Source organism: Lissotriton vulgaris, chromosome 8, assembly GCF_964263255.1.
Source record: "Lissotriton vulgaris chromosome 8, aLisVul1.2, whole genome shotgun sequence".
Taxonomy (NCBI): domain Eukaryota; kingdom Metazoa; phylum Chordata; class Amphibia; order Caudata; family Salamandridae; genus Lissotriton; species Lissotriton vulgaris.
Genome location: NC_141696.1, coordinates 697,930,498 through 698,074,676, shown reverse-complemented (window position 1 = coordinate 698,074,676; position 144,179 = coordinate 697,930,498). Strand labels below are relative to the sequence as shown.

Below are 144,179 nucleotides of genomic sequence, written 5' to 3'. Positions count from 1 at the left end.
TAATATGGCATCTAAGCCATGCTTGTGGTACATAAAATGTCCAGGAGTGTCCCTGGGTGGGATGGGAACTGCTTCTTCGAGTATCCCTTTCCTAGTTCCTATCTGTCGTAATTTCGAGAATAAAGGCATAGCTAACTCGATCTAGACACAATAAACACAGTAAGAAAATGCAAACAATCACTCATACCACGACATTAAAACACATTTAAACATTTCGAACCGAACAACGATAACTGGATAACTGAATACTAGATGCACTGCTAAACAGTACAGATACACTGCTAAAACAGTGCAGACCGGATCTGTGTACCCAAACCCGTCTTGACCGGACACAAATTAATGCACCCGTCTTGATGCGTCCCCAGCAACGGTACTCACCGGGAAGCACGGAACGGAAGGCCTCGGAAACTCGACTGGACTGGACCGCTACGACGTCAATGCTGCTGCTGCGCACTACGCATGCGCCTCGACACTACAGGTGGGCCTCTCGATACCTCGGACACTGCTCTCTCGGCTGGGCTCTGGTCGGGATCCTCCGCACTCCTCACCGCCTCGTCTGGATGTCGACCGCAGTCTCCGTCACCTCCGTAGGCCTGAGGGAGATACAAGAAAACCTGCAGATGCGCATGGGGTCCGTCACAGCTGTAGTCGGGGGCAAAGCCTGCGACGCATCACCGGCGCGTGGGGTGGGGGAGGGGTCCCTATTCGGGCGCCAAATTATGTGGTAAATATTTTACCGTATACAAGTTTGCCAGATAATTTCGGACAAGTAAAGAAATAGCTCAATCAAATGAGAGGCAGAGTCCGTGGTGTCTGAGTCATAAGGGCTTTAATCATAAATGATGACTCGAGCCATGGAAATCTATTCCATCAATACAAGGGTTCGATGCACCTTGGTCGGCATAACAACAAAGATTGTCGATTCGTAAGGACGCCTGACCTCTTGCTGCCACGGACCCTTTTCTGCCACAGCTAGCGGAACCCGCTCCGCGGGTCCCGCGTCGCAGGAGGGAGCTCTCAGAGGCAACTGTACGTGTTGGGCGGTGAGTGTGTGACAGGGCTGCGAGCAGCAACCCGGACTCAGTTTCCCAAGAGTCCCGGGTTGCCCAGGCCGATTCCAGCTGGCCCGCTCTCCCTGACCGCCCCGCCCAGCCCCACCTGCCTCATATTCCGCAGAGATCACCAACTTCGCTGGGATTCGTAAGGACGCCTGACCTCTTGCTGCCACGGACCTTTTTCTGCCACAGCTAGCGGAACCCGCTCCGCGGGTCCCGCGTCGCAGGAGGGAGCTCTCAGAGGCAACTGCACGTGTTGGGCGGTGAGTGTGTGACAGGGCTGCGAGCAGCAACCCGGACTTAGTTTCCCAAGAGTCCCGGGTTGCCCAGGCCGATTCCAGCTAGCCCGCTCTCCCTGACCGCCCCGCCCAGCCCCACCTGCCTCATATTCCGCAGAGATCACCAACTTCGCTGGGATTCGTAAGGACGCCTGACCTCTTGCTGCCACGGACCTTTTTCTGCCACAGCTAGCGGAACCCGCTCCGCGGGTCGCAGGAGGGAGCTCTCAGAGGCAACTGTACGTGTTGGGCGGTGAGTGTGTGACAGGGCTGCGAGCAGCAACCCGTACTCAGTTTCCCAAGAGTCCCGGGTTGCCCAGGCCGATTCCAGCTGGCCCGCTCTCCCTGACCGCCCCGCCCAGCCCCACCTGCCTCATATTCCACAGAGATCTCCATATAACCCCCGTAGACTCCTCCCCTTTGCTACTATATTACTAACTGAGCTGCCAGCAGCGCGGGAGCGCGCGGGAGCGCCCGGGAGAAGCCCGGGACAAGGGCGGGCCGTCTAAGGCCGTCCAAGGTCGAACAAGGTCGGGACGGGGCTACCTCCCTTTCTCCAGTGATCCCAGATTTTCCATCCTCTATTTTTAACCGTCTAGTTATAAGTTTCTGCACTACAAGTTGCGCCTTTTTTCATAACTCTCATGATGTCCCTGCGCTCAGGGAAGGGCAGACAGATCACCGTAAAAACGAACAATGGCAAAGCCACTGGAACTTTGGACGACTTTATAAGTCGGGCAACTGTAATTCTAGAAAAGGAAATTGCCCTTACAGAAAAGCGTTTGTCACTTGATCTAATTACAGGAAAACGCTCATCATTGGGAGATATTGCATCGAAAACTACCCCCAACAAACTACCTACTCCTGAGCAAAGCGTAGCTTGTTCTGATAGTAACTTGGAGGCCAGCCCAAACTTAGTGATAATTTCTGATTCACAGACAGCCTTGATAGCAGATCCAGGGGATTCCCAAGTCGAAGCACCCATACTCACTCCCATACCTATTTCACCAGATATTACGGGGGAAATGCGGTAGATAGCAACTTGAGTAAATTAAGCAATAATGGGCCCATCCTCACACAAGATCAGATAGTGGTTTCTGAGCGGGAACCTCACAATCCAAATAAACGCAAGAGAGGTGGCACCCATAGGAAAGGAGCAAGATCTAAGTTAGCGAAGCCAGCACCATCTAAAGCCCTGACAATTCCTACTAAGCAAAAGGGCCCCCAACCAGCTGATGTGGGACAGAAAATTTTCTCTTTCAATGCCAATAATAATGACCGTCTTCTGGGGGAAATTGAAAAATTAGTCCAGATGCTCTTGTTACCTGTCCTAGAGAAAATTCAGATTGTCAATCTAAAATTAGATCAACTGGAACACATCATTTCCCTTAATACCAAATCTCTTGAAACTCTAGCAACTAAGAATAAATCACCTGAAGAGGGGGGTACAAATAATAAGAATAAAAATGGCAATCTTAGCAATAGTGATCCAAAAAAGGGGGGAGAGAACAAGAACACGAATAAAAATTCTAAAACACCTACAACTAGTAATCCTAAGGTGGTACCGGTCCCTCTAGTTCGAACAAAGCCTATACCACAACCTCGTTCTAAACCTGCTGTGGTGGATACTGCAGGGACCTCTAGCCAAAAAACGGGTAATGTAGCACCAACAACAGAAGCCACTACCCTTAAACAGGGAACTACACAAGGGCCCAAACAAACATCTTTACAGGGGCCCGCAAAAAACGCAAAAAGCAATGACAACGAGAGAGTATACAGAAAGAAACCACCACCTTTGAACTTGCCCCCAGACTCAGCCCCTTTTATGGTAATACTTACTGGAGTACCCCTACTTCTTCCTAATAAAACGGAATCAACTCAGGAACTAAGAAACAAAATAACACATTGGCTCAATATTAACAGACCACTTCCTCCTGGCTCTAAAACAAGCATTCTTAGTGTACGTAGAGTCCCCTGGGTGGGCCCGAGTGAGAAGGATCTCGAGGGGGATTGCATCTTGATTAACTTTAGTAACACCTGGGTAAAAGATATCATCTGCAGTAAACCGAGATTTGCTAGAGTTGGGGATATCCAGTGTATAGGTCTGGAATATTTCTACCCAAGCTTGAACTTTGTACCCCAAACTCTCCCTTATAACAACGCTAGGCAGGTATTTAACAATGAAATGTATCCTGTGTGGGCCCGCAGAAATAAGGCCATATGGCCAAGCCAAAATAACTGGGGACCCCCGCAACAGAGTGATGCCTTCTCTTGGGGTCCAACTCACAGCAACAATTACTCTCTGCAAACTTGGCACAATGACCTAAGACCAAGATATCAGGGGGAGGACTATGTAGGATGGCCCCCAAACAATGTTCCTTTAAGAAACCGCTTCGATCCACTTGTAGGCATGGAAGAGATAGATTGACCATCACAAAATCCTCCTAGTGTCATTAATAATCTAGTAATAGGAGAGCTCAGTCAGATGGAGAAGGGGGATAGTGGTAACGACAACTCATGGGAGATTGCTTCCACTGGTGATGATCGTACTTCTAATGCCCAAGCTCTCAAGGCATCTCCTACCAAAGTATGCGATTTAAGTCCAATCCTTTTTAGGCATAACCTGGAAGTTTTACCCGAACCAGACAGGAAAAATAAAAATGATCAAAGGATGGGTTTAATTTCTTGGAACATCGCTGGACTCCCATCAAGACTGGAGGATGAGGCATGGCTGGACTTTGTGGGTGATTGTGACATCCTGTGCCTGCAGGAAACATGGAGCCGAACCGCCCAGAGTATGGAGGGTTTTCAAGCCTTTAACACCCTAGCAACACCCTCACAAATGGGTAGGGCAAAGGGTGGCCTAATGACAGCAACCTCCTTAAAATTATGCAAACTTGCAACTTCTATAATAGTTGACTCACCGTGGTTTCAAGTGTTAATGTTGGACAATTTGTTTCCTGAACCTTTGTTGCTGATTAATTGGTACTACAACATCTTTGACAACAATGAGACAACCGTAATTTCAGAATTGGAAAAGGCCATAGCCAGGGCACGCCAAGAACAACCCCAACTATTTGTCATCTGGTTGGGAGACTTTAATTGCTCACTATGCACCCATGGGGATTCAAAGGTGTGTGGTTTGACAGATTCACACGATCAACCACTGTTACATTTTAAACACACACCCCAAGGGGATGCGTTAAATAACATCATTATTTTAAATGATTTATGCATAGTGGAGCCCTGGGTTGGTCCAAATTCTGTTCCTATACCGACGTTTCAGGGAACCAGAGGTACTATGAGTTTCATTGATTTTGTAATTGTCTCTAGTGGGCACTTTTGCTATGTTGATAAGCTGGAAGTAATCCCTAATGCAGCCAGTGACCACAATCCTCTAATTTTAACCTTGTCTTGTCCTGTTAAACCCAAACATTCTGTTTGGGAGCAACCGGTAAAGTATAGTAGAAATCAAGGTATTACCCTTAAATGGGGCAAAATAGATGCGGTGGGTCTTGAGGCAGAGATCCTAAATGGATATAGTGCTGAATATGAGGCATGTCTCATACCTACAACCAGTCCAGAAGAGGTTATAGGTAACTTTGAATCTTTATGTGGGCATGTAGCAGAACGCCTCATAAAACCAATTGGAAAAAATAAAAAGTTAGGCCCCAGATGGTTTGATGCTGCATGTTCAGCAACGCATAGATCGCTGAAAGCAGCATTAAAACAAAAACCTAGGGACATAGAATCGGTTAGAGCTGCTAGACTGGCCTACAAAGAAGCTATTAAATCAAGGAAGTTGGACTTAAAAAACCAAGCCTGGGAAGATCTAGAAAAGTCCACGGAATTAAAGGATAGCAGGCTTTTCTGGGAAGTCATCAATCGCCCCCTTTTTGTAAATAATGGTATGGACAACATTGTGATGGAGATTGATTGTGAATCATGGGAAACTCACTTTGGGAACATTTTTAACCCACATAAAATCCAATCGGATGAGCTATTGTCAGGAGATGCAAGGGTATCTGTGGTTTCCCAATCTTCTCTTTCCCTGAGTTCATCGCTGACCCTGCAAGAAGTGGAGGATGCTTTATTGAAGGGCACACCACTAAAAGCACCTGGCCCCGATCGAGTACCCTTGGACTTTTTTAAGCACAACGTCAAGGTCTGGGCACCTGTGTTGTTGAATGTTTTTAAAGCAGTTGTCACTAGCCATATTCCGGCATCATGGAAGGAGGCAGTGGTGGTGCCAATTTTTAAGAAGGGCGATAGATCAGACCCCCGATGCTATCGCCCAATTTCATTAATTGATGCATCATGCAAGGTCTTGGGCAGGGTTATTTTAGCAAGACTAGAATCATGGGCGGACTCGGTGGGCCTCATTGTGAATTCCCAATATGGATTTAGAAAAGGCAAAGGCACTGTTGAACAGTGCCTTAACCTGGCCCTAATTATTGGGAAATACACGAAGGCAAGAAAATCTTCAATCCATCTTGCTTTTATGGACCTCTCAAGTGCATTCGACACTGTGTGTCGTAGCAAGTTGTGGCAAATGATGGAGGTCATGGGTTTCGAGGAACCCTTGGTCACTCTGCTTCGCAGACTTCACGAATCTACCACTGTGGCCATAAGGTTTGGACCAGGGGGAGAGAAAACTAAGTCTATTCTCTCGACTGAGGGCGTCCGTCAAGGATGCATATTAGCTCCTTTTTTATTCCTTGTATACACAAATGGCTTGGAAAAATACCTGTTGGACCACTGTCACGATTTTCCAAAAGTCAACGGCAGAAGCATTCCAATGCTTTCCTATGCCGATGATACGGTACTCATGACACTTACCGCAAACAGTATGCAGCACTGCCTCGATGCCTTTCATAAATTTATGTTGGACCTAGACCTTAAGGTAAATTTTGCTAAATCCTTTATCATGGTCTGTGGCCCCAAGGGCACCAAGAGCAGAAAGTTTGTAGTAAGTAACTCCGTCATTGACAAGGTTGAAAATTTTAATTATTTGGGAAACCTTTTTAATCACAAACTAAGCTGGGCCCCGCTGATGAAGACACGAGTTCAGAGTGCTAGTCGCTCAATAGAGGGATTGTTCCGTTTTTGTGGCAAATTAGGCCAAAAACCTATTATAAATTTAAAAACTTTGTATAAAGCCAAATGTTTGTCGATTGCTACCTATGGGGCAGGGGTTTGGGGGACAGATAGCCCTGACACGATACAGATTATGGAAAACAAATTTCTAAAACGTGTATTGGCCATTCCACCAGGCTCCTCAAACAGATTTGCCCACAATGAAATAGGTCTAAGCTATGTGAGTGACATCATTCGTCTTTCGCCTTTATTGCTATGGGGCAAAATATGGCTATCGGAGGATCTCCAGCTTACTAAAGACATCCTCCAGGACTGTCTAAAATTGTCAAACATGAATCAAATCCCCTGGCTATCCTATGTAAACGAAATGTTCCATAAAATAGGCTTGGGTGATACCTTTGACAACCCTGAAAATATACAGGGAGATATTAAAAATGTAATTAAAACAAATTACTGGAAATCATCGATTGTAAACTCCCTGGACAGTCCCTATGCCCCTAAGGCTGCCTTACAGCACCAGTTTTATTTGACCTTCACAAATCATGTGCAATGGCGTTTCTATTTGACAAGATTTAGGCTACACACTTTGCATTTTCTTTTTGCATTTCCTGTACAGAGGGGCTGGTGTGAGAAATTGCCCCCTTGTATCTGTAACAACAAAGATAGCCAAAACACAATGCATCTTGTTCTTTTTTGTCCCTTATATAAAGACCCGAGAATCAGGTTTATCAAACCGATTCTCAAGGGAAAACAACCATGCCATTATAAAGAGGGTTATGATTTCTTATTATCCCTGTCATCCCCTGCAGTCTGTTGTGCAATGTTGAATTTTATACGAGTGTCACTCCTGATTAGAAAACGGTATGGCTAAATCTTGCCCCAAGAAACTGACCACTTGATATGTACACCTTATACTGTTGCATCGTGATCCTCTTTTTACTTGTTTTTTAAAAAACATCCTAGCACAATGAACTATGTACCTTCCTGAATCAACTAATTGAAAGTAAAAATATGGTTTTGTGACTCCATCTGCTAATGAATTTTATAGTGCCATAAACTGTAAAACTGTCTTTCAAAATGAATTTTAAACTGTTTGTAAATGTACTTTTACTTTTATGATTCTCTGTATTGAATCGAATAAAGTTTTGAAATGAATGAATGAATGAATGAATGAATGACTCGAGCCATGGAAATCTATTCCATCAATACAAGGGTTCGGGTATGCAATGATGGCAGGAAAGATGTCAACGATTTATTAACAGTACATGACATATATAGTAAAATGACACAGTAGCATTGAATACAGTAGGCGTGACAAGTGAAATGTATATGATAAGAACACATGTGCCTAACAAAAAGGCGTGAACAAGGGTGTGCACATAGGCGTGTTCTAGAAACGTCACAGAAAAGTGTCACAAGTGGGTGGATGCTTAGAGAATTCTTGCAGAGTCAGCTGAAACCTGTGGCCTGAATACGCACGCAGCTAACATGACGTGTGATTGACGTACATCTAGAGGAAGCTAAGGGTCTGACATTTAGCACTAGTAGAGGAGACAGAAGTCTGGCATGTCAGATCGACCTGTCCCTATAACATATCTGATATCTAGTATTTGGAGAATGTTTAATCTGGAGAAAAAGGTCTCTCGGGCAGAGGCTACTCTATACTGAATGTTAGTGCGTGCATAGGTGTCTTTGTGTCTACGTGCGGAGCCATGGGCCTACTCTGGTAACGGGAACTGTAAATTACTTGCACGGAGACAGGAAGACTTGCTCTTTGCTCTGCAGCCGGGGATATGTTTACCTAAATCACTAGACAGGAATGTGTTTTCGAGGAGCTGAGCTGGCTACGCTGATACCTTGAAGGTAAAATACTGTTTTTGGCAGGCAGACCAGGTCGAGCCGGGCACCGTTCGCTTGGCAGGAAGTAAGGCAGAGGTCAGGGATGCGTCTCCATGCTGCAGCTTTCAGAGGCAGAGACAGACGTGGCTTGAAAACAGAAATCAGGGCCTAGCTCGGCAGAGCCAAGAAAAACGTGAAAGTGCACCATGTAAAGACGGTGGCACGGCATACTTAGGAACTGATTTATCACTCCATTCATGGTGGATCTGATAGAGGACATGTTAACGTTGGGCGCAAATGTATTTGCGTCTTCAAATTCGGTCGTGGAGGGAAATTACATGTACTTGAAACTCGTACATGGAGCCGTTGGGGTACACGTTAGGGGACACAATTGACCATAAAAATTTCAATTACCTCAGGGGGACATCTCCGCTAACCCACAGCTTCTCTTGTATATTTGTGTTGATGGTGTGCATTATGATCTGGTCGTGGACTAAATCATTGTGGAGGTGGCTAAATTTGCACGTGACAGCCAACCGTTTCAGCCCGGCCACGTAATCTTCCACGGACTCGGTGTCCATTTGTTTCTGCTGAAAAAATTATAGCGGTCTATTGCAGTGCAGACCACTGGTTGGTAGTGACTGTCCAAATCTTGTAACGCATGCTGAAATACATCATCGTCGTTGGGGAGCCTAGTCTTTTTTTACCATGTTTTCATACACCCTCAGACCTCAGATTATGCAGAATATTTTTTTTTCTGCGTTTACTGGAAAACGCCTCTTCCCCTTTGTCTTCCAGAGCAGACAAATAGCTTAGAAAATAGCCCTTCCAGTCTTCCCACTTCATGGCAGGCCCCCCGGTTTTGGCAGGAAGGGGACTGGGTTGGTGAGGGAAAATGTCTGCGCACACATGATGGTTGTATAATGGGGTCGGGGTCAGTGTCTGCAGGGTGTGCAGCTGCGGACACAGTGCGGAGGCTAGCCGGACTGATGGACTGAACACTCCCCAAGCCTGTAGGCCGTCGACTATATATACCCCTGGCCCTCTATTCCAGGAGGCTGGGGTTGGATGGGCGGGGACACGTCTCTCCACAACCCTGCGGTGCCCAGTAGGATGCTTAGGAGGTTTGCAAAGCTTGAGTGCAGCTGGGATGATCCCTGTAGGCAATCTACCCTTCGAACCTGCACTGGAGGACAGTCTGCTATGCTGTACAAGGCTGTGAGGCTTAACGCTGGCAGGATGGGGTCCCTGTGGAGGAGCCACTCTCTACAGGTCGATAAGCTCCCACTGGCACTTGTTGTGGGTGTGCAGGGCCACCCGAATTCGAATAGCAATGCTGCCAGGCTCAGGTCACACACTACATCGCAGGGCTGCTGGCTCAAAGACACACTGTGCTTGACACCTGTCAGGTGGGATGCTGGACTCAGGACCCACGGTGCACTGTAGGACTGCTGGGCTGTGAATTCACTGTGTATTGCAGGGCTGCTGGGCTCGAGGTGCACTGTGCTCACTCACTTGCAGGTGCCCTTCTCCTGGACATGGGCGCTCTGGGGCCCAGTGAGGCGTCTGGGTGTGCCCCTAATCCCTCTGCCACACTCTCCCTCTACTGTGCCAGTCTGCGCCAAGCGTAATGGCCCAATGCCATGTGCATGCGAGGAGGTCAGCGCTGAAAAGCGCGACACTCGCACCAGCCTCGTCTCCAATTTATAGTGTTTCCTCCCCGCGCGGGGAAAGAAGACTCTTCTCGAAGGTCGTGCCTTTAATTAACTGTATTAGTGTACAAGTGAGAGCCCCGGGGTCACTCCCGCACATTGAGACCTCCGCGCGGAAATGGTCGCCGACGCTCCCGGCATGCCTCAGGCGGTCACGTGGTGCGGAGCACTAGAGCGCTACACCACAAAGATTAACACAAATCGATTGTTTTCCAATAGTATAGCAATATGGCGTTGCTTCGGTGGCCTATATTAAAATGGGGATTAACTGTTCATTGTGTTCATCTATAACGAAACTGGTGCTCATGTAAAGCCCTCTGATACCCAATGCCTCTGGTCTAATTCCAGGTATATAAAACACAAAAACAAACCTACTGTGGCATGCCTGAAGTGGTGGGGTTGATTCAATCCCATATAGGTCCTGTTCACAAAGGCCTATGGGAGGGTTGTCTTTTGGGAAGTCTCCCTATTGGTCTATACAAGAACAGCCCTCGTGGTAAGCCGCCCCCTATCCCTAAAGGGCTGACGGCCAAGCCTGGTGTCCGCTGGTCTTACTCATAACTCACCAAGGAAAATCCTACCTCAGCTAGGGCTCACAAACCAACACAGTCCACACAGAATAAAGTCACCCCTCAATTAATTAAAAGCAAACATGCTGTGCAATCAACTGTGTAGACAGCCAGGGATGCAGAGTTCAGGGTACTTTACAAAGAGGTAGTAAACTAGGAAAATAAATGCACAGGAGGAAATGCAAAGCCCGGGAGGCCTGCCAAAAGGCTAATGGGGTATGAGGAAACTGCACTTGTTGGACCCGGCCCTTTTGGCAGGTTCACCCTGAGACTTTTTGCTTTTTCCTAGCCTGTTTCTGTGACCTGGTGTTGGTGATTTTAGGCCTCTGCGCACTTTTTCACTGTGGTACAGTGTAAAGTGCTTGAGCTCTCTGTGTATGTGTGGTGAGTGACCTGCCCTCCCATAGAAATGAATGGGGAATATGTATGCCCATGGTAGTTCCTGATGTGTGGGGAGTGCAGGGTCGAGTTTGATATGTACGAACTCGTGAGATTGAATGCTGCGTAATGATATATGCTTTTTATAATACAAGGGGGACCCAACGGATAGCTAAGTACCATGGGTATAACTAAGTTATCAAAGACAGCGGTCCTTAGCTAATTTATGAATCAACATAATACAGTATAGAAACACAATGGAAAACTATACGAATTAAGATTTCCAAACCCAGCCGGGAAAGGAGTTTATTATCTGGAGACAATGTTCAATCTTAGAATATACACAAATTAGTTTGACACAAGCCTGTGCCGTACATAAAAAGGAAAAGAAGAATAGAGTTAGGGTGAAAGGGGTGTCTTTCAGGCAAAGGAAGAGAGCTAAGACAGGGTACTGTGAGCAGATCAAAAAATAATAACAGTATCGCCTGGAGTGAAGTATACACAATCACATTTACCAATATTATTAGTGTAACCCCACTTCCTTTGCCTGAAAGACACCCCTTGTGATTCATAAATTAGCGTAATGATATATGCAGCATGACTGTGTCTAGTGGAGAAGTGCCACTTTTAGAAGTTGGCATATTTGTGTAATTTGTGTCTGGCGTGTGATTGGCTGGTGAGCCTGGTCCAGGAGTGCCTGGGCCTGCTTGTGGATTGACTGTCTGGTTTGAGGGTGACAGGGGCTGGGGAGCCCCAGGAGGTTGTCTGAGTCAGCCCGTGGATGAAAGGATGCATCTGCTGCCAGGGAAGTGGGAGGAGATGGCACCTGGGAGTGAAGAGAGCTGTGCCTGCCTGCCACAATGCTGGCTCCACCTCCTTCTGGGCGACTGTCGCCTCTGCCCCTCACAGTCAAAGGAATTCCCTATAACCAGTTCTAGCTGGTTCTCGCACTGCCTGCACCCTTTAGACAAAGGATTTTACAGTATAAAAAGGGTGCTGTGACACTCTAAAAATGTTCTTGTTTTCTGACTTGAATCCTGCCAGGGGCGTGCTGCTGCTTGGGCCCAGGGGAATCCCTGGGCCCTGTCCAGCCCCTGGACACCTGATGGACTTTCCTAGATGCCTAGAGGACTTCTGGGGGACCCCTCTGCCTTGCCTGGGCTGATTGGGGGACTTTGCTTTGCCCCCCTGGGTATCCCTGGGACCTTTGGCAGCATGGAGAAGCTGCATTTTTCTGCAGAGAGTGCTTGATTTGTGTTTCTAGCGCCTGGAAGCGCTGTGCTTCCCCTGAGCGCCTGGGAGCGCTCTGCCTGTTTTCTGGCGCTAGGAGTGCTTTACTTTGCCCAAGCACTTAGTAGCGCTTTTATTTTCATATTTAATTGAGGCCGGTGCCCACCCGGCATTGCCCCGCGTTGAATTCCCCGCCGCTGCTTGGGACGAAGCACCGAAGGGGCCGCGCTGGGATTGGGCCGCTGTTTGGGGCTCGTCCCGGTGGGCCACGCTGCCATTGGCTGACCGGCCTGAGATTCCTTAATGACGTCTCCCCGGGCCGTGCCGTGATTGGCTGCCGGCCGAGGAGAGAAGAGAAGATGAGCGAGGCGGCCATTGCGGGGCTCCCGGGAGCGGGGAGAGCCCTGCTGGTGCCATGGACGATGTTGCCGGTCTCCCGTGATTGTGAGGGTGACCGGGGAAGAAGGAAGCCGCCTGCCATGTCCGCCCCGGGGCCCCTGAGTGAAGGGAGAGCCCCGGGGAGAGAGAGAAGACAAGCCGCCCGAACCGCGAGGCCTTCGTACTGCGAGGAGAGCCCCGCAGCAGGACCGCGAGCAGTCGGTGAGTCTGGGCTGGGCCGGGCAGAGTGGGGCAGAAGAGAAGGGAGGGGCGCCGGGACACATTGTCTGTGTCCGCCCCCCCAGTAGCGCAAGCTCGCGCTAATTGTCAGTATGAAGCCACGAGGGCTTCAAGGGCGGCCCCGGTTGGCAGAGGGTCGCCCCAACGTGGAGGTAGAGCCCAGAGAGGCTCAGAGGGGGCATTTCTTTGTGTAGAGCCATGAAGGCTCAGAGGGGGCATTTCATTGTGTAGAGCCCCGAGGCTCCCTGCTCATATTTTGTTTCAGAGCCCACGAGAGGCTCCATGGGGGTACCTAGTGACCTCGAGTCCCCCGAGGGGGGGGGGGGCACAGTTGTTTTGAGAGCCTGAGGTCTCCATGGAGCCTATGTTTGTTTTAGAGCCTGTGTGGCTCCAACGGTTGTGTTAGGCCAGAGCCTGTGTAGGCTCCAACGGGGCACGAGTGCTTCAGAGCCTGTGTGGCTCCAACAGTTGGCGCAGTTTGCGCCTAAGGGTCGGTGAGGACCCTGTCGCAGTTTGGATTCACAGCTGCCCAGCAATTAGTGGGCAGCTGCACCGTTTAGGTCTTGTGAGTGTTCCCAGGTGCCCAGCAAGTAGTGGGCACCTGCTACGTTTAGGCTTGTGCTTGGACTGGCGCTGCATGGCAGCGCGCCCTGACATTCTGGACACAGGGCATCTTAGCCCCAACAAGCCAGTTGGCCTAGGGACTGCCACAGGTGGTGGCTTATGTACGTTATGCACAATTGTATGGTTATTGCACCTCTGAATGTGTTTTCTTGCATCATGTGTTATTCCTGCACCTCTGAATGTTTTTAGGCATCATGTGATTTTTGCGCTATTGTATTGTTTTGGCACCTCTGAATGTTTTTAGGCATCATGTGTCTTCCTTTTCCCTGCGCTGCACCTTTGAATGTTTTAGGCATCCTGTGTCTTCTGGCGCTGCACCTCTGAATGTATGTTATTGCATCATGTGCTTTGTTCTGAACACCGCTGAATGTGTAGGTTTATGCATCATGTGTTTCCCTTGTCACCTCTGAATGTTTTTAGGCATCATGTGTTTTTCCTTTATTACTCCTCTGAATGTGTTTCATGCATCATGGGTAATGTGTTCTTGTTTATACCCCTAAATGTATTTTATTCTTAGGTGGTTGTTCTTTTTAGTACAGGTGGTCCTAGTGAGGTCCTGGTTCCTGTTACCAGTGGTTACTGGTTGTGTGCCATAGTTGCTAATTTGTGCTACTATGATTTTTATTCTTTATTATTCTTTATTCTAAAAGTGCTATTTCTGATTCTGACAGTGGCCCCTGTGGCCCTATCCTGTACATAATCCCTTGTGAATATTGCCCGTGCCAGTTGGCACCATGTATTTTGTGTGATTCTATCTGATGTGTTTTTACAATACAAAAGTTATTTTATAATAACCTTGTGTGGAGTTCCTTTTGTGGTGTGCCTAGTATGTTGTTGCTGTTGTGTGCTGGCGCAAATGCTTTATACATTGCCTCCGAGTTTAGCCTTACTGCTCGTGCCAAGCTACCAGGGGGTGAGCAGGGGTTATCTAGGCGTGTGACTCCCTTGCCCTGACTAGAATGGTGGTTTCTGCCTGGCTTTGGCATCAGCCTTAGCCTACCAGAAATAGCCAGTTCTAACAGCACTCATGAGAGATTTTTTGTTAGACTGCCTTAATCGGAACCACTGGGTCGTAAACTACTTTGCACTTTTATGCCAGCAGCTTGGTTAAAGTGTGTCATCTAGCACCTCATAAAAAGGTACTCGTCGGGGTTCAGGCCAGAGACATGCGTTGCAGCTACGCCGCGCTTTACTGTGTGAAATTAGTCCGCTAGCTGCGATATCTGAAGAGCAGGGGTCGGCTGCTCTCCCAAGAGGGCCCTTCGTGCACAGCGCGACCTTTAGTCAGCACAATAACATAGGCGGCGCAGTTTACAACTAGTCGGTGTCTGTGCCAAAGTCAATTCTTTCAACCCAAATGGAAGATTGTAAAAAAAAACAGCTCTAGGCGGGCAGATTTCACCGTCCGTGCATCTTAATATTAGTATTATAATAATTCTGCATGCTCCCATCAATCCACAAACAATGATGTCACTTTACCTGCACCATGAGTACTTCCAATGAACATTACTGTTAGAGTTTTGTTTGTCTGCACGGTGTTGCTCTCATCTCGCTCTATAAACACTGATGTGTTCATGACTTGCATGTATTCCGGATATTAATACTGGGTTTATATTTGGGTCTATAGTTGTGTGGCCCAGCACTGTAAACAGTCATGTCAGCCTGTCTGTACGGCATGCAGTTAATCTAGACTGTTTTTAATTGGTACGACGCAACGTGTCCCCTTACAAACTGTGATGCCAGTTGTGAGAAAGTGCCATCTTTCTTGCATTGGTATGCCCCTACTTTTTGCTGAACTGCTGATGAGCTTTGACTGAGTGTGCCCTGGGCTCCTGCCAACCAGGTGCCCAGGGCCTGTGTTCCTTCCCTAAAACTGTGTTGAAACCAAAACCCAATTGGCATCTCTGGCCACCTGTCAGTCCCTAGTAAATGGTACCCTATGTACCCAGGGCATGGTGACTAGAGAAGGCCCTAAGGGCTGCAGCACTTATTGTGCCACCCTTAGGGGCCCTGTACCCTGACACCCACACACTGCCTTTGCAGGCTGAGTGTCTATGTGCAGAACTAAACAGAGAGTTGACATTGCACACATCCCTATGTGCCATGCCCACAAAACCCACTGCCCTGGCATACCTCAGTCAACCCTCTAGCTGGGTGCCCTATGCCAGTGGTGTGGGCACAGGTGCTTGAGCCCTGTACCCCTACAGTACCCAGGGCCATTCCTGGGCACTGTAAGTGCAGTGATGTCATTAAGAGTATATGGTACTGGAAGGTCGTCATTACGAACTCCACAGCACCATAATGGCTACACTGAAGACTGACAAGTTTGGTATCAAACTTCTCAGCACATTAAACCCGCACTGATGCCAGTGTGGGATTTAATGTAAAATGCACCAGAGGGCATCTTATAGATATCCCCTGAAAACCTAACTGTTGGACCCGGCCCTTTAGGCAGGTTCACACCGAGACTTTTTGCTTTTTCCTAGCCTGTTTATGGAACCTGGTGGTGGTGATTTTAGGCCTCTGTGCACTTTTTCACTGTGGTACAGTGTAAAGTGCTTGAGCTCTCTGTGTATGTGTGGTGAGTGACCTGCCCTCCCATAGGAATGAATGGGGAATAAGTATGCCCATGGTAGTTCCTGATGTATGGGGAGTGCAGGGGCGAGTTTGGTATGAGACAACTCGTGAGATTGAATGCTGCATAGTGGTATATGCGGCATGACTGTTTCTAGTCTAGAAGTGCCACTTTTAGAAGTTGGCATATTTGTGTAATTTGTGTCTGGCGTGTGATTGGCTGGTGAGCCTGGTCCAGGAGTGCCTGGGCCTGCTTGTGGATTGACTGTCTGGTTTGAGGGTGACAGGGGCTGGAGAGCCCAGGAGGTTGTCTGAGTCAGCCCGTGGATGAAAGGCAGCATCTGCTGCCAGGGAGGTGGGAGGAGATGGCACCTGATAGTAAAGGGCTGTGCCTGCCTGACCACAATGCTGGCTCCACCCCCCGCTGGGCGACTGTCACCTCTGTCCCTGATACTGAAGGGACTTCCCTATAACCAGTTCTAGCTGGTTCTCACACTGCCTGCACAAAGACTTCAAAGACTTTTCCCTGTATAAGAAGGGGCTGTGTCCCCTTCCAATTTGTTCTTGTTTCTGACTTGAATCTACCAGGGGCGGGCGCTGCCCAGCCCCTGGATGCCTGGAGGACTTTCCTGGATGACTGGACTACTGAAGGAGTTCCTGGGACCCTCTGCCTTGCCTATGGTGATGGGAGACCTTGTTTTGACCCTGGAAGCCTTGGCCTGTAATGCCCTACAGCTGCTGGGACCCTCCTTGCTGTGGGGGTCCTTTCTGGGGCGTTTTAGTGACTTCTAGGCTCCCCAGCGCCTCGTGGGCGCTGTTATCCTGATTCCTGGCAGGGCGCTGTGGTTATCCCATGTGGGAAGGGCGCCTGCCCTTGACGTGCCTCCCGAGTGCTTCATGTGCACTTTATTTTTTATGGACGGGTATTCTCCCGTTTATATGCCCCTCTAGGAGTGCCTACCTCGCTGGTATATTTAGTTTTGTGACCGAGGGTGCCCACCCCTCGTTATGCCCCTTTGTTGATCGCCGTGGCCCGAGCTGTGGGTAATGGCCGCGGAGAGAAGGAACCGAAGGAGTTGAGCCCTGATTGGCTCAGAGAGACGAGCCCCCCTCAGCGTGCCGCGCTGTGATTGGCGGGCCGCGGGAGGCTCGCCCTGAAGGCCGCGCTGTGGTTGGTGCAGCGCTGGAGCGTGCACCGACTAGCCACGCTGGGATTGGCCAGCGCTCGGTGATGCAGGGAGAAGATGGCGACCGTTGCAGGGCTCCCGGGACCGAGAGGGAGCCCCGGGAGGAGAAGCGTGGCCTGCTGCTGGGGCTCCCGTGTGCTGAGGGAGCCCCGAGTGAGGAGAGCGCAAGCCAGTGAAGGCCCGGTCCCGAGATGGGGGACTGGGTGTAGCGCGGAACAGGCGTTCGTAAAGGCGGGGCCCCCATGAGGAGAGAGAGCCCCGCCGAAGAGAGATGCCTGCTGGACGGCCCGCCTGCACCGAGGAGCCACTGGTGAGTGATGCAGAAGCAAGGGAGGGGCGCCGGGACACATTGTCGGTGTCCGCCCCCCCCAGTAGCACGAGCTTGCGCTCAGTGTCAGTGTGAAGCCATGAGGGCTTCAAGGGCGGCCCCGGTTGGCAGTGGGTCGCCCCAACGTGTGTTGAGCCCTGAGAGGCTCCGGCCCACATTTCCAGTGATTACGAGCCCAGCGAGGTTCAAGGGCCATTTTGTGTTTAGAGCCACGGAGGCTCTAGGGGGCACAGTGGTTTTAAGAGCCTGTTTGGCTCCAGCGTTTGGCCATTTCTAGTTAGAGGTGTCGTCGGGGCAAATTGCCGGTGCCCGCCCTCTCCTGCCTGCGAGGAGTGTGGTGTCCAGAGCCTGTGTGGCTCCCAGTTGGCGCAGCTTTGGTTCTAGGGGCTAGTGACAGCCCCTGTCGCATTTTTTGATGATTCACAGCTGCCCAGCAATTAGTGGGCAGCTGCACCGTTTAGGTCTTGGGATTGCCCAGGTGCCCAGCAAGTAGTGGGCACCTGCTACGTTTAGGCTTGTGCTTGGACTGGCGCTGCAAGGCAGCGCGCCCTGACATTTGGACACAGGGTGTCTTAGTCCCAACAAGGCCAGTTGGCCTAGGGACTGCCACAGGTGGTCACTTATGTAAGTTTTGCGCAATTGTATGGTTATTGCACCTCTGAATGTGTTTTCTTGCATCATGTGTTATTCCTGCACCTCTGAATGTTTTTAGGCATCATGTGATTTTTGCGCTATTGTATTGTCCTGGCACCTCTGAATGTTTTAGGCATCATGTGTCTTCTTGTGCGGCACCTCTGAATGCATTTTATTGCATCATGTGCTCTGTTCTGAACACCGTTGAATATGTAGGTTTATGCATCATGTGTTTCCCTGGTCTTACACCTCTGAATGTTTTCATGCATCATGTGTCTTTCTTTCCCTGCGCTGCACCTCTGAATGTATTTTATTGCATCATGTGCTTTGTTCTTAACCCCGCTGAATGTGGAGGTTTATGCATCATGTGTTTCTCTTTACTACTCCTCTGAATGTATATTTATGCATCATGGGTAATGTGTTCTTTCCTAGACCCCTAAACGCTGTGTGATACTTAGGTGGTTGTCCTTACACCTCTGAATGTTTTAGGCAGCATGTGTTTTCCTTTATTACTCCTCTGAATGTGTTTCATGCATCATGGGTAATATGTTCTTGTTTATACCCCTAAATGTATTTTATTCTTAGGTGGTTGTTCTTTTAGTACAGGTGGTCCTAGTAAGGGCCTGGTACCTGTTCCCAGTAGTTACTGGATGTATTTTATAACTGTTATCTTGTGCTATACTTATTCTAAGTTCTAAAAGTGCTATTTCTGATTCTGACAGTGGCCCATGTGGCCCTGTCCTGTACATAATCCCTTGTGAATATTGCCCTTGCCAGTTGGCACAATGTACATGTGTGATTACTATCTGATGTGTTTTTACAATACAAAAGTTATTTTATTACTAACCTTATGTGGAGTTCCTTTTGTGGTGTGCCTAGTATGTTGTTGCTGTTGTGCGCTGGCGCAAATGCTTTACACATTGCCTCCGAGTTTAGCCTTACTGCTCGTGCCAAGCTACCAGGGGGTGAGCAGGGGTTATCTTGGCGTGTGACTCCCTTGCCCTGACTAGAATGGTGGTTTCTGCCTGGCTTTGGCGTCAGCCTTAGCCTACCAGAAATAGCCAGTTCTAACACTAACCTACAATTCACGTCTGGAGAGAGAGGCTGCCTAGGCTGCCACAAAGCAGACATGTTACTGGACCCCTGGGTGGAGAGCCCCCGCTCTCTTGGGCCTGCAACAATGCACATCCTGGGTGAGGTGCTAGGTCTCCTCCCCAGGATTCGCAGGGGGAAGCTTCAAAGGCCTGCCGCGCTTGTGAGCTTCTCCAGGCCACTTGCTGTACTCAGCAACTGGCCCCCACCAGTTCTGACCCCCACTCTGGCGGGAAGACTGGCGGGAAACCCTACGTCAGGAAGGGTGGTGTGCCAGCCTGTGCCAACCCCACTCAGGTGGGAGAGGCGAGGTGAAGCACGACCCCGGGCTCTGGTCATCTTGAAGATGGGAGCCCTGCCCAATCACAGCTAGGCTCCTGCCCCCCTCCCACAGGTGAGGAGCAGGCTAGGGGGTGTACCCAACCCAGGACAGGGACCTATTGGTCCCTGTCCTTGCCCTACCTATAACGCCCCTAAATTCAGTATTTAGAGGCACCCTGAACCTTCCTTCCTCAAATACCGATAAGAAAACCAGAAAGAAGATCAAGAAAAAGAAGACCCACCGTGCAGCTGCTAACAACAGGACGACACCCACTGACTTGGCCCCAGCCCTACCGGCCTGTCGACCCTGGAACCTGCCCCTGCTAAATCCCGGCCACACCTGCGGAAAGCAACCTTGGAAACCAGCAGGACCTGCTTGCCTTGACCCTCTCAAAGATTGTGACTACCCTGAGCAGAGGCTCTGCTCCAACAACCATACCCCTGGTGCCAGCCAGGAACCGCAAATCCAGCCCACTCTGCACCCGCTGAGCCCGGCCCGTGCCCGAGTCATCCAAGACCACAAGGACGCCCCCCCGGCGACTGGGATCCGAAGTCCAGTGCCCAAAGACCATCCTTGATGACCCAGACGCCGCCTGCAGCCTCAGAACCAGGGACCCCCCCCACCGCAACCAGCCAAGGGTAAGATTTCCCGACACCCCTGCACCCGGCCCTGGTAAATTTCTACTTAGAAGAGACTTTAGGAAGGTCACCAATGCCTCTCTCTCCCCTCTGATTCAGATATCCACCATTAGCTCAGCCAAAGATGTTAACATGGCCACTGCTGAATTGACGAGTGCTGTCACGACAGCAGTGGATGTGCTGACCCCTGTTACCTTGCGTTACTCTGCTCGGCGGAGTCCTTCCGCCCCGTGGTTTTCGGAGCCTTTAATACTCCTGAGGCAGGGTTGCTCGAGGCAGGAAAGGCTTTGGCGGATAAGATGGAATCCTTTAGAGAGGGAGAAACACAAATCTCTCCTCAAGGAGCACAAGGCGGAGGTTATTAGGGTGAAACAGGAATATTTTGCCTGTCTTAGGACCACTCTCACCTCCCCGAGAGATCTTTTTAAAATCCTTGACTCCCTTTGTACACTGCAGGTTCCTGATCCCACAGTATGTTCGCAAGTCCTCTGTGATCAAATCGCAGGATTTTTTCATACAAAAATAGCAGACATCCACTCGGCCCTTGAATCTCAAAAGGCGTTAATTCCCCCTCCTCTTCTTGGTGCTGATCCTTTCCCTTTCGAGGTTGACATTCCGGCCACCACCGTGAGTTTATCTATGTTTCCTCCTCTCTCTCTTCAGGATCTTGACTTGCTTTTAAGCAATCTGAGGTCAGGATCCCCCTTAGATCCCTATCCTCTTAAAGTCTTGAAGGACTGCAGAGATACCCTTTTACCCCCGCTCTTAGACATCATGAATAGAGCTATGAGGGATGGTATTTTTCCCGACCAATAGAAGAGTGCTGTAGTTAAGCCCCTTCTTAAGAAGCCTACTCTAGACCCTGATGTGCTCAAGAACTTCCGCCCGATCTCCTTGCTCCCAGCCCCTGCTAAGATGCTGGAGTCCCATCTTAACAAGCATCTGGCGGCGTTCTTGGACAACTCGGGTCAGCTAGATCAGTCCCAACATGGCTTCAGGAGGGCTCACAGCACTGAGACGGCCCTGATTGTGCTTGATGACATCCGCACTGAGGTCGATCAGGGCCATATCTCCCTGCTTATTCTTTTAGACCTGACAGCCGCCTTCGATACCCTGTCTCCCTCCGTGCTAACATCTCGTCTGAGGGAGATAGGGTAGATGGCATGGCCTTGAGCCTTTTGGCTTCTTTTCTGAATCAGAGGGAGCAAACGGTTAAGCTAGGAGACTTTCTATCTCCTCCCATCCCTGTGCAATGTGGGGTCCACCAAGGGTCAGCACTAAGTCCGACCCTGTTCAACATCTATGTGGCCCCACTTGCCAGGTTGGTAAGATCATTCGGGATGGACATAGTCTCCTATGCAGATGACACACAGATCCTGGTGTCCCTCCCTCGCTCGGTGCACGCTCCCATTCATAACTTTAGAAGTTGTATGGAGGCGGTTGCTGAGTGGATGATTAACAACTCACTCAAACTGAACGGGGAGAAGACCGAGGTTCTGGTCTTTGGTGGTAATGTCGACATCTGGACGGCTGAATGGTGGCCGCCCTCGCTGGGAACGTCTCCTACTCCTACAGACTCTGCTAAGAATCTGGGAGTAATTATGGACCTTGAGCTCTCAATGACACAGCAGGTAAATAGAACAGTAGCTACCTGCTGGGGCATTATTAAAATTCTCCGCAAAATCAAGCATTACTTGTCCCCGCAGGCTCGTAAGCAGGTCGTCGTTGCACTAGTTGCTTCGCGACTTGACTACTGCAATGCTCTTTATGCTGGGGCCAACAAAGGTCTTTTGCAGCGCCTCCAGACAGTACAGAATGCGGTGGCTAAATTTGTACTGGACGCCCGAGACTTTCTTCTGCCACGGTGGCCAGGAAAACCTTACACTGGCTCCCTATTGAGTCTAGAATTGCCTTTAAGACTCTCTGTATGACCTATGGGGCGCTTACTGGTAAGGGGGCTGAGGGTGTGAGGAAACTCTTGCATCCTTATGCTCCGGAGAGAGCTCTCGATCCTCATCCAAGCGTCTGCTGGTGGTTCCTCGTGTTCACAGAACCAAATGGGGTGGGAGGGCGTTTTCAACATTAGCCCCCAAACTATGGAATAGCCTGCCGCTTGGAATTAAAACCCAGACATCAGTGCAGAACTTTCGGAAAGCCCTTAAAACTTGGCTTTTCTCCAAGGCGTATCCGTAGTGCCTGCTATCTGGTTTTATTTTTTTATTTTTTTAGTAGGCGCCTTGATGACTCCGGGCTTAGTTGCGCGTTACAAGACCCGTATCATTTCCATTTCCATTTCCATTACCTATGCCCCCACCACAGAGCTCCACCGATGCCCCCACCACAAAGCTCCACCGAGGCACCCACCACACAGCTCCACCGAGGCACCTACCACACAGCTCCACCGATTCACCCACCACACAGCTCCACCTATGCACCCACCACACAGCTCCACCTATGCACCCACCACACAGCTTCACCGAGGCACCCACCACACAGCTCAACAGATGCATCCACCACACAGCTCCACAGAGGCACCCACCACACAGCTCGACAGATGCACCCACCACACAGCTCCACCGAAGCACCCACCACACAGCTCCATAGATGAACCCACCACACAGCTCCGCCAAGGCACCCACCACACAGCTCCGCCGAGGCACCCACCACACAGATCTACCGATGCACCCACCACACCGCTCCACCGATGCACCCACCACACAGCTCAGCCGAGGCACCCACCACACAGCTCAACCGATGCACCCACCACACAGCTCTACCGATGCACCCACCACACAGCTCCACCGATGCACCAACTAAGCTCCACCGATGCACCCACCACACAGCTCCACCAATGCACCCACTAAGCTCCACCGATGCACCCACCACCCAGCTCCACCGATGCACCCACCACACAGCTCCACTGATGCACCCACCACCCAGCTCCACCGATGCACCCACCACACTGCTCCACCGATGCACCCAGCGCCACCGATGCACCCACCACACAGCTCAACCGACACAGCTCCACCGATGCACCCACCACACAGCTCCACTGATGCACCCACCACACTGCTCCACTGATGCACCCACCACACAGCTCCACCGATGCTCCAACTAAGCTCCACCAATGCACCCACCACACAGCTCCACCAATGCACACACTAACCTCCACCGATGCACCCACCACACAGCTTCACTGATGCACCCACCACAGAGCTCCACCGAGGCACCCACCACACAGCTCCACCGATGCACCCACCACACAGCTCCACTGACACAGCTCCACTGATGCACCCACCACACAGCTCCACTGATGCACCCACCACACAGCTCCACCGATGCACCCACCACACAGCTCCACCGATGCTCCAACTAAGCTCCACCAATGCACCCACCACACAGCTCCATCAATGCACCCACTAAGCTCCACCGATGCACCCACCACACAGCTTCACCGATGCACCCACCACAGAGCTCCACCGAGGCACCCACAAAACAGCTCTACCGATGCACCCACCACACAGCTCCACCGATGCACCCACCACACAGCTCCACAGATGCACCCACCACACAGCTCCACCGATGCCCCACCACACAGCTCCACCGACACAGCTCCACCGATGCACCCACCACACAGCTCCACCGAGGCACCCACCACACAGCTCCACCGAGGCACCCACCACACAGCCCTACCGATGCACCCACCACACAGCTCCACCGATGCACCCACCACACAGCTCCACCGACACAGCTCCACTGATGCACCTACCACCCAGCTCCACCGATGCACCCACCACACAGCTCCACCGACACAGCTCCACCGATGCTCCAACTAAGCTCCACCAATGCACCCACCACACAGCTCCACCAATGCACCCACTAAGCTCCACCGATGCACCCACCACACAGCTTCACCGATACACCCACCACAGAGCTCCACCGATGCACCCAGCACCACTGATGCACCCACCACACAGCTCCACCGACACAGCTCCACCGATGCACCCACCACACAGCTCCACTGATGCACCCACCACACAGCTCCACTGATGCACCCACCACACAGCTCCACTGATGCTCCAACTAAGCTCCACCAATGCACCCACCACACAGCTCCACCAATGCACCCACTAAGCTCCACCGATGCACCCACCACACAGCTTCACCGATGCACCCACCACAGAGCTCCACCGAGGCACCCACCACACAGCTCCACCGATGCACCCACCACACAGCTCCACCGACACAGCTCCACCGATGCACCCACCACACAGCTCCACTGATGCACCCACCACACTGCATCACCAATGCACCCGCCACACAGCTCTACTGATGCTCCAGCTAAGCTCCCCCAATGCACCCACCACACAGCTCCACCGATGCACCCACCACAGAGCTCCACCGAGGCACCCACCACAGAGCTCCACCGAGGCACCCACCACACCGAGTTACCGATGCACCCACCACACAGCTCCACCGATGCACCCACCACACAGCTCCACAGATGCACCCACTACACAGCTCCACCGATGCACCCACCACACAGCTCGACCAACACAGATCCACCGATGCACCCACCACACAGCTCCACTGAAGCACCCACCACACAGCTCCACCGAGCCACCCACCACACAGCCCTACCGATGCACCCACCACACAGCTCCACCGATGCACCCACCACACAGCTCCACCGATGCACCCACCACCCAGCTCCACCGATGCACCCACCACACAGCTCCACCGACACAGCTCCACTGATGCACCCACCACACAGCTCCAACGATGCACCCACCACACAGCTCCACCGATGCAGCCACCACACAGCTCCACCGACACAGCTCCACCGATGCACCCACCACCCAGCTCCACCGATGCACCCACCACACAGCTCCATCGACACAGCTCCACCGATGCTCCACCGATGCACCCACCACACAGCTCCATCGACACAGCTCCACCGATGCTCCAACTAAGCTCCACCAATGCACCCACCACACAGCTCCACCAATGCACCCACTAAGCTCCACCGATGCACCCACTACACAGCTTCACCGATACACCAACCACAGAGCTCCACCGAGGCACCCACCACACAGCTCCACTGAGGCACCCACCACACAGCTCTACCGATGCACCCACCACACAGCTCTATCGATGCACCCACCACACAGCTCCACCGATGTACCCACCACACAGCTCCACTGATGCACCCACCACACAGCTCCACCGACACAGCTCCACCGATGCACCCACCACACAGCTCCACCGAGGCACCCACCACACATCTCCACCGAGGCACCCACCACACAGGCCTACCGATGCACCCACCACACAGCTCCACCGAGGCACCCACCACACATCTCCACCGATGCACCCACCACACAGCTCCACCGATGCACCCACCACACAGCTCCACCGATGCACATACCACACAGCTCCACCAATGCCGCCACCACACAGCTCCACCGACACAGCTCCACCGATGCACCCACCACCCAGCTCCACCGATGCACCCACCACACAGCTCCACCGACACAGCTCTACCGATGCACCCACCACACAGCTCCACCGATGCACCCACCAAACAGCTCCACCGATGCACCCACCACACAGCTCCACCTACACAGCTCCACCGATGCACCCACCACACAGCTCCACCGACACAGCTCCACCGATGCACCCACCACCCAGCTCCACCGATGCACCCACCACACAGCTCCACTGACACAGCTCCACCGATGCACCCACCACACAGCTCCACCGATGCACCCACCACACAGCTCCACCGAGGCACCCACCATACAGCTCCACCAAGGCACCCACCACACAGCTCCACCGATGCACCCACCACACAGCTCCACCGAGGCACCCACCACACAGCTCCACAGATGCACCCACCACACAGCTCCACATATGCACCCACCACACAGCTCCACCAAAGCACCCACCACACAGCTCCACCGAAGCACCCATCACACAGCTCCACCGATGCACCCACCATACAGCTCCGCCAATGCACCCACCACACAGCTCCGCTGAGGCACCCACCACACAGCTCCACCGATGCACCCACCACACAGCTCCACCGATGCTCTAACTAAGCTCCACCAATGCACCCACCACACAGCTCCACCAATGCACCCACTAAGCTCCACCGATGCACACGCCACTCAGCGCAACCACAGCATCCCTCAGCGCAACCACAGCATCACTCAGCCCCACCACAGCATCACTCAGCGCAACCACAGCATCACTCAGCGCAACCAGAGCATCACTGGTTCAAATATGTTCTTTCAATGTTTCAAACTGTTTTCAAGCTTTCACGCTTTATTACAAATCACAAAAAGATGTTAGTATTTCACTTCTGTTCTTGGATTTGCGTCACAATAAAAAACACTGAACATAATCTTCACAAAAGTTATTTACAAAAGTTTAAGCTATTGCCATTACAAATTAAATAAATTATTTAAGTATTAATTATATAAAAAAATTAAAAGCCATTGTTATTTGTAATATCAATACATCTAAGTCACATAAATACAAAACATGTTGCATTACAAATGCTGTAGGTGTCACATTTGCGAAAGTTATAACTAATGGCATTGTAAATGACAAAGCTATTAATTTAGCTATTTTAAAAAATAACACATAAATAAAAAAAAAACATTTATAAGACCAATAGCTCAAACTTTCCTAATGCGAGCCCTATTGCATTTCCAATGCCTGTTTGTTTCAGTGACCTCTCCCAGAGATTGCGCCTCGCCTCTCATTGGACCAACTTACTGGTCACATAATGTGTTCTCTCCCCACTAGATTTCTGGAGCACCCTCTCATAGAGATTAGAACTTGCCTATCATGAGGTCCAATTTACCAGTCACATAATGTACCCAAACCCATATAGACTGTGCCCTAACCATCTGCCAAATATGCGGCAGCCTAACACAGATGATGGGACCAGCCTCCTATATATTGCTCGCAGAATGGTTCCAAATATGTGCCATGGGTGCGACAAATGACCCATCACAAAAGGCTCCTAAAACTTCTATGGAAATATGACCTGCTCCCTACAGGATACAGCCCTGTTAAAGGATTCCATCCACCACTTGAACGCACTTCACTACTAACAAAGTGCCACACAATCCGCAGGTAACGTAAGAGAGCGCCAACAATATGCGTCGAAATACACACCAAAGTGCACCCAAAATTGAGGGTAAATGTGCCACAAATGTTCACAGAATATAACCTGGAAAATATCACGCTGTGTCCCGTTTATACCGAGAGGTGGACGAGCAACTGAAGCCTGGCTCTGTCTCAGCCGGAGGTCCTGTTGGAACCTCAAGCCCATAAGGGGCCGAGCTTTCATGTTCCTTCTGCCTGCCTCCCTTTACCCAGGACGCGGCCTAACGGCCTGAGCTGGCAACTGTAGAACTGGGGTATCAGTTCAACATACTGACATTCTCAGCAAATTACTTCATTTCCTGTGTCGACGAACAATGCACGTGACCTTGCGTAATGTAACAGGTCCTCCTGTATAATGCTCAGCCTTCCGGTCGAGTTCACCCTATATTTAAAAACTACAGAAAAATGCACTACGAGGTGAAAACAAAGCCTTAAAATAAGTAAAACTAAATAAATAGAGATGTACTGGCTATTTGTACTAAGTGAAACCATAAAACCTGAAAACATTGCGGCGACTCCGTGTAAATTGTGTGATCTTAGGCAAATATTTCATTTTGCTAAAATTCTTTTTTTTTCATTATCACATATAGAAACATTTTCAAATATGAGTTCAGACTGCCAGTTGTACAGACTATCACTTCTTATAAGTACTGCCAAGTGCTATTACGTGCCCTACTAATGTTAAAGCTTCCACATGTTAAAGAAATAGACGTGTTTAAAAATTTTTTTGAATATATATTATCCTATTTGACGTGATGTTTATTGTTTGATATACATTATAATTTAGGGCTCAGCTCGTGCACGGGTTCTAAGATCCGAGCCAGACCCTTGGCTCAGCTCTGGTTGAGCTCTACCTTTTATTTGTTGACTCAACCTCATCTAGTTAGACATCCCCAGTGCCCACTCTATACACGCACCCTGTCCCCCCAAAAAGAGCTCCTGGGCGGCCCACGCAGAATCCCCCCCCCCCCCCGACCACCAACAGAATACCTGCACCACCTACAGAACCGCTCCAAATACCCACAGTACCGACCATAACCACCCACTGAATCCACTATCCTGCCCATAAAACGGTTGCGACCACAACGTCCCCAACCGTTGGCTGCCCCAGTAATTTTCTTCAACTATACAAACGATGTTCCCTAAGGGAATGTACCTGCTGCTTTTCTGTCATCAAATAATGTGACAGAAAACACCGCCATATCATTCATCTGTAGCATTCCAGTCGCTTAACATATCTGACATGAAAATAACACAACTATAAAGGGAGACATCAGCACTGCCTGCCTCTAGTAGAGAGGCCCAAGGGCATGCATGCCTTCGAATGCAAAAACAATAGTTGATGGACAGAATGTAGAACAATGTCATACATTCACCCCAGTACAGAGATCTGGGCCAAAATCCATCGTTTTTTTGCTCACCACCCCACCCCAGTTCAGACATGGCCATATGCAAATCAGCCTTGACCCTGTGCCTCATGGGAACAGTTCAGCCCGAACTGCCAAGCCATGTCTTCCCTGGACCGGAATCAAGCATCCTAGGACCAGTTTCTGGCTATCAGCCGTCATCAGCCAGGATAGCTTGACTCCAGTGGCGTGGAGAGCACGGGTCTCACGTCTGAGCATACCCGTCCCACTTGGGGTGACAAATGCAAAAACAACAGTTGATGGACAGAATGCAGAACAATGTCATACATTCAACCCAGTACAGAGATCTGGGCCTAAATCCATCGTTTGTTTGCTCACCACACCACCCCAGTTCAGACATGGCCATATGCAAATCAGCCTTGACCCTTTGCCTCATGGGAACAGTCCAGCCCGGACTGCCAAGCCATGTCTTCCCTGGACTGTGGCGTGAGTTCCTCGCTCACTCTACCACTGGATTCAAGATAGCCTGGCTGATGAGGATTATGAATCCGAAACCGGTCCCAGGATGCTTGTTTCCGGTCTAGGGAAGACATGGCTTGGCAGTTCGGGCTGGACTGTTCCCATGAGGGACAGGGTCAGACTGATTTGAATATGGCCATGTCTGAACTGGGGTGGTGGAGTGAGCTAAAGAATGGTGATGGATTAAACCCAGATCAGTTGACTGGGGGTGAGTGTTTGATTTGCTCAAACGCTCCGTCCATCATCCCCTTTGGTATTGCTTTGTTCGCCCTAATTTGGAAGGGTATGCCCAGACGTGGGTCGCTTGCTCACTCTACCACTGGATTCAAGATAGCCTGGCTGATGAGGATTATGAATCCAAAACCGGACCCAGGATACTTGTTTCCAGTCCAGGGAAGACATGGCTTGGCAGTTCGGGCTGGACTGTTCCCATGAGGCACAAGGTCAGACTGATTTGCATATGGCCATGTCTGAACTGTGGTGGTGGAGTGAGCTAAAGAACGGTGATGGATTAAACCCAGATCAGTTGACTGGGGGTGAGTGTTTGATTTGTTCAAACGCTCCGTCCATCAATCCCTTTGGTATCGCTTTGCCTCCGAATGTGGCAAACATATCCAGTACTCTGAAGCCCCGTTTCATGTTTACAAGCGCGAGCCTGCTGCACACAAAACACTAGCGTCAACACGATGATATAGAGGCGACGCAGAGCTGTACCTGCAAACCCCCTCTGGGACTCACAGACACATCCATTTGTCTGTCGAGCAGGTGCAAAGGGCCCAGAAACGTAGGGGAGGAATATTACCAGGAGTGGGCGGTCCCAGGGAATGGTGAGAGCAGAGACATCCCCAAGCGACCACACTGTGGTCAGGATAAATCACAGATCTCGGTGCTTAACCAAGTTCTTTTCTGCTACAGAGGTGGGACGCCGCTGTCCAGAAGTGAGGACTGCATCCATTCCTGTCATTTTCCCTGCATTGTGGGACTTGTAGTCCAGCATTCACACAGGGAAAATGCCAGAATGCAAAGTGCCAAAGCAGGACAAAATTAAGTAGTCGCGCCTGGAAAGGAACAGCATGAGAGCCAGTGGTGGCTGGTGACATTTGATAGTGGGGGGGGGGGGAATTAAACAATTGTTGTACAGCACTGTAGCGAGCGAGCCTGAACCACCTACGGGTGGGGAATGGTGCATTTTCAAGCAAATTTGAGCAAGCAGGAAGGTTAATAAAGCAATTGTGAATCTGTCCTAACAAAGACAGTGACTGGCAAAACTGTCTTTCGCTTGTTAATTGTTTTTAATGTATAGGTCAACTAACTCGCCTCTGGGAGTTGCTACTTTTGTCGGATAACATAGATTGCGGCATAGGGAGGAATAAGTCCAAGATCACAAAGTTTAGTATAAAGAGCCAGGATTCCTGGTGTGTACTTGGCCTGCCAGTTCATTGCAACTGCCAGCGTTGCCAATGACAGTAAGAAACACAACTACTAACAGGCACACTGTGAATACACTTGTGAATACACAGTGAAAATACTTGGCTCAGTGGGTTAATTTCCTATTTCAGTAAGATCGTTATTGACAAACTTGTTTTTCCCGCTTCTAAGGTCAATAAAATGTGCACCACAGGCTTATGTAATATATATATTTTTTTTAACATATTTTATTTAATTTTACAGTTACATATTTGAAAAAAGTTTAGATTACGCACTCTGCTATTAAACAAATTGTGTAATTTGTGGCATGCACCAGAGATATCACTCCCCGACAAAGGTGTGGTAATCAATGTGCAGTCCGCGACACTTAGGATAAGTGTCGACTCTCTAGGCACAACCAATAGAAACGAAAAGAACGTTTTGAAAGAAATAGTTTCAATGAATATAGTTCAATCAGTGATATCCTTAATTATCACAGCGATTTATTCCATGTTATCTTTCACATGTAATTCAAGAGTTCATAGAATCTTGGTTGATTTAATCCAAGTATCATTCCCAGATACAATGTATTCAATTCATGATAAACTGATCACATCACCCAATGCATTTCGGACAGGGTCCTTCATCAGGGGTAGTCTGCAAACAATACAAATGTGATCTTTGTAAGAACAACCAAAGTGTCTACATAAAGAAATAATTCACATCAAACTCGACGTTCATGACAGAATGGAATGTGAAAGCAAAAGGGTGCCGAAATGAAAATAAACGTAATAAGTGAGTGAGTCCAGAGCGAGAGGGAGCCATTACGGTTATAAAGCAACAAGAGGCTCAATGTGACTATGACCGTGTAGGTGCATAAAAAGTCAGTTAGAAAATCCCAGCAGTAGATAGAAAAAAGGAGCGGCGAGAGAAATCATGCTGCCCAACATTGCATCGGAAAATCACCAAAATATAAATAGCCGCGGTGAGTTTAACAGTAATGTGGTAAAATTCATGCCCAAAGCGAAGCACAAGCATTCAAAGCGGAACTTACTGGTGATTCAGCTTAGAGTAACCCAAATACATCGTGCGTCCATCGCTACGTGTGAGTGGTTGTTGGTGTCGCGTGTGAGAGAAAAAGATGATGAAACATGCGCATAGAAAGAGGACAAAGTAAATGGCCGCCATGTTATAGTGGTGTGTAACACGAGAAACGTAAATAAAGAGTGTTGTTTGTATTGAGGTAGAAGTACAACGGAAATAGCATAGAACTCATATTTAAACAATACATAAAGTGAAAAAAATGTGTACAATGAAAAATCGGCATAAAAGTAACAACAATCAGATTAAGTAAAAGACAATCTGCTCCTCACAAATAACAAGAAAATTCCATCCGATCATTTAAACCAAGAGGCTTGAAAGATTGCAAAAACTTAATCCAGTGATTCTCACGCTGCGAAAGAAAGGTATTATTGTCTCTGCCCTCACGCTTGGCCACCACTTCAACAGCAGCAAATCTAAGTTGGCTTGCATTATGTCTGTTATCTTTAAAGTGTATTGCCAAATTAGATTTAATATTCTCAGTCCGTATATTGCTTTTGTGCTCATTGATTCTCGTTTTCAATTTGCGCGAGGTCTTGCCAGTGTAAATCAAACCACATGGGCATTTGATAATGTAAATTACATTCTCAGTGTCACAAGTTGCATTAAGTCTCAAATTGATATTCGTGCCTTTCATCGGATGTTTCATAATTGGTCCTTTGATTAAGTTATTGCAATTTTTGCAGTTCAGACATGGTTGATTGCCCTTGTATACAGGAGGAGTGGTTTGTTTAGGTTTGGTAATGATTTCTTTCAGATTATTTCCCCTTGTATAGGCAAATAGCGGTTGTCCTTGATAGATCTGTTTGAAATCAGGCTCTGTGCTTATGATGGACCAATGTCTCATTATAGATGCTTTATATGATTTGGAAACTACTGAATACTTTGAAACGACCACTGGTCTTTTCATGGTGTCCTTATGTACAGTTTGTATAAACAAACAGGAGGACCCCACTCTAACTTTGTAGAGGACGGTGGGGAAAGTATTTGAGAAAGGAAAACAAACGTCCGAGTTCGTTGGACAGTTTAGATGATGTCTTGTTTTAGTATAGGACTAACGGGTATCATCTATAACAACCTTTTGATTCTGTGACCTTTTTATTTTAACAACATTGTGATAATCTCGTTCATTGTGTAATGGTTTTAATGTATTTTTATAATTTGTATTGTGTAATAAATCCTGTATTTTGTTACCAAACTTAAGTAGTGATATGTTCTTAATCAGAAAAAACGTTTAAATTAAATTAATTTGTTTAATAATTTGTCCACCTTGTTGCAAGTAAATGCATAAGATTGGCTTCTGACAACTGAATCAACTCTTTTGGATCCTGTCATTTCCCCGCAATTACTCTACTATATAACATAGACACAATCTTCCTACCACAAGGGAATATATGTATATATGTTCTTCGTCTTACAACAAGTGTGTAACTTTTGCCTTCTTCATGGAAAACATGCCCCTCTAGCATTGATAAATGACTCTAGGTTGTTATAGATGATACCCGTTAGTCCTATACTAAAACAAGACATCATCTAAACTGTCCAACGAACTCGGACGTTTGTTTTCCTTTCTCAAGTCCTTATGTACAGGATATAATGTCTCCTCACGGCTCAATTTGTCACAGCGTTTCTTGGCGTTTCTCAAGATCGATTGTGGATAACCCCTCTGTTCAAAACGTTTGCTCATGGTAACAGCTTGTTCCTCGAATTTGGTGGTACCTGATACGATTCGTTTAACACAGAGGAGTTGAGAGTATGGCAAGTGGTTCTTCAAGGCCGTCTGATGAAAGGAATTATAATGCAGAGTATTGTTCTTATCTGTCACTTTTCTGTATAAATTGGTTTCTAGATGGTTACTGGCCCGGATGATTTTGACATCCAAGAAAGTGATGGATTCTTGACTAAACTCGTGTGTAAATTGAATACGGTCATTGATAAGGTTCAATTGTGTTAAAGCTGTCTGTAGAGAATCGAGGGTCTCCATGCCATAAAACAAAAATATCATCAATGTATCTTAGGAAAATCATGGCATGTGTTTCCCAAGAGATGTGGTTCAAGATATGATTTTCCTCAAAGTACTTCATAAATGCATTAGCATAGACCGGTGCAGCACAGTTGCCCATAGAAGTACCGGACAACTGTATGTAGCATTGATCTTCCCATGAAAAGTAGCTCTGGTACAATGTAAAGTGCATGAATTGCATGATGAAAATTTGGAATGGAATGTCTAGATCAGATTGCAATAAAATGTTCTCAATGGCTTCCATACCGAGATCATGCGGTATGCTGGTATACAGAGATTTGACATCTATAGAACACAGCCAAATAAAATCCTGTTCTGTAAAAGAAATGTCACATATTTTATGCAAAAAATCTGTAGTGTCTTTGACATAAGTGTGTGATGATTGAATTAGAGGTTGTAAGTATCTGTCAATGAGCTTTCCTGTAGCTTCATGTATACTGCCCTGTGTAGAGACAATAGGTCTGAAAGGAGGTTGTGTCAAATTCTTATGGATTTTCGGCAGCATGTATATGCTGGGTGTTCTTGGATTGTTTGGAGTCAAAAATGTCACTGTTTTCTGATTGATGATTCCATTGTCATAAGCTGTTGATAGAATATTCAACAACACTTCAGTAAATTGACCGGTGGGGTTGTGTTGTATGACGCTATATGTATTAGTATCAGATAGATGTTCTTTGACTTGTGCGCGATAGAAGTCTGTATCCATGAGTACTAGGGCTCCCCCTTTATCTGCAGACTGATAGGTAATATCAACTTTTTTGGCTAAGTTGTTGAGAATAGCGTACTCCTTATTGGTCATGTTGGTGTGTTTCTTGTTACGTTTGTAGTTGAAACCTGCAATATCATTTTTTACCAAGTTCTCGAAAATGTTAAAAGACTTGTGGCTAATGGGTGCCATAAAAGTGCTCCTGGTGCGTAAGCCTTTGAGTTGGTCAACTTGACTGCCACTGGTGTCAGGCATGATATTTTCAAAAAAATGTCTGAGACGTAGATTGCGCATAAATTTGAACAAACTTTTCACCAGTCACACCAACGAGTTAGAGTTGGAGATAAGTTTGTTCAAATTTATGCGCAATCTACGTCTCATACATTTTTTTGAAAATATCATGCCTGACACCAGTGGCAGTCAAGTTGACCAACTCAAAGGCTTACGCACCAGGAGCACTTTTATGGCACCCATTAGCCACAAGTCTTTTGACATTGTCGAGAACTTGGTAAAAAATGATATTGCAGGTTTCAACTACAAACGTAACAAGAAACACACCAACATGACCAATAAGGAGTACGTTATGCTCAACAACTTAGCCAAAAAAGTTGATATTACCTATCAGTCTGCAGATAAAGGGGGAGCCCTAGTACTCATGGATACAGACTTCTATCGCGCACAAGTCAAAGAACATCTATCTGATACTAATACATATAGCGTCATACAACACAACCCCACTGGTCAATTTACAGAAGTGTTGTTGAATATTCTATCAACAGCTTATGACAATGGAACCATCAATCAGAAAACAGTGAAATTTTTGACTCCAAACAATCCAAGAACACCCAGCATATACATGCTGCCGAAAATCCATAAGAATTTGACACAACCTCCTTTCAGACCTATTGTCTCTACACGGGGCAGTATACATGAAGCTACAGGAAAGCTCATTGACAGATACTTACAACCTCTAATTCAATCATCACGCACTTATGTCAAAGACACTACAGATTTTTTGCATAAAATACGTGACATTTCTGTTACAGAACAGGATTCTATTTGGCTGTGTTCTATAGATGTCAAATCTCTGTATACCAGCATACCGCATGATCTCGGAATGGAAGCCATTGAGAACATTTTATTGCAATCTGATCTAGACATTCAATTCCAAATTTTCATCATGCAATTGATGCACTTTACATTGTACCAGAGCTACTTTTCATGGGAAGATCAATGCTACATACAGTTGTCCGGTACTTCTATGGGCAACTGTGCTGCACCGGTCTATGCTAATGCATTTATGAAGTACTTTGAGGAAAATCATATCTTGAACCACATCTCTTGGGAAACACATGCCATGATTTTCCTAAGATACATTGATGATATTTTTGTTTTATGGCATGGAGACCAAGATTCTCTACAGACAGCTTTAACACAATTGAACCTTATAAATGACCGTATTCAATTTACACACGAGTTTAGTCAAGAATCCATTACTTTCTTGGATGTCAAAATCATCCGGTCCAGTAACCATCAAGAAACCAACTTATACAGAAAAGTGACAGATAAGAACAATACTCTGCATTATAATTCTTTCCTCAAACGGCCTAGAAGAACCACTTGCCATACTCTCAACTCCTCTGTGTTAAACGAATCATATCAGATACCACCAAATTCGAGGAACAAGCTGTTACCGTGATCAAACGTTTTGAACAGAGGGGTTATCCACAATCGATCTTGAGAAACGCCAAGGAACGCTGTGACAAATTGAGCCGTGAGGAGACATTATATCCTGTACATAAGGACACCATGAAAAGACCAGTGGTCTTTTCAAAGTATTCAGTAGTTTCCAAATCATATAAAGCATCTATACTCAGACATTGGTCCATCATAAGCACAGAGCCTGATTTCAAACAGATCTATCAAGGACAACCGTTATTTGCCTATACAAGGGGACATAATCTGAAAGAAATCATTACCAAACCTACACAAATCACTCCTACTGTATAAAAGGGCAATCAACCATGTCTGAACTGCAAAAATTGCAATAACTTAATCAAAGGACTAATTATGAAACATCCGATGAAAGGCACGAATATCAATTTGAGACTTAATGCAACTTGTGACACTGAGAATGTAATTTACATTATCAAATGCCCATGTGGTTTGATTTACACTGGCAAGACTTCGCGCAAATTGAAAACGAGAATCAATGAGCACAAAAGCAATATACGGACTGAGAATATTAAATCTAATTTGGCAATACACTTTAAAGATAACAGACATAATGTAAGCCAACTCAGATTTGCTGCTGTTGAAGTGGTGGCCAAGCGTGAGGGCAGAGACAATAATAACTTTCTTTTGCAGCGTGAGAATCACTGGATTAAGTTTTTGAAATCTTTCAAGCCTTTTGGTTTAAATGATCGGATGGAATTTTCTTGTTATTTGTGAGGAGCAGATTGTCTTTTACTTAATCTGATTGTTGTTACTTTTATGCCGATTTTTCATTGTACACATTTTTTTCACTTTATGTATTGTTTAAATATGAGTTCTATGCTATTTCCATTGTACTTCTACCTCAATACAAACAACACTCTTTATTTACGTTTCTCGTGTTACACACCACTATAACATGGCGGCCATTTACTTTGTCCTCTTTCTATGCGCATGTTTCATCATCTTTTTCTCTCACACGCAACACCAACAACCACTCACACGTAGCGATGGACGCACGATGTATTTGGGTTACTCTAAGCTGAATCACCAGTAAGTTCCGCTTTGAATGCTTGCGCTTCGCTTTGGGCATTAATTTTACCACATTACTGTTAAACTCACCGCGGCTATTTATATTTTGGTGATTTTCCGATGCAATGTTGGGCAGCATGATTTCTCTCGCCGCTCCTTTTTTCTATCTACTGCTGGGATTTTCTTACTGACTTTTTATGCACCTACAAAGTCATAGTCACATTGAGCCTCTTGTTGCTTTATAACCGTAATGGCACCCTCTCGCTCTGGACTCACTCACTTATTACGTTTATTTTCATTTCGGCACCCTTTTGCTTTCACATTCCATTCTGTCATGAACGTTGAGTTTGATGTGAATTATTTCTTTATGTAGACACTTTGGTTGTTCTTACAAAGATCACATTTGTATTGTTTGCAGACTACCCCTGATGAAGGACTCTGTCCGAAATGCATTGGGTGATGTGATCAGTTTATCATGAATTGAATACATTGTATCTGGGAATGATACTTGGATTAAATCAACCAAGATTCTATGAACTCTTGAATTACATGTGAAAGATAACATGGAATAAATCGCTGTGATAATTAAGGATATCACTGATTGAACTATATTCATTGAAACTATTTCTTTCAAAACGTTCTTTTCGTTTCTATTGGTTTTGCCTAGAGAGTCGACACTTATCCTAAGTGTCGCGGACTACTCCAGTTACATATTTCACATTCCATAGTACAATGTTACTAATTAATTTGCATCGACTCAAGTATAATAACATAGCATATTCAAGATCTACTGTTTGTGCATGTATATATCTGCACGGGCAGTCTTACATTGTACATTACATAATGGCCATAACAAGTAGTTACATCAGCATATTATAATGTAATATGTATAATAAAGCATACAAATAACTTCCCGACTACCCCCCTCCCCGAGGTTAAGGTCTTTGTCCCTACTATATCAATACTACCGGTAAATCTAATGGGCAGGCATTATCTTATAAACATCTAGGCCACACAGCTATCTTCATCCTATGCAGCATCTGCAGTTTACATATCAGACACCGCGGTTGAGTCATTATTATACTTAATATCTTTGTCCTAAGCCATCAAATCCAAGTCATGCATACGTATCCCTTCCAACATAACCTCCCATTCGAGGGATATCGGGGTCTTACGCAGACCTCTAGTCTCTTCCCTGTGCAGCGCTGCGCCTTTTGCTCCGCCCCAACGTAACAATTCGGCATGCCATACTTGAACTTCAGGGGATTTGTGTGATTTCCATCTCATAGTTATATTTCTAAAAGCCAGTATAAATGCAAGGTTTACAAATCGATATTACACTTTGTGGGTGGTGATTCGAGTATGGAGCCCCAGGATGCACTCCTCCAGTGTGTTGGTAATGGTAATCTTTGTGGCAGATTCTGTCATATGTCGTACCGTATCCCAGTACCCTCGTAGACGCGGGCATTCCCAAATCATGTGTATAAAACCTTCTCCCTCCAAAAGACATCTCGGGCAACAGTGCTGCGTTTGGGGGAACATCCTATCTAGTCTGTGCGGGGTTAAGTATGCACAGTGTAACACCATCGTTTGGATACATTTTAATTTGGCGTTGCGAGGGATTTTCTTGGGGTGCTCCAGCACTATCGCCCATTCCCTCTCCGACAACTCTGTCCCGATATCCACTTCCCATTTTGCCTTCAACGGTTTCAGGGAAACTCTTGTGTGTGCACTGATCCCAGTGTACAACCATGTTATCAAGTTGTCCCGGGGTGCCTGGGGACTCGGGGTTTAAACTATCCTCTTCTAGCCTGACTGGCGGTTCGAAGGAAGGAGAGGCAGAGAACTTATAGAGACTTCTCAAGGAAGGTTTTATTTGGGTATAGGTCTTTTTCCTCCGGCTGGTTATGCGTTCTGTGGCGAACGCTGCGGGATCATAGGCCAGGGCGCAGGGGGAATCCAGTTGGCCTCTGGTGATGGTTCAACACGTCCTCCGGGCCAGGTGTCTCCGTATGAAAGAGAAGAAGACAGGGAAAGTATCTGGACCGAGTATGGATATACACGGTGAGGGACTGGGAGTGAGGGAAACCCCTGCCACGTGATCTATATACAGAGCGTATATGGTGAGGAAGTGCTCGTGAAGGGGGGGGGGTTGTTTAGTCCAGGGACGAACTACACAGGCTGTACAGTCACTCGATAACAGGCGGGACTCGGTTTCCCATCCAACCCGCCACACGACCCCGTACCTGTTGGAGCCACGCTCCTCCCGTGGGAACGTGGCGGGGCAGTTCGCAGTTCCGTTGGCCTCCTGGCTTCTCCGTATTCTCCGCTCTCCTCGGGTTGTCCTCCGACTCCTCGTTGCCACTGCTCACCCGATCCTCTCCTTCTCTCCTTGCCTCTCGGGAAACGCCATCCGTCGCTTCCTTGATCCTGGCTCCTTTTGACGCCAGCGCGTCATTCTCTAGGGGCGGGGCTACCTGTGCGGGATCCAAGTCCTTAAAGGAACAGGGTTCGCTCCAGTCCGACGTCGGCCACCAGTACTCAGGGTCTCCGGTCCTCCAGTCTACGTCCACGTCATGGCCAGGCTGCGGTAGAGAGGGAACGGAGTCAGGTGAGATAGTGGGGTCGGACCACCAGTCAGTAGTCTGACCCCCCTCTAGGGGCCCCCGGGGACCCACCCTGTCACACCCTTCCCCCCCTGGACTCTCCCGATCGGGAGAGGAAACACCCGGGAAAGGAAGTCCGCGTTCCCATTGTATTTCCCCTTTTTATGCAGGACAGAAAAGGAGTAGGGTTGCAGGGAGAGGAATCAACGGAGTACACAGGAATTGTGACTGCTGTTCTGGTGCATCCACCTCAACGGGGCATGATCGGTATGGAGGATGAATGGCCGTCCCTCCAAGTAATAACGCAACTTCTCCACTGCCCATTTGATGGCCAAGCACTCCCGTTCTATAGTGGAATACCTGGCCTCCCTCGGGAACAGCTTCCTACTGATGTATAATAGGGGGTGCTCAAGACCATCAGGACCGTTCTGGGACAAGACCACCCCCACCCCTACATTGGAAGCGTCCGTGGCCAGAACAAAGGGTTTATTAAAGTCGGGGGACATCAAAACAGGGGTAGAGGTCATGGAGCCTTTAAGAACAGAGAATGCAGCGAGAGCCCCCTGGGATGGTTGTTGTAGCTCCCTGGGCCTCACATCCTTCCGCAACAGGTCCATCAGGGGAGAGGCTAATTCCGCAAAATTGGGTATAAAACGGCTGTAATAGCCTTTTAGGCCTAAAAAGGCTCTCAACTCCTTTTTCGGGGACGGAAAGGGGACTTCGGTTATGGCCTTCACTTTCTCGGTCTGTGGGGCTATATGGCCCTCTCCCAGAACGTACCCCAGGTAGTTCACCTTGGTGAAAGCGGCTCGGACTTCTTGGCATTGATATGGAGTCCTGCCTGACGTAGGGCGGCCAGTATGGTGTGTATGTGTTGTAGGTGTTCTTCCCAACTCCTGCTGAATATGACTATGTCGTCCAGGTAGGCCGAACTGAAGGAGAGATAGGGATGTAGGACACGGTTCATGAGGCACTGGAAGGTTGCTGGCGCCCCATGGAGGCCGAAGAGCAGGACTGTAAACTCGTATAGGCCATCATCGGTCACAAATGCGGTTTTCTTCCTGTCTTCCTCACGAAGGGGCACCTGCCAGTATCCCTTCGTGAGGTCAAGAGTGGTGATATACCTGGCGTCTCCGATCTTTTCTATCAGTTCATCTACCCTTGGGATAGGGAACGTGTCAAAGGAGGAGATCGCATTTAGAGCGCGAAAGTCCATACAAAATCGTTTGGACCCGTCGGGCTTCGGGATCATCACGATCGGGGAGGACCAGTCACTGCTCAAGGGCCTGATAACACCCAGGTCCAACATCTCCCGTACTTCCTTCTTCACGGCTGCTCGTCGTGCAGCAGGAATCCGGTATGGCCTCTGTTTTACGACCTTCCCGCAGGTGGTATTGATTCTGTGTTCGACTAGACAGGTGTGTCCGGGTAGATCCGAGAAGATGTTGGAAAATGGACTGAGGACTCTGTGAAGGGACTCCTCCTCCTCAGGGGACAGCTCGGGATTCACCACTAGATTCTTCACCGTAGAAGGGGGTAAAGGGGAAGGAGAGGCTACGTGTACCCCCCTAGGAGAGGGTCCCAACCACTCCTTCAAAAGGTTGATGTGATAGCTCTGTGTTTTCCGTGCAGACAGGCGTAACCGATAGGTGGTGTCCCCTATCGTTTGCACGACTTGATAGGGCCCCTGCCATTCGCTCTTGTTTTTCCCGCCAACGGAGGGAAGTAACACCAGGGCCCACTTCCCTATGGAGAGACGCCTCAGTCTCTTCCCCTTATCATAGTACCTCTTTTGTCCTGCCTGCTTCCCTTCCAGGTTGGAGGAAGCAAGGGTCCTCAATTTGCCGAGCTTCGTCCTCAGCTGCTTCGTGTAGTCGAGGACGGTTCTCTGTTCCTGTATCTCCTCGTTCTCCCACAAGTCTTTGGTGATTTCCAATAAGGATCGAGGGAGGCGTCCATATAACAGCTCAAAGGAAGAGCAGCCCAGGCTGCTTTGTTTTTGGGCTCGTAAGACGTAGAGGGCCAAGGGCAGTAGCCGATCCCATTCCGGTCCTTGGACGTCAGCATCTTCTTGAGGACTGCTTTCAAGGACTGGTTATATCTCTCGACCAGCCCGTCGGTCTGGGGGTGGTAGACAGAGGTTTTCAAATGTTTTATGTTCAAAGTCTTGCAGATTTCTTTCATTTACTTGGAGGTAAACGGCGTTCCTTGGTCCGTCAACACCTCCTTCGGAAACCCCACCCTAGCGAACAACTCCACGAACCGATTTGAGATTGCTGCGGTGGTGGGGGCCCTCAAAGGAAATGCCTCGACGAATCTAGTGGCGTAGTCCACGAGAACCAACGCATACATGTGCCCTTTTGCAGTTTTCGGTAAGGGGCCTATCAAGTCCATGCCCACGCGTTCAAAGGGGACTCCAATGATGGGCAAGGGGTATAAGGGGGCGGCACTAGGGCGATGCGTATTCCGTCTCTGGCACACTTCGCACTTGGCACAGTATTCCTGGACTTCCTTATAGATGCCCGGCCAGAAGAAATATCTCAGGATGACATCCGTGGTTTTCTCCTTTCCTGCGTGTCCGGCTGTGAGATGGGTGTGCGCGTAGAAGAGTACCTGTTCTCTAAAACGCCCGCGGCACCAGCAGTTGAGGCTGGCTCTTCTCCTGGGTTTGTCTGTATAGTAACCCGTTCTGTATATGAAAACCAGGGTATAACGGGGCTTGTGTTCCCTGTTGCGCGTGTGCGCTTTCCCAAGCATTGAACAGAGTCCTGTCCTCAGCCTGAGCAAACCTGAAGCTCTGATCCGTTGCCCAAGGCTCAGGGGTGAGATAAATGGGACGGGGACCGCAATTCAGTGTAGTGGATGGCTTGAGAAAGTCCCTAAACAGGGAAAGGAAATCGGGATTATCGACCCCTAAAATGACATCCTCAGGTAACGAATCCACCACCCCTACTTGGACCTTACAGGGACCTTTCTTCTTGTGTGTTAGGGTGATGGAGGACAGGGGCTAGGGCTTCACGTCCCCATGGACGCATCGTATGTGCACTAGGGACCTCGGGAAGTACTGGCTGGGGAGGACAAAGTGCTCCTGCACTACCGACTGACGACAGCCAGAGTCTAAGAGGACCCTCACCTGATAGCCATTCATCCTCATACTCACATAGAAAGATGCGCCCATTTCGGCAGAGTACAAGACAGTCCGGGGTAGATACCCAACCTCCATCGGCTCATCGGGGGGTCATTTTCTGGGACACATCCGGGCAATGTGTCCCTATTCCCGCATTCGAAACATTGAGGCCCTCTAAACATAGGCAAAACCATTCCCGGTGGTTTGGGTCGCAACGGTTCCAGGTGGGGTTTGAGTTTTCTATCAGTTTTGGGGGGAATCGGGTGTTTGGAGGCCTTCTCGTTATCCCATGCGGTGGTCTTAGGCTGGGCTCTAGCGAAGTTGGCCGCCATCTCAATGGCTTGTTCTATTCCCAGACCGGAATGTTGACGCAGCCATCTTTGTGAGGCGTAGGGGAGAGCATCCATGAATTGTTCCAAATAGACCTTCTGTTGTATCTCCTCTGTTGTACATGTCTCTGGGGTTAGCCACTTGTCGGCTGCCATTTTTAGTCGGAAGAAGAGGGTTTTGGGGTTCTCGCCGGGGATGCCTCTCTCCTTCCTGAACCGGACTCGGTAGGCATCTTGATCGAGTCCTAAGTGGTCCAGGATTACTCCTTTGATGATGGCGTAGGGCGTGTTGCCTAAGGGATTCGCGGCCTGGTAGGCGGATTGCGCCTCGCCCGTGAGCAAGGGGGCAAGGAAGAAGGGCCATTTGTCTTCGAGCCACCCTAAGGCTCTGGCGGCCCTCTCAAAGTTCATCAAGAAGGCGTCTGAGGAGGAGCCAAGATGGCGACCGGAGGGGACCTGTAGGCTCCCGGCTCCGCCAGTCCGTTTCTGCCGTGTCTACATCCTGCTCAAAATCCTGACGAATTCGACGGCAGCGTGTGTGCGAGACGACACTGATCACGACGGTGCTCTCCCGGGCCCCGGACCTGCCCGGCAGCCGGAGAAATCTGCATCTTGGCTCCCGGCCCTGGACCTCGCTTCAGTGGGCTCCTCCTTCCGTGCCTCCAGACCCTGATGCCGGCCGGAGTGCTCCGCTGGCGCATACGGTAGTGTGACCGGCGCTGGCCCTGTGAGGTGCGACTTGAGCCTAGTCACCAGGGACGCCGCGACGCGGGCGGAGAGGGGACAGTGTTCACGGAGCTGCGGACCTCCACTATAGCGGAGCCTTTGTTTGAGGCGCCTGGTACGAGGAGGGGACGGACATCTTGAATTGCACTTTGTTTGCGGACCCCATGCCTCGCTACCCGAGTCTGCCAATGGAGTGTAACTGACCTGCATTGCTTTGGGGCACGGAGTGTCCTCCTCGGTCAGTGGAAACGAGGGGGTGCGCTGGCGCTATCCTGAAACTGGTGCCCGGGGTGGACCCTGATCGAGTTGGCTGGGTGTGCCGCCATGTTTTGTGGGGACCTAAGCCCTTCCACGTCGGAATCCAGTGCCGCCCTGGCTATAGGAGAACCCGTGAATCTGGAGATCCCTCGGGGGCACAAGAACAGTGGTCTACAGCCTGTGATTTCTCTTGGCGCAGTCTTCTCAGCCCTGCGTGACCTCCGCTTAGAAGTGCGACATTGCAACCGGGAACTGGGCGACAAGCTGGACCGAATGACATCAACGTTGGGCTGGGGCATCGATGGCCCTGAACTGCACGGCGATCGCCTGCCATTGCCTGCAATGAGTGAAGCGCCGATGATCTCTCCGGTAAGCTGCACATCTGAGCTCCCTGACTATCGTGCGGACGCCCAGGATTACCAGCTTGACGGCTACCCTCGGAATACTTTGTTTCTCCTCCAGGAGAGGTGCGCAACATTGTGGCCAGACTCTCTACTGTGGATGCCCCGAGACCTGTTTGCATCGTCCTTGCTGCCTTTTCTTCCTGCGCTGCGCTTTATGCCTATCCTGATTAATACACTGTGTACACCTGGTGTGCTTAAGGAACATTCTGCTGCAATTGACGGACTTCCTGCTGACTCATCGTGGCCATTTTGTGCCTCCGCTTTGTTGTCCCCTGCCCTCTCGCCATTTTGCTCTTTTGTTTTGTGGTGGGCGGGCCTCTCTTGGGCAGCGCGACTGTGGGACTGTCCGCGTTCAGGACAGGGCTAGGTTGCTTTTCCTGATATTGGCTGCTGGGCGGGTGGGTCGGGATCTGGGACTGTATTTTGTGTCCAGTCTGCGTGTTCGCTGTTGAATAATGCTTCGCTCCTACATTGCTTTAATTCTTGCAGTTTATTCTGACTACGGGGGGGCGAATTTCGTACGACTGGCGGGGACCGGGTTGCCTGGAATTGTACCTCCTCCCTCCCTTCTTTCCTGCCTTTGAGAGTTGAAGATTAGGGTGTCCTTCTCTCTCTCTCTATATCATAAGGTACGTCTTGTCTCCTTTGTTCTTTTTCTCTTTTCCTTTCTTTCTCTTCCTTATTCTTGCTATATTTCGGGTTTATTGGGCGACAGACACACTGCTGGGGGGGGGGGCAGGCCGTAGCCTCCGCATGCGTGTAGGGTGGGGGGTTAGTAGTTAGAACATAGTCATTATTTCTATGGTGCCTTCTTCTTTTTTCCTATTTTTTGGTTTTACTTTTGGTCTGGGTCCATGTCTAGTTTACTAGGGGTTAGGGGGCGGAAGGGCTCGGGTGGCGCATGGGAGGGGTCTTTTATCTGACTCTGTGGATGGTTGCCTTCCTGCCCGGGGGGAACTCACTGGTTGGCGGTCCTATCCTGTACGTGTGTTTGAAACTATGGTGTTGCTCCTCCTGCATGGATCCTTTCTTTCTTCTTCTCAAAAGACTTGGTGCAGTACGACATGTTACAATGCTAGCCTGAAAAACCTTAAAATTAACCTTCATTGATTCTGAGACATGGTGTTACGAAGTATACAGTGTAATTGAATGCTCGCCTGAAAGTGATTAATGCTATGTCGCCGTAACGCTGCATTGGTGCTTAACTGTGTTCGTGGCCGGCCGATAGGTTGTAGGCCCGTATTTGTTTTGCTTTGAGGCACAATAAAGGTTTTCAAAAATAAAAAAATAAAATAAAAAGAAGGCGTCTGAGTCTTTCCCGGGGAGGTATTTCTGAAGCGATATGCCCGAGGGGTTAGGGCTGTGTACTCGTATATCTCCTTGTGGGGTTACAGGTGGAGGCGGCACATTTTTCAGGCTCTCGATTTGGGCAGTGATCGTTGACTTAAACAACTCACGGTCGACTTGCGCTGAAGATAGCTGCCGTTCACTACCCACTCGAGTTTCTCTTGCCCCTTTATGATGTGCTGGATTAGGGCGTCCATCTCGCTGGTACAGATGGTCTGGTCTTCTGATCCCACTTCTGACACCAGTTGTCCCGGGGTGCCTGGGGACGCGGGGTTTAAACTATCCTCTTCTACCCTGACTGGCGGTTCGAAGGAAGGAGAGGCAGAGAACTTATAGAGACTTCTCAAGGAAGGTTTTATTTGGGTATAGGTCTTTCTCCTCCGGCTGGTGATGCGTTCTCTGGCGAATGCTGCGGGATCATAGGCCTGGGCGCGGGGTGGATCCAGTTTGCCTCTGGTGATGGTTCAACACGCCCTCCGGGCCAGGTGTCTCCGTATGAAAGAGAAGAAGACAGGGAAAGTATCAGGACCGAGTATGGATATACACAGTGAGGGACCGGGAGTGAGGGAAACCCGTGCCACGTGATCTATATACAGAGCGTATATGGTGAGGAAGTGCTCGTGAAGGGGGGGGGTTGTTTGGTCCAGGGACGAGCTACACGGGCTGTACAGTTACTCGACAACAGGCGGGACTCGGTTTTCCATCCAACCCGCCACACGACCCCGTACCTGTTGGAGCCACGCTCCTCCTGTGGGAACGTGGCGGGCGGTTCGCAGTTCCGTTGGCCTCCTGGCTTCTTTGTCTCCTCCACTCTCCTCGGGTTGTCCTCCGACTCCTCGTTGCCACTGCTCACCCGATCCTCTCCTTCTCTCCTTGCCTCTCAGGAAACGCCGTCTGTCGTTTGCTTGATCCGGGCTCCTTTTGACGCCGGCGCGTCATTCTCTAGGGGCGGGGCTACCCGTGCGGGATCCAAGTCCTTAAAGGAACAGGGTTTGCTCCGGTCCGACGTCGGCCACCAGTACTCAGGGTCTCCATTCCTCCAGTCTACGTCCACATCATGGCCAGGCTGCTGTTGAGAGGGAACGGAGTCAGGTGAGATAGCGGGGTCGGACCACCAGTCCGTAGTCTGACCCCCCTCTAGGGGCCCCCGGGGACCCACCCCGTCACACAAGTATACCATCAAAATCAACTCATTCTCGGGGGGGCTGTCCTCTGAGGAGCCCAGTGCATCCTAAAAAACCTAAGCAATGCCATGTGAGTTAAAAACATAGACGCCAGAGCGCCTGTTTGATGTAGGAATGTGTTGTGGTCCATCAATGTGTCCTCCCCCAAAAAATCTGCTACCGTACTTATACCTACATCTAACCAGGGCGTTAGTTTGCGTTTTGTCAGCCTGCCACTCGCCAATGTAATCCCTAGTATTGGTATATTTCCTTTGTATCTATGCGCTGTGTATGTATATTGCAACGCCGCTCTCCAGCACCGCAATGCCGTCTGTAGCAACAAGGGAAGCTCCGATGGAATCCTACTACCTGGGAGCAATAAGGCATGTAACATCCCAATTTCTAAGTCTTCAATGGTATGATCGATTTTGTGTAGGTTACGTCCCACTGTCCAGTATGACAGCCATTGCAATTGACCGGCATAGTAATAAGCGCGAAAATCTGGTACTCTTAGGCCACCCGCCGCAGTCCCAACTTGCAGTTGTTTTAGGCTAATGCGTTGCCTACCCTTTCCCTAAATGAGGTCCATAAGCAAAGTGTTGAGCATAATAAAGGTGTGTTGTGGCACAGTCAGAGGCAAGTTCGTGAAATAATATACCAAACGTGGCAGCATAACCGTTTTACCAATAGCAGCTCTGCCCGTTATGGAGAGTGGTAACGCACTCCAGAAAGCAACACTAGCTCTCAATGCTCTGATTGCCTTGTTCAGATTACCCTCCAACATGTCTTCGTGCTTTCTGTATATTTGTATGCCTAGATATCGAAACGTCGATTGTGTGACCTGAATGTTAGCGTTCCCAATGTCTATCTCCGTAGTGTTCCCCGTTCCGCAAAGAAAAACACATGTGTTTTGGAAGTGTTTAAAGCCAATCCCGATATATGTTTGAACCTCTGAAATGCCTCAAACAATGTGACCATTGGGGTGTGGAGGTCGGAGATGTACAGAAGTATATCATCAGCGTATGCCGAAAATAAATGGGTCGCATTGCCTATACGTATCCCCATGTCTATAAAGTCTTGTCTCAATTGTATCACTAACGGTTCCAGTGCCTAAATAAAAAGGAGAGGTTACAACGGATAGCCCTGCCTTGTACCTTTATGTATGGTGTATTCCCCGGATATATGTCCTCCCGTTCTAGTACGCGCCGTAGAGGCAGTGTATAATATTCGTACCCATGTTATATATTCCATCGGGATGCCGAATTTCCCAGGGCCTGGAACATATATTCCCAATGTATGGAGTCAAAGGCCTGTCGTAGGTCAAGTGAAAGACAGCCAGCATGCGAATAACGTTTCGGGGCTTCCGTTAATAGATAATGCAATTTCCGAATGTTTAGGGATGTGCTGCGAGCAGGCAAAAAAACTGTTTGGTCTATGTGTATTAATTTTGATAAATGTGGGAGCAGTCTGTTCGTGACCACCTTACTCAATATTTTATATTCTGTGGACAACAATGACAATGGTCGATAGTTTGCCATGTCTGTGTGCTCCCTGCTCGGTTTTGGTAGCGCAATGACCAGTGCTTGTGCCATCGTATCAGGTAAAGAGCCCTTCTCCTGTACCTCCTTATATAGATCCACTAATTGGGGCACCAAATCCTCTGCGTAGGTATCATAGAATTCAATGGGGAGCCCATCAATACCAGGCGTTTTGTTGCGCGGCAGTCCCTTCATTGCCACCCTGATTTCTTGTGAGGTAATTTGTCCTATGAGCCCTTTACGCAACAGTTCCGGAATTGTCGGGTAAGTGAGGTCGGACAGAAATGCCTCTGTGTGGTTCAGTGGAGGTCCCTCAGGTGCTCTGTATAATTCGGCATAATAGTCACGGAATGCCACATTAATCTCCCCTTGTGCAGTAATTATGTCACCACTATCTGTAATAAGTCTAGGTATGACCACAGATGGAGGATCAGCTCGTAGAATACGAGCCAATAATGCTCCCACCTTGTCGGCCTCACTGTGGGCACGCTGTGTGAATGCTGCATAACCTATTACTCTCAGGGATTCTAACAGTTCTGCATGACGGATTCGCACCTCCTGCAGAGGTCCTCTTTTCTCCGCATCGGTGACTGCCTCTTTTTTTAGTGTGCCCATTGCCTCTTCCACTTCCACTAGTGATTTATGCAATTCCTGTCTTGCACCTACCGTCGTACCAATGGCCTTCCCCCGTACTACTGCCTTGAAAGCGTCCCATTCTATCAACTTACTCGAGGCTGTATTACTGTTGTCTATAAAATAGTGTTCGATGGTATTGGAAAGGGTACTACGAAAGACCTGATCCTCTAAAAGTTGCGGCCAGAGGGGTCATGTGGGGACCGGCGTGGGTATTCTACCCCATGTGATTATACATTCAAACGGATTGTGGTCGGAAAAAGTCTTGGGAAGGTAAGTGGAGTCAAGCACCTGCATGGCTATCCTACCAGAACAAAGTAGTCTATCTATTCTCGTGTGGAGATCGTGTACTGTAGAGTAATAGGAGTACTCTCTATGAAGGGGATGTCTCATTCGCCATACATCTTGTAAATCCCATCCCTTCATCCACTGTAGTAATGCCTCCGCCTGTTTCAACACAGTAGTGCCCTGTATCGGTGGGTGCGATCTATCCAATGATGCATCTAGCACTACGTTACAATCCCCTCCCAGTATCCAAGGGTAGGCCTCCCATCCCGCCAATGCCCCACTCAGTGTATTCCAATAGTGGTGTTGCTCATTATTAGGGGCATAAAAGGTACCCAGCACTACCAGTTGGCCGTCCAGGAGACCCTTAACAAAGACATATCTGCCCAGCTTATCAATCCGCTGCTCCTGCGCAACAAAAGGCACCCCGTGTCTTACCAAAATCGTGGCACCCCTAGCATAATTAGAGTATATAGTGGAGAATACGTGTCTCCTCCATTTTTTCCTGAGTTTCACAACTTCACTTTCTCATCATGTGTGATTCCTGTAGGTAGACTATTTGCGCTTTGCGGCGCTGTAGTTGGGCATGTTTCCTGTGTCGTTTATGTATCGTGCCCATGCCTCTTACATTCCACGTTATAATTTTATACTTCCCAGGTGTATGCATTTGTCCATTAAACATATCATGCAATAACATAACAGGACATATCTACTGATCTTTAGATCAACAATAGCGGACAATTCAAGACCGTACCTCATCCCTTCCCCGCAATACTTGGTCCAACCCGAAAAAAGTATCGGACCAAAACTCCCAAAAACTGATCTGACATATATTAATCTCCAATGAGCAAACAAATTGAGATAACGCAAAGAAAGCAATAAGAAAAGTTGCATAGTGCCTTCGCCATTTGGGGAGTTGTGCCTGCGCCTTGCACATGCTATTATGTGGTCAACTTCTACGGTGAGCTACTTCGGTACTAGAGCGCTAATGAGTGGTGCCTAGTAGAAATAACTACAGTGCCTGAGAGGGGGCCCAGCTTAGTCGCAGCGCAAAAGAGCACATAAATTCTACAATACTTGTGTGAGTCCGTCACCCAAACAGGTTCGCGATCAGCCGGAGTTGCTGAGGGAAACAAAGCCCTCAGAGTCCGATTTGTGGGAGTCCTCCTCTTCCGTAGAGGATTTGTGAACCGCTCTTGGCGTATTCGTGAAGGTCGCCGTGGCCAACACCGCCTGTTGTTTGGTCTGCTGTATCTGCTGTGATGTGACCTGCACACGTTCATTAGGTCTCCGCAATCTGCGGCCTCTGCGTCTAGTCGAGGAGGCCATAGTGGATTTCCGCCTCTCCTCCGCGAGAATATCCTTCTCCTCCGGATTAGTAAGTTCCATCACCTCCAACCAATCCTCGACAGCTCCAGGACTCTCAAAAAAATATGATTTCTGTTCATGAATTATCTTGAGGCGTGCCGGGAACAACAACGCATATTGTAGATGCAAGTCTCAAAGCTGTCGCTTCACCGCCATGAAGGAGGCTCTCTGTTTTTGTACCAGCATTGTGTAATCTGGAAATAGCGAAACCTTCGTGTTTTCAAAATTGAGCGGCGCGCCTGTCTGGCATTTTGTAGCAGGGCATCTCGATCCTGGTAGTTCAAAAATGTTACTATGAGGGGTCTCGGCGGAGCACCTGGTTTTGATCGTCCAGTTGGTATTCTATGTGCCCTTTCTTTGCAGTATTGTGCAGAGAGACCCTCTGTGGTGACATTGTCCTTAAACCACTGTTCCATGTATCCCACTGCATCCGGTTCCTCGCTTTTCTCCGGCAGGCCAATTACTCTGATATTATTCCTTTGCACCCTTCCTTCCGCATCATCCACTCTGTCCATCAACGTGGCCACCTGGGTTTGCAATTGCTTCACATCAGCCTCTGTTTTTTTTGCTTGGGTAAACAGTTCCGCCAGTGTCGCTCCCTGCTCCTTTACCGTCTCCGCCGTCTTTGCATGATCCGCCCTAAGCAAGTTCAATCCAGTGGCCAGGGACCCTATTTGGAGCTCCTGCACCTTCCTCGTGTCCCGCACCTCCCTTAAGATAAGGTCCAGTTTATCTTTCGTATTGGGCCCCTTAGTTGGGGGTACGTATACTGAGCTCATCTCCTCTTCCATACCCCCTAGATCAGTGGTCCCCAAACTTTTTTAGGCGGTGGCCACATCAACTTTTCTTTCTGTGATGAGGGGCCGGGTTCAGTCTTATAACAGGAAATGATATGGGCCAAAGTGACAACCAATTTCATTGTGGAGATTATAATGACATTTTTTGCAGCTGACCTTCGCTTGGCCTTGGCGCCACCTGTTGCAAAAAGTAAAAGTAATAGAAAGTCTTCTCGTGTTTATTTTAACTACCACAGATACTCCTTGATATAGATCGGATTTGCAAATAAAACCACAAGCTGATGATAAGTCTGGTTGGGGCAATACTTAGTTAAACTCAATATAGGAGGCCGACACCGGAGAGCCCTTTGTTAAAATCTATGTCTGAATTCTTAGTATTGGTGCAAATTAATACGCTTATGAGGTTTGGATTTAATCCTCTTCCTCTTTTGAAAGCGCTATAATAAAAAACGCACAATAATATAACAAAATCTCCATGGACCCTCCGCCCCCACCCCAGCTAATCACACCTTTGCTTCGGGTAAAGTCTGCGCTATATAAAACAAGCATTTGCAATGCAATAGGTCTCGCATTAGGAAAGTTTGAGCTATTGGTATTGTAAATGACAAATTTTTATTTATGTGTTGGTTTGGAAAATAGTGAATTGAATAGCTTTGTCATTTACAATGCCAATAGTTTTAACTTTCGCAAATGTGACACCTATAGCATTTGTAATGCAATATGTGTTGTATTTACGTGACTTAGATGAATTGATTTACGAATAAAAATGGCTTCTTTTTTTAATAATTAATACTTAAGTTATTGTAATTTATAATGGCAATAGCTTTTGTAAATAACTTTTGTGAAGATTATGTTCATTGTATTTTATTGTGATGAAAATCCAAGATCAGAAGTGAACTATTAACATATTTTTGTGACATTTGTAATGAAGCTTGAAACATTGAGAGAATATATTTGAACCAGTTGTTGAATGGTTGCAAAGATTGATGCTGTGGTGGCGCGGAGTGATGTTGTGGTGGCGACAAGTGATGCTGTGGCGTTCAGTGATGCTGTGGTAGCGCATAGTGATGTTGTGGTACCCCTGAGTGATGCTCTGGTGGTGCTGAGTGATGCTGTGGTGATGCGATAGATAGATAGAGTGAGTGCGATAGATAGATAGATAGAGAGAGGGCGGTAGATAGATGGAGTGAGGGCGATAGGTAGAGTGAGGGCGATAGATAGAGTGAGGGCGGTAGATAGATAGATAGACAAAGTGAGGGTGATAGAGAGATAGACAGATAGAAGGGTGATAGATAGATAGACAGATAGATAAAGTGTATTTATGTTGCATTGAGTAGAGTGTAAGTATGAGGCATGTAATTATATGGCACTGAGTGGTAATATGGGGAGTGTATATTGTATTCAGTAGAGTGTAATTGTGTGCCGTGTAATTATGTGGCACTGAGTGGTATTTGGAGTGTATGTTGCATTGAGTGCAGTGTAATTATGTAGCGAGTAATTATAAGGCACTGAGTGGTAATATGGGGAGTGTGTGTTGCATTCAGTAGAGTGTAATTATGTGGTGTGTAATTATGTGGTGTGTGTGTTGCATTCAGTAGAGTGTAATTATGTGGTGTGTAATTATGTGGCACTGAGTGGTATTTGGAGTGTATGTGGCATATAACTATGTGATTAAGGAACAGTGAGCAACCCAAAATACCCTTGAGGGCTTGGGTGAGTAAGTAGAAAGGTATAGGTGCCTTCAAGGGGATTTGTTTAACAAAATATAATTAAACGTGATTCAACTAACTCTTTAGGACAGGTCAATGGTCCTTATTCTTGAAAGGACCATTGACTTGTCCTAAAGAGTTAGTTGAATCACGTTTAATTATATTTTGTTAAACAAATCCCCTTAAAGGCACCTATACCTTTCTGCATATAACTATGTGGCACTGAGTGGTATTTGGAGTGTATGTTTCATTGAGTGCTGTGTAATTATGTGGCACTGAGTGGTATTTGAAGTGTATGTTGCATTGAGTGCAGTGTAATTATGTGGTGTGTAATTATGTGGCACTGAGCGGTATTTGGAATGTATTTTGCATTGAATGCAGTGTAATTATGTGGCACTGAGTGGTATTTGGAGTGTATGTGGCATTGAGTGCAGTGTAATTATGTGGCACTGAGTGATATTTGGAGTGTATGTTGCATTGAGTGCTGTGTAATTATGTGGCACTGAGTGTTATTTGGAGTGTATGTTGCATTGAGTGCAGTGTAATTATGTGGAGTGTAATTATGTGGCACTGAGTGATATTTGGAGTGTATGTTGCGTGAAGCTCAGTGTAATTATGAAGCAAATAACTATGTGACACTGAGAGGTATTTAGAGTGTATGTTGCATTGAGTGCAGTGTAATTATGTGGCGTGTAATTATGTGGCGTGTAATTATGTGGCACTGAGAGGTATTTGGAATGTATGTTGCATTGAGTGCAGTGTAAATATGTGGGGTGTAATTACGTGGCACTGAGTGGTATTTGGAATGCACGTTGCATTGAGTGCAGAGTAATTATGTGGAGTTTAATTATGTGGCACTGAGTGGTATTTGGAGTGTATGTGGCATTGAGTGCAGTGTAATTATGTGGCGTGTAATTATGTGGCACTGAGTGGTATTTAGAGTGTATGTTGCGGTGAGCGCAGTGTAATTATGAAGCATATAATTATGTGGCACAGAGTGGTATTGTGTGGGGAGTGCATGTTGTATTCAGTAGAGTGTAATTATGTGGTGTGTAATTATGGGGCACTGAGTGGTATTTGGAGTGTATGTTGCATTGTGTGCAGTGTAAATATGTGGCGTGTAATTAGGTGGTACTGAGTGGTATTTGGAAAGTATGTGCATTGAGTGGAGTGTAATTGTGTGGCGTGTAATTATGTGGCACTGAGTGGTATTGTTTGGAGTGTATGTTGCATGAGTGCAGTGTAATTATGCAGCATATAATTATGTAGCACTGAGTGGTATTGTGTGGAGTGTCTGTTGCATTCAGTAGAGTGTAATTATGTGGTGTGTAATTATGGGGCACTGAGTGGTATTTGGAGTGTATGTTGCATTGTGTGCAGTGTAAATATGTGGCGTGTAATTAGGTGGTACTGAGTGGTATTTGGAAAGTATGTTGCATTGAGTGCAGTGTAATTATGTGGCGTGTAATAATGTGGCACTGAGTGGTATTTGGAATGTATGTTGCATTGAGTGCAGTGGAATTATGTGGAGTGAAATTATGTGGCACTGAGTGGTATTTGAAGAGTATGTTGCATTGAGTGCAGTGTAATTATGTGGCACTGAGTGGTATTTGGAGTGTATGTTCCATTGCAGAGTGTGTGAGGGTGCTGAGTGTGAGGGAATGGTGGCATGCTGCGCTTTAGATGAATATGTTTAAAAGTAAAGTGTGCCATACTGCGATTGCTACAATAGTTAATTGCGGATGCGTTAACAATTGATGTGTGCACTTATGGCTGGTGGTGTGTGTGCCTGTAGAAATGGTGCACTGATGGCTGGTGGTGTGTGTGCCTGGTGAAAGCGTGCACTAACGGCTGGTGGTGTGTGTGGGCCTGGCCGGCTGGTGGTGTGTGTGCCTGGTGGAAGCGTGCACTGATGGCTGGTGGTGTGTGTGCCTGGTGAAAGCGTGCACTGACGGCTGGTGGTGTGTGTGCCTGGTGAAAGCGTGCACTGATGGCTGGCGGTGTGTGTGCCTGGTGAAAGCGTGCACTGACAGCTGGTGGTGTGTGCCTGGTGTAAGCGTGCCCTGACGACTGATGGTGTCTGTGCCCGGTGAAAGTGTGAACTGACATCCGGTGGTGTGTATGCCTGGTGAAAACGTGCACTGATGGCTGGTGGTGTGTGTGTGCCTTTTGAAAGCATGCACTGATGGCTGTTGCTGTGTGTGTGCCTGGCCGGCTGCTGCTGTGTGTGCCTGGTGGAAGCATGGAAGCATGCACTGATGGCTGGTGGTGTGTGCCTGGTGAAAGCGCGCACTGACGGCTGGTGGTGTGTGTGCCTGCTTAAAGCGTGCACTGACATCTGGTGGTGTGTGCCTGGAGGAATCGTGCACTGATGGCTGCTGGTGTTTGTGCCTGGTGAAAGCGTGCACTGACTGCTGGTGGTGTTTGTGCCCAGTGAAAGCGTGCACTGATGACTGGTGGTGTGTGTGTGTGCCTGGTGAAAGCATGCACTGACGGCCGGTGGTGTGTATGCCTGGTGAAAGCGTGCACTGATGGCTGGCGGTGTGTGTGTGTGCCTGGTGAAAGCGTGCACTGACGGCTGGTGGAGTGTGCCTGGTGAAAGCGTGCACTGATGATTGATGGTATCTATGCCTGGTGAGTGTGCACTGACGGCCGGTGGTGTGTATGCCTGGTGAAAGCGTGCACTGGTGGTGTGTGTGTGTGTGCCTGGTGAAAGTGTGCACTGATGGCCGGTGGTGTGTATGCCTGGTGAAAGCGTGCACTGATGGCTGGCGGTGTGTGTGTGTGCGCCTTGTGAAAGCGTGCACTGATGGCTGGTTGTGTGTGCCTGGTGGAAGCGTGCACTGATGACTGATGGTGTCTGTGCCCGGTGAAAGTGTGCATTGATGGCCGGTGGTGTGTATGCCTGATGAAAGCGTACACTGGTGGTGTGTGTGTGTGTGCCTGTTGAAAGCATGCAATGATGGCTGATGGTGTGTGTGCCTGGTGGAAGCGTGCCCGGATGGCTGGTAGTGTGCGTCTCTGGTGAAAGCGTGCACTGACAGCTGGTGGTGTGTGCCTGGTGAAAGCGTGCACTGACAGCTAGTGGTGTGTGTGCCTGGTGAAAGCGTGCACTGCCGTTTGGTGGTATGTGCCTGGTGGAAGCGTGCACTAATGTCTGTTGGTGTTTGTGCCTGGTGAAAACGTGCCCGGCTGACTGATGGTGTCTGTGCCTGGTGAGAGTGTGCACTGACGGCCGGTGGTGTGTATGCCTGGTGAAAGCGTGCACTGATGGCTGGTGGTGTGTGTGTGTGTGTGTGTGCCTGGTGAAAGCGTGCACTGACGGCCGGTGGTGTGTATGCCTGGTGAGAGTGTGCACTGATGGCTGGTGATGTGTTTGTGTGCCTGGTGAAAGCGTGCACTGACGGCTGATTGTGTGTGTGCCTGGTGAAAGCGTGCACTGACGTTTGGTGGTGTGTGTGCCTGGTGGAAGCGTGTACTGACGGCTGTTGGTGTTTGTGCCCAGTGAAAGCGTGCACTGATGACTGATGGTGTCTGTGCCTGTTGAGAGTGTGCACTGACGGCTGGTGGTGTGTGCCTGGAGGAATCGTGCACTGATGGCTGCTGGTGTTTGTGCCTGGTGAAAGCGTGCACTGACTGCTGGTGGTGTGTGTGTGTGCCTGGTGAATGTGTGCACTGATGGCTGATGGTGTCTGTGCCTGGTGAGAGTGTGCACTGACGGCCGGTGGTGTGTATGCCTGGTGAAATCGTGCACTGATGACTGGTGGTGTGTGTGTGCGTGCGAGGTGAAAGCGTACACTGACGGGTGGTGGTGTGTATGCCTGGTGAAAGCGTGCACTGATGGCTGGTGGTGTGTGTGTGTGTGCCTGGTTAAAGCTTGCACTGACGGCCGGTGGTGTGTGTGCCTGGTGAAAGCGTGCACTGACGGCCGGTGGTGTGTATGCCTGGTGAAAGTGTGCACTGATGGCTGGTGGTGTGTGTGTATGCCTGGTGAAAGCATGCACTGGTGGTGTGTGTGTGTGTGTGTGTGCGCCTGTTGAAAGCGTGCACTGATGGCTGGTGGTGTGTGTGTGTGCCTGGTCAAAGGGTGCACTGATGGCTGGTGGTGTGTGTGTATGCCTGGTGAAAGCGTGCACTGATATCTGGTGGTGTGTGTGCCTGGTGGAAGCGTGTACTGGCGGCTGGTGGTGTTTGTGCCCAGTGAAAGCGTGCACTGATGACTGATGGTGTCTGTGCCTGTTGAGAGTGTGCACTGACGGCCGGTGGTGTGTGTGCCTGGTGAAAGCGTGCACTGACAGCCGGTGGTGTGTATGCCTGGTGAAAGAGTGCACTGATGGCTGGTGGTGTGTGTGTGTACCTGGTGAAACCGTGCACTGACGGCGGTGGTGTGTATGCCTGGTGAATGTGTGCACTGATGGCTGATGGTGTCTGTGCCTGGTGAGAGTGTGCACTGAGGGCCGGTGGTGTGTATGCCTGTTGGAAGCGTGCACTGATGGCTGGTGGTGTGTGTGTGTGCCTGGTGAAAGCGTGCACTGACGGCCGGTGGTGTGTATGCCTAGTGAATGCGTGCACTGATGACTGATGGTGTCTGTGCCTGGTGAGAGTGTGCACTGATGGTGTGTATGCCTGGTGAAATTGTGCACTGATGGCTGGTGGTGTGTGTGTGTGTGCCAGGTTAAAGCATGCACTGACGAGCGGTGGTGTGTATGCCTGGTGAAAGCGTGCACTGATGGCTGGTTTTGTGTGTGTGTGCCTGGTGAAAGCGTGCACTGACGGCCGGTGGTGTGTGTGCCTGGTGAAAGCGTGCACTGACGGCCGGTGGTGTGTGTGCCTGGTGAAAGCGTGCACTGACGGCCGGTGGTGTGTGCGTATCCCTGGTGAAAGCGTGCACTGATGGCTGGTGGTGTGTGTGTGTGTGTGTGTGTGCCTGGTGAAAGCGTGCACTGATGGCTGGTGGTGTGTGTGTGTGCCTAGTTAAAGCATGCACTGACGGCCGGTGGTGTGTATGCCTGGTGAAAGCGTGCACTGATGGCTGGTGGTGTGTGTGTGTGTGCCTGGTGAAAGTGTGCACTGATGGCCGGTGGTGTGTATGCCTGGTGAAAGCGTGCACTGATATCTGGTGGTGTGTGTGCCTGGTGGAAGCGTGTACTGACGGCTGGTGGTGTTTGTGCCCAGTGAAAGCGTGCACTGATGACTGATGGTGTCTGTGCCTGTTGAGAGTGTGCACTGACGGCCGGTGGTGTGTGTGCCTGGTGAAAGCGTGCACTGACAGCCGGTGGTGTGTATGCCTGGTGAAAGAGTGCACTGATGGCTGGTGGTGTGTGTGTGTACCTGGTGAAACCGTGCACTGACGGCGGTGGTGTGTATGCCTGGTGAATGTGTGCACTGATGGCTGATGGTGTCTGTGCCTGGTGAGAGTGTGCACTGAGGGCCGGTGGTGTGTATGCCTGTTGGAAGCGTGCACTGATGGCTGGTGGTGTGTGTGTGTGCCTGGTGAAAGCGTGCACTGACGGCCGGTGGTGTGTATGCCTAGTGAATGCGTGCACTGATGACTGATGGTGTCTGTGCCTGGTGAGAGTGTGCACTGATGGTGTGTATGCCTGGTGAAATTGTGCACTGATGGCTGGTGGTGTGTGTGTGTGTGCCAGGTTAAAGCATGCACTGACGAGCGGTGGTGTGTATGCCTGGTGAAAGCGTGCACTGATGGCTGGTTTTGTGTGTGTGTGCCTGGTGAAAGCGTGCACTGACGGCCGGTGGTGTGTGTGCCTGGTGAAAGCGTGCACTGACGGCCGGTGGTGTGTGTGCCTGGTGAAAGCGTGCACTGACGGCCGGTGGTGTGTGCGTATCCCTGGTGAAAGCGTGCACTGATGGCTGGTAAGCATGGGCGAATTTTGCGGATCTCGCGTTCGCGAATTTTGCGGATTTGCGAACTCGCAATCCGCAAAATTCGCGAATTCCCGCAAATTTGCGGATTTTTTTTTTTTTGTGTTCGTCCCGTGTTTCTGCCAGTTCGCGAGGGTTTTTACAATTTCGCAATTTGCGAACTTACCTGTCGGGTCGCAAGTTTTGCGAACTTGTTATTTCTACGTGTCCAGCCTGTTTGGGACACTCTTCTTCATCACTGCCACTCTCTATCACCACTGCCACTCTCTGACTACTCATGCCACCCTCTGGCCCACCCATGCCACCCTCTGTTTCATCACCACACCCTCTGGTTGTCCAGTGTACATTATTTTCGGCAAAGCAAAGCACACCTTCCCTGCCTCAAGTGACCTGAATTAATTTGGGGCTGATTAATGTGTCACAGAATATTTTTTTAGCTGGCACCTGCTTCCTTAGTGCGCCCTGATTAGTGATCTTTTGCACTTGCTAAGTGCTTTCATTGTTGCAAAATTAGTTACAACACCTGCCCTGCCCCAACTGACAATAATGAATTAGGGGCTGCTTAATGGATTTTAACTTCCAGCCTGGCTCCTGCTTGTCTCCCTTAGCTGTAATTCAGGACCTTTGTGGCATATGTGTAACTATTCTGAGGTTCAGAGCAGGGTCACATAATAGTTGCAACTGGCAACTGAACTCTGGAGGGGCCCCTCAGGAAGCACTACAGGAAATGGCTACTAATGATGAGCCTGAACTTTTGAACCTGGCAAGTAGTTTCAGTTTTGCTAAGATCGTATTTCTGCAATTTAGCACTTATTCGCGGGGCGCGAAGTTGTACTGGGAAGCCGCGAACTCACGCGAACAGTGCGAGCAGTGCGAGCAAAATCCGCTGCTCGCGGATTTGCGGATTTTGCGGGAGATTCGCGAATCTCGCGGATTGCGAATTTCCCGAAAATCCGCAAAATCCGCAAGCGAAACGGATTTTCCGCCCATACCTAATGGCTGGTGGTGTGTGTGTGTGTGTGTGTGCCTGGTGAAAGCGTGCACTGATGGCTGGTGGTGTGTGTGTGTGCCTGGTTAAAGCATGCACTGACGGCCGGTGGTGTGTATGCCTGGTGAAAGCGTGCAGTGATGGCTGGTGGTGTGTGTGTGTGTGCCTGGTGAAAGTGTGCACTGATGGCCGGTGGTGTGTATGCCTGGTGAAAGCGTGCACTGATGGCTGGCGGTGTGTGTGTGTGTGTGCCTTGTGAAAGCGTGCAGTGATGGCTGGTTGTGTGTGCCTGGTGGAAGCGTGCACTGATGACTGATGGTGTCTGTGCCCGGTGAAAGTGTGCATTGATGGCCGGTGGTGTATATGCCTGGTGAAAGCGTACACTCGTGGTGTGTGTGTGTGTGCCTGTTGAAAGCATGCAATGATGGCTGATGGTGTGTGTGTGCGCCTGGCCGGCTGGTGGTGTGTGTGCCTGGTGGAAGCATGCCCTGATGGCTGGTAGTGTGAGTCTCTGGTGAAAGCGTGCACTGACAGCTGGTGGTGTGTGCCTGGTGAAAGCGTGCACTGACAGCTGGTGGTGTGTGTGCCTGGTGAAAGCGTGCACTGCCGTTTGGTGGTGTGTGCCTGGTGAAAGCGTGCACTGATGGCTGGTGGTGTGTGTGTGTGTGTGTGTGTGCCTGGTGAAAGCGTGCACTGATGGCTGGTGGTGTGTGTATGCCTGGTGAAAGCGTGCACTGATGTCTGGTGGTGTGTGTGTGTGTGTGTGCCTGGTGAAAGCGTGCACTGATGGCTGGTGATGTGTGTGTGCCTGGTGAAAGCATGCACTGATGGCTGGTGGTGTTTGTGTGCCTCTGATGGCCGGTGGTGTGTATGCCTGGTGAATGCATGCACTGCTGGCTGATGGTGTTTGTGCCTGGTGAAAGCATGCACTGATGGCTGGTGGTGTTTGTGTGCACTGACGGCCGGTGGTGTGTATGCCTGGTGAAAGCGTGCACTGATGGCGGGTGGTGTTTGTGTGTGCCTGGTGAAAGCGTGCACTGACGGCCGGTGGTGTGTATGCCTGGTGAAAGCGTGCACTGATGGCTGGTGGTGTGTGTGTGCGCCAGGTGAAAGGTAGAAGGAATCGCTATGGACTGTGTGTGAAATCCAAGAAAGAGTTCAGAAAGCAAAGGCAGAGGGCAGCTCGGGTTACAAGCTGCCTTTGAAGATGATCAAGCAGCACTGGGCAACCATGCCAACATTCCACGGAGCAGACGGTCGTTCACGTTAGAAGTGTGATGCCCTGAGGACATATTGCACTGTGAGGAGCCTGGGAGACACACGTAGACGCTAAGTGCCTGAGAAGATAAGGAATGGAAGGAATTCCTTTGAAGTGTGATGCTGGGGCTCGGGAGAAAAGCGCGTGCACGGGCACATGCACTGTGCATTATCCGTCTCCCAAAGCCCTTGGTTTTAAGATAAGAGTTGGTTTCCTCACAATAGTTTCGAGTAATAAATTACTCGACCTAAAAAGCACAATAATATAACAAAATCTCCATGGACCCCCCCCCCCCCCAGCTAATCACACCTTTGCTTCGGGTAAAGTCTGCGCTATATAAATCCCCCCAGCCTCCATGGACCTCTCATTCTCATTTGTTCACTGCTGCCCGCTCCATCCATGGTACCACTCACTGGCTCACAAGGCTCACAAGGCTCCCGCGCCGCTCCCGGTCTCCGCGCCTGTCCCGGACACCGAACTCTTCGCGCGCACCCTCCACGCACAGATACTCGTGACGCAAGACGCACGCGTACGCCGTCAAGTCAAGTCACAGGCAGGCTTCGATCTGCGCATGTGTCCGAGGCAATCAGGTAAAGAGCGTAGGAATAACTGAATAACCCTGTGGATCTGGACGCACCAGGAGGGCCACTCGATTTCATTAGACGGGCCGGATTTGGCCCGCGGGCCGTAGTTTGGGGACCCCTGCCCTAGATTGTCCTGCAATAGGTCCGCACCTCGTTGTTCCGGCGGCTTCGTCTTGGTGCGTCCCACTTTGACCATAGTTCACAGAGGATGAATGCACTAGCGTATGTGCAGGACAGGGAGGGTCACACCAATAATCTGGTCCCGACTCACCCGTGCAAGCCTCTCCTTAGCTGCTGCAATGGGGGACAGGCGGTGTTGTCAACTCTATAGTGAACCATCCAGGCTCTGGCCAGTAATAGTAGTGGTTACACAGGGCCTCCCGGTCCCATCAGCCTCCCAACCGCTCCTCCACGACCCCCAACAGGGCAGTTACCAATCTCAGCAGGGGCCAATTCCTCGCGTGGCATTAGTGGCGCCCCTCTCGTCACGTCCCAGCTCTTGCAGTGAGGGTGAGGCCAATGATGCTTGTGGGAAAGTCGCCAATCATCTACACCCACCTTGACAAGGTCCAGGCAGTCGTCTGGGCCTAACACCACAGCAGAGCGTCGCGAGGTGCAATTCTAACATTTCACTAGAGGCTGCGTGTTTGTATCGGCGCACCAACCCAAGGGGGTGGGGGGCCTTCTCCATACAACTGCGCAGTTCCACTCCAGTTCCCCGGCTCTTCCCAAGTTATAGGATCCTCAATGTAGCCGGACAGCCGTCCGATCGATCATGTCCAGGCGGGCAGTTCAGGAGTACACCCCGCGCAGTCTCTAAGCACATAGAGTGGCATGCCGACCAATTACAAATGGCCGCCGCCACCTCAAGGAATGTACGGTCAATCACGCCGCACCCATATGGTGGCAAGACCCAGGCTGCCGTCCGTTCCCTCTCTAGTGCTCAGCAGGGCATCATATTTAAGTCTTCTCTCCCGGAGGAGCGCGCTTCCCAGGGGGTCAACCGCCAGGGGATAGTAGGCCTTACCGCATCCCCGGACTTTCCTGATCGCGAGCCCCGGTGCTCCGCCGCAGGGCCCCTCCACCACAGCGGGTGTGCCTGTAATCGTGGGTCTGTCAATTCCGCAGTCTCGATCATGGCGGAGTGCTCCTCTGGCCTTCACTGCCTCCGCTGCCCCCCAATAGTTAATCTCAGGAGTTGCGGCGTTGGGACTCCGATGCCGCTCTCCGCCCGGCCGTCGCAGTCGCAACAGGGCCGCACCAATCCCGGCTTTCCGCTGCACCTCCTCCACGTAGAAGCGGCTCCGAGTGTTCAGGCTCGACCGCACTATCCGGCACCGCAGTCGCAGGTAAGCAACTAATACAATTATGGCTTATAAACAGCAGGATTTTGGAGGCTCGAGTTCGGAGCTCTCCTAGCACGCGTCTGCCATGCTCGGCTGCTGGCCACGCCCCTCCCACAGGCTTATGTATATTAACGCGTATTATTTACGCTGCTATGAAACTATAAAACACTGGTAACAAGCGCCGAAATGTAAGTATAACAATGTGCCCATGCATGCGTTCATCTGTCTATGGTTTGTGTGTTAAAAAGCCCACATTAAAGGGGCAGGTCAGTTTGTCACCTGGGCTGGGGCTTAACATCAGGCACACACATGGGTGGGCGGGGGTCAGTAGAGAGGATGGAGAAGGTGGTATTTCGGGTATTTTTCCAACTTCCGCTGTGAGCTGTTCTGGCTTAAACTGCTTAAGTTTTGGGACGGCTACTTTGGAATGGAAAGCCGGGGAAATTTTCAGAAAAAAAGGAATACCGAAACAGGCCCGAGGAATTCAAGTAAGAGGATTGGTGTTTTCAGAACAAGAGTGAAGTATTCAAATTCTTCCCGGAAGTGAAGGAAACCAGGCCTACTGGAATTCTGCAGATATTTGTATTGATCTGTGATGAAGCTTGGCAGTCTGTTTGCACCATGACAAACACGTCAGGCCAGTTTTCAGCAGGCCACATTCAATCTGCATGATCGAGCATAGTGACAAAAAGGCAAGATATATGTATGTCAATGCAATTCAATTTCAGAAAGCTTTATTCCACAGCATGTCATAAAAGCAAAATTATACACCCTCTTACATCATTAGACATAATCATTATAAATACTAACCAAGTAAAAATAAAGTGTTAAAAAGTTATTAAATCTTATGGCTGTCATTTGCAGGTTAAAAAACAGTTATTCTGGAAGAATAATTTAAAAAAACTAATGTTTACAGAAACATGATCAATCATCTAATTGAGAGTCTTTAGTAATCATTGACTGGTGTCCAAGGAATTTAAAGTGCGTGTGCGTATAATCCAGGCCCATCTTAAAAATTTGGCAACAGCAATCGCTAAACAAGGTGAGCAGTCAGTCTCCAATATCCGTAGCGCCTCAATGTACCTCCGGGTGCCCATATTGATACATATTGGTTTTAGCCACTTACTACGAGGGCATATGTAGAGGGGACATACAAACAGCATATGGGATACATTCTCAATCAAGTTTTTACAGTTATGGCATTTGTTGTCCTGATTTGTCGACCACTTATAACTGAAAGCTTTTACTGGTAGAGTTCCAACTCTACATTGGAAAAACAGCTTTCGGTCAAGCGGACTCTCGATAATATCCCAGTAAGCTTCACAGAGTGGGCAAGCTTTAAAATCAAGGAACCGCCCTGTTAGATTGGTGTTTATACAGGTACTATTGGTGGACGTCCAAATCATTTCCCAATACATTTTTTTCAAAATTATTTTTGACGGGAAGCTTGGGACGTCTGCATCCACCCATAGATGATCAAGCTCCAACTTTATTAGTAAGCCCCTTATCTCTTTAAGCCATTGGATAGAGTGAAAACGGTTGGCCCTGATGATATCCTTCAGTGCAAGGGCGTAATGTACTAGTTCTGGAGTTGTCCAAATACGCCTCTGTATGTCAATACACCTTAACCCTAAACTTGCACTGATGCGAGACACTTTACTGACTTACCCGACTATGAGTCATATCACCAATAGGGACAGAGTGCCAACTCCATTTCTAACGTGAGACCCAATAACCATATAAATTGGATTAAGCTGCGTGCAGTGCGAGCCGGCGGAATGTCAATGACTTGCTCCACAATGTTTGATGAAGGTGCTCTCCGTGGGGCACAGGGGTCACTGGCTCGGCAGGAGAGTGAGGTGCCCGCCTCTCGACGAGAGTTTGCACAAATTAATGCGTCTGCGTTCACATGGATAGCAACAACAAAAAACGTACGCAGCTATGTTTGAAACTGGAAGTACGCATTCCTGCGGTATGTGATGAGCTGTAAATGCACATTGGAAGTCCATGTGCCCACGACGAACTAATTCCCTTTTCATATTCAGAGGCACCATTTGCAATTCTTGAGAATCAAATGGTTTCCTGAAGCTCTCCTCTGTGATTTCCTCTTCATTATGAGCCAGAATATGCAACAGGTTTACTTGTCCCTATGTTTTTAAACACCAAATAAAGGATAGAGCACGCATTTATGACCAGCAGACAAAGCAGCGCATTCGAATTGAGATGAAAAACCGGAGCAAAGAAAAAAGATTACAAAAAGCTTTTTTTTTTTAAAGTAAAGTACATTCAGGTCACTCAACGGTGACTGCGAACGTGACATCATGGTTGGTAAACTAAGTGCAACATTTCACGATCGTTTAAATATAGACTTGAAACTGATCTGAACAGAAGCAAAAATTTTCTTATCACAGTGATATTTTCAAGAGCAATATTCACCACTCCGCGGAGCGTGACACACACAGGCAACAAAGCATGTTTTCCATATAGCACCCAAACTGAGATCACTTTGAAGGCACTAGCCCTCATAAAAGGTTCCGGATTGTTTATGATAGAATATAAAATAATAGCATTAATTTATCACATGAAATTAGAGCTGTCGCAATGGTTTGAATTCCGCAGTGTGGTTTCTCTTTGGGGTTGGGATGGGTACTAGTGAGGGCGTTATAGGGTTCAAGAAGAACGTCCTACCCTGATATTGAAAGTGTGACATCAGCTGCAGCCAGGAATGGGGGGTTTGGGTGAGGGGTGTGGTACCCAAGGTCAAGGATATATGAAGTATTAGTCTGGGATAATGTGTGTGCAGTAGAATAGGTAAAAGAGGGACTTCTGCGCGAGCTCAGAGGGGCCCGAGATCCGCACTGAACCCTGATGTGCGGTTAGGGATACTCAGTTTAGGTGAGGAGATACAACGAAGGTGCGAGGAGTGGTCAGAGTGCAGCTCTGTGTGTAGGGCTTAGTGCGCTCTCACTACGGTTCTTGGTGAAGGCAGTCCAGGAGAAATGACGACCCACTCCCTGGCAGACCTAATGTTACACTCATACACTGGAAAACCACTTTCGGCTCTGGTGCTGGTAAATACCTTTGCCCTCAACTACCAGCGCCAACAAAAATGATAATTTCACAAATCATCTGTAAAGCTCACTGCCACTCAAATGTCTACAAGGGAAGAGTTATGTGGAAATACACACACATTCTGCGGTCCCGAAAGCGAAAGAGGATCGCAACGGAACTTGTCTTCATGGGGCCATATGTTTGAAACACATGGCCCCATAAAGATAAGAAAACGTTTACAAAGGGCAAAAAGCAGGCGAGGGAGTCCAAGTAGGCCGTCCCAATAAGCCAAAGGGAGGCAACATACAAAGCTCTTTTCAAATGGCTTGCCACCGTTTAGCATAAACCATGATGCCAGCCAATGGAAAAGAGGGGCGGGGCTTGAGTCACCTTCTCAAAAGTAACTTGGTTACTATAAGTCTCGAGGCGAGGAGCACATGCGCATTGCAACGCCAGTCGAGACCTAATAAGGATACCAGATATGCACCCAGTTGGGTACTCAGGGCAGCTGACATTCTGATCCCTAGAGTGCAGATTCAGGATCAGATTTATCAAGGTTATGCATCGCCCTTGCGCCACGCAAGAGGACGCAAAGCCTAAGTGAGATTTATCAAGCCATGCAAGGTCACCTTGCATGGCTTGAAAAATCTGGAGTAAGACAAGGCAGGGCAAATCGCTGCCTTGCGTTAAACTGCCCCAGGGAGGCATTCTATGGGTGAAGGGGGGTGTTCCCATGCATCCACCCATGGATTTTGGGGCATTCCCAGATTTACCATTAGCGGCAGACCTGGGAATGCGTCAAAATGCTATGCTTCCACAGTTGAGGCGTAGAAAGAGAAATATATTTTTTCTCGTTTTTGCCTCTGAACATAGTTTTTGTGCAGGAAAGTGTGCCTTTCTGCACACAAACAATCCTGCCTACAACGCAGGCACCCTTGCATCATGATGCAATGTTGCTAGAGTTGGCGCCATGCAAGCCAAAAGTGGCCCAGCGATAGAAAGGAAAGTAATGCGCCGTATAATATTAAATATGGCGCATTCCTTCTTTTTTAAGCTGCGCAGCAAGGTGGCTTGCTGCGTTGCGCAAAATAAATTATAAGTATGAGCCTCAGTGTTTGGTAAGGTAGAGGAAGAAGAGGTAGAAGGGTCACATTTTTTTTTACAAAGCGAGGTAGGGAAAGGAAGGTGAAGATTTAGTTACTGCCAGGTAGACAGAGTTGACAGGAGGCAGAGAGAGGGTGAGGTCTGGTAGAGCAAGAGATAGGTGAGAGAGAGAGAAATTAATGTGATAAGTCAGGGACAGGAAGGGAGAGCCAGTGAGTGGTACAGGTAGGCATAGAGAGGTTGAGGCAGAGGCAAAGATGAGAACGAGAAGAGCCAAACCCAATGAGAAAATGGAGGAAGAGGCGACAGGGGCAATAGGGAAACTAAATTAGCAAGATACCTGGTCCACATGGGTTCCTGGCTGAGTTCCTGAAAAGGTTATCTTAATTTTGGGAGCCCTTGTTAGAGCATGTTTAAAGAGACTAACGTTCTGGGCGGCTGCTATCAGACCTCTGCTACTTAGTAATAATAATATGGAATCCTAAGTGACTGACTAACTACTGCCGCTTCTGACACCACTCAGGCAATGTGATCAATTGTTTTCATTATGCACCATGATTAATGTTTACAGGCTTGACATTTTATTTTAGAGGAGAAACTGAGAAGCCCGTGAATTTCTCTAAATTTGAGTTTGTCGAGTCTTGCCTCCCTTATTCACTAAAACGTGATGGCAGTGCTGGCTGACTTCTGGGAGACTGGAGGCCACTGGTGCAAGTAATGTCTCGCTGCTGGAAAGAGTGGCCCTCTCCAAGATGATATTGTCCCAAAGTTTCTCTACATAATTCAGAGCAGCTGATATTCTGATCCCTAGAGTGCAGATTCAGGATCAGATTTATCAAGGTTATGCATGTCCCTGAAACTCTTTTTTTAGGTATAGGTGAGCAAAGGCTGTTTGCTACTTTGGGACTGGAGTGGAGGAGATGCCCCCATATAGTCCAGAATGCCTTGCAACGGACTGCACAATGGAGGCATTCTCCTTCTCAGCATACAGTATTATTCAGGGATTCCAAATTATTATCATCAAAAACTGGGCCTACACTGCTATGAACAAGCCATCGTTCAGATACCCAATGGGTGACAAAACGTATATGGATTACTGATATGATGAGTGATTGTTGATAGTGTACCAATGGACTACACCAGGAAAGGTCTGCAGACTGGCTACAATGTTGTTGGGGTGGGGAAGAGGGACTGACCATGATGAATCCATGTGAGTTAGAGCTATTGTCAGAGTAGGAGCAGCCCTCGACCTCCAATGTGGTCCTGATCGTTGCTCCCCCGCTGCCGCCCTCATAGCCCAGAGGCAACTCCACACCCTTGAGCCTCTCGACGAACCACGGTTTGCCCCAGGTCACCCTGCCACCACAATGTGTCTTTATTTGTCTTGACCTCTGTTTCTATGTCAAGCCGTATTTACCCCTAAATTTATTTTCGTGTGCCTGCATTGTTGTTTCCCTAATTTTTTCCCTCTCTGTCCGCAATAGTTTGTAAATGGTTATTTTCGTTTTGCCTGCATTGTTGTACCTTGTTTTATTCTGTTCTCCCATTTTTGTTGGGACCTCGTTCTCCGTACTCCCATTTGTTATTAATAATGCTTTTATTCCCACCTGTTTTCGCCATGTCTACTACATCGCAGTTTTCCCATACCTTTTCCCTATCCCCTGCCCTCCCACCCAGCCCCTCCCATATCTACTTATGGAGGCCGCGGTATGGTCATGCCAAAGGCAAGTCCTCTGCCCCTGGAGCGTGACCAGCACCAGGAACCCTGACTCTTCCACCCAGCAAAGCTACAATGCCGCCAACCTCCGAGCCCTGGACATTCCAACAACCACTGCTGCTGCACATACCCACACACCACCAAAAGGCTATTCTCATGCCCACACTGCCATTTCACCTTTAGCACTGAAGCTACCGGCAACACCAGAAAGACACCAAACAACATAACTCCTTCCATGTCGACCAAAACCACCACAAACAACCTCCAGGGCATCCTACTCAACACACTCTCTCTGAAAACACTCCACAGAGATCTGGGACACAATCTCATCCCTCAAACCAGATGTCATTTTCCTCATGGAGACCTCATTGAACCTACCTCCGCACCAGAAATTGCCATCGCCACCCTCTAAGGATACAAAATAACACACAAAGACGGGACCAACAAACATGGAGATGGAACCGCCATCATGCACAAAGACCCCATCCTATGCGCTACCTCCCAGACGATGACCCAAACCCGATAATGGAACACCGCAACTTTCAACTACACGCAGACAGTAAGAGCACCATCAGAGGCACCCTCGCCTACAGACCACCCGGGCCATGGCTCGGCTTCTGCAATGCCATCCCAGGCCTGATCGCCATCAACTCCAGGCACTACATTCTCCTAAGAGATCTCAACTTCCACTTCAATGACCCCAGTGAATCAAACACAACCAACCTCCTGGAGAGCATTATCAACATTGGCCTAAAGCAGCAGGTCAACTACTCCACCCACATCGCAGGACACACTCTCGACCCCATCTTCACTTCCAGCAGCAAAAGTCAAATACAGCCACGCCACACAGCTTACCTGAACAGACCACTAGAGCATCCACTCAACCATCTCAAGACCCACCAACACAGGCACATTGCTCGACACGCAGAGACTGGAAAAGGATATCGGAAGACAGTGGAATTAAACCCTCGGAGCCTACCTCCTTAACACCACACCCAAACCTGTGTGGTCTGGGCCCCCCCGTACTCTGCCGAAGTGCCGCCGTTGGAGGTCGGAGTCCCTCAAGGGTCGGTGCTTAGCCCGACCCTTTTTAACATCTTTATGACTCCATTGGCGGTACTGGCGGAGTCTCTTGGTGCCCAGATCATATCATACGCTGACGACACCCAGCTTCTCTTCACCTGTAAAAAGGGTGCGGAGTTTGACGGAGAGAGCATCCGTGGTTGCCTTGGGGCTGTCTTCGACTGGTTTCAGCGAAGCAGCCTCAAGTGCAACCCTGATAAATCAGAGGTGCTCTTCTTTGGTTGTCAGGTAGACCCACCTTGGCAGGACTGGTGACCGGTGAGTATGACTCCTCCGTCATCTTCCTCCTCGGTGGCCAAAAATCTCGGGGTTAAAATCGATAACAATCTTTCATTGAAATCCCAGATAACAGGCCTCACCGGTACATGCTTCGGTCTCCTGAAAATGCTGCGCAAATTCCTCCCTCTGCTTCCTCTGGTCCATAGGAGGTTGACGGTACAGGCCTTAATTTGTTCCAGGCTCGACTATTCTAATGTTCTTTACTTGGGTCTTCCGGACTACCTTCTGCAAAAACTTCAAGTGGTCCAAAACTCTGCGGCGAGGGCCATTTTCAGCTTCCCCCGCCATGCTAGAGCATCGGAGCTGCTACTCTCCCTTCACTGGCTTCCTGTCAGGAAGCGGATTGTCTTCAAGGCACTTACATTGGCCCATAAGGCACTCCATACGGTTGGGGCCAACTACATTCAGAAACGGCTTACTTTTTATAAGCCTACTAGATCCCTTAGATCTGAATCTCTCGGTCTGGCAACTGTCCCAATCATTAGAAAAGCTAGGATAGGTGGCCGTTCTTTTAAACATCTCGCCCCCAAGTTGTGGAACTCCCTCCCCTTGGATCTCCGTTGCACTCCTAATCTGTTGGCCTTTAGAAAGGGCCTGAAATCTTGGCTTTATAGTCAATAACTGGTCTGTTTTCCGTTTCTTTTACTCTCTCTTTTCCGCTATGGGTCAGAAAGCGCCGGGACACTCCTTGGAGTAGACGAGCACTATATAATATACCCATAACATTAACATTGACTAAGCAGCTAAGAACTTCTCCCAATGGATCACGGAATGTGCCAAGATAATCTCCTTCACCAAGAACTGAAAAACCCAAAGTGCACCAGCCGACAACTAGAAAGGAAGTGGCGCTCCAGTATGAAAACACAAGACCACAACACCTTCAAGTCAGCCCTCAAATAGTACCGCCGGCTCATGAAAGAGACAAAGAACACCTTAACAGACCGCACTGAAGCCAGCTCCAACCGTAGAAAGGAACTCTTCACCATTGTGGAGGAATTCACAAGCCCCACTGCCACCAAGAACGACATCACACCTTCACAGGAACTGTGCCACATACTGGCAGACTTCTTCCACGACAAAATCTTGACCATCTAAAACTACAAAAACTTCTAACCTCAAACCTCTGTCACTGATAAAAGCGACCAGCCCACACCCACGAACCGGAACACCTATGCACCCAATGGGACCTCCACACTACGCAAGTCATCATCTCCAGCATGAACTCCGTACATTCAAGGACACCCACAGACCCCTGCCCTCACCACTTCTTCAACCTTGGAAGCAAGACATTCGGAGAGGAACTCAGAAATGTCCTGAACACCTTCATCATATAAGCTTCCTTCCCTGAAAACTGCAAACACATGGAAGTAAGGCCCTTCCTGAAGAAATTCTCTGCCGATCCTACCGAGCCTAAGAACTATTGGCACATTTCCCTGCTCCCATTTCCAGCGAATATCCTCGAGTAAGCAATCAACAAGCAACTCACCCACCACCTGGAGCACCTCAACCTCCTGGACCACTCCCAATCTGGATTTTGAGCCAACCACAGCACTGAAACGGCCCTAATAGCAGCCACTAATTACATCAGAGCCATTTCTAGACTGCAACAAAACGGCAGCCCTGAGCCTACTGGACATATCAGCCGCATTCAACATAGTGTCCCACCACACACTGATCAGCAGACTCCACCACTTCGGGTCCAGCGAAACTTCCTCAAATGGATACCCTCCTTTCTCTCTGGAAGGACCCAGAGGATCTTTCTCTCACCATTCACGTCAGAACTCAAGAAGATCACCTGTGGAGTTCCCCAAGGGTCATCACTTAGCCCCACCCTCTTCAACACCAACATGAGTCCCCTAGTTCACACAGTCAGATCACACGGACTGAAAATCATTTCATACGCCCGACGACACCCAGCTTATCATCTCGCTGACCGAAGACCCTTACACTGCCAGAGATAACTTCCACTCCTGCATAGTGCACGTCACAAAATGGTTGAGAGCCAACTGTCTGAAACTTAACAATGACAGAACAGAAGTGCTCCTCTTTGTGAAGAACACCTCTATCAGGAACGACACAGGGTGGCCAGCCAGTTCTGGACCACTACCGGCCCCAATAGACCATGCTAGCAACCACAGCATCATCCTGGACAGCAAGCTCTTGATGGAAAAAGAAGTCAACACAGTCTCATCAGCCTGCTTCGCAAGATCGTCAGGTGCATCCCAGTCAACACTAAACAGACCGTCACACAAGCCCTCCTTACCAGCAGGCTGGACCACAGAAACAGTCTCTACATAGGAATCACAGCACGCCTGAAGAGACTACAGACAATACAGAACACAGTAGCAAGACTTATCCTCGACCTACCCAGAAGGACTCACATCAGACCCCACCTCAAGAAACTACACTGGCTTCTGATACAGAAAAGATGCCAGTTCAAGATGATGACCCACACCTACTAAGCCCTACACAACTAAGGACCAGCATACCTCAACCGACTGACCTTCCACCATCCAACCAGACACTCCCGGTTCACATCCTGATCCCTTGCATACACCCACCCGATCCGCCAAACCAGCAGCGGAGGACGATCCTTCGCTCACCTGACAGCCAAGACATGGAACTCCCTTCCCTTGCACCTAAGGACCTCTCCATCACTCCTGCACTTCGGAAGAGCCCTCAAGATCTGGTTGTTTGAATGAGATACGACCAGCAGCAGCAACAAGTGCCTGAGACCCTAACGGGTGAGTTGCTGTGCTATATAGATGATTGATTGGTTTGATCCAGATGCTGTAATGTAGATGCTGCAATATCATACAAAGTTCTTCCTTTGGTGATATTGCAGGGACAATCTCAAAACATTTGCCCATCTTCAGGAAGAGTATTAACGTGCCCCTTTACAAAGTTATAAGTACCTACAGGTTCAACAAGTGCTGGCAACTTCTGCTTTTGACTGGAGTAGTCTTCTGGAGTTGACCCATTTTGAGGCTGGGAGTTAGTGCTGATGCACCTAAGGGACGTGGCGATTCAAGCTAGCCTGAGATTAATGCCATAAAAATTGGTATGCCAAACCTATTACAAAAGAGGTAGACAAGAAAATGGGCTTGGTTCTGGGTAGTCCATGCCAAAGATGTGGAGTGGGGCATCTATCTACAAAACATATGGGCCACCAGAGAGTTACAGAGCTAATTGGAAGGGCGGGGAGGTGGGGTTGTTAACGGTCCACTGATACCACAGTTTGTAATACTGGTGAATGTGAGGGATACTTATAAATGCACATTCTCCATCTTAGAAATATCCCCCTCCCAGGTACCAGAGGGCCTCATTTATGAGGCTGTGCGTCACTTTTACGCCGCCGATGCGTCACTTATTGTGACGCACCAGTGGTGTAAAAAATGCGCCTTGTTGTGCCATATTTACAAAGTGATGCAGGTAAACCCCTGCGCCACATTATACCGGAGCCAGGTATAATGTATGCAAGGGGGCGTATTGACGCAAGGAAGGGTCGAATAAGTGACGCAGTGAAATCTATGACATTTCACTGTGTCACTTTTAGGAAGCCGTTGCGTCAAAATCTTGCTCCTGCCTCACAGCAGGCGTAAGACTGACGCAGGCCCTTTCACATGGGGCTTGCCCCATGTGAAAGGACGCATTGCTGGAGTTGCGTCACTTTTGTGACACACTCCAGCAAAGCGTCACTTTTGCGCTTACAGATACGTCAGAAATACTGACGGATCTGTAACTCCTTGCGACATGATGCGTCATACATTAAATATGACGCATCAGGAATGTCGCAAGGAGTGCGCACTGAGAAGTGACGCATCGCTGCTTTCACGCAGCGATGCGTCATTTCTCATAAATGAGGTCCAGAGTTTTTTTGTACCTTCCATGCGTCGCTAGGTGGCGCGTGTGGATTGCTAACGCCATCCCACCCCACAAGTAACAGAACATAAACACATATAAGCGTCATCCCTGTATACTGACGCCAGTTTCTTTCTTACTGTGCAATCAAAAGCAGAAACCGAGCTCCGCTCCGGACTTCCTTGCTTTTTCGACGACTCTAACCTTTGCCACAGTGTCCTAGGGAGCAATGTCACACCGATAATTACAGACTCCAAGCATGCTGGGACTGCAGGAAGCAGATGTCTATCACAGATCCACGCAAGGTTTTCCTTTGGTTTGTATCATAAGCCCAGGTACCAAAGTTGTGTGACAGGTGTGTCCTAATGTACCCTGGAAATGATTTTAGGGCAGGTGGCGCAGTTGTATGTTCCAAAAACAAGGAGAAATCACAGTGCAGATCCCATTCTTGTTCCAAAGTTGCAGTCCCGGTCTCAATCCTGGTTGTGTGGCTGTTTCCATGAAAGCTCCACTTCTGCTCTGAGTTCTAGGCATAATGCGAAGCGGGACTTGACCTGATCAACACCACTCCGACTCCAAAGAGAAGGTGCAAGGGTATCAATGTGACAGACACACTTCATTGAGGTTACCTAGGCATGAAGCTGATTCTGCAGCGCCCAAAGTCCCTTAAGCCATCGTCACTCCGCAGCAGATTGAGCCCTTCAAGAAGGCCATCTGCAAATTTTCAGTATGCTTCCAGCTCTCTTTGGTGTGTCTTCCAGCCTCATGGTGCCACCATTTGGTTTACCGCTGGTGGGTGCCTCCCGATGGCATTACCAGGCTCATTCTGACTTTGCTATACTTTCACTTTGGCCCCATGTTCTACGCCGGTTTCCAATACTGCTGAATGATCCCTCCTCCTGCACCAACTCTAATCCTGTGCTTCTATCACATAGTAACTGTCAACAGTAGCTCAATTATCTTTTTGACTCTGATCCAGTGCCAAAGTGGGGTGCACGCCAGGATATGGATGATGATGGTGGGGAAGATTGCTTACGTCCCTCCCTCATTACACTGATGATGCCTTATACATAGATCTACAAAATGCCAGTGGACTTGATACCTCCCTGAGACGGAGGTGGATTCACAGCACCAGAAAAAAGAACCTCATGTGAGGTGGTGTTACAGATATCACCTAAAGTACTAGGAGAACAGCTGCATCTATTAAGTCTAAAACAAATGTTTTGATGAAAATTCTGCAGTCTGAGCCAGCAACATCTGAGCCCTTCATTTAATGATGCCCTCACCGATAGCCATTGGTGGCTACTTGGTTAAAACCATGCTCTTGCCCACCTGTTAGCAGGCAGGTAGCCCGGCGTCATAGACCAGTGGCAGGTGATTGGGCTTTCTCACCAAGCACATTACTCCCGAGAGTCTTCTATACAGGCAGTGACCGGTAAAGTGAACCATAATTAGTTTCTGACCAATTCTGTAGATAGAGCATCCAAATGGATTGATGGCTTTGGCTAACATATGTTTTCCCCTACCAGCCTGGAACTGTGATACATAAGCGCGGTATGGCTGTCGGGCTCTAACACACGTCCTTTGGGACGTGCCCAGCAAATTATTGCTGGCATTTTTAAAGGACCTTTGGGCCCCTTTGCCTCAGATGGTACATGATGTGGTCAAGTAAGGTATGTGTGCCTGTCTGGATACTATGAACTGTATTAACGGGGGATGGGATCAGCATTGTCCTCTGCAGGCATGCCTAGATGAGGGTTACAAATTAATTTCACCAGCAATAATTCACTTGTGGATATGCTCTTTGATGGGTCTCTCCTCGTTGGGGAGAAGGGGGACCTCACTTTGGAATTCTTTAATGACATGAGAGCTACAGCCTGCTCTTTGTGACTGTTAGCCCTGCCAGAGTCCCACGGGTCCAGAAAATGTAGTGGCTACTCCAATGGACTGGCATATAGGCAGAGACAACCTTCGCAGTAAGTGATGAAACAGACAACTGCGCCCATTTCCGGCTGTGGATGTGGAACCAGTAGAAGGCATGCAGGCCAGTACTTGCTACCTCAGCCAACAAACCACTTGAGTTTGCCCTTAGTGGCACATATCCACTCAGTGGAAGGCCGGATCCAGCACTTCCTCCCAAGTTGGAGATCCAGTATGTCCGACAGGTGGTTCCTGCAAATTGTTTAAAAAGGCTACGATCTACTATTTCTCACCGCCCCACCCAATATTCCTCCCATGTCAGTTTTCAGCAGAGCACTCTTGTATCTGACTGCAGGAGGTACGCCTGTTGCTCTCACAGGGTGTCATAGTGATAATACTGTTGCGAACACTACAATAGTACCTATCTAGAATTGTTTATTTTCTAAGCTTGCTTTGCTTTCAGTCCTACTGGTATTCCTCATGCAACCTGCTGCTAAACATGCGCGCCTCCAGTGAGGGCAGCGATTTCTTGTTCCTATTTTTATCTCCACAATTAAACTCTTCTTTATAGGCTGACATTGTTCTTTGATTATGTATAAATTACGCACCTGTGGTCACGGTAGCTCTTTGATTGCTCACGACTACCATGGCTCTGTCCTTATGTATACATATGTGCAGGTAAGCTTGCCTATATTAAGCTGAAATAGTTCTGACTAAAGAGATAAAACAGTCTCAAACTCTGATTTGTTTTGAAATCATTCGATCGATCGAATCAGTGGCCAAGTTCCTATATAAGACTTGAATTTTAACCAACGATTAGGAGAGGCCTTCACTCTACAGATTATCACCAGAGGTCAGGCCAATTTGCTGATTCCTGATCAAGACTCCATTCTCGATCGGAGAGAAACATTGAGCGCCAGCTGAAGCAGCAGGGCTGGGACTACCTTCCTTGACTAAAGCACCGGCCTGTCCTTTTGAGGCATAAGTCTGATAAACAGCCAGGCTTGCTGTTTCAAAAGGGTGTGCTGTGCGATCCATTCCAAAATCTCGAAAGCAAGGGATGCTATCTAATGTTTTAGCCTTCTAAATTAGTGTAGGATTTAGAAATAGCATTAGGGTCCAGGATGCCATCTAACTTGCAAACATGCATGAAATGTTTCTATTCTCATTGATAGTAACTAGTTTAACTGTAATCGTATTCCCACTCTGTGTCATTACCGTTCATTTCATTTGCACAAGATCAAGAGTTTTAAAACAAGTCCTGATTTCTTAGTGCAATGCTTGAATGTGTTCTCTGCAAGCCAAGTTGTTTTGATTACCACTGAGTACCTGAATGAGTTTAATGGGACTGCTGATAAGTAATCTGAAGAAATACTGCCTGCTCAAAGAATAGCTTAGTGGGCTCATGGTAGGACTGCGGCCCATTGGGCATCCCTAACTCAGCATGTGCACTGATCTAAGTCACTGCACCATGGGTATGATTCCCACCCCTGCAGTTCAGGAGTGAATCTCCAGAATTCGTATCAATAATGTACTCCGAGAAGGGTGGGGAGATTGTTATTTGTTTCTCGAGTCTCCGACCGCTTAAGGAATTTTTCTGAAAGGAAAATGTCAGAATGCACACATTTGCCCAAATTCTATCTGTTTTGGACCCAGGCGAGTCAACGGTACCCTGAAGACTTACAGGATGCGTAGTTTCATATATTTATTCTGAAGTAGTTCCACAAGAGTAACCTGCTGTTCAAGGTGAGCAAGAAGCCTTTTCAGTTTGCCATACTACCCTTCGGCCTCGGTTGTTCATGAAAGTCATGGCAGCGGTTATTGGCCATCATAGGAGGTCGGGAGTTCCTATATTTCCATTTCTGATAGAGACTTATACCTGCAGATTCCTAACCTTTTAATTATTTCCTAGATGACAGAATGGATCTGGAAAGTTTTCAACAGTACCTCTGCGCACCGATAGGTGGCGGTGTGCCGCTCTGCACTGACGCCGTTCCGCTCCGGAAATGCTGTGCAGGGCCCATACACGCACCACTCCTGCACGTTGGTGTCAGTTGCTTTATTGCCGTGCCACAGGGCGCGGATCTGGATCTACCTCGTCTTTTCAGACACTTTCTTACCTCTTAAAATATTACAAAATCCAGTTTACATGGACATGCCCCTTTCCAAAACGACAGGGTGCCAACCCTATAAGGACTGTCACAAGCAAATGTTTGAGACAGATCTTCATCAGGTTCGCCTGTGGTTGAACCACGATTCCAAGGCCTGCAGTGACTGTGCGTTGATGAACCCAAAGGCCATACAGGACCTCAGGTTGAAGCTCTACGTAAAACCTCAGAAGATTCCAGATCTTGACCGGTCCAAGTCCTTGGGTCGGTTTTAATGCTGTTCCGGGTCCAGGGGCTGCTCCCTAACTCCTGAGAGGAGGCACCACCGATCCCATGCCCCTCGATCTCGCTCCTGAAGTCGGCTGACATCAGAGCCCATCCCTCACCTTGTTCCGGCACAATCGCAGTTTTTCCGGGGCCATCTGCGACATGGAGCAGATTAAATATTTTAATGAGGCTATTCTCTGCCATCAACCTGCCCCAGGGATCCTGCATTCCTGTCTCAGCCCTGTTCTCGAGCCTAGTTATATAAGACTCTACCAGACAGACAAATTTTACCCCTGATGGGAGTCTGAAAGAGTTGAAACCTTTGGGAAGACAGTATTTTCTTCCACCAGTACCAGTCAGACAAATACAAATACTTTCCCAACTATTCCCCCTGATGGGAGTCCGAAAGAGTTCAAACCTTTGAGAAGACAGTATTTTCTCTCACCAGTTTTGCACTCAGGTCCATCAATGCCAGTTGTCTGCTGTGCTGTTATTCCCAAGCTCTTTGGGATTCAGTGGCTCAACTCCTAGGTGTCCAGGAAGACCTTTGACCTATCCTAACCCAGGGTATATAGACAGTCATGAAACCAGCCACATTTACAACTCACTGTGGCCTAGGCACAGATTCCAACTGGGGAGCCATTGGTCCCAGTGTCACATCCTTGCCTATGTCTGGTTATGGTCAAAGGGTTTTTCAGGCGATGTCCAGCCATCCCTTATGGGCATGCCCTTTGACTGGTCTCACCTTTTTTGGGGACTTGACAGATTCTGCCCCGGAGATCAAGTCCACAGCACGCCCCATGGACTTAGCTGGACCGCCCGCCAGCCACGCCAACCCTATCGTTTCTTTCACATTTTCTGCTAAGGCACCCCAAACCAGCAACCCCTACAGTCTCAGCACAGAGCCGTTATTTCACAGCTGTGGCAACCACAGACCCCACAGGCAGTGTTAGGCGGCCTGTCATACCACTGCCCCCACCTGCCAAACCCCTTTAGTGTGCCCTTACTGGAGCTCAGCCAACTGTTTGGAGGCAGAATCCAACAGTTCTTGCTGGGTTGGAAAGCCATAGCATTGGCCAAGTGGGTCCTGCAGAAAATTCAGAAGGGGTATGCTCTACTCTTTTTGGCCACTGCACTGAATGTTCCACCATCCCAAAACTTCAGTCAGAGGACCATCTGTCCGTTTCGCAGCAGGAAGTGCAAGCTCTTTTGGCAAAAGAGGCTTTCGAGAGGGTGCCTGCATTGGAAGTGGGTTTTGGTTGTTACTCCCATCACTTCTTTATGCTATAGAAGGATGGAGGCCTTTGTCCTATTTAGACGTGCACCCTCTCAACACCTTCTTCCGGAAGACAAATTCATGCTGCTCACTCTAGCTAAGGTTTTGTATGCCTTTGACCGTGGAGATTGGCTAGTTACTTTGGACCTGCAGGGTGCTTATTTCCATATACCCTTCCTGCAGGCCTATTGGCTCTACCTAGGGTTTATGGTGGGACTGGAGCATTTTCAGTTCACTGTGCTACCCTTTGGTCAGACCAGTGTCCACCGGGTGTTCATGAAAGTGATAGCAGTGGTGGTACCTCATCTTTGGAGGTCAGTGGACCCAGTTTTCACCTACCTCGATAACTGGCTGTTGTAGGATGGCCTATTCCAGTCAGTCGTCAACCACCTCCAGACTACAGCGAACCTCCTGTCTTCTTTAGGATTCACTATCAACATGCCAAAGTATCACCTGACTTCATCTCAGAAGCTCCCTTTCACCTCAGCCATATGGACACAGTTTTGTTTCATGCATTTTTCCCCAAGAAAGGAGAGTCCATGATTGTGAGAACCTGGCCTGGTATATGATGTCCACTAATGGAAGTGGGCACCTTGCACCAGTCCAGACAACCCTTATGATGATTTTAGAGGTCTAAGACAACCTTAGAAAGCTATCCAAGTGGTAGCTGTGGAGAGCAGCCTTCAGGCTTAGTCTTGAAGGAGTGTAAAGCAGCTTGTTTTACCAGTATGCAATCTTATAGTATAGATTACATGACAAGAGAACCACACAGTAGTTATAAAAAATAGGTATTTATTAACACTATCTAGTATGTTACAGTTATCAACACGAAGATAGACACAAAGCACAAAATACTTTAGCAAATAAATCACAGTAAATAGCACTTATACACAGTGGGCCCCGGGGGGAACCAAACCATATACTAAGAAAGTGGTATAAGAACCACGACTCAAGTCAGGACAATGTCGAGAGCAGGTAGAATTGCTGGGGACCCACAGAACCACCGAAGGTAAGTAGATAGGCATCCCACGGAGAGCGTGTGCAGCTGGTGAAGACGACCGCAGGCTCCATACAGGTCTACGTGCAAGTCGCAGTTGGAATTTTAAAGATTAGGGACCCTTCCCAGGGGACCCTGAAGAAACCCTGTAGAAGACAGAAGGTTGGAGAGCCACCCCACCAGTGGATACCGAAGTACCCAAGTTACCTATCCCAGGGAAGCCGGTACATAGGTATGAAGTGGTGTCGGAAACCACCGTCGAATCCAGTGGAGGACTTCAGGAAAGTGCTGCTGCTGGAAAAGGTGAAAGTATCCGTGGGAATCCAAACATGCATTCTTGAAGAGGAGTACCTGAAAGCAGAGGGGACAGTGTCTATGTCAAACGGGAGTGCCCAGGAGACTTGGAAGACGGATGCCCTCCGATGTCGGGTGCTTCAGGATAGTTGACGTGACCTTGACTCTACAGCTGTGGGGACCAGGCGATGCCAAGGAAGACCAGGACCCAGATATGAGCTGTCCCACGAAGGATGTCGAGAGCTGAGGAGTGGGTGTCCGGCTGGAGCACCAACAAGCCTTGGCAAATGCAACCCACACAGGAAGTCAAGAAGATGCACGGTTCGGACGGGGGCGTGGCTACAGAGCCGATGAGGACAGACACGTGAGCCAGGAGCTCCGCGCAGACCCCACCGATTATCCTGTCCTGAGGGCCGTCGGACAGTACCTGAGGGCCAAAATCTTCAATCGCTGACCCGGGGCACCGAGGACGGCGATCCTGAGTGCAATCGAGCCCTCGCTATGTGCTGAAAACTGAAGGAGAGGTAGAGCCCGATCTGTGCTTGTCAAAATGGCACAGGCGGCGGCAGATCAGAGACCGCAGAGAAGCTGTGGGAGCGGGCGGAATCGCTCTCCGGTTGTAGTCGAGGCTTCTGCGGGTGTGACTTGCCTCACCTGCCTGTGTTGCTAGCGGGACCCCCGGGGCACCGGATGAGGTGGGGGCTACCGCAAGGCATCTGTTACGAGGGACGGGCTGGCTGTGGGGACACCTGCTGCTGCTTATGACTGCGGGGCTGAAGGGAGCGCCTGGAGTGTTGGCCTATGTCCTCCGGAGCGGGTGAGACCCTTCTTGCCAAAGTACCGACCTGCTGCATATGATTGGGCCGCCAGGAGCGGACCTGGCCGGCATCTTAATAACACCAGTGGAAGACTGAACCTGGGCCCGGAGACAACTGAAGGCAGTCCTCCAGGCGGCGGCCGAATCGACTACCCTGGATCATCCTATGCGGGGGATATCGCACTGCTGGAGAGGTGATGCCGCAGGGCCCGTGCAGGCATAAGACCCGCAGGTTGTGCTGTTGTTGGAAGGCCAGTCTGGCCTGTTTGCGCCATAGGGGTGAGCATAATTGTCGTACCGGGCCCTGGATGGGAAGAAGGGCATCTCACTGAGGGAACCACTGTCCCTTTGATGGACTACCTGAACTAATTGGTGGAGGAGGGGAGCGGACTACTGGGGCGGCGGCATTAACGGGGGGTCCCCCCACAACTCATCCCAAAGTCTGGGGGACTATAACCATCGACGAGCTTGCCGTGTGCACAGCAGACAGGGGGTCGTTACCAGGGGAGGAGTGGTTCTTTGGCCTTCTGTAACTAGACGGGCGCTCCACTGTTAATCCTGTGTGGAGCAAGACCTGCGAACAATGAGAATTGCCTGGAGCCCACGAGCCACCCTGAAAGAGCGCAGGGATCCACAGGAGGATCGGCCGGAGGACTAGTCCCCAGGAGGCTATGGGGAATCCACGGGGGAAGTAGGGGGGACTGCCCCCAGACTCGGATGAGGTGGCGGCAGACCATGGGAAACAGGATGCTGCTGAATCGCAACCCGAGGAGATGATGCACCAACATGTGGATCAAATACTGAAGGTCATCACAGACACTAGAGATGCCCTCCAGCAGAATGTGGCGCTAGGGCTGGGCCTCCTTCGGACAGAGCATACCAAACTGGCTGGCCAAGTGAAACAGGCGGAGGCGACACTGGAGGACCTAGAGCTGACCCAAAAGACACTGGTGGCCCAGATGGGAGATGTCACACACCGACTACAGGCCCTGGAGCGGAGATCCGAGGACGCTGAAGGATGCAATCGCAGGAACAATATAAGGGTAGTAGGGCTGCCGGAAGGAGTGGAAGGGACCAACATGGTTGGCTATTTGCAGGATTGGCAGAGATCTGAGGTAGCACTTGAGGGCCTGTCTCATTTTTATACCCTGGAGAGAGCGCATAGGGTACCTGCTCGTCCGCGGGCTCCAGGAAGGCCCCCAAGGCCAGTGTTGGCTTGCTTACTACGCTACAACGACAGAGACCTTCTCCTGCACAAAGCCCGCTCCTCTGGCCCCAACAAGGTTGAAAATAGCAATGTGCCGCTCTTTCTGGATTACACCCACGAAGTGCAACGCCGTCGAGCTTCTTTCTTGACGGTCAAAAAGTCTCTATGAGAGGAAGGCCTGCAATACCCATTGATGTTCCCTGAGTGCCTGAAGATAATCATCCATTGAGAGCTTTCTACCTCTCTCAGAAGAGCTCTTTAACAGCCTTGCTCTTAGTGTATCTTCTGGCTCCCCCTTACACTCCCTTCCTCATAAGATCTGGAAGGAGTATGGGCCAGAGCTATTTCCCTGGATGCGACTGATCTGCTGCCAGTCACTGGAGGAAGGAGTAGTGCCGGAGGTATGGAAGCAGGCAACGGTAACTCCCCTACTCAAGAAACCCTCACTGGACCCAACTATCCCAGCTCACTTTAGGCCTATATCCCTCCTGCCCTACCCTATAAAAATCCTGGAAAAGGCTGTTAGCAGATCCTTGTCGAGTTATCTTGAAGATAACCGCTTACTGGATAAGGATCAGTTTGGGTTCCGCCCAGGCCATGGGACAGAGACTGCGTTGGCTACCATGCTGGACACACTGTGAATGCGAGCCGACAATGGTAATTCATCAATACTAGTGTTGTTGGATATGTCGGCCGCATTCGACACGGGAAGCCACGCAGTCCTGTTAGGCAGACTGGAGAAACTAGGGGTGAAGGGCAAAGCTCTGACATGGCTACAATCATACCTGTCAGGTAGACAACAGGTAGTGACCATGACTCCGTATGCTTCTCCCATATCCCTGGTTCACCATGTAGTACCACAGGGCTCGGCGATCAGCCCCATCCTTTTTAATATATATTTGCGCCCTTTGATCCCCATTATAAAATCTTATGGGATCGACCTGATCAATTACGCTGACGACACCCAACTGGTGTTTTCCCTTGAAGGGAAACATGCAGTGTCTTTGGACACATTCCAGGAATGCATGTGTCGGGTTTCCGGTTGGCTTAATGCAAATTCCCTACAATTTAACGAGGGGAAAACGGAGATAGTCTACTGCTCGACTGCGAAATTGAATAAGCAGCCAGAGTTTCAGCTTAGGTTTTCCCCGGGAGCTGATCTCTGTATCCCAGTTAAGACAGTGCGTAACCTGGGAGTACTGTTTGATGAAGATCTTCAAATGGTATCGCAAACTAACAAAACAATCAGCGTCTGCTTTGGTCTGCTAAAAGCACTTAGACAGATTCTCCCTCTTCTTCCCGTCGAGGCCAGGCCCCTGGTGGTAAGGAGTATAATTTTATGCAGACTGGATTACTGCAATTCCCTATATTTAGGTGCCCCCTCATATATCTTGCAGGGGCTGCAGAGAGTCCAGACCTTCGCAGCCAAGTTGGCACTTAATAGACCACGCAGCTCCTCTACCACAATGGCTCTTAGAGACCTCCACTGGCTGCCCGTGAGGGACAGAGTCACATTTAAATCAATGTGCATTGTCTATAGAGCACTGCACAGTACGGGCCCCTTAGTAATGCAGGAAAGATTTACATGGTACAAGCCCACTAGGCTTCTTCGCTCCTCCAGTCTGAGTCTAGCAACAACCACCAGATTCAAGAGAGCCAGGATGGGAGGTAGATCTTTTTGCACAGTAGCGTCCCGGCTGTGGAATGAGCTGAAACCTTGTTGCTTGTGTGCTGTCCGAGGAGCCAACTCACCGCCTGTTTCCGAGTTGAGGGGAAAGACGCTGTAACTTGCCGGACCCGCTCCGCGGGTCCCGCTGCGCCAGGAGCACCCGAGGGAGTAGAGGAGAAGACCAACTGACCCCTCCCGCACCGGCAGGGCTGCGAGCAGCCTAGCAGGGACTCCGTGGACCAGGAGTCCCTGCGCGGAACACCTGTGGCCGCTCTCCCTGCCGGACACGCCCCTGACAGCTCAAAAGCTGTTCTGTGCTCCAAGTCTGCGGGAAACCTTGTTGCTTGTGTGCTGTCCGAGGAGCCAACTCACCGCCTGTTCCCGAGTTGAGGGGAAAGACGCTGTAACTTGCCGGACCCGCTCCGCGGGTCCCGCTGCGCCAGGAGCACCCGAGGGAGTAGAGGAGAAGACCAACTGACCCCTCCCGCACCGGCAGGGCTGCGAGCAGCCTAGCAGGGACTCCGTTGACCAGGAGTCTAGCAACAACCACCAGATTCAAGAGAGCCAGGATGGGAGGTAGATCTTTTTGCACAGTAGCGTCCCGGCTGTGGAATGAGCTGAAACCTTGTTGCTTGTGTGCTGTCCGAGGAGCCAACTCACCGCCTGTTCCCGAGTTGAGGGGAAAGACGCTGTAACTTGCCGGACCCGCTCCGCGGGTCCCGCTGCGCCAGGAGCACCCGAGGGAGTAGAGGAGAAGACCAACTGACCCCTCCCGCACCGGCAGGGCTGCGAGCAGCCTAGCAGGGACTCCGTGGACCAGGAGTCCCTGCGCGGAACACCTGTGGCCGCTCTCCCTGCCGGACACGCCCCTGACAGCTCAAAAGCTGTTCTGTGCTCCAAGTCTGCGGGAAACCTTGTTGCTTGTGTGCTGTCCGAGGAGCCAACTCACCGCCTGTTCCCGAGTTGAGGGGCAAGACGCTGTAACTTGCCGGACCCGCTCCGCGGGTCCCGCTGCGCCAGGAGCACCCGAAGGAGTAGAGGAGAAGACCAACTGACCCCTCCCGCACCGGCAGGGCTGCGAGCAGCCTAGCAGGGACTCCGTTGACCAGGAGTCCCTGCGCGGAACACCTGTGGCCGCTCTCCCTGCCGGACACGCCCCTGACAGCTCAAAAGCTGTTCTGTGCTGCGACCGGGGCGAAGACCGGGCAAAGAGCGGGCCGTTTGAGGCCGTTCGAGTATGGCAGAGTCCGGCCTAGGCCCACCCCCCCTGGTCGATTGGAAGGCCATAAGGTAGGCGGCGGATTTCGCACTAACATCTCCCGTTCCTTGGTGTTGCTAATACAGCCTGACATTATTGTAAAACCCTGCCATCTGTATCCACTGCAATGCCGCTACGGTCAGGCAAAGAACGATCTGTGCAAATCCACACTACCAAGGGAGTCGTATCCGGCCCCCTTGACGCTTTTATATCAAGGGCTACTGGAATCCTGGAGAAGGAAATTGCCATGGTAGAGAAAAGACTCTCAATAGATCTCATCAGTGGCAAACGATCGTCATTGGGGGCCTTAGCTAATTCCACCTCCCCTGTGCCCTCTGCCCCACATGCTGCCTTTAACTGCGTCCACACTACCTCTACGGACGTAATCGTCCATCTAGAAAGCATAGGGGCGAGCCCATCAGCTGATATTCTGAAGGAAGAAAGGCAAAGTATAGAAGCTTCCCAATGCAGTCAGGGGGATGATGATAATGACTCATTGATTAGTGGGGGGCCTGATCCTAGTCAGCTTTCTGGATACCTCCCCCTTAACCACTCTAATAACTCTAATCCTGCTGAAACCTCCAACCACCCCGTACCCAACCCTGGTCCCAACATTAAAAAGAGAAAGTTGGACTCTAGATTGTCGGGGGAGAGAGATTTAAAAATTCCTAAAGTAAATGAAGCCCAAGACGATAGGAGACAGGGGTCTGAGCTTCCTCCAGACCCTCTAATCCCCTCTGTATTTACCAATATGCTATGCCCTTCCCTCTCGGCCTTGGGCTCCTCAAGTACCTGCCCCATGTGCCTTAATAGCGACGAAGTCTTGTTAGCAAAAATGGAGGCCATGTTTAAAACTTTACTTCTACCTGTCCTGGAGCGGACAAGGCTCATGACCTCAAAAATTGATAGTATGGAGGCCTTGATTAACTCAAACCATGCGATGCTACAAACATTACTTGGCACAAATCACACGGGTGCCAGCAAAACACTAACAGCTACTAAGGCCCCTGGTAACAACAATATGGCAAGGGGTAAACCACTTCCTAATAAAACCTCAGGGCCAAACACTACCACGCTTAAAGGGGGTGAAAAATCTAACACTACATCCTCTAAACCAGGCGCAAAAGCCACATTCAAAAACAGTGGATAAACAAAATACTGGTGGGCGTCAAACCATGGGACCTCCCCCACATCCTACTTCAAACCCTGCCCCCCCTAGCACGCAAAGAGATCAACGTACTGCCCTCATTAACTACAGGGAGGTGGGACGCAAAAGACCAACTACTCCTTGTGTTGATTTACCACCTGAAGCAGCTCAACACACGATTGTCCTGACAGGTGTAGCACCGCTAAAACCAGGTACCAGGGAGTCTTATGGGGACCTTCGTAATAAAGTTATCTTCTGGCTAAATAAAAACCGCCCGTTACCTCCCTCCACTCCTACGGAGATACTATTCGTGAGGAGAGTAGATTGGGTGGGACATGGGACCAAAGATTTGGAGGGAGATTGTATTTTAATCTCGTTCAAAGATATGTGGGTGGTAGATGCCATCCGACGAGAACCGAGGTTTGCAAGACAGGGGGATGTACAAACCTTAGCCTTATCGTATTTTTACCCACATAGGCAAATACCCCCCCAATCCTACCCCTTATTTCGCCAGGCCCCAGCCGTAAGACACCCCCTGGCATTAACCCCTCTTGACTGTCAGCGTCCCTTTCTCTTTAATCACTTTGGTCCCCTCTCTGGCCTTGAGGCTATTGATTGACTCAACGATTCACCCAGTGAGCCTTCCCCTGTTAAAGCAGCAGCCCAAGAGCCTATTGAGCTCAGCATGGTGAGTCCATACCAACTCAGTAATCTAGTAGATGAGGGTGGAGGTCCAGTTTCTTTGCTACTTAATCCACCACCCTACATAGTTGTTCAACAGATCCCGATCAAGGATAACTCCATAGTTCCAATAGACCATGTTAGGTACATAGAGGTTAAAGATGATAAAGGGCGTCCAAAGGGAATTACACAGCCCTTACCCTTGCAACCTCCCTCCGTGGTCCACTTGAATGACAATTTGAAAATCTTGTCCTGGAACATAGCGGGTATTAAGGCCCGTCTTGCCTCTACTGATTGGTCGACCTTTGTGGACAACTACGACATCATTCTGTTGCAGGAAACCTGGGCAACTGAGCCTGCCTACAAGTTGGGTTACATTAACTTTTTTAAACCTGCAATTAAAGGGGGCAAAGGGCGGGCCTCAGGTGGCCTGACGATCTGGGTGAAACAGTCCCTGGGTTTTCATCCAACTGAACTCCCTGCTGAGCATCCGGATCTCCTCCAAATCAAACTAAGCAAAGGGAACCAGCAAAATGTGAACATTCTTAATATCTATGTTAGAGGTCTGCCCGGTGGTCGAAGTCCGCCCTTGTTGAACATTATCGACCATATAATTTCGGAAATGGACAGCGGAAATGTCACCATTCTTGCTGGTGACCTCAATTGCACTATAGAACCATTGTTTGATATGGGAGACACCTGGAGCATGGCTGAGGACTCTGTTTGGGGCATCCCCGACTTAAAAGTGGTAAAGAGGGCAAAAGCAACAGAGGCGGCAGTGTCTTGGATGGCATTCTGCCTACAAAAGGGTTTTCGTGCATGTAACGGCCGCTCTACCTCGGACATTAAAGCAAATTGTACTTTTGACAATGGGCAGAGGCAGAGCCGCATTGACTACATCTTGCTGAATATGGAACATTGGCAGTTACTAATTGACATGGCAGTTCTACAGCGCCCGGAAAGCGACCACAATCCGCTGTCATTGTCATTAAAGATACCAGGTCTAAAGAGACAGGAGGAGTCCACCGCCATCTACACAGGGGACGTCCAACTTACTAACGATAGGAGGAGATTGAAATGGTCCCGGGTCATGGAGGATAAGTGTCTATGGGACAATATTAATACTGTGGCAAAAAATGCGTTTAACGAAATGTCGCAAATTGATTTGTTGGGGGCGGATTCTGGTTTGGCTAATAATGTGATGGGACTACATTCTAAATGCTTTGATCAGTTAAAATCCCTTCTCTCCCTCCCGTGCCGAAATGCTCCTACTAAAACAAATTCCTTGCCCCAGAAATGGTACAATAGGAAATGTAGGGAGGCACATACAGCTCTCATTTCAGCCATTAAATCACGGGACATGGTCACAGTGAAGGCTGCAAGGCTCAATTACAGGAAAACTCTTAGAGAAGCTAAACGGGAGTGGGAAGATAAGTTCTGGTCAGATCTTCTGGAGGCATCTTCCTCTAACAACCAAAAAAGATTTTGGGACTTAGTTAAATGGGGGAAAAACTCGGACTCTTCTACCCCGGGAAACAATGTGCCCCTTGAGGATTGGGTATCATTTTACTCCGCCCAATTCAGACCCGATGACCCCGAAGCTATGAATTCCTCGGGCAATATACTCTCGATGACCCCCCATGGGGAAAAATTAACCTTCACAGTTGCTGAGGCCGAGCTGGCCCTGGCCTTGACTCTCTGAGGGAAAGCTCCTGGCATGGATCTGATCCCGGCGGATTTATTCAAATCCAACCCCGCCTTGTGGCTCCCCTATATAACTATGATAGCCAACACTCTAGCCTATGGAGCCACAGTCCCGAAATCGTGGAAGGGAGCTGAAATAGTCCCGATCTATAAAAAGGGCGATAAGTCCATCCCAGGAAATTACCGCCCTATCAGTTTGATCGATTCGATTCAAAAGATAATAGCACGTATGGTCTTGGGACGGGTCCAGGGATGGATTGAAACAGAGGGCATTCTATCTCCCATGCAGGCGGGCTTCAGATCAGGAATGAGCACCATAGATCAGGTGTTTAGACTCTGCCTGATCTATTGGAAGGTGGTTTGGCTCGGCGGCGGTACCATCTTTGCTGCATTCATTGATCTGAAGTCCGCCTTCGACCTGGTGCCAAGGGATAAACTGTGGGGTGTGCTGAAAAACTTGGGGTGCCCATTAGAACTGCTAGACCTCATTGTTAGACTCCATGAGGACAACTATGCGAGGGTAAGGTGGGGTGGCCAGGGACACGTGACGGAGACATTTCCCGTAACTCGAGGTGTCCGCCAGGGGTGTGTCCTGGCCCCAACACTCTTCCTCCTTTTTATTGATCAAGTTGTCAAATTCTTCATGGACACCCCCACTGATGCCCCAATGCTGGGTGGGATGAGATTTCCACTTCTCATCTTCGCAGATGACACTTTAATCCTCTCAAAAACACGTAGCGGACTCCAGCGGGCTCTGGAACGCTTTGAGGAGTACTGTGCCATCAACAACTTGGTGGTAAATGTGGGGAAAACGAAGTTCATGGTTTTTACTAAAAATTATCCAGTTCGGAGTTCCGTGAGGTTGAATGGAGTAAACCTCGAGCAGGTCGATACCATGACCTACTTAGGGGTTACCCTTGATAGCCGTTTGAGATGGAAGGACCAAATTAACATTCAACATCTCAAACTTGCAAGGCTGACGGGTTGCCTCATTAAAGAGCAAAAGGAATCAACTACAAAGCGGGTCCTACCGGCCCTCAAGATCTATGATGTTAAAATCTCTACCGCCATTTTATATGGCGCGGATCTTTGGGGCCATATGGACTTGCTTAACTTGAATCCAATGTAGATTCCTCCGTAACTTAGTAGGCCTCCCACAGTCGACCCCTTCGATCCCCCTCTGCCTAGACCTTGGTTCCCCTCCGATCAACGAGATGGCTAGATTTAGGCTGGTGGCCCTGTGGAGACGTATATGGACGTCCCCAGATCTATCTCTATTTGCAAGAGAACTGGCCGAAGTTAGGTCTATCACTGGTTCGGGGAAAATCCCATGGCTCTCTGCTGTCAAAACTATCCTTACTGATATGGGCTTAGAACACCTTTGGTCATCCCCCCAATTCAACGTTTTCCCCTCTAAAGATGAGTTCAAATCCCTGTACTGGGCCACGACTCGCCTAAAAAGAGTCCTACTCTCTAATAAAAATAGTCTCACAGGCAGGTTCCTAACATTCAAACTTGACCTATCGCGAGAGCCCTACTAGGACATAATAACTAGACCGCTAGACAAAAAGCTGTACCATCAGTTTAGAGTGGGTTCTTTGCCTCTGAACCCTTTCTTAAACAAATGGTCTACAGGGTCATCGTCCAACTGTACATGTTGTCCAGGTCATATTGAATCTGAAGGACATTTTCTTTTTGCTTGCCCTAGATATGCTGCACCCCGAAAGAAATGGTTAAAACCCCTGTTTAAAAAATTACCATTCAAAACATCGATGGAAGCAATTTGGGTGCTCAGGACCAATACCTCCGAACTTTTTGTTGTAAGTCTGGCAAAATATTTGGGTTGGGCTTGGCTCCTAAGGCTAAAAAAAAACAAACAAACAAAAAAAAAAAAAAACATGCCATAGTTCCCAGGCCGACCTAAATGGCTCGTAATCTGTCATAACCTGTTTGATTATGTATCAGTTAAACGATCTGTGATTATAATTAGCTTTTCCATCTGCCATCCTGCCAAGAAAGGGCCCACTGATAATGAATACGAACTGTAATGTCTCTTTTTAATACATTTCATCGTTTCATAAATTCAGGTTCTTCATTAATTGACATTTAATTCTCTTTTATCTATTTGTTTTAAATGCCCTTTTGTGTTTGCTTTTCGATGGTTGTTTATTTTTTCTATTCCTGAACAGTTTTCTTTTTTCTTGTTGTTTTTGTTTAAATTTATTGAATTAGTCAACTTCCTTTGTATTTTAATGTGTCTTTTATGATTTGTCAAAAATCGAAATAAAGACTTGAAACCTGAACCTGTAATGAGCTGCCCCAGAACATCAGGCAAGCCGACTCCCTGATAGGTTTTAGAAGGGGCCTAAAGACCTGGCTATTTGCCAAAATCTGAGATTTTAGTACCCACTAATCAACCCTGCTTTCGGCCGGCTCCATCTGATTAGGTTCTCTATAAAAGCGCCAGGATATCCGTAGGGTGGCAGTTGCGCTATACAAGAGCTATATACAATACAATACAATACAATACAATAATCCTGGACGGAAAAACGTATTTTTGTGATAACCCTGAGGAGGCATGGGCCTGGCTGGAGGCTTATCAAGCGGGAACTGGGAAAGCAGGGCGCAGTGTGAGACCACCTGCAGAAGACCCGCTGCCTTGGAGGTCGAAGCGTATCAGACGGCAACGTACTGGCCTGCGAGGGACCACGGCCTCCCAAACAGAGACGGAGATGTCAGCCACCTTGCAGGCTGTGTCGGAAATCTCTCAGGAACGACTTTCCACATTGGTGCTGGACACGGAATCGTAGAAAGGGTCGCTGGCATCTGATTCTGATGGGACTGAAATGGGAAGTGCTCCACTGCCGCACGTCACGCTGAGGAGATTGCAGATGCTTCATTTTGTAGGATTTTGTCTTGTGAGTTTAAATGTGTAGCTAGCTCCTTCCTGTTCCCCCCTCCCCACTTGTTTTAGCCTTGTAGCTGATTTGATGATGTTCTGTGGTCTGAAAGGTTCTGGTGATACCTGGGAACTGGAAAGGACGGCTCTCTCAGGGTCGTGAGCCCCTCAGACAATGGGGTTTAGTTCTTAATGGGGGTATGGCACCATATAGTGGCGGCACTGTAGGTGTGGTCTTCTTGGTTCATAGCCACCTCCCCTATTTTTCTTTTTTGCTCCTCTGTAGCTACTAGAGGAAATAGTTTGTTCTTTAGTTTGGATAAGAACTAGTGATTTAGTACCTGCTCTGGGGTGGGGGTGTTGGGGGTTATCTGGGTTTATTTTGGGATAGTTGGGGCCACTGATGTGTCCTGCTGGAAAGTGCAATTGATTGTAGGATTCCAACTGCAACATGGGGTCGTCACTTGAATTAAAGTGCATGACTTGGAATGTTAGAGGGATTCATACAATGCTGCGACGCCATAAGGTACATGCTTATCTGGTACGAAGGGGAACATATTCTGCATTCGCACGGGGTGCGCTGATTTGGATTAGAGCGGGAGTCCCTTTTCAGCCTACGCAACATTTAGTGAACCCAGAGGGGAGATTTGTGGTAGTAGCGGGTCGTCTCAATGGCAAAGTCGTGGTGTTGAGTAGTGTATAGGCTCCAAACCAGCCGGCCTTTTTTAATCACTTATCCGGGAAGTTAGCACCATTTTTTACTGGGCTGGTAATTATATGGGGGGGGGGGGGGGGGGTTAAACTCTATAGCTGATACAGTCATGGATAGGCGAAAGGGATTATTCCTTTTTTTCGGCATTGCACAAACTACATGCACGACTGGATGCTATATTATGCACTCCAGACTTGCATGCTAAAGTGGGGCACAGTGAATATCTTGCGAGAACACTGTCGGATCATAACCCACTATTGTTGAGACTCCACTGCACTCAGGAGCGACCTGTGGTCCCGACTTGGAGATTGCCATCAGAGGTGTTGAAAGACCAGGTCTTTTGCGCAGAGGTCAAAACAGGAATCACTCAATATTTTACAGAAAATGAAGGAACAGAATCATTGACGGCAGTGGAATGGGACGCTTTCAAAGTTCAAAAGAGAAATTCAATTAATATTAAAAGACACAACAGGAGTCTTACATATCAGCAATACACCTGTCAGGGAGTAGCACTAAACTAAGGAGATAACAGTGGAGAGACATCTTATACCAAAGACCATTCTAGGGGCCTGATGTAAATTCTGCACTAGGAGGGAATATGACCAAATTGTCTAGGAAATGTCTTTTAAAATGTCTTTTAATATGAATTGAATTTCTCTTCACACGCTATTAACACCTTAATATCTCTGTTTTTTCTAAAAAAAAATTATATTTTCTTCTTTCTCCACTCTTGCAGTGTTTTGAGGCCCTGAAGAGAATCCCTCACAAACTGAAGGGGATTCGAAACGCGTAGGCCATGTCCCTGCTGGTCTGCTTGAGCATCTAGGAGTTATTACTACTCCCAGATTCCTTATCATCTTTTTTACATTACCTACCAGTGTATTCATCTCTAATGAATGGTGCAAAATTCAAAAATCCATTGGAATGTACTGTTTTCAAATAATTGTACTGAATTATTGTATAATTTGTGCAGATCCAGCTTGTATTTCCTTTTCCTGTAATAGTAGTATGTGGTATGTGTGATTGAAGTATGAATGCAGTGAATGCTTTTTGACTGTGACATGATTGAGGTTTTGGGATGTTTGAAGTCTCTATTGAATGTAGTTTAATGTGTCCTCCAATTATTTTTCTGATGCTTCTCTCCTTTTTTATGAAAAGATAAATTATGTAATGACTGTTGAATTCCTATAAAATAAAATTGCGACTAAGTAGCAATACCCTATCTCGAATTATTTTTCTTGATGTGGATGTTGAGTTCCACCATTGAATAAATGTTATCATTATTGGCACTTCTCTTTGTTACTCCAAGACTTTGGCAGGGTTTCAGGACTCAGGGTTAACTCGGCGAAGACTTGCCTGTTCAGATGGCCCTGTCGGATACAGGCCCCTCCCATACTAATGGCATAAATTGGGAACCTCGCTGTTTGACCTATCTGGGCACCAACATCTACCATGCACCTGCTGATCTGTTAGATGGTAATGTAGGTAGAGCCATGCGGGGTCTTTGAGGTAGTTTAGCATTTTGGGGCACCTAGCCGCTTTTGGTGGCTGGGCGAGTGGTACTATTGAAGATGGTTACGCTCCCCCGGTTGTTGTACTACTTTAAGATATTGCCAATTTAGATCCCGGGGTCCATTTTTAACAGATCAGATCTCTGATTGGGGGGGTTTATCTGGGGGACAGGCAGACCGTGGGTGGCGCTAGATACCATGATGCGCCTGAACGTTGATGGGGGGCTGGCAGTGCCAGATTTTGAAACAGACTACTTAGCGGCCCAATTGCAGTGGCTTACTCAGGCAGTGGCACTGGAGTTTCGGGCCCCAGATGACCGAGACGGACGTGGAAACTCAAGACATGTATTGTCCTCTATTATCCTCCAACAACAGCTGCGCCTCGGGATGCTTACTGATGAGGTGTGGACGATGAGGTCATGCTGGAACCGGAGCCAGTGTAGAGCTGTGATTCCCCGCCCATATGCCCCGGAGATACCTTTGGCTATGTGCACTGTGTTTCCGCATGGGGGGAATTGCAATGCACTGTCTGACTGGGAGGCATTGGGGATACATGTACTGGGATATTTATATGAAGACGGTGCCCTATTACCATATCAGGCCTTGCAGGACAGACATTGCCTCCCACGTGGGGACTTCTTTCTACATTCAGCCTTAGTCTCAGCAATACAGCGCCACTGGCGGGTGGGACTATCAGAGCCGTGGACGTCCATGGTGTGTGAGTACTTAGTAATGGCAGCAGGGACCTTCAAAGCAATTACATGCTTATATAGGCATATGATTGGTGAGGGGATGGAACCATTGAGGGACCTAAAGCAGAAATGGGAACTGGACCTGGGGAAGGAGATTCCAGAGAAAACATGGGCTCAAATAGTTAAGAGGGCATGGAAGAGTACCAGAAATGCCAGATTTCAATTGGTCCACTTCTTTATATTACACAGGGCGTATCTCACTCCCGCGAGGATTAACAAACATTTTAAAATAGATACCGCAAAGTGCCCGTGCTGTAATTTAGAGGGGGCGGAGTTTATCCATATGATGTGGGATTGTCCGCAACTGGGAACATATTGGGACGACTTGGTCAAGCTGTTATCTGAGGCCACGGAACAACAAATAAAGCCTGATATAGGCACCTGTTTACTACCTTGGTTCCCCCACAAGGCCAAAACGAAGGTTACAAGCAAGTTTTTAGATCTTGAATTGCTGCTGGCCAAGAGGGATCTAACAGCACACTGGAAGGCAGCTCGCTGCCCCAGTGTCCAGAGATGGAAAGCAGAATTAATTAAATGGGCAACGAGTGAAAGTACAACCGGTTTCAGGTCGCCAGGCGAGCTCAGGGGGATAAGGCAATGGAGGCAGCCAGGGCCTGGGAGGCCCTGGTGGGATTGCTGCAAGCACCAGAGGCAGATTCAATTACGAGCTCGATATTGGATGCACAGGCAGTATCACCTTGAGCTAAATGTGAATTATGGGTTCAAACTGTGCTTACAGGACGAACGGCCTAAGGGGATGAATAAGTGAATGATGTACTAACATTCGCATGGAGTATAATGATGAGTCAAATGTTGCAAAGTATTTAATTGAATTACCAAAGTTAGGGCACACCGGGGGGGGGGGGGGGGGGGGGGGACACGGGTGGGTTAGGAGAGCGCCAGAAAAGGGGGTTGGATTGTTTTTTTATTTTTTTATTATTATAATGTTTGGTTTCAATGTTATGGTTGTGTCTCTTGGACCTTGCCAATGATGAACCCTTATTTGTTCCAGCATCACAATTTTGATTATGAGTACTAGGAACTATACTGGAGGTGTGGTTACATGCTCCCTGTATTATTATTTTTTGTAAAACCTTTTTATTGGATTTTAGATTTATACATGTCATACAATAATCATACTTAATTGCTGCGGCATTCCAATTGATGTCAACAATTTCGTGTTACATAGCAGCGTGACCATTAGTGGGGGGCCGTACCTCTACTGTCTCCAGCGGAGTTGTTGGGAGACACCGTGGAAGATGCTGTTGGTACGGTTGCTGTGTCACCTATGCCTGTATGACAGTCATTAGTCCATTGTTCCCTGTAGAGGGTAATACTTAATAATAATCCAGGTTCTGAACTAAACCGGGGATTCATAATTCGGGAAGTGAGGGATCGGGGGCGCATGAGATGGGGGTAAGAGAAGCGCAGCTCCATGCCGTCGAGCTAACTGCAGGCATTGCTTTCAACCATTATTAACTGTGTGATCCCTTGAGGGTGGCCTAGGGTGGCGAGCTGGTGCAAGGGAGGGTAGATTGTGGGTGGGTTAATGTGTGCTGGACCCCGATTCCATTTGGGTGTCTTGTGGGGGTTCTACGCCTGCCGAGTGTATGCATTTGAACTCATGAAGGAGCATCGCCCAGTCTAATGAAATAGGTTGCCGTCGCATGCCACGAGCTTCCTCCTGTCGGAGGAGATCTTCTTCGGCCGCGGGCCATTTCTTTACCGCCCCCCACCAAGCTGCTAGTGGGGGGCCCTCCGTTGCGCGCCAGTGCATTGCAACACTACGTTTGGCTAGAAGTATGACCAGCAAAGCAAATTTGGTCTCTACCTTCTTTCGCTTGTTGCTTATAAATATGCCTAAGGCGCATGCCTCCCATGTGTGGAGAACTGATAGACCTGTGACTGTTTGTAGTGTAGTGTGTACCGTTGCCCAAAGGGTTTGTATCGTGGGGCATGTCCAAAACATGTGGATGAATTCGGCGTCTGGAGTGTGGCAGCAAGGGCATTCAAAGCGGGATGTCGGGTAAAAGTGTTTAAGTCGCGCCGGCGTGAGATAAGCGCGGTGCAACACGTTAAACTGGATGTTCTTGAATCTTTGACTGCGGGCACTTTTTTGTGATGTTCTAGGGCTATTAGCCACTCTCTATCATGGAGGGCGTGGCCGAAGTCCTCCTCCCACTGGAGCCGTGATCGCGTCAGTGGTACGCGTGCGAGTTCCATAATGGACTTATAGATCCATGTAATATGATGTCTGCCAGTCCCCATGTGTAGTATTGTATGCAACACCGGGTGTGTCTCGGGTTCTCCGTCCTAAGGCCCCAAGTCCGTCTGCAGTCCGCCACCAGCTGCCGGTGCAGCAGGAATTGGCCGTTTGGGAGCCCACTCTCTTCAGCTAAGCCTGCGAACAAGATCAGTTGGCCATCAGTGAACAGGGCCTCAGTTTCGGTGAGCTGGTGTTCAGTCCAGATCCTGAGCTCTCCCGCGGTGTAGTACCCATGCCCCTTGGGGAGTCCTACTAGCAGCAGTAATGGGGAGTACATAGGTGTCCCTTTGGACAGACGGTGAATCCTCATGGTACAGGATCTAGCCACCTTGACCAACAGTGGATGAGCCGGGTTGGGTTTGGTCCCTGGGAGGATTATTCGGGTTAGCTCCGGAACTGGTATCTTTCTGTCCTGGATGTCCGTCTCCCCGAGGTTGCGATGCGCTGTCCAGCGTAATAACCACTGTAGTTGTGCCGCCAAAAAATATGCTTTGAATGACGGGCGCCCATTCCACCCTTATCATGTGGCAACTGCAAGGCCGACAATGCCACTCTGCACCGGCCCTTCCCCCAGATCAGGGAGATTAGTAATGAATTTAGCTCTTGGAAAAAATACCGCAGTGGGATGACTGGGATATTCGCAAAGTAGTAAAGGAGCCGGGGCACCATGATCATTTGGATAAGGCTACCCTTCCAATGGGGGCCAAGGGTAGGGTCCGCCAGAAACTAATTTGGTTTTTAAGCCCTCTGAGGGCTCAATAGTGGTTGCCCTCCAGGAGGTCCCGGGGCTCCTGGTAGAGTCTGACACCCAAGTAGCGTGGGGTCCCCGTCCATGCCAGTGTGGCGTCTCCCAGCCGAATTTCACTGTGTGGAGTATTCGGGTGTAGGGGATAGATAGAGGATTTCTCCCAGTTCACCCGCAGCCCTGCGGCCCTCTCGAAGTCTGTAAGCGTGGTCCAGAGAGTGGTGAGGTCCGCTGTGATATCACTGACATAGAAGAGGAGATTGTCCGCATATAGACAGACGCTATGAGTTCAGCCTCCCAGCGGGATGCCCCAATGTTCACCCACCTCTCATAGTCGTGCTGCCAGTGGTTCCATGGCAATGGCAAAGATGACGGGGGACAGGGGGCAGCCCTGGCGTGTGCCACGCTTGATCAGAATGGAGGAAGATATGCAACAACTTATTCTAACCCGTGGGGTGAGGTAAGTGTACAATAGCCGGGTGTATGCTATGAACGGAGGCCCTATGCCCACCCTCCGAAGCACCTCAAATAAATATTGCCATGCCAGGGTGTCGAACGCTTTCTCGAGATCCAGCACCAGGCACGCCGCACGTGGAAACCTGCCCTGTACCCCGTCCTGGACCTGGAACAGCCGACGTATATTTTGGGAGGTGTTCCTCCCAGGGACAAACCCACTCTGGTCCGGGTCTACCAGTCTGGGGAGTACCTCCGTGAGTCTATCAGCCAGGATCCTCCCCAGAATTTTGCAGTCCGTGGTCAGGAGGGTGATGTGGCGATAGGAGGCCCTAAGTAGAGGATCCCGATCGGGTTTGGGGAACGTCACCAGCACGGATTCCCACATAGATTGAGGGAGTAGGCCCAACTCCAGTGCCTCATAAAAGACCGCGCCGAGCTGCGGGACCAGTTGCTGGGAGAATGTGGAGTATAATTCTACTGGGAAACCGTCATGTCCCGGTGCCTTGTTTTTGGCCAGGCGACGGATGGCGGATTTGATCTCAGCCGTTGTGAGTAGGGCGTCCAGTGTCGTTCGCTCCTCGTCCGTTATTTGGCAATGGTGTCCGTGGGTAGCATATTCCGAATATGTTCCCCCCTGTCCTGAGTCGGCTCCTTGTATAGTATGGTGTAATAATCGTGTAAGGCTGATAGGATGTCAGCTTGCGTGTAGACCACCTCCCCGACGGCATTGTGAATGCCAGTGATTGGCTGCGTTTGCGTGTCTGGTCTAATGAGCCAGGCTAGTAGGGTACCGGCCCGGTTCCCTTCACTGTGGACTCTAGTGGTGTATGTGCGAAAATTATATCGTTGTAGGTCGGCGCACGCCTCCTCGTATTTGGTTTTGGCCTCTTCCAGTTCCGTGGGAAGGATCTCCTGCCTCAGATAACTGCGCCACTTGTTGTTCTGTGGCTTGTACCGCCCTCTCCAGCGTGTGCCTCACTCATGTAATTAGCCGGGTGCATACTCCTGGTAACACTACTTTAAAAGCATCCCATTCTAGTGACCTAGCTGGTGTGGTGCCTGTATTGTCAGCAAAGTAGTGTTGAATGGTTTCTGACTGCTCGTGTTGGAACACCGGGTCTATAAGGCAGTCCTTAGGGAGGCGCCATATAGGGATCGGTGGTGTGGGTGGGCGCCATGCAAGAATCACGGTGTGCGAATCATGATCCAATAAGACCCTGCCCAAGTAATCCGAGTACTTAATGTGTGGGAGGATAGACTGCGTGCACATGAAGCGGTCCAGGCGAACTCGCAAGTTGTGGGGTATAGAACGAAATGAATACATTTTGGTGGTCGGGTGTGTATGTCGCCATGCATCCGCTAAAGACCAGTGGGAAGCCCAGGCGCGGAGTGCAGCTGTGTGCGTTTGGGCTGGGGAGTGTTTGGTGGGGGGTAGGATCTATCTAGTGCAAGATCTAGGGAGCAGTTGTAATCTCCTCCTAGTATCCACAGGGAGGATGTAAATCGTGCCAGGGTGCTGGTTAGGGTCCCCCAAAAAGGTGCCTGGTCTATGTTGGGGGCACAGATGCTACCTATGAGGATGGGCTGCCCATCTTGTTATCCCTCCAGGAGCACGTAGCGTCCCTCGAGTCCACCTTCCTACCGGTTTCGCGAAAAGAACTCCGGGACGAATTCAGACCAGCGCTCCTCTCGCAAAGGCGGAGTAGGTTGTGGCGCAGAATGTTCCACGCCACTTCTTTCGGAGTTTGCATAATTCCTCCTGAGTGAGGTGGGTCTCTTGTAGGGAAATGATCTGCGCTTGTTGGCGCTTAACATAAGCATATATAGCATAGCGCTTTCTGGCTGTGTACATCCCCCGAATATTTAAAGTTAAAAACTTAAAATCTGTATGTGTCATGGTGGATGGTAAGGTGTGTCGCGGCAGTGTTGGGTCTTTGAGGGTGTGTAGCCTCCCATCCCTCGCCAATGGGTGTTGCTCGCCAAGCTGTGTGGAACTTTGGGTGCGTGCCTCCCCCTTTACATGTGGGGTAACAAGAGGTCGTGGTACAGGGGTCGGGTGATCAGAGAACTGGGGTCTGGGAAATGCCCCAATACTGGGGACCCATCGCTGGGAGCAATAAGTCCAAACTGGCTCTTCTGGGGGAAGAGAGCGTCAAAAAGTAACCATGGGGTGGTGGTGCATGCGAGGTTGGTCCTTGAACGGGCTTGTGGAGGATCAGTGTTTATCGTCTGGTCCAGGAAAGTGTCTGGACGATGTTGCGTGTATACCATGGGAAGGCTGCGGCTTTATAGGGGCCCGAGAAGCTATTGATAGGCCCATCCCGCGACCATCTGTTGAGGGAGACTATGGGCAGTGTCTCGGTGGTAGCCTCCCTTGAGCCATCTTGTGCTTTCATCAACTTATGAGATCCGCTCCGCTATTTGGGGGTGACCTGGGGTAGCGTGTTAGAGTCTACCTTAGATGAGGTCTCATCGCTATCCACCTCTCCCGCCAATGAGAACAGATGTGGGGCTCTATCCATGTCGTCTGAAGGCGGAGAGGTCTGCAGAGCTGTCACGGCTCTCAGAGCGTCCCGACGCTCCTGCATAATTTGCTCTAAGTCTGGGGAGTCTATTGCGGGGCTCTGTGTCACAGTGTTCTCTTCATTTCGCCCCGTGTTTTGGTTGTGCTTCCTGGGTCGTGGCGCCCTCCGTCTCTGCCCACGTCCAGTCTCTGTCCCGGACAGTTGCGGGCAGTGCTGGTCCACCCAGTCGCTTGCCTCCTCCGCACTTGTAAAAAATATAGCAATGTCATTGTGGATAATTTTGAGTCGCACGGAAAATATTGGATATTATTCGCTCTTAGTCGTCGTTTCACCTCCAGGAATAGTGATCTTTGCTGGTGCACCGCCCGTGCGTAATCCGGAAACATCATTATCTGTTTGTCTTCGACCCTGAGGGGGCCTGATTGTCTGGCCGCTCTAAGCACTGCTTCCCAGTCTCTAAAGTGGAGGAATTTCGCTAATATCGGACGGGGGCACTCCAGGCTGAGGTCTGCGAGCCGGGACTCTGTGGGCGAGCTCAATTGAAAAGAAGGCCGACCGGTCGGCAGCTGGGGTAAAGGACTTCACCCACACCTCCATGTGCCCCACCGGGTCTGGCCCCTCAATTCCTTCCGGCAGCCTCAGCACCAGGATATTACAGCGCCTCGAGCGTCCTTTTTTTAGATGCGCTCCTCCATCGTCGACAGACGGGTCAGGACATCGCGGATGGTCGTTTGTTGTTATTTTACTATGGGTTGCAGATCAGCCACTATCTTCCCCCGTCTTTGACCTTGTCGGCTAGTTTTCGGTGGTCATCCCTGATAAGGCTTATGTCGGTCGCCAGGGTGCCAAGTCGCTCCTCCATAGACACCCTGGAGAGTTCAATAGCCGCCAACACTCGGTCCAGCTTGTCCTGATATGGATAAATCAGGCGGGGTCGCATTTAGCTTGGCCCCGGGCTTGGGGTGCGGCATATTCTCTGGCGCCGTCTCTGGCACAGTTATGGCCTGCGTGGCCCTGGGTTTTCCCATCGTGCCTTCTGGGATGCCTTGCCTCTTGTGGGCGGTGTGTTGTGGTGCCAAGGCCTGGGAGACACTTTGTTGGGCCTCTGATTCCCTGATGTGGGTCCCGGATATGGTCTGTCCCACACGTGCCCCTTGGGGTATGGCAGCGGTTCGGTTGTTCAATCTGGATATGCCACTCCCCATTCATGTTCCGTGGTTGGCACTGAGTGAGGCAGTCTTCAGGGTGCATCCAGCGCGGCCCCCTCTGTCTTCCCCGCCCGCCACTCCTGTTGTCGGGCGACTCGTGAGGCCAGGAGGGCCAAGTCCACTACTGCTCACTGGTGTGTTATAGGGTTGAGGGGCCTGATGAGGCGAGCAACGCACCGCACTCCTCTCACCCGTTAGCTCCGAATGAGCCGAGTATCGGGTTTGGGCTCCAAGTGGGATGTTAATCTGCCATTTTAAGGTCAGGCATTTAGTGAAGTAGGGCCTCATTAGTGGGGAGACACCATGCGCTCTCCTCCCCGGTATCAGGCAGCCTCGCGTGGAGGGTCCCACCACTCACCGCTTCAGCGTCTGTGCAGCTCACTCCTCACAGGTCTCTTCCCATGGAGGCTCCGCCGTCGTGTCCCCCGACACCACGTTGGGGTCAGGCAGTCTCAGCCCCTACAGTTTTTCGATCTCTGGCGGCCCAGGAAAGGGAGTCGTCTTGGTGGCATCGGTCTTCCGTCGGCCAGTGAGTGTCTCCCCAACCTCACGCAGCTTCGCTCTGCCCGAAGCGTCTCTCTCACTCTGCCCGCTGTGTCTCACCCGGTGAGTACTTGTGCCTTCGCGCAGTGCCCTATGTCTTCCGTGGTATCTTATCTCTTCACGCTGCTGCCAAGCATATCAGTTTACCTGGTCCCTCGGGCCCGGTCCCACTGGCCACTGGTCTCGCAATCTATGCTCAGGCCGTCACTCCCCTAACAGGGCCAGATCTCCTGATGACGGACGGAGGCGCGGGTGGGTGCCATCTTGCCACCAAACGCCAGGTCCCCCAATGGCTCGGTGTGCTCCGCAGTCCTGCTCCGTCTCAGGAGGGGCTTGTCTTCATGGGATGCCCCGTGTGTTCCGGCTGCGGAATATCTGTTTAGTTGCCAGAATCGACGATGTAAAACAGATTATATGCTCTCCCGATTTGGAGCCTCAGCACGGCACGTCCACCATCGTAGCCTGCTTGGCCACGCCCCATACATGCTCCCTGTATTGAGCTGAAAGTGAATAATGTGACCACTAAACTACTGATGATTGCTGATTGGATAACCACTGGGCACCTTTGATTTTTCTATCAAACTGAATGTTCTTGAGATGAAAATTTAATAAAAACAATTTACAAAAAAAAGATGCTCCGTTTCGGACGAGCAAGGTCCAGGAGCCACAAGCAGGGGAGTCAGGGCAGGCCTCAAGCAATCAGTGGAGCTCAAGGGAAACAAAGATGACCCTCAATTGGATCGGAGGCACAGGAGTCGCGAGAGGACCTTGAGCAGCTCACCAAAATGAGCAGACCACAGTGATAGATAATCACCACCTGTGTTGTGGATCCCTTCAGAGTCCTCAGGAGCTCGGGATCAGCAGACCAGTCAGCAGTGTTGAGGTGCCTATGAATGTAGGGCAGTGGTTCCCAAACTTTTGACTCCCGAGGACCCCCACTGTATCACTACTGGAAGCCGGGGACCCCCAAGCAATTTGTACAATTTCAAAAAATTAAAACAGTAATTCGCAAAAAATACACAAACAAGTACACACCAAACAAATACGTGCATTAATAAAGCTTTTATTATTTTATATTGAAAAATATGCAAAAATCAAAACATTTTAATGGGAAGGATGGTGCTGCATCTCGGCTTCTAACTTTTCAATGTTTGGTTTTATTTCAGAACCCTCTCACCCTCACAACCCTCTCACCCTCACCCCCTCACACACCCCTCACCCTCACCCCCTCACACACCCCTCACTCTCACACCCCCTCACACACCCCTCACCCTCTCACACACCCCTCACTCTCACACACCCTCACACACCCCTCACCCCCTCACACACCCCTCACTCTCACACCCCCTCACACCCCCTCACCCTCACACCCCCACCTTCTTACCCTCACACCCCCACCTTCTCACCCTCACACACCCCTCACCCTCACCCCTCACACACCCCTCACCCCTCACCCTCACACCCTCACACACCCCTCACTCTCACACCCCCTCACCCTCACACCCCCACCCCCTCACACACCCCTCACTCTCACACACCCTCACACACCCCTCACCCTCACCCCCTCACACACCCCTCACTCTCACACCCCCTCACACCCCCTCAGCCTCACACCCCCACCTTCTCACCCTCACACCCCCACCTTCTCACCCTCACACACCCCTCACCCTCTCACACCCCCCCTCACCCCTCACCCTCACCCCCCTCACACACCCCTCACTCTCACACCACCTCACCCTCACACCCCCACCTTCTCACCCTCACACCCCCTCACCCTCACACACCTTCTCACCCTCACACACCTTCTCACCCTCACACCCCTTCTCACCCTCACACACCTTCACACCCTCACACACCTTCTCACCCTCACACACCTTCTCACCCTCACACACCTTCTCTCACACCTTCTCACCCTCACACCCCCACCTTCTCACCCTCACACACCTTCTCTCACACCTTCTCTCCCTCACACACCTTCTCACCCACCTTCTCACCCTCACACACCTTCTCTCACACCTTCTCACCCTCACACCCCCACCTTCTCACCCTCACACACCTTCTCTCACACCTTCTCACCCTCACACACCTTCTCTCACACCTTCTCACCCTCTCACCCGCACCTGCTGCACGCTGCACACTGCTGCACGCTGCACACTGCTGCATTACTCACACTGCTGCATGTCACACTCAGGGGCATCACTCAGGGGCACCACCACATCACTCAGGGGCACCACCACATCACTCAGGGGCACCACCACATCACTCACGGGCACCACCACATCACTCACGGGCACCACCACATCACTCTGGGACACCACCACATCACTCTGGGACACCACCACATCACTCTGGGACACCACCACATCACTCTAATACACCACCACATCACTCAGCCCAACCACATCATCACTCAGCACCACAACAGCACTGTCCTTGCTTGCTACCAACATTCATTGCCATAGCCAATAGGACTCGCATTAGGAAAGTGTAAGCTATTGGCTTTGTAAATAACAATGCTATTAATTTATATATTTTCAAAGCCAACACACATTAAAAACAATTGTCATTTACAATACCAATAGCTCACACTTTCCTAATGCGAGACCTATTGCATTGCAAATGCTTGTTTAAAAATACAAGCTTGCCTTTGTCTCCACTCATGGTGTATGGCAGGTACCACTAGTCAGAGTGCCCACTGCAATGTTAGCACGCTGGATTGTCCAATTCATGAATTCTCTCTTTTATTTTACATCCAGCAGATGCACGCTGTGCAGGCATCTTGGTCCAAGCACTGCACTTCTGTACTGGGCTCACAGCCCCTAATTAATGTTAGAAGGGTTATGCATGTAACAAAGGGCACAACCTATGTTAGGGGATTTGTGGGGGGGCAACAGGAAGAAGTCGAGAGACTAAAGCAAACCTTACTGCTACAGTGGACATGCTATTTCAAAGAGGTAGGTGATCATCGAAATGATAACTGTGGTAATAATCACACAATCCTACTATTTTTCAAAGTTGTAAGTCAGCAAAAACATAAATCGTAACAGCGCCCTGTGTTAAAACGTGTCCTTCATAAACTTCAATGGTGGGGGCTAGCATGTAATGTTGGTGAGCCAGAGGCTGTGGTCAAAGCAACAGGCTTAAGTATTGCGCCTTCTGATAAGACTGGAAAAACCACTGCAAAGAACTCGAGTGGAACACTTTTTTTGTAAAGGTCAACTGGAAAATAAAGAAATAAATATAGTCCTGAGTGGATGCGTCAGAGATTTTGGACTGCTTTCTTAAATGCAATTACAAAACAAAACAAACAAATCTACACACAAACACACAAATGAAATACTTACATGCAGTTCCAGAAGAAGAGCCCTCCTGCCCGTTCAACTCTGGTAACAAACAGATCAGGAACCACACGCACTGCTGTGCGAGCTCGAGGTCGGGTGAAGGGCAGATTGAATAGCACAATATAAGGCAATCACCCTTCAGCTTGCACCTACAGCGGAATGGTGATTTTTTTCCGATTTCATTGCAGTCTTGCCACCCCAGCGCCAAGGACATTCACATCTCTCCTCTGTGGGGAGCCTGAGGGGCAGATTGAATGGCAGTCTTGGCGCCAAGTATATTCACACCTCCTTATGTGCTGCGAGGGCTCATGAGTGTTTCGTTTTTTTTATACCGAGTTAGGCACTCAAGTCCTGCGGACCCCTGGGAATGTGTCACGGACCCCTGGGGGTCCGCGGACCACACTTTGGGAAACGCTGATGTAGGGGAATGACTCATTCACTCCAAGGGAGATTACTTCGGTTGTCCTTGATGCTTCACAGGCCTTGGAAGGTTCCTGTACGATGCACAGGCACAGACGATGCAACAAACTGAAAGGGAGACGAAGTCAGGCCCAAACGAAGTCCAGAGTGCTCAGAAGGGAGAAGTGCAGTGGTTTTAGTTCTGAATCTTATCCCAGGACGGATCTAGGGACCTAAACCCAGGAAAGCCCTTAAGTACCCTAGGTAAAGGGTTGGGAAGATTCAGGGGTCCCTCCCAGGGGAGGGTCTGGACAGGGGGAAGGTTACTCCCATGTCCTTTGTCCAGCTTCGCACCGGAGAGGGAGCCAACAGCTCCCAGAAATGGTTTGAACTGGACTATGCACAGGGACACCAACTGTGCCCCTCATGCAGACTTTCAGGCGCTGGCAAGTGCACCCACCCAACCCTAATACACTGCATCCTGCCTGGGAGGTGATCACACCTCCCTGTGTGACAGATGCCTATTGTTCTGCCTTCCTCTGCTTGAGCCTGGCTCAACAGCAGGAGGACAGAAATGTGTCTCTGGTTGGGAGCAACCATTTTGTTCTGTCCGGGACTAGAAGGCTGGTAACAGGAACACTGAGAGCCTAAAGGAGGGCTCTTCCAGTGCTTGGAATCATATCTCCCACAGTTTACAGTGTGGGGGTATGATTCAAACATGTTTGATACCAAACATGATAGGATTTGTTGTATCTGTTTTCGAGATGGTCATCGTGCAGTTACACAATGCCCCACTATATAGTGTATGGCTGTTTAACTGACAACCCGGGAGAATGGACTTCGTAGGCTGCAGGGGTGTCCTGCACATGCAGGGGCACGCTCTCACTTAGAACCAAGCACCCTGCCTTCAGGATTGCAAATGCCTGCTATAGGGGTGACTTATAGGTTTTAAATGCAGTGACCCTTGGGTATAGCACATCTATATTTTTAGTACCTGGTGCACGCACTAACTTACACAGGCTGCAATGGCAGACCTGTAGTTCCATTTTGGATGGTCTCTCATGGGTGGCATAATACATGCTGCAGCCCTTGGGAGACCTCTGGGGTACCTATGCCCTGGGTACATGGGTACCATATACTAGGGATTGACAAGGGTACCCCCAGTATCCAATCTGGGATGTACCTAAGTACTGAACACAACCATTTAGGGAGAAAGCAGATAGACTTGGGTCCTGATTAGCAGGATCCCAGTCAGAAAAGTGGGGTAGACTTTCCATCAATTGGGGAAAATCCTTATTATTATTATTATGGAGAAGTGTGGCTCACTGGTTATGGAGAAGTGTGGCTCACTGGTTAGAAGCGGCAGACCCTGATGCAGAGGTCTGGCCCGGGACCAGGGTTCAATTCCCTAAGCGGCAGGGTCTTGGGCTCAATGTCCACGACTCGATAATTCTCGCCTCGGTGCCTACTCTAATCATGGGTCCCACTCTGCAACTCTGGGCAATAGCTTGCTTAATCTCCACAATGGCCCCAACAGCGCTAGGATGCCTGGCTTCACCGTGGGGGTGCCCAGTAGGGGGCATCCCACAGGGAATACCAGGAAGGGTTCCACAGCGGTATACAGCGCCAGGATGCCTGAAAGGTGATAGTGCGCTTTACAAGTATACATACATTTACATACACATTTACTTCTCCTCTGGAGGACAGAATCTAGGATGGTCACCTCCCTGACAAAAGAATATCATTAATAAACAAAAAGCTAATTAATCACATGAAAAACCCCCTCCATATACTGCGAGATATGTGGGTACAAGATGGGATAGAGCTGGATGATGAGGATTGGAAGGCAGCAGTGTCCTCCCCTAAAGAGGTGGCTATCCTGGCACGCTTGCGACTGGTTCAGCTTAAGATCCTTCATAGGATCTACATAATGGGACCTAGGTTAGTGCACATGGGGTGGTCTGATACAGGGGAATGCAAAAGGCGATGCAGCCTTACCGAAAAGTTTATTCACATTATCTGGGAATGCACACATTTCAACTCTTATTGGTGCCTAGTGCATGACACGATCAGCGAGGTATTACATGTCTCCCTCCGTCCCGAGGCGAGACGATGCCGCCTAAATATCTGGGTGCCCACGGACTTAAACACTTCTCAGACGCAATCGGCCACTCTGGGGTTTATGTTGGCAAAAAGAAACATCGCTCAACTCCGAGGGGTAGCCCATCCACCCACGTTAGAAGCCTGGGAAAGAAACCTCGATTGGTGCATGTTAAGAGAAAAGACAGTGTATTTGGCAAGGGAGTTCCCTAAGAAGTGGTCCCGTATCTGGAACCCATGGAATATGTATAGAGGAGAGATCTGTATACCTCCTCGAAATGTTGAGTATCCTTCCATTCATGCATTTTGTGAAATGTCAACCACCTGGTCCTCTGTAATGTACCATTCACCGATGATTGTTTAATAAAAAGAACTGTTAAAAAAAAGTGGGGGTAACCATGCAGAAGGATCTTACCTTCCTACAATGACATTCAAGCTATGATCTCAATCTTTCAGCCTCTGCCCTGGATTTTGGTGAGGTCAACTCGGAGGCTGCTGGGTCTGCTGACCTCCTGCATCCTGCTGGTCAAGCAAGCCAGGTAGCATATGTGGGATCTATAGAGAGATCTGAAGTTTAAGTGGGACCAAAATCAAGGGTATCTCTCTGACCTCGTCCAGATCTCAGAGGAGACTGCACAAGTTCTGCAGTGGTGGTTACTGGACTGTGATTGAGTCAGCGGCAGACCCCCTCTCCCTACCCCTACCACAGCTGAAAATGGTGACCGTTGCTCACTTCTAAGTTGAGGTGGCCACTTGGGAAAGGTGGAGATCAGAGGTCTCTGGTGGAGTCTTCGCTCCAATCAGCCTCCTAGAGCTGAGGCTCATCTGCTTGCCATTGAAAGCCTTCCTTCTATCCAGGAGAGGGTGGTACAGATGCTTACAGACAACATAATCACCTTGTGGTATTGCAACGAGCAGGGCGGTGTGGGGTCTTGGGCCCTGTGCCAGGAGATATTATACCTTGTGAAACGGCTAGACCATGAAGGGATTATCCTGGTGGTGGCCACCTGACGGGCTCAGCTGTCAATGCCTATGGGGATCACAAGTCACAATTACACCCAAGAATAGGGGGAACCTTGGCTCAATCTATTTGTCACCGCCAATATTGTGCAATGTAGCTTTCAAGGCATCTTGCTAGTAGACGCATTCCGCCTCAAGTGGAACTCTGTACTCCTATCTGCCTCCCCCCAGGTACTTCTACTTAAGAAGAAAATTAGGGCCAAACGCCCCCAAGGCTTCCTAGTTGCTCGCGACTGGGCATGTATAGTGTTAGCCAAAGCTCCTGGGCTTGACCACCTGTTCTCCAATCAGTCTGCCCCTCCATGAAGACCCGCTGTTGCAGCAACATGGCAGGGCTCTGCACCCAAGGCTTTGCAATCTCCACTTTCATCCATGGAGATGGAACAGTGACAGCTGAATACCTTCAACCTTTCCCCCGAGGTGGTCAATGTCATCTTGGCTGGCAGGTGTATCTCAACAAAAACTAAATAACAGTGTCAATGGGAGAAATTTGTGGTTTGGTGCAACTAATGACAGATTGAACCCATCCAGGCCATGTTATATGACATCCTGTTGTTTCTTTTGCCTCTTGACCTCCAAGGCTTTGTCTGGGGCAATGTTAAGAAGTATCTTTCATCTTTTTCGGACTTGTTATGGTTGCCAGAACACCTTTAATATTGAAATCAAAAATTGTGATGTGTTTTTGAGAGGTCTTCAACACCTGTTGCTCATCCCCTCCTTTTGTTATTCCACAGTGGAACCTTAACTTGGTCCGCATATATTTGATGGGTACTCTCTTTGAGCTGCTTCACAGCTGCCCTTTGAGGCATTTTACCCTCAAGATGGTGTTCCTTGTCACTAAAGCGTTGGTGAATGAGCGAGCTGCAAGCCCGATGTTAATCCGCTGTACACTAACTTCGTCCCATACTGTGGTTCTGCAGATGCAAGCATCCATCTTGCCTAAAGTTGTGACTCCACACCACGTAAGCCAAACTAGCACCCTGCCGGAGTTCTGTGCTTATCCTCACCACTCTAATAAGGAGGAGAAACCACATGGTTTAGACACCAAAAGAACACTGAGCTTTTATATCAATTGTACCAGAGAACACTGGGTGCGCGGTCAGCTCTGTGAAATTCGCTGAGCAAACCAAAAGGCAAGGCCACACAGAAAAGGACCATCTCCAGCTGGATTATACTCTGCATCAAGATATGCTATGCACTGGTGAAAAAGCAGCCTTCAGAAGGACTGCAAGCTCTTTCCACCAGGGCCAAAGCTGCTACCACTATGTCTGCAAACAGCTGCCTGGAAGGTGGCCAGGATAGGAACTCTATGTGTGAATCACTCCATACGTTCTCAAAGCCCCACAGTCTGGACAGCCAGGTTTGCGGAGAAGGGCATTTCATTCACTTGGGCCTAGAGGACTGTTTGGTTTGGCCAACTGACAGACCCACTGTTATCTAGTCAAAAGGAGAGGAACCTGCTGTTATAAGTGTGGCTCACTGGTTAGAAGCGGCAGACCCTGAAGCAGAGATCAGGCCCGGGACCAGGGTTCAATTCCCGACGCGGCAGGGTCTTGGGCTTAATGTCCGCGGACTCGATAAATTCTCTCTCCTGGGCGCCTACTCTAATCATGGGTCCCACGCTGCAACTCTGGGCAATAGCTTGCTTAATCTCCACAACGGCCCCTACAACGCTGGGATGCCTGGCTTCACCTTGGGGGTGCCCAGGAGGGGCATCTCACAGGGAGAGCCAGGAAGGGTTCCACAGCATTATACAGCGCCGGGACGCCCCGTTGCTGGGGCAGCTGTGCGCTTTACAAGTATACTACATTTACATAAGTGTCAATCAGAAGAACAAGTTACTTACTTTCAGGAACACACTTTCTGGTAGAGACTATCTAACCGCAGATTACTCTTTGGCCCTCCCATTCTCCCCATTCAGTGAATTGGGTTCTACCCAGTAATAAGATCCCAAGTTTAGGAATTAGCACACTGGTTAAAACCAATTTGCTGTTGGGGCTCTGCGTCTGGGGGCGTGGACAGCTTCAAACGCAACCGACGCCCGAGTGCAGGAGTGATTCATATATGGGCCCCACATATCCTTTCCAGAGTGGAATGGCGCCACCTATCAGAGGTACTGTTGAAAAGTTTCCAGATCCAGTCCGATACCTGGTGAATACTAAAAAGGCAAGGAATCTGAAGTTAGATTGTCTCTATCAGGAAAGAGTGTTACTGAAGGTTAAATAACTTGTTCACCTCTATGTCTGGCTGCTGAAGGCAAGCTTGACACATTCAGTTGTGGACCACCTCCATATGACCGTGGACTTTTTAACATCATTGGGTTTAATTATAAACAAGCTGAAATCCCAATTGATTCTTTCACAGAGCAGCTTTCTTTCATCAGGGTGATCCTGGACACTGCAGTTCATGCCTTTTCCTACACAATAGCGAGCCAAGGACATTGGGGCTATGATCATGATGTTTCAGTCTCAATCCTAGATTAGTAAAGATGACCCTGAGACTTCTTAGCCTTTTGCATCATCCCTGCTGACTACGTCAGGTAGCACATGTGAGTTTCACAGCAGTACCAGAAATCCCAATGTCCCAGCATGGAGCTTGGCTTTCCAACACCATTCAGGTCTAGAAAGAGCCAGCTAGAGGTCTGCTGGACTAGGCGGGCGTCACGAGGGAGAGGTGGAGATCAGAGGACTATGGTTTCCACTGGTAAACCGGCTCCACATCAGTCTGCTGGAGCTACAGGCCATTTGCCTGGCTCCGAAGGTCTTCCTATCATCCATTAATCAAAGGTTGGTGTCGGTACTTGAAGAAACCAGGGCCATCGGAGTGGGTACTGTGCCAGGAGACTTTGCATTTGGAAGTCATTGGAGTGTCTTATGTGCAATATCAACAAATCTGCGCATTGGAGCATTCAATAGGAGACGCATGGAGCATGGGACTGCAGTCTACCTTCCCCACTACCTGTCCTGTCCTGCGCCTTGAAGAACTTCACGAATGATTGGGCACCAGTCATTCTAATTATCCACATTGGGCAGGAGAGTGTGGTACCCAGAACTCCCGACCACGAGCGTCTGTCCTTTGATCAGAATACCACTTCACAAAAACCTCCTGTCTTAGCAACAGGGCAAGGCCCTCTCTCCGAATCTGCACACTCTACAGCTCCATGCAAGGAGATTTAACAGTGGCAATTGGCCGTGTTCAACTTGCTACCTGAAGTGGTGGATGTCCTCCCTTTCGCCAGAAGCCCTTCTAAGAAATCCATTTATACTGGGTGCTGGGACCAATTTGTAAACTTGTGCCCTGCTTGAGATACTGCCCAATTACAGGAACAGCTGTCAGATGTCCTTTTGTTTGCTTTGTCTTTCACCTAGCAAGGCACATACCAGTGGGGCACATTAATATGTAATTTGCCAGTCCTTCCATCTTTTTTCCAGATTTGCTGGACAAATAGTCCTTGTTCATATCACGTTTGTATGATGTTAAAGGTTTGCTTTTGTGATGCACCAGTGGGACCTTAACTTGGCCTTGACTTTGCTCATGTGAATGCCCTTCGAGCTTAAGCATAGGTGTTCTCTGCAGCTCCTTACTTTAAACACCATTTTCCTCAGTGCGATTATATTAACTTGCTGTGTGAATGAACTGCAGAAATTGTCAGTGGATCCCACCCTACACCACGTTTTTACCTTGACAAATGGTGCAGAGGGCTCGAACAGCCATCTTACCAAAAGCCTCGAGTCCTTTCCACATTGGTCAACACAGTGTTCTTTGCTCCTCGTACCCTCTCGAAAGGTCGGTTGGACCTGAAAAGGGATTTAAGTTATTACATTGATGGTACCAAAGACCACTGAGTTGACTATTAACGGTTGTTGGTTTTTCTGGAATAAAGAGGGATGTGCAGAAGAAGGCCTTGTCAAGATGGATAGTCCTCTACATAAAAATCTGCTATGCACGGGTCAAGAAGCAGCCCACAGTGGGTCTGAGGCCCATTCTGCTAGGACGAAGTCTACTACTACTGTATTGGCACACAGAGTGCCTGTTCTGGATATCTGCCAGGGTTGGAGGTGGGCATCAGCGCATATGTTTATAAGGCAAGCTACTGCCTTGACAGCCTGGGATAGCAGGAGCAACACTTTGCCTCCTTTGTTCTTCAACACTTTTTGGACTGAACCCACTCCACAGACCCTCCACCTTGCAAAGGTACTGCTTTGGTATCTTTAAGATGGGGACTCTCCAGTTAGAATTATCCATATTATTTTTGGGTATTCACTTTCTAGTGGAAACTCTAATTGGAGAATCCTCGCCAACCTCCCTTGGAGTAGCCTATGTTTAACATCTGAAAAGGTCTAAAGTTACTAATTAGTACACTGTTACCCACAATTGTCCACACTCTTTATCTGAGAACCAAAAAAAGAAAAGATAAGCAATTGATGTCAGCATGCAAGGGTGGTGCTTATATATATACCTGCAGTGACTTCCAGGATGGTATAGAGCTAAGGTGGAGCTGCACAATATCACCTACTGGTGGGTAGGAGCACTGCTACGAAAAATCTCTGGATCCTGTCAGACACCTGGAGGATATTCTGTGAGAAACAAGAACACAAAACCATCAAATGTTCCTGTATTTATGCATCCATGTGGAGGATTGCCATGATGTACATAGTGCTGCTTTGGTTTGCTAGGAGAAAAATTCGGATATCAGTCCCCTGTACCTGGGACCGTTCCTGTTGGTCATACCCAAGTTGTTAAAACTGTGTAGACTTGAGAAATACGAATTGTGGGTGGAGTGCTCCTGTGGAAGCTCCATAAACAGTGCTTCAATCGGATATCCCGTTATGAATATTCAATAAGGTATACAGATTACAGGCCTTCAAAGGAATAGATTTGTCCTTCATGCCCAAAGGTTTAAAGCTTTAGAATCCCTTTAAAGCACCTTCAGTTGCAGGCTATTGATTTCTTGTCTATGAGACTATTGGTTTATTCCACAAGGGTGAAGAACCTTGGAGGAAACTACGTTTCCAGTTTCCAATGAGTGCAAAGCCACATATTTAGTATAGAATAAAACATCAGGTTTCTGGTCAGTGATCGCATGGATGTATTATGTTTTGAGTTTTTGTTTCATGTGTGCCCAAATAAATGTCTTGATGCAAGTGTTAATGTTTCTCAGAAATTTCTGTGGCATCCGAAGAGGTTTCTGCAAGGATTGTAATATGCTGAACCCTTTTCCAGGGCAAACAATGCAACTTTGACAGTTTGTGGTGTTCTCAATTAGGTATTGGCTAACATTACTTTCAAAATATTGGAGGCTCTTGGGAACCCACATGATTTGCTCTAATCTTGGGTTTCACTTGTAGTGGGGTTCTTTGCGGGCAAACCATTACAATTGTCCGAATTCAGTTTATACCTCAAAAAGTGCGAAAACTGGGTTTTTGGTGACCTCAATTTGGGGCCTGTAGACTTTGGGATATCAAGAGGGAGTAGAATTATGATCTGGATAAAGCATAATTTTTCTTCTCTAGCTCTAGTTTCAATGCCTCAGATTAGGGCATGCTGTTTTAGGGCTGCTGCAAGAGGGAGTAGGAGGGGAAGGTGAGAAGGCAATGGGCAACACTGGATTGTGCCCCCTATTTGCCTCAAGCTGACTGTTTCTCATGACAGTGGTTCCTAAACTTGCACTTTCAATCATCGCAATAAATAATCCCACTAGACTAGAGAGAGACAATCAAGCCCAACAAGATGGTGCAATATATGACCTCTCTGAAACACTTCAAGGTTAGGCGCACCGCAGCATTCTAGATTAGTTCTAGGTCAGAGATTTGTTATTTCGGGAGAACTTGATACACAAAATTACCACAGTTCTTTTAGGCAGAGAAAACTGCTTAGATGACAGATCTGTGGCCAGTAAAATAAAGGAGCGGAGCGATTGTTTTGCATAGAAGGCATAGCATGTTTATGTTTGCCTTACAAAGCACGAGTGTTTAAAAAAAAACAACAAAAAAAAACCTTGATTTGTATTTTTCCTAAAAGAGCAGGGACAAAGCCAACTGATGAAGCCCACCATATTTCAAACCAGATGGAGAAAGGGATGTCTGCGTTAATGCCTTGCTGTTTTCTGTACTCTGCTTGAAGGGACTGAGAATCTAATGCTCATTAGTCTATTTAGACAATGGTACAAGAGACACTTGAAAATGGTGAACTACCCCTACCCGAGCATGCCACCATATTCTTTCCTGGTACTGGTCCTTGTAATTTGAACTGAAACACAGTCTAGCGTGAAGACATAAAGGGGGCTTTTCAATGGTCACCTGCCTGCTGTAGGATACTCTTTACATTTAGACCTGCTGTCTACATTTCAGAAAATCAGTCGGAAGTCATTGTCCCTGCCCTTGGGGAAGTTGCTCTTTTCCACGTTCAAACTCTTTTGCCACATCCAAGGAAAATACAATCTTTTAATTTGGGTAATCCTTAAATTACCATAAGAGAAGTAGCAGTGTACTCGTGTTTTCCTGGATAAGCAACCAAGCACAAATCCCACCTGTGAGTTGTATATCAGTCTGGAAATAAACTTATGAAGTATGAAGGCTAGGATCTTTTCCCGAATCTTCTTGTCAGTCAGTACTGATTAAAGATTTCTTGTGAAAGCTGGTGCACTGCAGCAGGTCTTTCGGAGATGATCGTCCTACTAAATTCCAAGTTCAGCGAGTAAGGGACGTAAGTGTCTTAAAAAAAACCTACAATACCGTGAAAAGTGTATTTTTCTGTGTTCAATGTAAAATTCACTTTTGAGGAGGCGCTATCCTGGTGGACAAGTCCTTTATACCTTTGCTAATCTCCTCCGTTGTGACCTAATGAGCAATGAACGTCACCTATCGGACAGGAGAAAGTGAGTGGTTCCAATAGGTTAACTTATAACGATGGTCCGAGTTTGTTCCAAAAGAAATTTGCAAAATCCTTTGTAATAACGAGAGGTAGAATTAGCAGCCATCCCTTGTTGTATAATGCCAAAATTGCTGACACTCCCTATTCTTTCTTTAGTTTGGTGGCTAGTAATCTGCTTGCTTTCTCGCTATTTTCATAGTGGCTCAAATGAAAGCCTGATCATTTATACTTAGATTCTGACAAAAAGAGGAGCTTATATTTCGCAGAATCCAGGCCATGCAACAATGATTTGCAGGACCTCAAGGCGTACTTTCTCCTCATAGCAAATATCTTCCTTTCCAAATTCATCTGTTTTTCCTAGACTGTCCTCCTGGACAGTGCATAGCCACTCATTATTTCGTCTCTCCGATATGCTTTGCTCGCAGCCCAGAACATAGTAAGCCCGGATTTCCCTCAAGGGATGACGCTATGAACATTAGCAGTTTCCATTTTCAATATGGAAATTTGAATTTAGTGATGTTCATGCGCTACGTCTTTGCATGTGGAAAGACTAGGTCTGACCTCAACAGGAGTCTTCATTGACACTGGCTCTCCTTGCAGTAGACGCTGTTTACTCTGCCACTGATGCAGGCTCTCCTCCTACATACTCAGGAAATACCCCCATACTCAACCAATCCTGCCCCCCACCCGACTGATACAATCCATCGAAGAAGTGCAACCAGCATCATCTACGCTGTAGAGACTGTCATGCACTGCAAACCTGTTAACCTTTCTCCAATACAGGGGGGGGGGGGGGTGTTTGTGTTTGTGTGTGTGTGTGTATATATATATATATATATATATTACCTACTGGCGGTCGCCAGTAGGTAGTTATAGTTAGGATAATTTTCAATGTTAAATCTCAACATTCTATTTTGAATAACTTTGGCGCCGGTTGACGAATCTGCCTGAAATTTTCAGGAAAATGGTCTCATGGCGGTCCGGTCCTTCCCTGAAAGTTTGGGGGGGATTCGTCAAGCGGGGGCCGAGATAAAAGGGGGGTCCCAAAACGCGTTTTCCCCATGTTAATTTCCATAGGGCGGTCGATTTCACTTTTAGCCCGAACGGCTGAATGGATTTCCACCAAACTTGGCAAAATTGTAGGGACTGGTAGCCCGATGTGCCTTTGCTATGTCTCAAGATATGTGCTCCAGTGGATTTTAAGTAATTAAGGTTCAAAAAAATATATATATCTATAGCCGCGCTCCCGTGCGCGCACGGGAGTGCGCTCCAGGCGCGACACGCGACTTGCGCGCAGGAAGCTGATTGGATCTCAGTTGTCTGTAAACATTCTAAACAGTGCGGAGCGGCCGCCATCTTGTGTCTCGGTAAAATCGAGACAGAAGGGGTTTGAAAAAAAAAGGGGCAAATGACCATAAGGGGGAAGAGTAGACCCCCTCTGACCCCCTAGGTTTGATGTAGGGACTAAAATAGGGTCCTGCAGGGCATTAAAATTTTTTTTTCGTTTTGCGCGGGAATATGCGCTCTCCCGTGCGCGCACGGGAGAGCGCTCCAGGCGCGACGAGCGACTTGCGCGCAGGAAGCTGATTGGATCATAAGGGGGAAGAGTAGACCCCCTCTGACCCCCTAAATCCAGGACTATATTTATGAAGGCCTTGCGCTGTTAGTTTTGCGCTTCCTGTGCGTCAATTTTTGTGACGCACCAGCGGTGTAAAAAAATGCGCATTGTTATGCAATATTCAAAAAGTGACGCATCTATCTAGATGCGTCACTTTTTAAATATAGTGCAACGAGGTACATTTTATTACACTGCTGGTGTTATGCGTCACTTTTCTGTGCGCACTCCTTATGACGTTCCAGATGTGTCATATTTAATGTATGACGAATCATGTTGCAGATACAATATGGCGCAGAGTTTTAAAAAGTGACCCATGTACCTAGATGCGTCACTTTTTAAAATAGCGTCAGGTATAATGTATGCAGAGGGGGTGTTCCCCCACAAAAAGCTTTGTAATAGCGACGCAGTGAAATGTTTGAGATTTCACTGCGTCACTTTTAGGATGCTGTTGCATCCTTTAAATATAGTGCAACGAGGCACATTTTATTACACTGTTGGTGTGATGCGTCACTTTTCTGTACACAGTCCTTATGACATTCCAGATGTGTCATATTTAATGTATGACGAATCATGTTGCAAGGAGTTACAGATACGTCAGTATTTCTGACATATGTGTAAACATAAAAGTGATGCGAGGCCGGCGCAAAATTTTGACGCAATAGCATCCAAAAAATGACGCAGGGAAATCTCATAGATTTCAGTACGTTGTTATTACCAAGCTTTTTGCGAGGGATTGCCCCCTCTGCATACATTATACCTGATGCAGATACAATATGGCGCAGAGTTTTAAAAAGTGACCCATGTACCTAGATGCGTCACTTTTTAAAAAATAGTGTCAGGTATAATGCATGCAGAGGGGGTGTTCCTTGCAAAAAGCTTGCTAATAATGACGCAGTGCGTCACTTTTAGGATGCAGTTGCGCCAAAATCTTGCGCCTGCTTCTCAGCAAACCTTTCACATGGTGCTTTTTCCATGTGAAAGGACACATTACTGGAGTTGCGTCACTTTTGTGACGCACTCCTGCAATGCGTTACTTTTGTGTTTAGAGATATGTCAGAAATACTGACATATCTGTAACTCCTTGCGAATTGATTAGTCATATATTAAATATGACATATGTGGAATGTCATAAGGAGTGCGTCCAGATAAGTGACGCATCGCTATTTTCACGTAGCGATGCGTCACTTTTCAGAAATGAGGCCTCCAGTTTATTCACTGTGTCATAAATTTCTTTTCTAACACTCACCTTCTTTCAGTCCTCCTACTTCACTTCCTTTCACCTCTCATACCTTTCTGTTCTTTCTTACTCATTCTCCTTTCAATTATCAATGCACTATATTTCACTTACTCTTCATTTTTTAAGATTATAGCTCTTTGATGAGAATTGGAGGTAGTTCTGAAAAGAACTTTTGGTTTTCTTCTTTTAACTGAAGAGGAACAAAAACAGGGAATAGAAACTGCTCAACAGGAGCAAAAAGAAAAGAAAAAAATTAGGGGTGGGAAGGGCAGTGATGGTTCTCTAATGCCCGAACCATGAGCAGGACACTTTGCTCCCCATAGGTGAGGAGTTGATTGCAGTATCTGCATCTGACGACCCCATGGTTGAATGCAGGTTGGATGTTTGCTACCTGCCCCTGAGATTGGTCTCTTCCAGAAGAAGTTGCTCCTCCTGTTGATGTAGAGGGAACCTCCTGTGCCAGAGCCCTGACACTTTCTCGGGCAAAATTCTGGGGGTGCCTGGTCTCCACATGGCGAATCATCGTGAAGTTGCCAAAAGAGTATTTTTTTAGGGGGTTACCCCGTGACAGGACCTTTTTGCAGATCCTGCACTCTACTTTTGGTGCATTCACCTTCTTCTGGCCTTCTGGAAACTTAAAAAATTTCCAAATGAAATGTCCCTTCACCTTTGGGGTAGGTGGCTCTTCATCAATGAAGTCATCTTCACTGCTGGATGATCTGGCAGCCATGATGAACCAAGAAAAAAGGAGCAGCAAAAAAGCAGGTCTTTCAGTCACAAAAGTGAAAGAAGAAGTGAAGGAAATGGGTGGGGATTTCATTCATTGTAAAAAAAAACTGTTAGCAACCAATGAAAAGTGTTATTTTAGGGTCACATGACCCGACGCGCTTACGCTGCGCGCTCGGGTGCACTTCCGGGTGCGTTTACGCTGCGCGATCGTAGGCGCTTCCGGGGCGCACACGTGGCGCGATCGTAGGCGCTTCCGGGGCGCACACGTGGCGCGATCGTAGGCGCTTTTGCGTGCGTTTAGGAGCCGCGCACGTAGGCGCTTCCGAGGGCACGTACGTTGTGCGCTGAAGTGACGTCATCAATCTTTAATAGAAATGCATAATCATTTTCAATATTAAAAAAAACAAATTTTATTTGTATGGTACGAAATGTTTTGCATTATTATTAACTTTTCATTCATATTTTTTTTTCACGAACGACAGTTGCGCTCTGGGTGCGCTTTCAGATGAGCTCTCGGAGAAGCTTACAGGAGAGCTTAGCTGAAAGCTTCCAGGAGCGCGCACCCAGAGCGCAAAAGAAAAAAATTATAAAAAAAATGAATACTTAAAAAAAACAGCAAATTGTAAAAAAAAAAAGGTTAGAAACTCGATATACAAAGGAATTAGCATTAAAAAAACCTATGAAATTCACTGAAAAAACCATAGGTTTCACACCAGTTATAGTTAGGAATTAGCATTTAAAAAACCTATGAAATTCACTGAAAAAACCATAGGTTTCACACCAGTTATAGTTAGCTGGAAATTTTACTGATATAAAACCATTGAAATTCCCACGTTATAGTTAGTCGGACTCACTATAACTTGCGCGTACAATGCACTGCTGATGACATCACTCATGACATCACTGATGACACCATCCTTGTGACAGAGTGACAGACCTAATTTCAGTGTAATGTAACGCTTGAAACACATATTCAAAAATAGAAACAAACATTTTCTAAAAAATGGAGATACCCAAACCAGTAACAACAACCAATTCAGTAATTCCACCATCTATATACACATCCACTCATTCACCAACAGTTCTATATAGTCACTCATACATATACTCACTCATCATATGTAGTGATACACCTACACATCCTGTTACACATCAGCAATCATCCAAAAGTTACTCACACACATACTCACACATGCAAATAAACTATTAAACATCCATTTCTTTGCATATACATTTATACACACACTGCCACCTTACTTCTAAGGAAACTTACCCATACTTACTCTCTTAAACAATCACTTATAGAAACACATACTTATTTACACAGGAACTCCTACAATCTCTCACTATATATACTATACTCACTTATATACATCAATACTCACATATACTAGATTAAAACATATGTCGTTACTAATGAAGACACTAGTGAGACAGTCATTCACTCACTAACACACACATATATACACTCATCCACCCATACAGTCCTGCACATATGCTGTCTTCAAAACACATACAAACAGTGAGTCAGTCACCAACCCCATGCAGCCACTTATACACAAAGAGAAACACTGATACAAACATTTAAATATTTAAACAATACTCGCTAATATATGTATTCACTAAGATACACATAATATGCCAGTTACCCAACCAATTTTTTTTAAAAAAACATCCATTTACACACTTATTTAAACATTTATTCTTCCATCGACCTTTACAAATACATATATAAAACAAATTTATTTTTCAGAAAGACACACATTCACTGGATGGTCTCATCAGTGATGTCATGAGTGATGTCATCAGCAGTGCATTGTACGCGCAAGTTATAGTGAGTCCGACTAACTATAACGTGGGAATTTCAATGGTTTTATATCAGTAAAATTTCCAGCTAACTATAACTGGTGTGAAACCTATGGTTTTTTCAGTGAATTTCATAGGTTTTTTAAATGCTAATTCCTAACTATAACTGGTGTGAAACCTATGGTTTTTTCAGTGAATATATATATATATATATATATATTCCACAAGAGTGGTCCATGATTTTCCGACGCACACTGGCAGCGGGTGCTCGGCGTAGGGGTCGGACCCAGACCCTTAATTCTCTTTCTTCACACCAAATGACGCGGCACTCAGAGAAAGATATGATTTAGAAAAGTTTTATTTCGGGAAAGCTCAACCGACGCGTTTCAGCCTCCACAGCTTTGCTCACGGTTAGTGAGTCCTTTCTTTATTCCACCATTTTATACACCCACATGACCTCAATGTGGCAATGTGGGTAATGTAGTGCACAAGTTAAAAATCACAAAAAATCACGAAAGGAAATCATTATAAACTTTTCACACAAGCAAACATTCATTTCGCATTGGTATTGATATAGTATCAATCAAAATAATATTCACATATTCAGATTAATGATGACAAACTGAAATTTTTAACTAATGATTTCCCAGCTATCCCGACAATTTATTTTCTACCCAAAATACATAAAACATTATTCCATCCCCCGGGTAGACCTATTGTTTCTTCCTGCAACTCTCTATATGAGAACGTATCTGAATATGTTGATCAGTTCCTTGCTCCAATTGCTAAGAGCATGAGCTCATATATTAGAGACACTGGAGACTTTTTACCGATCCTGGATGGCATTGTTTGGAGTAAAGAATATCTAATGGTGACCATAGACGCAGTCTCGCTCTACACCTCAATACGACATGAAATAGGCCTGGGAGCCTGCCAGTATTTTTTAAGACAAAGAAAAGTATCTGAATTTAAACATACACAGATGTTACTAATTATGATCAAGATGTGCCTGACCAATAACATCTTTTATTTCAACAAAGAACTGTTTATGCAACTATGTGGAACAGCTATGGGCATCTCTTTTTCTGTGAATTATGCGAACATAACCATGGGGTGGTGGGAAAAAACTGTGGCCTGGGATGTGGAAAATCAAGAAGACTTGGAGAGAATTGTTTTATGGGTCCGTTTTATTGATGACTTATTTCTAATATGGAACGGAAGTGAGAGGCTGTTTCAGGAATATTACACTAAACTAACCAACAACCAACTTGGACTCTCCTTCACGTATTAAATGAGCTGAACCGAACTCCCATTTCTTGACACATTAGTGTATATAAAAAATGATGAAATACACTCAACACTGTATAGAAAGAAAACATCCACAAACAGCATCCTACATGGAACTAGTTTTCACCCAAAACCCCTTTTAAATAGCATACCGTATGGAGAACTAATGTGGATGAAGCGAAATTGCTCACGACCTGAAGATGCTGAAAAGAATATGCAGGAAACAATACACAGATTTAAAGAAAGAGGATATCAAGATCATATCCTGATGAAAACCAAAAGGAAAATAGACAGTGTGACGAGGGCTGAGACCCTGATTCCAAACAATAAATTGGATAAACAAGACAATCAGACAATACCAAGATTTATAACAACTTATAGTAAAGAGAGTGGCACCATCATGAGTAAAATTCGGAAACACTGGCACTTAATCACAAAAGACCCTGATATAGGAGAACTAATAGGCCCAAAGCCAACAGTAACATATAGAAAAACACGATCATTAAAGGACATACTTGTAAGCAGCCATTAATTGGTCCACGTTTGGTTTGTATGGGTTATGCCACTGATGGGTTATGCAAACGTGGCTGTGGAATGGTTGGAACCTTCCTTCATATAATTTGGGAGTGCCCGGAGGTGGCTGCATTCTGGAACCGTGTGCATGCAGTGATGGAGAGGGTCACTGGAGTTGCGTTGCTGCCTGAAGCCAGGCGATGTCTGTTGAATGTGTGGGAACCCGAATGATTATAATGTTGCTCAGACCCAGTGGGCGACCCTCGGGAACATGATTGCCAAGAGAGACATCGCACAGTTTTGGGTTTCCCAGCGGCCGCCCAGGGTATTGGTATGGAAGGCAAATATGGATTGGTGCATGTTTAGAGAAAAGACTGTATATGTGGCTAGGGGTAGACCTAGGAAATGGAATAAAATCTGTAACCAGTGGAATGCCTAACGCGGAAACATATGTACGCCCCCTTTTGTTGAGAGCCTAGATGTCACCCTTTCCCCCTGATCTGACATTCCATGTATCTTTTACTTTAAGTTACTATCTACCGGCTTCCCCGCTGACCCCCGACTCCTTGTATTAGTTATATGTTGAATAACATTGCACTCAGAGGTCCTTCCCTTATGAACACAAGTCCATGTATAGTGTACCATCGCCTTGAGTATCGTGCTTTTCTTTTTTTATTAAAAATAAAAAAATAAAAAAACAAGAAAAAATAAGAAATAATCCTGCGTTTGATACAAACTTCATCCTGTATCGCTGCCGGGCCTCAGGGATGTCGGCTGAAGAGCTGTGGCATATAGTAGTATACTTGCTTCTATTTTTTGATTAGCGGCCGGCCCCTGTGGTTGTAGGTCCTTGCTTGTAAAGTTATTGGAATGCACAATAAAGGTTTTCAAGAAAAAAATTAAAAATAAAGATACTGCATATGCTACTGCTAAATATATGATTTTATGTCAAAATGGAGATTGGCGGGCCATGAACTATTATGGGATTGATACCATCTTGCCAAATGAACGAGGTGGTGATCGTAGAAGAGAACTGCGCCAATTGGAAACCTGATATATTATTAGATTAAAAACCAAAATGCCTAAAGGGATGAACTTTGATGAAGAACTTTCTGTACATCTTGAATAGGGATCGTGAAAAGTATATCCATTACATTATGAAGTTCCTGTCCTGACACCTGTATAATAGATGTAGAATATACGATCTAAATCGATGCAACTGAAATCTCTCTTTCCCCTCCTCCCCTTTTGTTTTTTTTTCTCTGTTTTTCTTTTCTTTTCTCTTTTTTTTCACCTTTTTCTGTCTATAATTATTCTGAGTAGCATCTCTTCAACGATACTGATCGTGAATGAAGTTTGATTAATATAACCATCATACTCATAGGACCAAATGTCTTTTTCAGAAATGAGTTCAGAATCATAGAATAGTATAATAGTACTGTGAATTGTGTTTTCATTGGACCATCTTTCCGTCTCCTTCCCTCCCCTCCTTTTTTCCTTTTACTCTTCCCTCTTTCCCCCTCCTCTTGTGTTCCCCTTTCGCATTCCTCCTTTACAATCGGTTATAAATTATCAAAAACGCTGCAAACTTAAAATTGATTACAGTAACGTACTAAACGATCACTTAACTGTGAATATTATTTTGAATGATACTATATCAATACCAATGTGAAATTAATGTTTGCTTGTGTTAAAAGTTTATAATTATTTCCTTTCATGATTTTCTGTGATTTTTAACTTGTGCACTACATTACCCACAATGCCACATTGAGGCCATGTGGGTGTATAAAATGGTGCAATAAAGAAAGGACTCACTAACCGTGAGCAAAGCCGTGGAGGCTGAAATGCGTCAGTTGAGCTTTCCCGAAATAAAACTTTTCTAAATTTCTAAATCATATCTTTCTCTGAGTGCCGCGTCATTTGGGGCGAAGAATATATATATATATATATATATATATATATATATATATATATATTCATATATGAACACAATACCTCTGCAGCAGCAAAAGGTGAGGCCACTCAGGGGAATCATTGAGGGTTTCTTTTATTGCAATTGAAGAACCAAAGTCCATGCGAATGCATTTCGGCTCCACTTGAGCCTTCCTCAGCGCGACGTGGTTCAGACAGCGTCTGGACAAAATGACCGAAGGGTGTACCTGGTCCCGACGTGCCAGGTGGATAAGCACTCCGCCCCCCACAGCTCAGAATGTCATTGGCCGCGGGGCACTCGTGGTAGGATGCCCAGTGCGTCAGGACTACCACTTCCAGGATGCAGTGCGCTGGTCCGGCACCGCATTAATGATGGCAAATGCATGCAGAATGCTTGCACCTTTTGAAATGTCTTGCAGGAAACACCTCCGCTCCCCATAACTGCACCAACCACACAGATTCGACAGTCTTCTGCGACAGGGGCGGGATCGATGATCCGGTGCCCGAGGTGAAGTGAAGTACTTCAGCACTGTCGTGTTTTCGTGTCGCTTCCAGTAGTGGGCTCCTGGAATCCCAATAACTTGGGAAACACACAGTCCACCAAGGCAGATACCAGCAGCCAGGAGCCTTTTTCCGGTGCAGGGGCCTCTCTCAGCGCGATTCTGGCGTGCGCGCTAATTAATGAACACAATACCTCTGCAGCAGCAAAAGGTGAGGCCACTCAGGGGAATCAATGAGGGTTTCTTTTATTGCAATTGAAGAACCAAAGTCCATGTGAATGCATTTCGGCTCCACTTGAGCCTTCCTCAGCGCGACGTGGTTCAGGCAGCGTCTGGACAAAATGACCGAAGGGTGTACCTGGTCCCGACCTGCCAGGTGGATAAGCACTCCGCCCCCCACAGCTCAGAATGTCATTGGCCGCTGGGCACTCGTGGTAGGATGCCCAGTGCGTCAGGACTACCACTTCCAGGATGCAGTGCGCTGGTCCGGCACCGCATTAATGATGGCAAATGCTTGCAGAATGCTTGCACCTTTTGAAATGTCTTGCAGGAAACACCTCCGCTCCCCATAACTGCACCAACCACACAGATTCGACAGTCTTCTGCGACAGGGGCGGGATCGATGATCCGGTGCCCGAGGTGAAGTGAAGTACTTCAGCACTGTCGTGTTTTCGTGTCGCTTCCAGTGGTGGGCTCCTGGAATCCCAATAACTCGGGCAACACACAGTCCACCAAGGCAGATACCAGCAGCCAGGAGCCTCTTTCCGGTGCAGGGGCCTCTCTCAGCGCGATTCTGGTGTGCGGGCTAATTAATGAACACAATACCTCTGCAGCAGCAAAAGTGTGAGGCCACTCAGGGGAATAAATGAGGGTTTCTTTTATTGCAATTGAAGAACCAAAGTCCATGCGAATGCATTTCGGCTCCACTTGAGCCTTCCTCAGCGCGACGTGGTTCAGGCAGCGTCTGGACAAAATGACCGAAGGGTGTACCTGGTCCCGACCTGCCAGGTGGATAAGCACTCCGCCCCCCACAGCTCAGAATGTCATTGGCCGCGGGGCACTCGTGGTAGGACGCCCAGTGCGTCAGGACTACCACTTCCAGGATGCAGTGCGCTGGTCCGGCACCGCATTAATGATGGCAAATGCTTGCGGAATATATATATATGCACAAACAATCTTCACAACCTCCTTGTGGCGAAATGAAGAGATGGACCCAACAGCGTACTCAGGTTAGGCAGTTTTTATTTTGTTAAACCTCTCAGCGGTGACGCGTTTCAAGCATCAAGTGCTCTTGTTCACACACAGAGCACCGGGCCAGCATACCTTTTAAAGTTTTTTTCTTTCTCTCTTTGCATACACCCTCCCACTAGTGTGTCACGTGACCACCTTCATGGAAAATGAGGAAATACTTTTTTAACATATCATATTTAAATAAAGCATTGTTATAGTTGCATTTCAAATGCCTTTTTACATTTGCAAAATTTGTAAACTCAATAAAAATAATTTTCAACTGTATGAATACATTGATGTCACTTATGCATCTTATTCCGCAAAGCAGTATAACAATTTCTATGCATGGCAACCGGTTTGTAGTTTACATATTGCTCATGGTGTAAACAGTGCACATGTCGAAGGCTCCAATTACATTGCCTCAACTCAACCAAAGTGCTAAGTGCCAATAATATCTATAATTTATCATAAATATCTATTTACAATATCTATTTACAATATAAATATTTTTATTTAAAATGGTAGAAAAATATTCTCGAATATACCTCACCCATAGCACATTTGTCTTTGGCTAATCCTATTATAAACCTTTTGACACCATGTTTAATAACAAACCGTTGTCTATCATATAGTCAATATCGAGTAATGTCAATGCTTATTTGATTTTATTCGCTCCTCTAAGTCCTCACTACTGTGTGGTTTTACAGTGATAAGTGCTAAATTAAAAACACCCTGTGTTGTCCTCGTATTGTGCTTAATAAAAATATTTTTTTCTTTTTTGCATTTTATATTTCTATGCTTAGACAACCTTATGTACAATAAAATCCATAACAGAAATTCCTTAAACTAATATACGTGTGAAAAACAAACAACACATTTTTTTTACAAGTGACCCGTAAAAAGTAAAAGTGTGTACTACACACCTCGGGAAATGATCGGGAAGTGAAAAATATACTAAAATTTCATGATTTCTTTTAACAATCAGGTTACAAGCTTCTCACTATTTAAATCATAATACAGAAATTCATACCCTCATGAGCTGCTGGAAACCGGTATATCAGTACAAAACGGAGATGTTAATGGCAATTTACTTTAAACAGAGGAATATTAATCCTAAAAGATTAAAAAAAGTTTTATAAAAAAATGTATAAACATTTTTTTATAAAAAATTATGCAAATCCTCTGTTGTATTTAATCTGTTGGGATACTTGCTATCCAATTCAACAATGAATCTAGTCTCCTTTCTCCTCAGCAATTTGTCCCTATTTCCTCCTCTTCTGAGTGGCGCTACTGCATCTATCACATAATATGATAAGCAGGCTAAGTCATTACAGTGTGTAGATTTAAAATGACGTGCCACAGGGTAGGCATTGTCATTATTGACAATTGCCCTGAGATGCGGCAATAGCCTGACGTGCACCTGCAGCTTTGTGCTTCCCACATAACGTAAGCCGCAGGTGCACTCCAGGACATACACAGCATACTCAGTCCGACAGTTAAAATTCCCTAAAATGGCAATTGGCTCTTTGGAGAAAGGAGAGTTGAAATGTGTTGTGTTTGTTCCGAATTTACATGCTCGACAGGCAGAACATTTGAAAAAACCATTCTTTAGTGTTAACCAGGTACTGCCACTACCTAGTTCTGGGTTGGCTTTAAATAGTTTATTTTGCATACTACATGCTCTTCTATATGTTATCGGAATATCAGGTAACTTGCTGCCTAGGATGCCATCTGTCAGCACTATAGGCCAATTTTTCTTGATGATATCTTCCTTTCCTGTTTGGTATATGATAAAATCAAGCATGGTGTTTCATCATTCTCTGGCTCGGCAATCTTATATGTTGAGAGCAGTGACTCCCTGGTTCGTTCCTGAGCTTTTGCTAGAGCGTTAGTTAAAGTGGTTTCCTTATATCCTCTTGCTTTTAGACGCCCTACCATTTCTTGAGCACATTTGTCAAAAATTTCTGGAGTGCTACATATTCTTTTAAGGCGTAAAAGTTCTCCGTATGGGATACTCTCAATAACGTGTCGAGGATGACCACTGCTGGCATGCAAAATGCTATTGCTCGCAGTTTGTTTGCGGAATAAAGATGTTGTGATTGTGCAATCAGTTATTTCTACCTGGACATAGAGGAATTCAGATTTGTTTTTACTGACATTGGATGTAAAGAAAAGGTTGCACTTGTTCTGGTTGAGTGACTCAACAAACTTAACAGCACTGATTTTATCCCCTTCCCAAACGCAAAAAATGTCATCAATGAATCTCATCCAATGCCGCACATGATTAAAACCAGGGGTGGCGATGAGATCCCGCTCCTCCCACCAGCCCACATGTAAACATGCGTAGCTGGGGGAGAAGCAGGATCCCATCACCACCCCTCTAATCTGCCTCCAAATGTCCCTGCCAAACATAAAGAAATTGTTTTGCAGACACCAGTTTACCAATTCAATTAACATTTTGTTATGACTGTAATATTCACAGGATCTGTGACCTAAATAGTGCACTATGGCTTTTATACCTCTATCATGTTCTATACAGGTGTATAACGATTCTATATCAAGTGTTAACATACACCAGTCCTCTTGCCATTCAATAGAGTTCAATTTTTCTATAAAATCTCCAGTGTCCTTGACGTAGCTGGTTAGATTTTTCACATGATCCTGTAAAAAGAAGTCAATATACCTGGAGATATTCTCGCTCATGCTGTCGATTGCCGAAATAATCGATCTGCCAGGTACCGGATGTTTCATCTTATGTATCTTGGGTATTCGATACAAACTGGGCAACACAGGGTTTTCATTGTGCAGAAAGCCAAATTCCGTTTGATGTTATCAACCCCTCCCTTTTGTAGGACATCAGACGTTTTCACAAACTGTCCTTGACCTTTTTATATTCCAGACCGTTGGTCTTCACATAGCAATCCACATTCTCTAATTGTCTCATGGCTTCCGTTATATAATCCTTTTTCTGCCAGAGAACAATATTGCCCCCCTTGTCCGATTTATTTATTACAATCTCATTGTTTTTACTGAGTTTGTCAATTAATCTGGTGAATTGCTTTTCTTTATGTGTCTGCTCATACTTATTTCTCTTCACTTTCCAATTCAATTGTTTTAATTCATCCACTACACATTCGTGAAAAATGTCTACCGCGCCTTTAGGCATCATTGGAATAAATGTACCTTTGGTCTTCAAAGGACTTTCTCCCACTCCTCTCGGTTTGATGCCTATGTCATGCAGCTCATTTTGAGTATTAGGAATTTCCGTTGCTTCTGGTTGTGTGGCAATGTCCATTTTTTTGGTAATATTTTCTTTTGTTTGCCCAAATCAGTTAAAGTTAAAAATAATTTGGCATATTTCGCCGCAGCCAATGGAGGTTCATGTTGATTTTATGTACTTGTGATAGTATTTACATCTTCAGCATTATTGGTTTCCTTGGATGCAAAAAACCTTTTTAATTTCAATTTTCTGATGAAGCAGAAAATGTCAGCCCTAGTGCTGGTATAATTAAATGAGCTTACTGGGCAAAAGTTAAGCCCCAATGCTAATAGTTGTTCCTCAGCAGCTGTTAGGGTTATATTAGATAAATTAGTGACTGTACAGTCAATTATTGCTTCTTCTTGCTGAACCAGGGCATCTTTTTTTGATAATGCTGCAGCTTCTTTGCAGCATTTCCTCCTTGCTCTCCGCTTTGCTTTGCGCCTTTTCCTGTTTGATTGTTCCGCGTTCTGGGGCGGAGAGTTTGAAGATGATCCTCGACTAAAAAATCGATTTCTTCGCCTAAATTGAATATTTTGTTCATGCTGAAGCCTTCTGCCATATTTACTTCAGAACCTGATGTGCTGGACATACTGGATATCGATAGAGTGTCCGGATCCGACTCTGACACTGTGTTGCCTTGGTTGTTCTGACCTTTCTGTTGCGTTATGCTTGTCTTGGTAGGAGTTACTCACAATTTTTTGGCATGGTCAAATTTACACGAAAAGGTATAGATTTGTCCAAGTTCATAGTCTTTTTGATCACGTGCAAACTTATGAACCTTTCGCGTTTTAATCCTTTCTTCATGTTTTCATAACCTCTCACTTATTTCTTTGCGTGTCTTTGTAATCAACTCCTTCTGCTCCACCTGAGTAACTTTATCCAGTTCTTCATTGATTTTTACTCTTTCTTCCAGCAAGGTCTGCCAATCTAATAACGCATACTTTATTAAACTTTTCACCAGGTTCATTGAGGCTAATAAATTGCTTTCACCCCATTCCTTCAGCATCTTGAAAACTGGGCGCAAGTAATATTCGCAAACCTCTGGGAACACGTCCTGCCTCTTCATATTTAGTTAAGGACTTATGTTCCCACCATTTAGTTATTTCTGATTTGGTTTTTTCTCCAGAGCCTTTAAAAGTTGCTTGATATCTTGATTTGCAGTATTAGTTTCATTTGATGATGTTTTGGCGTAATTCCTCCGCTGCTGCCTCACGTTCCCGTTCCAAATTTCTGACATAATTTTTTTCGTTTGGTGCTTGAGAGGATTATTCTTTTAATCTTAGTCTGTTAACCCTCTTACGGCCCGAGCCCGAGCAGTTCTTGAAGCCTTTCCCTTTAAGCTGTAAACCTCCACACCTGTGCGTATGCTGAATGTTTGCCACTCACCGTTAGTTTCGCGTTTTCAACCGGTCCTCCAACCCGTCGCCCACGCTCTCCTTTCGGCTTTTGCAGATTAATGAAACAGCAGCAACAGGGGGCCACGCGGTATATTCCTCCTCGGAATCCTGACGTCGTTTAGTTATATAAACGTGGCCACTTCAGTGGAGGGGGTACCATCACCGAAGACAACTCACTTCCGTGACAAAATGCACAAACAATCTTCACAACCTCCTTGCGGCGAAATGAAGAGATGGACCCAACAGCGTACTCAGGTTAGGCAGTTTTTATTTTGTTAAACCTCTCAGCGGTGACGCGTTTCAAGCATCAAGTGCTCTTGTTCACACACAGAGCACCGCGCCAGCACACCTTTTAAAGTTTTTTTTCTTTCCCTCTTTGCATACACCCTCCCACTAGTGTGTCACATGATCACCTTAATGGAAAATGAGGAAATACTTTTTTAACATATCAAGTTTAAATAAAGCATTGTTATAGTTGCATTTCAAATGCCTTTTTACATTTGCAAAATTTGTAAACTCAAAAAAAAAAAAAAAAAATTATATATATATATATATATATATTTATATTACCTACCGGCGGTCGCCAGTAGGTAGTTATAGTTAGGACCTATTTTCCATAGGAAATCCGCAACATTCTATTTGGAATAACTTTGGAGCCAGTTGACGAATGTTCGCGAAATATTTAAAACTGGTGGGGCGCTCCAGCCCGCTCCTATCCCCAAAGTCTTGGGGTGATTTGTGAAGCAGGGGCTGAGAAAAAAGGGCGCTCCCAAAACGTGTTTTCCCCATGCAATTTTCCATAGGTACCGTTCATCACGGCTACAGTCTGAACGGCTGAACGGAATGACACCAAATTTGACAAAGTTGTAGTCCTTGGTTCAGACTCGTGCCATTTGCTTATATGGTGTAAATCTGTTCAGTAGTTCCTGAGAAAATTACAATTAAAAGTACATATATATCTATGGCCTCGTGGATCCGCGGATCTTGCGCGCACTCTAAGCTCACCGCCCCCATCACGCACTGAATGCTCATTGGCTGTTAAGTGGTTGTCAACATTTGAAACTAGGAAGTGTTGGCAGCCATTTTGTCCCTCGCTAGAAGCGAGGATCTAGAATATAGTGGGACAAGTGTTCAACACGTATAAAGGGGGCATGTAAGAAATATTTTGATCATCTAGACCTGCTTAGGGGGTCTAAATTTGAAATGTGCGTTGGGTGCATGGATCCGCCGTAGTAAAAATAAAAACGAAGCGGGGCTCCTGTGCTTGTTTAAAAATTAGCTACCTGGGAGGGCCAAATCCCGGGGTCTAAAATATTACATTTGAGGGGGGTCCAGAGGGGCCCTGTATTTCGGGGACCGCCATTCCTCTGTGCTACAAAATAAATGGGTGAGGGAGCTCTAAGGTCCGCCTAAGCCCCGTGGATTACTCAATCTCTATGCCTAAAAAGACTAACTTCGTCGCTGGACCTTCGGTTTTTTGTGGAGCCAGCGGAACACCAAATTCACCTGCCATCTCCTGAAAGGAAGCCAACACTTTGTTACATTTCTCACTTCCGGCTTGACCAACAAACAAAAAGTCGTCCAAGTAGTGAGAAACTGCCTTATGCCCAGAGTTTCGCATTAAACACCATTCCAAGAATGCGCTAAAAGTCTCAAAAAGAGAACACGAGATGGAACAGCCCATGGGCAACACACGATCTACATAGAATGCTTCCTCAAAATACATTCCAAGCAGTTCAAAATCCAATGGGTGGATAGGCATCAAACGAAAAGCCGCTTGAATATCACATTTCGCAAGCTACGCCCCCACTCCAGCCACACGAACCAGACGCAAAGCATCGTCTACAGAGGCATAAGACACTGCAGTGTCCTCCACCAAAATGAAATCATTTATCGACTGGCCCTCCGGCCAGGACAGATGGTGAATGAGACGAAACTCACCTTGGACTTTCTTTGGAACAACCCCCAAAGGCGAGACCATCAAGTTGGGCAGGGGACAGTGACGAAAAGGACCCGCTATTCTGCCTAGCTCCAATTCCTTATCCAGTTTAGCTCCGACTACATGAGATAATTCCTTCGCTGATTTTAAATTATCAGCCCAACGCTGCACCCGAGGACCTTGATAACCAATCCGAAATCCTACTCCAAAACCCCAGAGCAATTTCACCGCTGCCGCCCCATCCGTGTAGTCTTCCAGACAGGACAGCATAGCCTGAAGCCTAATTGGGGTAGGAGCCTTTTGGTATAAGAGGTGGAAGGGTACCTCTGCTTCTCTGCCCTCTCCTGTGATCCCCTTGGTGGTGATTGGGGAAACACTGAAATATGGCATGCTGGCCCCAACACTGGCCACACTCATGTTTGAACCTGCAATATTGACGGACACAGGTACCCCGATTAAAGCCCCAACAAGCTCCCGAGGCAGACAACTGTCCCCTTCCCAACCACCGGCCCCCAATGGAGCGGGACGCTGGAGAAAGGGCCGATAAGTTATGGGAAGACCACTTGCCTTGTGAATCGTAGCTGATGCCTGATGCCCCGACATCCGTTGGAGCCACAGCTCCTGGTCCACCTCTCCCCATGGTTTATCATTGAACAAACTCACTCTGGCCCTAAACTCTTCGTCATAATTCAACCAGGCATAACCTCCCGCCAGCAAATGTGCCCTCCTGATGATATCAATGTACTTGAATAATGCCACCGCCCTCTCTGGATACCGCTCACAATAAACACTTGCATAAATTATAAAAGCGGCCGTCCAGTTTTCAATTGTCTTGGGCACTTTGGGACGGCGGACAACTCCAGCTCTTCTTCCTTCGAACCCTCTCTAGCCTGCAAGTCCCTATGTAATAAGCGGAAAACGTCCACATAATCATGACTCCAAATTCTTTGTTTCGTCCTTTGCGACAAGTGCGTGCCCGAGGGCATGGCCACACCCATATAAGGTAATTTGGTACAACCACATCCCTGACTCTCTCTCAGCAAAGAACTACCTAAAGACGAGACAGGACTTGCCTCCCTAACCCCAACCAACTGACCCCCAGACCCCATACTTGACTGCGGTGCCTTTCGTGGCACCTTGGTCGACTCACTTTGAACATTTGCACTCCCTTCATGACCGACCTCCCCAGGCCCCACACGTGAGCCGCTCGTCAAAGGCCGCGTCCACGCAGCCCACCAGTCACTCTAACCTGACAGCAGCTGTGTAGCCCTTTGCTGAAACTCTTAAAGACCATCACGCTGATGATGTCCGCCACGCCGACCCTGATCTGTAGAGGAAACCGCTCCAGTTCTCTGCAACACACTAGAAGAAGTGAGATGACCCCCCCTCACCCCAAAATCATGACCGCCCAGGCCAGGAGCCTCCTCCCTCAAACCCCATTCTCTTGAAATATCCACATTTTCTTTGTCAATACCCTCATATTCACCACCGTAAACATCATGAAATTCATTATCCACCAAACTTGTGCTCGGCATGGAGCCATCTCCAATGCCGCCATTGTATCTTACCCAATTGGAAACCGGCCTCTGTTGTGAGCGCCCGGCCGATGACCCAAAATCCGCACCAGATTCGCTTCGGGTATATTGTGATGCACCCAAAGCCGCACTTTGTTTCGCCATAATAGGAATAGAACTCTGAGCCACAGACCTGCAACCAGGGTCCGCTACGAAGTTCCCGCCGCTCCAGCGGGGAACCGCTATCAACTTACCCGTAACCTGATCCTTATTTACTCCAGCTAATACCTTCTTGGGCAAAGCAGCGTGTTTCACCCATAACCACTGTCCTTGTTGTGGACCCATAACAGAGTCAAAATCCACCTGTGGAAGGCGCGGCGGTGGCCTGGGCTCTGGAAAGACCGCCACCATCCCACAATCCCTGTTATTAGTCCCAGCTGCAACACAACTCCCCACCCACGATGAACTTGCCTCACCAACAGTGCCCACGTAAGCCCCCTCTTCTGCCTGAAAGTCATTTACCGTTGTGTTGACATCCTCATCCTCCTGTCTGTAGTCCAGGCCAAAATTCACTATCGGGGGGCCTCTAGATTGAGGCAGCAGGACCTCCTGAAGCTCTGCACTCTCCTGGACCTGCATGCCGTGCATAGGGAAAGCTGCCTCACCGCGACCAGCAAGCCCAGCCCCAGAAACATCTTCTTGCCCCTCCTCCTCTTCATCACTGTCCGTGGGGTAATCAACTAATGCAGACACGGGGCCTCCAGACCAAGTCTCAGGCGCTATGTCAATCCTGGCAGCATTCTGCCCTATAACATAACGCACTGTAGGTGACCTTCCTGTCAATGCTGCCTCCTGATGTATAACTCTTATACCTGGTGACTGTGCAGGCACTCTGGCTCCTGAAGAACAAACATCCTAAAGCGCCCCATCGATTATATTAACTTGCTGCTGACTGTTCTCCTCACTAATGCTGCATTTTACGCTCCTTTTTCCTGCTTTTTTCCTAGCCTGAGGTGCCAGCAGAACCTGTCCTCCCCTCATCATACCTGGGTCAGATGCGGAGCGCATTACTGCCTTCTTGCCTCGAGCACCCCTTCCCACAGAGCGCGCCCGGCGATTCTTTATAGTAGGCATTATCTTCTCACACTCCGCCTCACACGGCCGACCAGAAAGGGGCATACATGCTGCCACAGCACGACTCACCCCTTCCGCCACTAATCGCCTCGGGCGCTTAGCCTCCTCAGCATAGTCAATAGTGGCTCCAGGACGCAGTAAGTCCGTGCACCCAACTGCCACCAAAGCTCTCACTGCCTCTCTGGCAATGTCTTCTGCCGACATCTCCTCTCCTCGCCTCCCGATGCTGAAAATGCCGGTACAGCGTTAAAATGACAAAAAACGCTGACAGGAATTCCTCACAGCTGACCAAAAACACGACACCACCGCTCCCTCACTCTTGCCGAGTGACATCACCCTCCCGCTCCAAACCCGAGCACAACCAGCCCCTCCCCATTCGCCCCAACCAGCCAACCGCACTACGCGGAGGATACCATCGCGCGAAATCTCCCAGCGGGACACCGGCTTGTGCCAAGTCCCCCGGGACCCATTCCTCATCTGGTTACCAATCAGCAGCTGCTGCAAAATAAGCCGTTTAGGTGCCATTGCTTTCACACTTGTTATCCGAACTTGTACCACGTTTTTTTTTTGTAGTAAACGTGCCCTGAAAATATATATGCAGTTTCATGAATGTGCAGTATATCTTTTAATTGTGGTTACATTTCAACAAAACTATTGCAATAAAAAAAATCATTCATTTAACTGAGAACTTATTCTCTTCGGGTTGCTTTAAACATCCTACGAAGGGAGTGAACATGGCAAAAATACTATAATGACTGGAACAAGGAAGACACAAACACGATAAGATCAAACAAATGGCAGACACATAATCTGTTTACGATATTATTAAAGCCGTCATGATAGCGAACAGTTGTAACTGCAGGCTGTATGTACATCATTCAGCTAATTTAATGTAAATGTTCATGAATGTAAAACAAACGAGCGCATATACAATTTTTTCTTTCTTCATTTAGCTCAGAAGGTGTTTCTTCCCGAGGAACTGAACTTTTCTGTCAAATGCACTTGACCGCACTGGAGAATTTGGCTCATAAAATGGGTTCATTGCGAACTGAAAAAAAAAAGAAATCAATATTTGTCAGAAACAGATGTGCATAAGAGGACAGTAATACCCTCTCACATAAAGAGAGCACTCGCAAATCGTTTTCAACACAAACACCATTAGTAGCAGTCGACAATCTCGGGCATCCACTGAGAGGTAACTACAATGCATTTTTAGCATGTTCTACCTGAAGATAACGCCCTGGGGATTGCAGCGTTTTGCTATTGATTAAGAATGCACTTTTCCTCATGTTCACATACGACACATAACCACATCGTCAAAGTCCTATCTAAGACAACTATTTGCACTAAACCCCCTCAGCTAACCATTTCCAACCACCGGAGCCCTTATCTGAAAGGTCTGCAATAAGGGCCAACACATGTAACACATGACAATGAAATTGGTATATTCAGTACTTTTTCCTTTCACAAAGACACTGCCTCGAAATGTTCACCCAGCTCAAAATTCGGGTGTCCAATTTTCTTGGCCGATCATGAGATATATATATATATATATATATATATATATATATATATATATAGATATATATATATATATCATTCAAACAGTTCCGGTAATCTTGCCAGTTCCGCTCACGGGTGGGTCGAGGTAGGGCTCCCGGTCACCCTCTAAATTCAATCAAAGTTCCCATTGTTGAAAAAGAACGTACTCGACACTCCAAAATTGCTGGTGCACGTAGAATTTAATGGCAGGAAACAACGCGTTCCACCTTTCGGCTTGATCACGTTTCAGCGGTGAATACCCAAGTGTGTCCTTTTACTTCATTATTAAACATGAAAATAGGACTATCCCATTGTGTCGAGTACGTTCTTTTTCAACAAACTTTGATTGAATATATATATATATATTTTTTTTTTTGATTCGGTTTTCCCCTTTCAGAGAGTTGATTCCTCATGCACTCCTGTGTTCTTCAAAATCACGCCACACGTTCTATTATCAAATATGCGGTTTATTTGCTTTTTTCCACAGCAAGCCAGCTACACCTTAAGCGTTTCGGTCTCTACGGAGACCTTGCTCACAGGTAAACTGAGTCGACATTTTTTCACAATTTTAAATAAAGTGAGAGTGCTTATCTATTACATCACTTCCAGTTGGCTATACAGGATGTCTGGGACATGTAGTCTTATTGGGAAACATTATAATCATGCTAACTTTTTTATCACCAGTCATTGTATACTATCATCATTTGGGTAGTGATATTAAGCCACATCGGTATTTTGACCAAAACAGAATATTCTTCAATGTGCTGCAAATAAGGCCCTCCAGTGGGCATATACACATACATTCTAACCCAAATTCGGCAACATACTGGTGCCTATATTTCTCAGCTCCTATGTCTCTCTGTTTCACATTGAAGCCCTCTGGTGGGTTTTAAAATACACCTATTGGGTATCAATATTGGTCAATATATCCTCCATTTCTAATTCAATGTATAAGTCTTCATTCATAGCATAAACAATTTACATGTCCTTCAGTGTGAAAAACTAAACTTAAAGTGAAATTGGTAACATAACAGTGCAGATTAAAATCTTTTCAAGAGAGGTAACATTGTTACTCATCAATGTTCATTAGTCAGTAATTGGGTTGTTTAAAGATGGCAATGTAGTTCTTCGTCCTGGTTATGCCCATACGGGCTTAAGGTTCGGAAACTCATGATGTGTTTTGATTCTTTCTGTCTCATTATTTGTTTCACGATCACCTCCTCTTTGATTTGGCCCAACACTCTCAATTCCATAGAATTTTAGTTCTTTCCAGTTGCCATTGTGTTCTTTTCCCATATGTTTGGCCATTGCGTTACTGCGATCTGAATTGATAGTGGCCCGGACATGCTCCAGGATACGAAGTTTTAGTTCCTTTTTGGTGCTTCCAATGTACTTCAAAGAGCACGGACATTCCAAAACATAAATGACAAATTGGGTTTTACAGTTGATTAATTAATCAATTTTCCATATTTTTTTATTCGTCATGTCAAGTTCTTTCATATTTTTGGCAATGCAGCAAACTTTACATCCAGAGCATTTATAAAATCCCTTGGGTTTGTACCAAGCTTCAGGTTTTTTCTTTTCTTGAAAATGGCTGTAAATTAATTTGTCCTTTAGGTTCTTAGCTCTCCGATCAGTCACATTGGGATGATCCCCCACAATTTCCGCAATTTTTGTATCCATGTATAGAATGTGCCAATTTTTCTTGAGGATTTTGATTATTGATTGGTTGGCCGTGGAGTGAGTAGTAATGAATTGAATCTTTTGATCATCCGGTTCGGATGCTTATTTTTCTTTGAGTAGGTCAGTTCTTTTGACACTGGAGGAGCGATTTAGAGCCGTTTGAATACTTGCAGGATTGTATTTGCGTTTCTCAAATCTGCTGCTAGCTAATTTATTGTTCATGTTCCAGTCTTCCTCTTTAGAGCAAATTCTCTTTATTCGTAGGAATTCTCCGTATGGAATATTTTGAATTAGGCTGGATTGGTGGAAGCTTTGAGCGTGTAGGACCGCGTTTGTTGAGGTACTCTTGCGATGCAATGTTGTCTGTATTGTATTATTTTCAATAAAGATTTCCGTATCCAGGAAAACCACTCTTGACACGCTAATTGCATATGTGAATTTAAGACCGAAATCTGAGTTGTTAAGAATTTCGAAATAAGCCTCAAATTCCTGATTTGTTCCATCCCAAATCAACAATAAATCGTCTATATATCTAAGCCATGCCACGTTTTTGATACTGCCTCATCATTTTCAAATCTCCATGCCCAAGTTTTCTCCCATTGCCCCATTGTCAGGCATACATACGAGGGACTAAAAGAAAAGCCCATCGCTGTGCCTTTGGATTGGCGATAAATCTCTTGCCCAAACATGAATATATTTTGCTCCAAACACATTGAGATCATTTCTAGAAGCATATCATTGTGATCTGCAAATTGGATATTTCTGTCTATTAGGAAGGACTTACATGCTTCCAAACCAATTTTATTTTGAATATTCGAATACAGTGATATGACATCCATTGTGATTAGCTTGTAGGAGGATTGCCATGGAGTGTCTTGCAATCTTCTCAACATGTCCCCAGTGTCTTTTATGTATGATGTTAACCCCTTCACATATGGTAGCAAAAAAACATCAAGATAATTTGCAATAGGTTCTAATAGGGCTCCTTTGGCCGAGATTATCGGTCTCCCTAGTGGTCTGGCGGGGTGCTTATGGATTTTGGGCAGAAAGTATATAGTGGCCATTTTTGGATGCGGCGTTTGAAGATATTTATATTCATTACTGTCGATTAGATTTCGTTTGAACCAATTATCTAATTTCTGGTCTAGTTCTTCTTTTAGCTTTGGCAAGGGATTCACTTTCAATTTTTCGTAATATTCCTTGTTTCGAAGTTGAGAGTGCGCTTCTCGCATGTATGCCTCCTTGTCCAGAACGATCACATTTCCACCTTTATCTGCCATTTTAATTTCGATGGTATCATCTTTTTTGAGTTTGTTTAGCGCTTGGCGTTCTTCTTTTGTTAGGTTGTCTTTTTTGTATGGGACTTTAAGTTGATAAAGATCCTTAACTACACATTCATGAAAAAAGTCTATTTTGTTTCCAGGCGGGAGCTGTGGATAGAATTTTGATTGCGGTTTCATTTTGGAGATTCCTGCTCCTAATTGTACACAGTACGCTTGTACTTCTCCACCACTTTGTTGTGGATCCTGACTTAGTTCCATAAGATTTACAAAATGTTCAGCATCTTGTATCGGTACTCCCATTGTTGGTTGTGGTATATTCCTTCTGTAATTGGCCATGTTAGGTTTATCAATGAACAATTTTGCAAATTTTATCTTTCTGACGAACTTGTAGAGGTCTATACGTGTCTCTGCCAAGTTCATTCCACTTGTTGGGCAGAAGTTCATGCCCCGTTTGAGTAAGTTGAGCTCCAAGTCATTGAGGTTTTTTGAGGATAGGTTGATTTCTTGTAGTTCCTGGTCATCAGATGTTATATTTTGATCTTCATTTAGTAGTTCCATTTCTTTCTCATGTTGCGTGTCATGGTTCCTGCGCGGTTTGCGCCAGAAGGTTGTGCCGTACTTTCGATTGCCTCTTCTGGTTTGTTTTGAGGCATGCTTCCCCGTCCTTTTCCTCTCCCTCTTCCTCTTTGATTCTGATTTCTCTGAGGGCCTTATTGTTTTTTCCCAAGTTTTTTGGTGCACATTGAAGAATATTCTGTTTTGGTCAAAATACCGATGTGGCTTAATATCACTACCCAAATGATGATAGTATACAATGACTGGCGATAAAAAAGTTAACATGATTATAATGTTTCCCAATAAGACTACATGTCCCAGAAATCCTGTATAGCCAACAGGAAGTGATGTAATAGATAAGCACTCTCACTTTATTTAAAATTGTAAAAAAATGTTGACTCAGTTTACCTGTGAGCAAGGTCTCCGTAGAGACCGAAACGCGTAAGGTGTAGCTGGCTTGCTGTGGAAAAAAGCAAATAAACCGCATATTTGATAATAGAACGTGTGGCGTGATTTTGAAGAACACGGGAGTGCATGAGGAATCAACTCTCTGAAAGGGGAAAACGGAATCAATTTTAACGCGGCGGGTCCTGCCGCTCCTCGCTTGCACCGCCAAAGAGCACCCGGAAGCCTAGAACTTGGATCAGACGGGAGGTGAATATATATATATATATATATATATATATATATATACGACAAGCACACAGCTTCATCTCACGGTAAACATGAAGCACACAACAATGTGCGCACAAATGACTTGGTCTTCTCTTGGACCTTAAACCTAGTCAACCAAGAGCTCATACCTCTGGGGCAGGTTATGTTTTCTAAGTTTCTTTTAAATCCTATTGGGAAGCATAGTAGGTTTTTAATGCTCCCATCCCTGAACCGAAACAACAGGCTCCTGTTCCATTTACTCATCTTTCTACAAAGGTAGCCTTCAGGTAAGTTAAAAGGCCTATCACTAGATACCAAGAGGGTTAAGTACCTTATAGTGGTCGGTTTTGTAAGATCTTTCTTTTCCTTCTCACATTTATAAAGATTGTACAGAGCCCTTTTTACTAGGTTCTTGTGTGAGCAGTCTATTATGTGGGGAGATGTAAATAAATGCCCCTGCTCCACACTCACTAGACTTTTTTCCACCGCCCCGAGCCATGGTATGTGGCTGGCCCGATCACATTTTAGACAATCCTTAATGATGTCACGGATCAGTGACGCGGCTGGGTTCATCCATATTTTCAGCCAAAATAGAGCAGGTCTAGATCTTATAAAGTTCTCTGTGTACTTAAGGCTCAATTCTTGGTGGCACAAAAAAGTTGGGGCAGAGATAACCCCCCCAAAATCTTCCTGCAAAACCTGTTCTCCACCGTCTGTATATTGGAACAGTTCGTGTAACCCCATACCTCAGCGCCATAGGTTCCTGTTGGTAAACATTGAGTCTTATAAATTTGCAACATTGATATAATAACCACAGCATTTTGGGGTTGGCGAAGTGAGGTAACAGAATTTATAGCTTTGTTCAGTTTGTTTCTACCATGGGCGACATGAGGTTGTCATGATCCAGAATCAGCGAACAACAGGCCTAAATATGACAAAGTGCTTGTGCATTTTAAAACATTATTCCCTATTAAAATATGATTGATCTTATGTTTTTTGGGACC

The 144,179-nt window shown here is 47.8% G+C and overlaps 1 protein-coding gene across 1 annotated transcript in view; it reads right to left on the bottom strand.

Moving 5' to 3' along the window:
• Positions 1 to 138,066: 138,066 nt before the first annotated feature.
• The window catches only part of TRAPPC2 (trafficking protein particle complex subunit 2), a 130,605-nt gene continuing 124,492 nt past the window's right edge, over positions 138,067 to 144,179 (bottom strand). Inside the window, exon 5 of the mRNA XM_086934565.1 lies at positions 138,067 to 138,506. Coding sequence (XP_086790691.1) covers positions 138,408 to 138,506 — 99 coding nt within the window. The 3' untranslated portion in view covers positions 138,067 to 138,407. The remainder of the gene's footprint in view (positions 138,507 to 144,179) is intronic.